The following is a 144,179-nucleotide window of genomic DNA, read 5'->3' as shown; positions in this document are numbered from 1 at the left end:
ACTTGTTACTGTAAAGCTGGAGCAAAACTTATCCAGGCATCATGCTGTCCATGTGGAGACAGGCATGATTGTGTTCACAAAGAGCATTATTCCTCAACATTCCTCGACAATTTGTTCCTCTTTAAATTCTGCTGGAATAGCTTTTGTCTTTAGAACGATCCTACAGTTGAACCTGACTGCTTTCCTCAGGGTATATGTCTTCTGTCATTTATCAGCCTTCTATCACAAATCTGTTACCACTGTTTTGATGCTCCCAGTTTTTCTTTACCCTCCCTCTACTCAACTAAAACTGTGAACTCCTGGCAAAGACTTTTTTAAACTCGTGAGTTTTCTGCATTTTAGTTATTCATAGCTGTCACCATTTAGCAATAACTCCCCTACAGGCCATATTCTTTATTATTGTTATTATTTTACAGGTGAAACACTGTTCCTCTCTTTTTAGGATGCTGGTGTTCACAGTAAAGCATGGTATGCTGCTACCTGTGATAGGAAAATGGCAGAAGATGCATTGTACCGATCAAACAAGGTAGGTCACTTTTAAAGAATGTCTGTTTTATGGGGGAAAAGCCCAGAACTTCAAATAAAAAAATTTTAAAAAGACAACCAGAAGTATTCAAAGAGCATCAGTTGCCTTCTGAGCAGGTCAGAACTACTGTGCCATGCAAGTACTGTCAAACCTGGAATTATTGGGGTGACATTTAATTAAGCCAGTTAATGCTGGCTTTCATTGCAACACAAAGTTGCATTAGTGCAACTCAAAGACCAAAGCACTGCAGAGAATGCTATTACAGACTAGAGAGCTGAGGAAGATCTTACAGCTCATGCACACCCCCTTAAAAGAAATGCAAAGGCCAGTGGCTTTTAAGTGGTCTCCACAACTGTCCAGTGGCTCATGTGGAAACAGCTATTTGGAAAGGCTGGGGTTGTTATGCATTTTGAAATAGCAACACTGCATTTGGGTATTTGGAGAATTTGAATTCTCTCAACTATTCTTGTTACAAAATCTAGTGTCACGGAGGGAGGAGGACCATGTAGAGTTGCATCCTCAGCATCAAGTACATTTCCACTCTTGCCTAAGTCCACAGAGGATAAAGGGGCAGAGAATGGGGGCTATCACCAGGTGAAGGCTACTGTGAGTTAGTGAGCACAGGGCTGCATAGTCAGGAGTTCAGGTGCTTGACTGTGGTGAGCTCCTTTTTTCAGCTCTGGAGAAAGGGTGTCTCCACCCTTTCCCTGCTTTCTTCCCTACCTACTGCCACTGATAGGAACTATTCCCAAACAGTCTGTGGATCCCAACAGATGGCTGCCACTGTGTATTTATTTCTTCATTTTCTCTCTGGTTGAGGGAGAGAACAGGCAGCAGCAAAGCTGATTCTAAAATGATGCCTTTGCAAGCTACTGTTAGCAGGAACACATGCTACTTCTCATCTGCTGCTCTTATTTTTCTAATGGGAGAAAAGGGTTCAATGCTAATATAAATCAAAAATGTTAAACCAAAACCAGACTAGGTTGTTGAAAAGAAATGAGCCAAATACACTGACTACTTTTCTCTCTTTAGGATGGATCTTTTCTAATAAGGAAGAGTTCTGGGCAGGACTCACGGCAGCCATATACACTGGTTGTGTTTTACAACAGAAGAGTGTACAACATCCCTATACGATTCATTGAATCAACAAGGCAATATGCACTGGGCAGAGAAAAAAGTGGTGAAGAGGTGAGATGATGTGGGGGTATTTTTCCTAACAGTTTTCAATTATATAACTTTAATAAGCAAGGACTAAGATATATTGCACTATGACCACAAAGATTCCTCATGTATAAATATAAAAATATACCCTTCATAATGACCAATCTGTCAAGCTAGAGAAACCAGTGTTATAACAGCTCCTGTACACTGTAACTAGAACCACAGACCAAATTTAAAACATACTCATAGAGCTGTTTAAATAAAGTTAAAAGGATAAGAGCTGCAGCCACTAGATAAATTTTCTGACTGTTTACAGTCCTCCACTTACCTTCTATCTAAAACTGTAGTTATGTTTCTTGGAAAATTGCAAAGGAAGAACAGCCATGCTCAAAAAACCCTCCAACACTACTAAAAATGAGAATGACATTACTGTTAGTACTGTTTTCACATAAAGAAAATACTAAACTTTAGCTCTGGAGTGAAAAGATCACTGGTTATCAACTCTGCCACGGAGATAATTACTGTGATAGCAAACCAGAAACTTGGAACACAAATACCAATGAAAACAGTTTATCATTGCATAGAGTAGGCTTTTCAGCAGTGTGAAAGTAGGCTTGACATAGCCTAATTATCTGCCTTCCAAGCACCAGTTTTGAGATCAGAGACAATATAATAGCCTGGAGCTCACCTGGTCTTCAACAAAGATCCCAGGATAGATAGTCCAAAGTCTTTATCTGACCAAAGTCCAAAAGGAAAAGCAACAGACCTATCAGATTCTGGATACTAATTTACATTAGTAACATGACAAACATTAAAACTGTGTAACTAGAACAGGTCTCATAGATGGCTGCCTGTACCTGTTACTCCTGGACACGGCCTTCCCTCTGAGGTGGCTGAACCACATCTGCCACAGCTGCTGAGCAGCCAGGCTGCAGCCTACTATACATTAAGGGAAAATGAAATGTCAGTTCACTATGGCCCACAGCAAACTCAGTGGTTCAGTTTGTGCAGGTGACAATCACAAATGGAAAGGAGGGGACAGCTGGTGCCTGTAATATCTTCTGTTGTCTAAATCTAATCTGTTAATGACTAAAATCAGAACTAAGAGAAGGATCAGTGCTCTCACTAAAAGGCAAAGCATCTAACTTGGTAACAAGTAGCTTAACTTGCTTCAAATAGATGAGAAGCAAAGATAAAAAGATGCAGTGATTACTGTCAATATTACAGCATTAAAAGAAGCCAGCACTAATTATTTTTTGTCTTCTTTTTCCAGCGCTTCGACAGTGTTGCTGAAATAGTAGAGAATCATCAGCGCACCTCCCTGGTTCTAATTGACAGTCAAAACAACACAAAAGACTCAACAAAACTGAAATATATTGTAAGAGTTTCTTAATCGAATTGAACTGCTGAAAAGAAGACCTCTTTAATAATTTCTTTCAATATACCAAGACGTGGACAAGTTATTAAGAGAAGAAAATCCAAAATGATGGGAAACACTCTTCAAGAGTAGTAGAAATGCATTTCATAGAGCTCAACCCCACGTCACTTTTATCGGGAAAGTTTAACACAAGAAGCCAAAGCAGATGCGCTGTCATCTCTGCCAACGTGGGTGTCCAAAGTCAAGGGAAGAACAACTGCATACCACAGCCTGGGCCTCTGACTGCTGTTTGAAGATAGATTTTTTGAAGGACATTTTCATTTTAAAAATGAGAATACCCACAGTGATCTATTCTTTCAATTTATGTTTACCACATATCACTGCTTTCAGCAATTTTTTTATAAAGTGCACAGCCCCAGAAATTAGAGCAACTTGACCTAATGTACCACTGTGCACAAGTTGAAAACAGGACTGTACTTTGTGACTAGTGGCAATAAATCCATCTGAACATTTTAGATTTATGGACATGTGTTGTACTTTCCCTCAGCTTCACCCTGTTTCACTGATATTTTTGTTTGTATTTTCAAAATGTAAAAATAAAATTTAAAAATACTGTAAACTCAGTAGTGCATGGAGACTTTGCTGGACTGCATTTCTGGCACCCTTCCAGCAAGAAAGCATCAGTTCACTAGTGTTGATGTTTTAATGTATATATTTGTATGTGCTCCTTCACAATGTTATGAAAAAACATCTCTTTTTACAACTTTATATCATATATATATATATATATATTACAAACACACATAATTTGACTAAATGACTCTCAAATCTTTTGTCTTTAAATTGCCTACTGCTGATGACCCAGGCACATTGCATCATTGCTAAATTACCCACTCACTTCTTGCTGACTTACTTATGGAGACACACACCAAAAAACCCCACTTTTTTATGTGATAGCCTGTTTTATCACAGTGGTTTACTTACTATAATATTGTTAACAAAGTAAACTTCCACAAATATTCAAGTGGTAAAAATTAATTTGATGAATGTATAAATTGCATCAATGAAAAACTTTTAGGAGCAATTGTTTACTAGTTCTAGCAGTGTTTGATTTCACTGGACCTGAAGACTCATCCATCTTAAAGGTATTTTCCAAAACTGACACTTTATACACATTTAGTTTATTCTTTTTGTTCCAAATTAAGCAGTGTTCTCTAGGATTATATTCAAGGCATTAAAGGCAAGTCTAGTTAAGACCCGCAAAGACTCAGCAAGCTACTTAGGGCCATAGGGTGGCTGAATTCTGCAAATACTTTCTTATGCTTTCGATCAGTTACTTGTAAAAGTCATGCACCTGCCTTCTAGAAAGAACTGTATGCCAGTAGGATGCTCAGCACATGGCTCCCTACATACCTTGAGGCAGGTCAGCTTCTTCCCTCTGCAACACAGGCAACCCAAACGTGATGTGATTTCACACTGGCAAGTAAGAAACAATGTATACAGACTACACAAGCCTACCTATTACAGACCATCACAGTACTACATAAGGGCTATGTTTAGTATATTGCTCAGTTGGTATTTTATATTTAACACTATGCCTAATACTACTGAAATGTTTAGAACATTAAGATTGCTAAGTCAAGGTGTAAAAACACAAAAGTTAGTAGTGTCTGCAAGCTTCCTTTACTCTTTCTATATGTGTACTATTATATTATTTAGCTACTTTAGGCATCACTTTAGAAGCTATTTCAAGCAATACTCACAATGGAAGTACTCTGAAAAAGTAGCCACTGAGTATTTAACTTCCTTTGCATTCATGTCCTTGCCTTTCATTCATGTACTGCACAGTATTTCAACCTTGGTACTGTCTGTCTGCTAACCTTTCTGTGTTGCTCCTCAAAATCTCTAGATTCTTCATTCTTTACAAGTTAAGTGTGCAGTATCTCCATCATTCTAGAACTGAGGAGGAAAAAATAGTGTGAACAAGGGAAGTTCAAGTGTGTATATTTCATAACAGAGACTAGGTATCACTTTTTTTTAAAGGTAATTAGCACTGACAACTTTAAAGCACTGCTGTTCCTGCCCCTCAGCTCTAAGTGCTCAGCACTACATATAATATTGTGGTTGACCTACAAATAACATAGATAAAGGGGCCAGTTACCTTCATCCTCAAACCTTACTTTACTTTTTATCCATGTTCTACATGATTATAGGGCTACCTTATAGTTACGACAACAAAACAAGGCAGGGAGCTGATAGGTAATACAACCTTCCACAAAATAATCCAATCTGCCTGAAATGAGAACTTCTTAGGCACAAAATAAGGATCCCTAGGGGTACAACCCTCCCCCAACAAACACACAAAACACACCAGTACATTGTCACCTACTTTACTACACTTGATGTTTTGTACAGGAACAAAGGCAGCTCTGGTTACTCTGCTTTCCATACTCGAGCTAGATCTGTTATAGCTTGGCAGGACTATGGTACAGACATACCATGAAACGAAGTTTTATCTGGAGAAGGTTTAAGCAAGTTTCAGGTATAGGATTGCACCAAGTTACCATTTCCTACATTGTAGACATAAAATAAATTGGGACTCAGGATGAAGCCTGCTGAGTTAAAAATCCCAGTGCTGTGGGCTGAAAAGCCATTACAGAATGCAGGAAATGGTGACTTGGTGTGGCTGTTGCAGTGCCAGCAGATATCTCCAGGTAACAGGTATATCAAGTCTGACCTGACAGACACAGCAACACACCCCTCCCCTCATCTTTCTTTGATATTGTCATACTGTTAGCTAATTTCCCTTCCATATGATATGTCATTCACTGAATAGTTAAAACAACAAAAACCAAAAAAAAACCAAAACCTCACACCAAAACACCACACACTCAGAAACAACCCATAAACCAAGAACTAAAAATGAATTCTTTTGTCTGAGAACTCAGGGCAAAGTGTCATATTTAATAATACACAAAGGAGAAGTGTTGTCTGCCTACCTGATACAGAGAGTACAATGAGTACTGCATATCATTCCTGACAATGTTGCTCCATGAAAGGAATAAGAACCTGCATTCTCAAAAATCCAATTGTTCAGAGACACAAGGTACAAAACTACATTCTTCCTTCAATCAAAAGCAGCAGCAGCAGCAAAAAGAGATTAGGAATCGTTAAGAAAAAAAGCATGTCACATAACAACAGCTCTATAACAAATTTTTGTTAAAAACACTGGAATTACTGAGGAAGGGCACCATGACTTACTGATGAATACACATCTTGCCAAGAACACATAATGGGATAGATTTTCAGCCTCTTCAAGGTCGTACAGACAGTTGATAACCTTGTGCTTGCACCTCTCTTTGTATGTCCCAAAACAATTAAATCAATGTGAGGTTTATCTTGCTATCTGCAATGTTACAAACTATTAAAATGTTATGGTTGCATAGTAAAGCACTCAAAATCAAGATAATTCAAGTTACCTGTGCAACCTTGTCACATGAGCTATATCCATTACAATACAAGCATTAAATATTCAATCAATGAATATTTTTCCACATGGATTTATATGTTTCATTTGGTTCATGCAACACTTCAGGGAGAAATCGTAGCTGTATAATGAAAAACTGTGGTTTGTAGGATATTTGTAGAATACCTTTCCCCATTTACTGAAAATGCTGAGAAATGCACCAACATTGAAGAATTCAGCCAGTAAAAAGATGGCTTCATACAGTAAAGTAGCTGAACTGAAGAACTGAACATATCTTCCCTGCATTTTCTACCACACCATATACTGCAACACAGGTGAGATCACTTCAACCTAATTTTCTCCTGATGGTAATTAATTTTGATCTTAATTTCAGTGAAGGCCCACTTGAGATTTTCTGAAACCTGATCTGCAGGAATGCCAAACTCTAAGGACCTCAAACAATGCACTATGAAAAAGGTTGTAAGAATAAATTGTGTATTTAGAACAGTACTTGAGCAACCTGCACTAAATAATATGAGGATTCACCCAAACTATGCTGCCTTGACTGCTTCAGTTGTCTTCTATACATAACTCACCAGATGCTAGACTAGTGTGCATCTTCCTGACAACACAAATATCAAGAAAAACTTATCACTGAAGCAATTGTTTTTAAGTAATTTTAACACTTTTTAAAATATAAGTTGAATTCAGGTTAGTGGTGCCATGCCTGTGACATCCATGACTTCTTACTGTTTCATTGGTAGTAAGCAATCTTCACTTTCACCTTAAGGAACCAGTAACAGAAAACAACTTGGGCTTGCATACAATCTAAACCCCAGGATTTAAATGCCCCAGTCCTCTCCAAGCCTACTGTTCAATTTTTACAGCTTTGCAATCAATACTTTGGGAAGCTGGCTTACACCTTCATACTTGGGCAAAAGGTGCCAGCCATATGGTAAGAGCAATCCCAGGTAAGAATGAAACTTCTAGCCTACTGAGGTTCATGAAGAATCTGGAGGACAAAGCCTCGAGACATAATTACTGTGGATAATAAGGACCTTCATCTGTCACTATGGTTAAGAGGTCTTTTGCTTACATGCCTTTCTATAAGGACTAAAAACTGTAATGCATAGTCTCTCCCTTCATTATCTCTAAAACTGAAAGTAGAAAGCAAGCAGGCCCCTAAGAACATTACCCTTCTGGGCTGGTAAAATATGGGAATAACAACTCAAGCCTTGGTTTTGCCAAATCCCTGGTGCCCCAAAAGGCTGTATATCTGAATAAGCAATAGTAGAAAACATTAAGTCATTATGGGAACAAATTCCATCCACCTGAAATAAAGCTATGAAGTAATTACAAGCCTAAAATGGTGCTCTGCACCTCCCCATATCCTGACCATCCCTATAGGGTTTGCGGCAGATACAGCAAGATAGAAACATTTTCTATAAATGCTCAAAGTCATTTGCTGTAAACACAAGTTATAGCAAATTTAATAGTGACAAAATCAATACAGATTAGGAATGTTCACCATTCTTAAACACCATATACATTATGAATATATATACTGTATATTTTCAATCGATTTCATTCTGACTCACCATAATAACACAATCATAATACATTTTATTAATTTATATGAAAAATACTTCACTAAGAAAGTAGACAAACTGCACAGAAATAGTACAAGTGTCATGTGCATAGCAATATAGCTTAAAGCATTCACATATGGCTTTGTTTAAATGAAACTGTGGGGGAATGGCCCTATACGGACCCATGGTTACACAGTCAACATAATGTAAACTGCTTCACATCTTTGAGGCACTTGCTAATAATAGTGTTCAATCCCTGAAAAACAAAATCAAGAGTTAATAAGTGAAAATAACAAAATCCCAGGATAACAGCCGTGTATATTTGAAAATATTTTAAAAATTGGTTTTAGTAGTGCATGCACAGAACTGAAAAACTGGGGGGGAAGGGGGTAATTTCTGTGCAAGAATTATACCAAGTAACTGAAAAGTATAAAAATATTTACATGTTTAGGGATTTTAAGTATGTACAGAACAAAGGCCCTGAAGACTTATTCTATAGAATAAAAATATAGCACATGATAGCAGTAATAAAAATAATAATTTTTTTATGGAATTGTATTTGCAGTTAGTTACAAGTTATTTAAACCACGTTTTTTGATCTTTCTCAAATCTGATGGCAATAGGGAATACACTCTTTCTTTTATAACACAAGAACTTTGCATCCTTTTTCAACCTCAGTTACAATACTGACGTAAAAAACAGAACGACTTGTGTATCCTAATCCAGCTGGGGTGTTTTTTTAAACTTTAATGATTATTTTCTTCACTGGTCATCATTTCATTAATGAATTCCAATCTCGAGTAGCCTCCATCAGATGCCTCTGTCCATGTCCTACCCAATTATCCTGGTTGTCAAATATTCTACCACAAAACCAGCAGCTAAACTTAGCTTTCAAGGTATTATTTGAGGTAGTTTTCACAATCTGGTAATTGTTTTTGCTAGTCTTTTTCAGTGTCAATTTTAAGACAAATCTTTCTTTTACAGGGTTAAGGGGTTTTATTGTCTTGTATCTTTTCTGAGAAAAATTATCAGTAGTTACATCCGAAGGATTGCAGAAGTCTGGCGGCAGAAGAGCTTCAACGGTTCTTTTTGACAATAAAACCTTAAGAACATGTCCCTTAAATTTAGCAATAGTTTTCATTACATTTACAACTTCTGGAACATCTGCATCAGGATGATTTAGCACAACAACTGGTTGATTTCTCCGGGGGCATTTTACAAGCTGGTTAGAATTAAAAGGGAGTAATTTCAAAGTCCTCACAGTTGTCTTTGGTGCCCTTGGTTTGTAAGGGCTAACTGATTCACTAACAATTTCAGCTTGATTCTTTTCTTTACACTTTCTGTGCAACATTGCTTTCTTTCTAGGAGGTTCTGGGCAACCAGCCTTCCTTTTACGTTTGAAATTCTTGTTTCTTTGCCCACCCACAGTTCCTGAACTTTTAGATCCAGCTTGTTTTAAACCAGGTTTTACTTTTGCAGCTCTGTTTTGGGTGCTCCATGTGGACTTCTGACAACCAGAGTTATTCCTCTTGTTAGCAGCTATTACTTGCATACTCTCGATAGAACATTTCTGCAACTGCATCCCTGCAGATTTAGCAGAATAAACAGGTTCTACAGGAGGAACATGACATGCTGGATTAGAGCTTGCCAAAGAGGCATTTGCTGGCATTAACCCACCTGTTAAGTTTAAGGCATCATTAAAACAAAGATTAGTTTGTTTCTGTGCTAGTGCAGGAGTAAGGGACTGCAAGTTATCCACCTGTAGTGAGGGCACCGAGTTGCTTATTGACTGAGTGTTATCAGACAGTGTATCTGAAGTACGAGTTCTTATTTTCAGCAAAGGCTGTTGTTGCATGGCTCCAGTTTTCTTTGGTTGACAATTCTGATAAGCATTATCCTGAAAAAAAATTGGTTTATGAACTACAGGCTTGTTTGGTGTCAAACATTTCCGAATAACTCCCTGCTGTCCATCAGGCGAAAGTGCATAAACGTGTTGTTCCTGTTTAATTTCCTGTTGTTTTACTGGCTCCAAAGACCCAAAGACAGCATCCTGGTGCTCTGGTAACACCTTCACAGAAGAAGTTGCCTTCACAGACGACACTGATGAGTTTGCTACTACAAGAGGTGCTTTGAATGGCATACTATTCAATGAGTCATTTACTGTACCACATACTTCCCCATTACAGGAACTTCTTAAATTTCTAAAATTGCCATTTTTCCCCTTCACTTCTGAAGCTGGTATTTTCCCAAATTCTCTGGATGCAATTCCCCCTAAAACCTGAGAACTATCATTAGTGGCATTTGCAACTGTTCCAACTGCCCCACTAAAAGTCAAAATCATTCCAGGTCCTTTATTTGAAACACAAGATGCAGGTACACCTTTAGTAACATCGGATGAACTGGTTGATGGAAGAGATTTTCCTGACACCACCTGCTGCCTAGATTGGTTAGAAAGGTGGAAAGGAACGAAAAATCGTGACGGAAGGGACTGAACAAAAAGGGCTTTCTTTTGTTCCTGAAGAACAGGCAAAACTGGTGAAAAGCTGCTAGGATTTTGAGTTGCAGACAGTACTTTATCTTTTACTACCTGCTGTGTAAACTCATCTGTAGGAGTTTTTAGCAATGTACCAACACCCGGAGTTCTGGATAATTTGTCCATGTCCTGTGAATCAAGTGATGTTTTGGGTGTCTGTCTTTCTCTCCCACAACATGTACCTTCATTTGTGCTACATCTTGTGTTGAACTCTCTCTTACATAAAGGGAAGTGTACATTAGGTGGAGGCCTCTGAAAACCACACACAGTTGCAGAGCTTTTTAAACGCACGCAGGCTGCACTCCCGGTCTCAGGACCAGAAAGCAGCTTATCAGAACGAAGTTGGACACAGTTAGTCTTGCTGTGGAACTCCTGCTGAGAAGCTGTTTTTACTTTTAACACATCTTGCAGTAATTGGTTTATCTCAGGTGATAAATAATTAGCTGCCTGCTCACTTTGCAATGAGAAAACAGATGTGATTTTAGGCATTAAGAAAGAGTTAACACCATCAGAGCCATTTTCCTGGAATTTCTCGGCTACATTCTGAAAGCCTTGCTCTAGGTTAGTGTCCAAATACTGTCGGCCATTATGCTTGTCCTCTGTAAAACACTCGCTGTCAACACCACATTGAGATTGGCTTTTAAAAGACACAGAGTTATTCTTAGTGTTTATGTGTTTGTAAGTTTTATTAATATTTGATTGGGCTGACACAACTTTCTCTGCTTTTAAACCTTTCACTGACTCTGAATGTGAAGATGGAAGTTCATTTCCACTGTTTTGAAAAGAACCTCTTTTGCTAAATTCTCTGTACCTGTCATCTGTTGAAGTCCAAATGCTACATGGATTATCCAAAGAGTCCACTTTGGAATAGTTGTGAAAAGACAACAACCCTTCATTAGATGAATCCACTGAGGTTGAATAACAGAGATTATTAGTTCCATTGCTATTATTCAGGCCACCATTTTGCATTTTCAGTTCAGGAAAGTAGGGCATTTTCATAGGGTCATAATGAAGGGTATTTGTAATAGCGGGTGATAATACCTGAGGATGACTTGAAGGACGAAAGCTTCCCCATGAGATACTAGTTTGAGCTCCAACTTTTGTTACTGCTTCATGTGGTGGTACAGTTGAGTCCAGCTTCATTGGCAAACAATTTGGACCTTTTCCTTCAGCTATATTAGAAGGTGGTACAGTTTCAGAAACACTCTTACTGTACAATAAGGAGTTATTTTGTTTTTCCAATTTTGTTTTTCCTGAATGAGGAGCAGGACAGGAAAACGGAGGGGAAGTTAATGGATGAACACAATTGTTCTTTAAAGTCGACTGATCATTTGCATGTGGTATAGCACCTGAAGACAAGCCACAGGGATCAGCAGTCTGTAGCAAAGGAGTTGCAGAACCATCTTTAACAGGATCAACTTTCTGACCCAACAGATAGTCATTTTGCTTACTTGTAGGTAGTAATTTTATAACAATATGTTGTTTTCCATCTACCATTTTAAAACCCATAAATTTCGCACTGTAATTTGCTGGTACAGATATTTTATTGTTTTTAAACATCAATACTGTTGGCCCATGAACAGCACTTTTCAATAATCCCAGGCCATAACTTGTGCCATCATCTGCCTTATTGTATTGTGCAGTAGTAGCAGAGAGCATTCCACCGATAAAATGACGCTTTTCCGTGTATTTACCTTGATGTTTCTCTTCATTTGTTTCCACATCTCTCATACACTGGTTCAGCTCCTCAGCATTTGGCTGAATTTTATTCACACTTCTTAGCACTTGTGTATTTTCTTCTCCAGCACTGTCACTTCCACTGCTTATCTTCTTCCGTCTCCAGAGTGGTTTTTTTGATGCTCCCATTTTATACCTCCTTAACACAAGCTTCAGTCCTGCTGGAGTCTTTACTATTCTTTTTTCATATTTATCCTTTTCCAGTTTTTCTTTTGCAATTAAGTGGTCTCTGTGTAAAGCTATGATGTGTTTTAAAAGATAATCTTTCCGAGATGTGCTGTAACTGCAATAAGGACAACCAAAAGAAAACATACTGGTATGAACAAGGAGATGATTTTGGAGCTCCTCTTCTGTAAAGTTTTCTTGATGGCATTTTCCACATTTATAGGGAATCTCCTTATGTTTGTGAATGTGCTGAACAAACGTACCCACATCATAGGTAGAAAACCCACATTTTTCACACTGAAAGTGTCCATTTACACAATGCTTTGATATGAAGTGTTTTGTCAAAGCCAACAAAGTGTATATCTGCTCATCATTACAGAGCTCACATTTTACTAAAGTGCTACGATGAATGCGCCTGTGCTGTTTAAAAGACTGAAAGTCATTAGCTGAGAAGTTGCACATCTCACAAGGATACAGAGGCAACTCACCATAGTGTAACAGCTGAAAATGTTTCTGTAGGTCATTTGGGCTGTATCTAATGTTATCCTTGCACTTCGTACAAGTGAAATTCAGTATCTTTGCTGCAGTTTTCAATCCTTCTTCAAATTGCACTTCTGGTGTGATTTGCAAGTGGCTTCCTTCTGAACAACTCAGATTGCTTCCACTAATTTTCTCAAGACTTACGGATTTCCTAGCAGTTTGCTGCTTACACTGAAAGAGTTTTCTAAACCTATCAACTTCATGTTTCATTAATACTTCATTTGGAATGTTCACCTTGGGCAATTCAATCTTCACGTTTTTTAGTCCATAAGCGAGATTGACATCTAAAATTGCTGGTTGAATCGTCATACTTGAAGGATCACTCGCCAGTTCTTTTTTCAAAGTAATGTTTGTAGAAAAATTATTCACAGCATTGTGTTTTAAGAAAGTGATTTGCTTTCTGTCGCAAAAAAAGTGTTCCTGTTCAGATGACATGATTTTAGGTTCTACTTTTCTTTACATGAATTCTTGAGATTTAGTCTTACTGCTGGCAGCAAATGAGACAACTGTGCTGAGTTATTCTCAAAGCTCTACAACTTTCCCATTTCATTCTCCTGAAATTAAAAAACAAACAAAGCAAATAATTACTTCTAAAACTAATGCAATTGGAACACCTATTACGATTCACTAACAAATCTATGCCAATCTCTGAAGTTGTTAATTTTTATAATATTACTCAAGGGATGAAAAAAAAAGGATGAGGCAAAAAAAAGCTATTACACTATAACCTTTGTTTGTTTGTGTTGGGGGTGTTTGTTGATTTGTTACTTGGTGGGTTTTTTTTAAATAAAACTTGAAAAATATGTTTTAAAGAACATCTACTGAAAGATACATGTCATCAAATTTTGGGTTTCTCCCACCCTGTAAGCACAAAGAAGTCCAAAAACCTACTTTTCTTAAATGAAGCCTGCGTTTATTACTTATTTGGGATTTCATGCAAATAAAACCACTCCCTTGTGACATGCCACTAACTGAAGTATTAAAAAGAAGTCAGATCTACAGAATTTGACATTTTTATTACTCAAGTGTGCTACTCTATTAGTTACTATTGTGCTTAAAAAGGAAAGAAAGTAAAATCAGAATCTGACAAAATATCTACTTCACCAATGGAGACATGACCTTTACCAACACCAAAAACCAATCACACTGACCTACAATGAATTTTTCACATGCCTACCTTTAGTACCACACAAGTCTGAATCAGTCAACAGATAAAGTTCTCAGGTTTCTCATTGCATGTTCCTGGGTACATGTTAATATTTTCAGTGCATGACTGACGACAGTACCCCTCTATGGATTAAAAGGCTCAAACAGTTATGGTCAGCATCACTGTCTCACTACAGATTTCATGTCAGTGTTTCCATAACAGGCTGCATCAACAATTTATATCAGCTCAAGTCTATGCCTGAACAACACTCCTGCACAGAATGTCGACAGAGAATCAGCAGAATTGGAACAGCAGCAAAATTAACTTGAATTCTGAAAAGCAACACTGGAAAGGAAGAACTGCTTCTTCACCAGTATAATACTTTTTACTAAAAAACTTTTTCCACAGTACAAGTCACAAAGTCACTTTCTTCTTTCCTAACAAAAGTTAGTAAATTGTTAGCTGAAGTCTGATTAGCGAATTTCTCTCCACTACTCTGGGGCTTGCCCTGAAGCAACACAGACTTGCAACTCATTAGATCATTGTATCTATTCACATTCAAACTAAAAGAATGATCACACCCTCACTGTGAGTAAGTGCAAGGGCTGCTTCTAGATCTCCAAGCCATCATAAGCATTAGCCCTAAGATCTTTCAAATATTTTCCCACAGTCCTGGGAGAAGGAAGTTTCTAGCATTAGACATGCAAATACCTGACAAAGAAAATGGAGACTGAAAAATTTTCAAGTCCACGTTCTTGTATCATGTAGCAAGAAAAGCAACACTTTTTTTTTTAAGCACATGCTTTAATGCCTTCCTTTGGAGAAGATACTAGCACTTCTGCACAATTCTTGAAAATAATAAATACAACAGACTCTATACACAGACTCTAATATAAAGTAAATTCACTTAACTGTGTTCTCCAGATATGAGACCGTCAAGACTTCAATTACATATCTGACATCCAAAAAAAAAAAAAAAATCCCAAAAACACCCCAAAACAACAAACCACAGAGACATACACTCTCTCCTCAGAATCTCTCCAAAGGAAAACACTTTGGATACAGAACTTCCATTTTTCTTTTAACTCAATGACACACTCCTCATCTTCTACACAGAAGATTAATATGTGGGCTATTACCCAGCTTTGAGCCCTGAGAAGAGAGCAACTCATGTGCATTTATATTCCATTTCCACCAAGAGTACTGCATTAAAATGCATTCTCTTGCCAATGGCATTTATTTGAATAGAAGCAAGCTGAACTTCCTCATAAAGAATAAGTAACTAAAAATTATTTGGATTTGTTTGCTTGAACAACTTTTAAAAGACACAGGCGCAACACAAAGACTAGGGCTTGCATGATGCAATACATCATCCTGCTGGTAGCTGCCCATCGTTCAGGTTAAAAGGTTATACTGCCAGACACTGAAACCTGAAGTATGTTTACAATAAAAATTATAAAAATCAGAAGTGGATAAAGTGCTTCAGACAACAAGGCTCAGGCTTTCAATACCAAGCCAATGTGGTCCTCAACTGGGCAACACATTTGGTGAAGAGTCACGATCTAAGATCCCCTTTAATTAACTAACCTTATACTTAATTTTATTATTTTTGGGTAGTATGCAACAATCAACAAGCTCCTGCAGCATGACAAATAAAATATTTACTTGAAACAACCATTAAAAAAAAAGGGCTTTCTTTTATCCCAGGGATCTCTAAAGGTATATGTTCAAAGCAGTCTGACTTACGCGTTTAAGAAAATACTTGACTTCAATTCTCCAACAGCTGGGTATTTTCCACACACCCAGAAGAGGTAAGATTGCAAGACTCAGACAAGGCCACAGTCAGGAGAAATACTAGAAAAAGTTCTGGAAACAAAAGAAAAGGTATTTTAAATGGTGTAAATACAAGCAATAACTGAAAGAATAAGGTGAAAAGCACAAATCTCTTGCAAATTTATATTATGTGGATTTTCACAAGAACACAAGAATATATACCAACTTTTCTCCCAGAGAACACCATCAAATGCAATACCAGTACTGTATATACACACAATATAACAATGCCTATTTTACCTTAGCTTTGCCACTACACCTCAGGCATCCATAGCTGGGAAGCATAAACACATGATAACTTAAAAACACCACAGGAAGAAGTGACTGGTATCTCAGTCCAACAAATTTTAACCTGAACTCAAAAGGCATTTATCTTTTTTCAAGCAAAAATGTTAATGGCAAAGACATAACCATAAGTTTCTATAAAATTGTGTAAAAGCCTGGGAAAGAGGCAGAATATTACATTCACAGTATCTGAAACCAGTAAGTAGATTTAAATGCAGATAAAATGAGTATCAACACTGAAAATACATAAGCATGTGCCACAGTTAACGCTCACTCAAAAAATCCCCAAACCACTAAGAACAAGGATAAGCAACCACTCGAGGCTCTCAGACACAATTTTCTTCCCCCAAAAACGCTGCAATTTGTCCATATTTCGTTTTAAAAAGTACAGTTAAGAAGTTTAAGCTATATATTTTGATCTAGAAAGAAATTACAGATAGCAGTTGGACACTGCTAAATTAGGTAACTTTTACAGTTTTTCCATTTCAAAATACATTCAAAATAGGTATCCCAGCAGGCAGGATCTTCAAGATTTCTAAAGAAATTTCGGCTTATTTAAATTTTATTAAATAAATAAATAAAATGATACTGAAGTATATCCCATGCCCAGTTCCATTCTATGTGCTTGCAAATTTAGGATGGTGCCTTAATCTCTCCCCAGACCTGGACACATGCAGGAACTCACAAAACTAGATCTTATGAAACCCATAGAGCTGGAGCAGTCAGACACAACCCGAATAGCACAACGATGTTTTAGTAGAAAAAAAAAAGAAAAAAAAGAAGAAAGAATCACCGAAGCGCTCTCAGAGCTCACACACACAGACTGCCCGTGCCACGGGGCGAACCTGCCGTTTACAAACACAGCAGCTGAACGCGGCGGCGACACACGGCCAGCGCCAGTCCCCGGGCGGGCTGACACTGCCCCCGCCCGCCGGGGCTGCCGGGGCAGCAGCGGTGCGCAGGAGCCGTCCAGGGGCTGCAGCGGCCGCTCCGCACCGGGACAAAGCGCGGGGCGGCCGCCGAGGCGGCGGCAGCTCGGGAGCTCCGTCTGACCGCGGGCACGGCAGCGGGCGCTGGGGCAGGGACGAGCGAGGCGCGTCCCTGCCCGGCTCCTCCTCGGGAGCCCCGCGGCAGCGCCGCCCCCGCCCGCATGGCCCCGGGGCGGCCGCAACTCTCGGCGCGCAGCCCAGCGGAGGGATACGGTCCCACGGCCGGTCCGGCGGTGCACACGAGGCCATTTCTGCCCGGTCCTGCCGCCCCGGGCGTGCCCCGCGGTCCCGCCCGCCCGAGCCCCGGCTGCCCCGCGAGCCTCCCGCCGCATGCGAGCGCGGACTATTTAATGTCTCACCCGCACCACGGGGCACCGTCCCGTCCCGCCCCGCCGCGGCCGCTCGCGCCCCCTGCCTGCTCCGAGCCGCTCCGGACCGTCCCTCCCGCCCCGCGCGGAGCCTCCCCGCTCCCCGCCCGACGCCCCCCGCGGAGTTACCTCGGGTACCGCCACCGTCCGGCGAGGCGCCGCCGGCCGCCATCACAGTTTCCATCCGGGGACTGCCGGGTGCGAGCCCGGCTGAGGGGCGGCCGCGGCGGAGGGATACGCGTTCACCTGAGGGATGGGCGGACGGCGGCCGACGAGGCCCAAGGGGGGAGGGGGCGGGGCGGTCCCGGCAGGTCCGGCTGCTTTCCGCCTGCTCGTCCCCGCTCCCCGTCCTCCTTCTCCTCCTGGGATGGGGGCTTTGGGCACATGGTACGGCCGGGGAACGGCACGGCCGCTCCGCCCATCGTTACCTTCAGTGTCACAGTGCACCCAAGGGAATGTTTGGGCCAATGGCAGTGGCAGGGAGAGCCGCTGCCCCTCACAAAACGCTCACAGGCAAAGGCCTGGCCCGCGATGATCGTGCCGCACTCGTGTGTTCGCTGAGCTGCACAGACGCAACAGCAAAATATATGAAGGGCTGTCTGTAGGAGATGTCAGCAGTTAATTTGGGAAAATATACGTGCATTAGATCAGTTAATTTGTTTTAACATGCTGAAAATAACAAAAATCAAGGCTGATAGTCACTACAAAGTGCTTGTCTTGTTAGACACAGTATCATTTCTGCTGAGGAGCGGCACCAACAGTGGGTAGGAGCGTGCTCTTCGCGCTTGTGCAGGTTTTAAGGCGTACGAAGACCACCCAGAGTGAGGTGACTGAAGGGAACGAAGGCACGAGAGAAGCAGGAAATGGAGCTGCACCATGGCCAGAAAAGGGCGAATGCCCATGACAGAAATAGACTGTAAAGATGAATTCTAATTGAAGAGGTCATTGCAAAGGAAATCCATTCTCCACTTAGGAAACAGTGATCAAAAATCAAAAGCAAAGAGGAGAAAGTTTGAGCTTTTTCCTTTGGGAAACCTGTCTAATGAACAATTTAGCCTAGCAATTCAGCTAAACATTTCTCCACAAATCTTGTGGTATCTTACTAGTTGTAACAAAGTTTAATAAGTGCAATATTTACTCATGATTAAATATGAGAACAAGGAGGAGTGTTGATGTCTTTGAGTGTGCATGCGTACACTAAGGGTACATTGAACATATTTTTAATTTCTTGTTCTAACTGACATCACTTATTTCCCTTGTGTCCTAGACTGTAAAAGAAAATTTATAGAAGCCATTTTGGGGTGGGTTCCTTGGCCCTAAAAAATATCCTCAAGGAAAGAATTATATAATTGTTCTACTACACCCAAATGAATCAATCTGTGCCAAAAGCAAGCAGAAAAAAAGTATTCTTCTGCTCTCTGATTAATTAAGTTTTTCGAAGTAAAAAGGGAGGATTGTACACATCCCTGGTGTCATTCATATATGAAAACTTAACTACAACTGAAGAAAAAAAAAAAAAAAAGAAAAACAGCATAGTTCTGACTGAAACCCTAAAGTCAGAAAAGATAACAGAAAAGAATGATCCATGAAAATCATTAGTCTAACAAGCAGCTACAGTATCAAATTGGTGTATTCCAGATGTTAAATTAAAATATACATCATATTGTCAATTATTAATCCCAACGAATTTACATGTAAGATGGGAACAAATATTTTATCTGTATTTTATTACTTTGTAATTCAAATTTAGAACACATGAGTGTTGAAATTCTGAGTGCTCATCTATTGGCTGTATGGGTTTTCTGGAAGAATTCCTGTTTCTGATAGTTTTCTTATGATGTGGACTAAACATTTCATAATTATAGCAGATAAAATTCTGAATCACTTTGTGGCTTTTAGTGACAGTAAATAAAACAATCTCATGCATTCTTCTATGTCAGCATTTAATAAATATATTAAATACACACTTTATAAAATATAATTAATTGCTATTTCTTTCTTGGCTTGTATATAATGAGATAATAAACCATATTCTTATGTACTGCTTGGCAGCTAGAGCTTCTACTCAGTGTCACCAGAACAGCTGCAATGATTATCTGTTTCTCCAGAAAACAGCAAGTTCTGAATATGTCCATGAAAAATTATTTTTAAAAATATGCCTGTCTTCATGGTACAACTGGGGAGGCAATATTACAGGTAGCAGAGGCTGGAAATTCATGGAGGAAGGAACCTAAACATACTCAGATGTAGGAAAATTATGTTTAGGACTTGACAGGTCTTAGGCTTGTAGGCAGACTACCCAGCAGGACAGTCTTTGAATGATAAGCAAGAAAGAATTATGATTCTATTTCTTTTTAAGAATATCAGGTTCACAGGCATTAGAAAATATCTGTTTGATAGTAACAGTAAGTCTGAGTCAAGTAATCTTACTGCTAGGTGGTTGTTTAAAATTCTTGTAATTACTATAAATAGAAAGTGTAATCTTACAGGTAAAGAGCACAGGACGAATGGAGGGTTCAAAGAAAACATCCATGATTTTCTGTCCCGTGCCACTTCACTCCTGAAAGGTGCTAACTTGATTTTCTGTATTAAACATTTTACTGGTGAATTCTTACATAAAAGCCTTTTGGTGGGGCCTTTGAGTTCATTCTTCAAGTCTTGTATTTTATACTGATCTGCTTACAAAAATCTCCAAACTGTGCTTGTCACTTAAATAAATAATACATTGGCCAGACAGAGCTCATTTCTTTCACAAAGTACAGTGTACTTCAAACAATGCTTGTATGTATAAGCTGTAGGGCTGTAAGAGAAGCTCCATATTTCTAAGATGAAACGTCAGTACATAGAGAAAATAAGAAAATTGCCTTTTTAAGCAGTTCCTAATACCCTGCATTATTGGTTTTGATGATGAAGTATTGAGCAATGTACGGTTGCCTATATGTCACTGCCAGTGACATATGTCACTGTAATTTTTGACCCTATATTTCTTATGATAAATAGTCTTATTTTTGTTTAGGGCAAAACAGCAGGAAAACATACTGTTAAGGCTTCCCTTTCTACATATATTATCTTATAAACATAACAGCCTTAATGATGACAGCTAAAGGTGTCATTATTAATATCAGAACATTTATTAACTCTTTCCATTTCTCCACCTGCACAGCTAAAGCAATATTGCAACAATGAAGGAAGTCAACAATTAAATTTTCTTTGTGGATTTCATGGAGCTATCTGAGCCATAATTGTTAAAACTTCAGGAATAAAAGTTCAAATGAAAATTACAGCATTCAATGTAACAAAAATTTAAATTAATTTATCTTTCTACAGGAAGAAGGGTGAAATAGAACCATGCCAAAATTTTATGACAGTAAGTTTCTTAAGCCAGCTTGGGAAATTGCAGCCTTTGCCATCGTCTTCTACAGCTCTGTTGGAATCTGCTTTTGTCCAAATAATGCTCTGCTAAATAGACCCCGTACATCAGTTGCCTTTGTTCATTATTTTAATACAGCCACCAGATGGACACATCCAGTTAAGAGGCCCTGTTATAATGAATATCCTTATTCATGCTCTTATTCTCAGCATAGCTTTTTCAAGTACAATTTCTGATCACTGTGCATACAAAGGGTCTGTTATACAATTGAGAAAACATTCTTAGGAACTTATTGAACCTTCTTTGGAAACTTGTGGAAAAAGCACGTCTCTGCCTTCACAATATGTGAAATGGGTAAGAGACTTTTTATTGTTATAATTTGTGAATGGGGAAGTGTTGCCAAACAGCAAAAGGAAGAAGCACTCTTAGAAATGTGTAAACAATTTTTTTTAAAGTTTATCACTTTATTTATGGTTCTACCATGTGTAAATCAATTACTGATAATCTGATTCACCTTCATGAATAGAATTTCTACAGATCTTATTTCTTTATTAGACTATCACTGTCTAATCACTGTCACTGTCCTTGGAAAATGTTTTAATCTCCTGAAAGCTAAGGCTTGCATGGTTAAGTGAAGATCCCATTTGACTCATTATAATTTTAGCCTCAATGTTTGCAAGTGTCTTCACCATCATGGGCAGTCCACACTGCAGCAAGTTCAGGCAAGTTAATTTAAAGCAGAAACTGGAGCTGGAAAAGAAAGAGGCAAGATCTACGAACAAGGCTGAACAGATGAAGGGCAGATTAGGATCTAGCACTCAGTAGGAGGAACTAGGACAAGATCTAAGTCTAGAAAGCAGGAAATTGGATCAGGATTTTAGACAGAAGACTCAAGATTAAGATTCTAGAGCACAATTACAAGTAAGAGGTATTAAGCTTTCCAGATTACCTGGTCCTGTTTCACGTGTACTGAGACAGGCTATACCAGCCTGTCAGAGGTGAGGCCATTACCCTTTGGAAAACTAGTTCTGGCCAGATGACTAATAAAGAGGTGCCTGAGCCGGCTGTGGGAGATACCTTGACTTCACAATTTTCAGTGGCAGCTGAGCAAACAGGATATTTTAAGTGACACGAGCATCTTCCTCATGGTCAGATAGTCATGACCCCAACACTTTTCATCAGCAGTCAAGTGACATGTGAGTTGGATCATGATTGCCCAGGTGAGACAAGAGAGACTGGCAAACTGCAATAATGTTCATGCTCATAAATGCAATTAACCTCATGCCTTTCTGAAAATGGGGAAGATTTTACTCTTGGTAGCAATCAAACTAGAAACCACACACCATTGCACATACTGTCCTGATGCAACATTGCAAAATACATCCTGGATACTGGGCTGGTGTTCTTTAGCAAGGCGGGTACTCATTTCCCTTTTGGAAGGTGCAGATAAACGGAAATATCTAAACCAACAAGTTGTTCTGTGCCATAACATAAGACATTATATATTTCATAACACTATAACTTCTGTCCATTTTTGCATTTCTAATAGGTATGAGTATCTGTCAGTAGAGGCCTCTCATGAGTTTTTAGCATCTGGATGCACATGTCCACACCTGCACACTTCAGGTCAGGCTGTTTACCCTCTCTGCTTCAGTGTATCCATCAGTGGGAGTGAAGGTGTGCACTCGTAAAGAATTAGTTATTTTAAGATTAATTTGTTTTTCTGACCAATAGCTTTGTACAGTCTTTGATATCAGTTGGGAAATTCTTGAGTTTCTTTTTCAAGAACTAGGTGACATTTCTTATACAACATATTTTTCTCATGAGTATTGACAGGTCTGTCTGCATTTTAACCAGAGATACATACTCTTCACACCAAATTAAAACCAGAGAAGTAAACCACATTCAGGCATGAATGTTTTCTTCCTGTTGAATTCTGTGGAAATTGCAGAAGTATCTCCATGCATAATAGGACAGGACTTGTTTTTCCTCTGCTGCTTGAACAATAACTTCCATTCCAGTCACTGCTGATAAACCTTTCCTAATAAAATACATACCGACTTTGAACACAATGGGAAACTAAATTCCTTTCTTTTCCTCACATACCTTCATGCTTTTTTTGTACCTTTGTTATATCACCATATGTTGAATTTTACCTGGATCTTCTAGAAGTTGCTTTGAAAATGTCTCATCATGGTATCAAGTTAGATATTGGCAGAAATCTTTCCTAGTTTATCCAATTTTGATCTGTTTCATTGGCTCCCTACAAGGTTTCAAATCGATTTTAAATTATTATTTTTAAACTAAAATCTAGCAATCTTTTGGTTTAATATAGATTTCAATTCTTAAATTTTGTGTCATTTTGCACTGTGAATCTTAGGCTAGCAGATCCTCTGCTGCACTGCAGGTCTGACAAAGGCAGCAGCACAAGAGAGTTTCTCTGCATAGCCCCACAACTATGTAATTGCATTTAATAATCTGTAATTGCACTGCAAATAAGTCCCACTCCCATATTCATTCATCTGATGCACTTTTGCTGAGGTAGTAACTTTTGAAGAGTGGGAGATAGAGACTGGACTCCCTTTATGTAAGAGTCCAGGTTTTTAGTACTGGACTTAATTTAAAGTAGGAACTTACCATGGATAATCCTTCATATACCATCCTCAGCCTCTTGATAAGCTGCATATTCTCTTTCTCCTATTTTAAAAGGTTTATTGGAGACTGCAGGTGTCAGGTTGCCTTTTAATTGTGCTCAGTGGCTTCGGGTTTACTGCCTAATGCCAGGAGATCAGTTACACTGTGATGATGTAGTTTAGCAACAGGCTAAATAAAGCCATTTTTGTTTTTCTGGCTCCTTAATCCATGTGTTGGCTATTATTTTAGTTCTGTGCCCCACAAGGCTTTCTAAGCAGTTCTCCAGACTTGTACATTGTACCCATTCCTATTTACAGAAACAGGCAGACTGCTGGTGTAAACATGTTCATTTGTTTGTAATGAAGTGTCTTTGTGTTGGAGAAACTAAGCCTTTAATTAAAACCAGCTGGCACTTATAAACTGTTTGGTGCTCCATAATACTGACCACAGGTTTCAGTTAGATATAGACAAAATCAGAGAAAATACCTAAAAACTGTGGTTGCTGATTTTCCTCTTAGACTACTCCATCCCACACAAGAGATGAGTAAAACAAGTGCATTGTAACAGTTTTGTATCCAAAATGCTGCAGTATTTGCATCACAGAGAGTTTTACAAAAGGATAAATAAACCATGTGACAACCACCTTGTTACTGCTTCTGCATTTCCAGTCAGCCAATTTCCTTGAGTTACAGTAAAGATAAATAAATGCTGAATCCAAAAATTTCAGCAAATATTGTGCTCTCAACAGCGTTCGTACTGACTGCTGACAGGGAGAGTGGCTGCATGTGCACAGCTTTGAACCATAAGAGATCAAGAAGAGAAGCACAACAAAGCCATTACAATAATATCTCCCAGAAGCAAAATCCAGTCCTAATTGTTTTCCATTTCAGTTATGAGTTAGCTTTGCTAATGCTATTTCATTATTTCCCTCCTCATGAAATCTATTCCCCCAAATTAAGGGAGTTTGCCCAAAACTTTTTGTTGGTGAAACTACAAAGATAAACCTGTTCAGTATTTGCAGAAAGAGACTGCAGTGATTAATTAGGCAAAAGATTAGGAGCAAGGCCAATCTGGGTCCTAATCCCAGCTGAGCCATTTATGGTGTAACCTTGGGGAAGTTACTTGACCTTCATGTTTCTCAGCAAACTCTGCTGGAAATTGGATACCAGCTGGACCTCAGAGAATACCAGACACGACACGTCTGCTGAACTCCCCCCAATTAGCATTGTTAGAATAATGGTGAGGAGACTTGCATTATTATTGTGGAGTACTACGCACATAAATACAGCCAAGGACCTTCTTTTCCTTTCCTGGCAGGAGTAAACTAATATTAAAAGGTGGCCTATGAACTACATATCCTGGCCAATTGTTGGCTGTATCATACATTAAAATAATAGTGATCATGAGGAAATTAGGCTTTAAAAGAATTCCAATTCTTCCCTTCCAACCAGCATTCTTCTGCACTTTCAGAAAGGACATTTATCAGATTAACTGATTAGAAAGATTAGATCTATAGGCCCAGACTCTTAGCTGCATCCATGATGAACTATGTGCAGTCCTTTAATATGAGATCAGTTCTATGCAACTGGAAGAGATAAGTCCAGGAGTTCATAATCCCTTAGGTGAAGTACTATTTTGGCCACATTTACCCCAAATACATCTGCCAATTATCGTATGCCAGTGACTTTATATCATCAAGGAAATTCCTCTTGCCAGGTGTATACCAAAGTCCTTTCATGCAACTAGGTTATTTTCCTGAACTGAGCCTAAATTTTCTTCTGTCAATCTTTGTTCTATTATTAAATTAGAAAGGGGAAAAAAACCTGAAAATAAATGAAAGGAACCAAAAAAAAAAAAAAAGGAAAAAGAAAGTAAAAAATGGAATGGTGAAGAAAGGAACGGTGAAGAAAGGCTCAGTCACTTTGGCAATAAAATGGTAAGAGTCCCATAATCCTCAGGGGCACAATATGGGGTCCAGTATTTGTAAGCTCCTCATTAAAGGCTTTGGTGATGGGGCAGAGTGCCCCCTCAGCAGGTTTGCCAGCCATACTTGGGGAGTGGTTAATACACCACTCCTTGTGCTGCCATTCAGAGACAGGCTGGAGAAATGGGCAGACAGGATTCTCAAGAACTTCAGCACAACAAAGTCTTTGAACTAGATGATCTCCAGAGCTCCCTTCCAACCTCACCATTTCAGTGGTTTTGTGAGTCTGAACAAAGCAAAAAAAAGAAAAAATTCAAGGACAATCTTGTTGCCTTCCTGATCAGCAGTCCCGCCAAGAACTTAAAATCCATAAGTTTATGCAATATCTTTTTTTACATATGGTCAGTGGGATTTTATTAGAGATTAATAACTGAAATTTTAAAGATAGTTATTCCTGAGCAGAATTAAACTTCCTTGCAACTACAGATGAAAATATTTGAGCATACCTCTTTTCACTTATTTCTCAAAGGATCTTGCAGAATTTCACTCCATGGATAGCAAAAAGCCTTCTAATCCCCTCTTTAATTTTCTTCATAATGAATTATAACATTTCCCTCTTACACTGATACCACTATTTTACATCTTGTTTAACTTTGTAAAATGAAGGTTAAATGAAAACAAAGATTGTGTGAATTTTTTTGAGAAGTAGGTATCAAGGTAGAAGCAGGCTCAGGACCAAGGGTGAGTTGAGAAAGATGCAAAAGAAGAGGAGAGACTGTCAAAAGCCCCTGGGATTTTGTTAGGAGCTACTTGTGGCAAATTGAGACTGGTGATTGTTGAGGAATGCAGGAGGGGAACCACAACCCACAGGTACAATAGAGCTTTGTGTGATGGGGCATTGTGGCCGACAAATTACTTAGACAACAAATCTACATTGAGAAATGTGTGAAACGGAGGTAAGCTCACTGATTAGGAGCCTGAGGATGGAGACAACTGGAATAGGTATTGTGAACAAACTGAGGGGCAAGCCTGAGATACAGGGAAGAGTTTGTGTGTGAGACTGACACTACAAGCTGATGACCTTACTGAGTCAATATGTTGCAATCCAATAGATTCATTTATCTATGGAACTATTAATAAAGCTGGGAAATTATGTTTGTAGAAGTTACTTAGTTAAAATTAAAACTAAGTAAAAAACTTGAAGAGTAACAGGACTAAGACTTATTAAAACATTTTATTTCATCCATCTCAATGAAAATCTGTTTATTATAAGAGATTTTTTTATTTTAAAAAAGTGTCAGTTTAAACAGTAGTTGATAATAGCAACATTTGGACCAACTCTGCTTTTAAGTGCTAATTGGATGCTGGATTGCTGACATAGGTATGATCAGATTAGTTCCTTGGATGAAATGGCAGAAATGCTTGGTCAGGATTTTATGCTTGTGGTGGTTAATGTGTTATTTTGTCCTACTGTCAGCTAATTTATATTCCTTGAAGTGAAAACAGCAGCTAAGCTTCCCTGACCCCCTTAATTTAGCTTCACTGTGCATATGCAGCTCTTGCTCGAGTTTCAGAGAACAACTCACTATGGAATTGAATAGGGCAGTGTGGTGAGGGATGCTGGGACAGGACAGGGTTACTGCAATAGTAAGAACAGCTTTGCACAGTAGATGCAGCTGCATGGAATGCTGGAGAACACAGTTTTATGTCTGCCTTTTCTGGAAGTCCCCTGGCATGCTGACTAGGCAACTGAAGCATCCTTACCTCTGGAATCTCAGTGTCTCATTTTCTGAATAAAAGCTATTTACAATCCCAGTGAGCAGAAGTACACAGCAGTTGAATCTGCCACCCACGCCAGTGGAAAACACTGTCAATATGCACAGTGAAATATCATGCTGAATTCTCTGAAGGGTTACTTTCCAGTTTTCTTGAATCAGGCACCCAACATGAATTTCAGTTTGACTCTCCTCATGACCTAGATCCACTTCTATACAAGGAAGACAACACTTATCTCAAAGAGATATTGTGAAGATGATTATTACTGAAGAGACCCATAAAAAAGTTCAAACTTATCTTTTCAAAAGTCTAACTAAACTTCAGTGAACAGAGGCAGAAATCCTGCAGGGAAAAAAGCAAATCTGTTGGGATGTGTGGTCTGTCCTGCTCCAAGCCACAGTGATCAGGTATGGGGCTGCTCAACAGAGACCCTACCAAAGCCCTGTCTGCTTGATTTTATATCCCTTCCCCACACACACCTTAAATAACCAACCAGCCCTGTTTTACTCCTTCCCCACTGGCTTCCATTTTGCTGACTACATCCTTACTTGAGAGTTTCAGCCTCATTCTGCACATCCCTGCCTCTGTCCTTGAAAATTTACACCCACAGGGAGTCCCCTCCCTCCCCTTCACATCTTTTGTCTCGTAGTCCTTCTTGTAACTCTGTTGCTATCTTAGCCTTGGCTTGGCCCACTCCTTTCTCCCTTCCCCAAGGCCAGCAGTTTCTCCGCTATCAGCCCATGTTGCCAGTGAGGAGTGAGGGCAGCTCCAGCCCCAGGTCCTGCCTTGCCAGCACCAGAGCAGCCCTAGAGCAGCAAGGCAGCCTGCACAGTGAGGGGCCCTGCAGTGGTGCTGGGGAGAAGGCAGCCTGCACAGTGAGCTGCCCTGCAGTGGTGCTGGGGAGAAGGCAGCCTGCACAGTGAGCAGCCCTGCAGTGGTGCTGGGGAGAAGGCAGCCTGCACAGTGAGGTGTCCAGCAGTGGAGCTGGGGAGAAGGCAGCCTGCACAGTGAGCTGCCCTGCAGTGGTGCTGGGGAGCCTTTGGCTTTGTGGCACACACCAAATGTCCCTCGCCACCAGGTGAGGTAGAACACACTCCTCCTCTCCCTGGCTGGTGACACGAGGTCTGGTCCCTTTGCATGGCTTGTTCTACAGGCAGGTCTGTGCTGACCACTAAATCGTGGGATGTCCCTCCTGGTGACAGGTGACACACTCCTGGGGCCACTGCTGTGGGGTCTCTCCAGCTGGCCCACTCTACCTTCCCAAAGCACCCAATCATGCCATACAAACCACAGTAAAAACTCTCATATATTTTCACAGGGGCCATGCTCTGTTTCACAAAACAATAAAACTGACTTAGTGGGAATTTCTGCTTCAGAAGTGTCACTTGGACAGATCAAAGTCAGCTTGGTGTCATTCCCACCTAGCACCCACTTACTGTGTCATATTTGGGGTAAAGGAGTGCATGTGTTACTCCTTGGGGATGTGTTCACAGCTGCTTTTAGGACTTATTATAGAAATTGGATGTTATTAAATTGACCCTCAAACATGGAAAAAAAAACCTTTTTAATAACAATGAACATTATCTTCTTATTCTGGTTACTTTGTCATCCAGATACCCAAACCTCTAAAGTTTCTCAACCAGACTATAGTTTACTTCTTCCATTTTTACCCCCAACATAATGATTTCACTTTAAAGTTTTGACTACTGCTTTCAGTGTAATTGTTAAAAGAAAAAAAAAAAAAAAAAAAGAAGAAAATAAGTTGATCCAGGAACCGAAGTAAAATTGGGGGTCTGCAGGCAACAGATGGAAAACAAGTACAGACCACTAGAAAAAATGTGAAAACAGGGTCAGCAGGAAAGTCAATGTAGCTTCCTCTATGGAAAATACATTTGCATTGACTTCATTAGCTTTGTTTAAGAGAAAAGGCAAACTTTAGGCTGCAGAGTTCTTTTTTCATTTCCCTTGAAAGTTTGCTAACACAGATTTAAGGCATTTAATAACTAGATCATTTAAATAAATAACAAACAAATGGAAAATTAAATGTACTATAACTCTTCAAAGCCCCTTCTCAAGCATGTATCTATACAGTATCCAGCATAATGCCATCCTTGCCTGTGCCTTGTATAGCTTCCCATGGCACCTCTCTGTTACAAACAACAAATAACAAAATAGAAAAGTGACTTGTGAGTATGTCCAAAATCTAAATTTAAAAACTAGGGTGAGATTTTACAGTGCAAACAAGTGTCTCAGGAATGTAGTTAGATCTCCTCTTGTAAAAGTTGATTTGAAGTGTTTGATCCATCCCCTGCTCCCTCTGGGGTTACTGTCCATGTGGCTGCACCATGACCTGTCTAATGTCTATTGGTGTCAATTCAATTTGACACTTCAGTTCTGGGGGTGAAACCCCGCAGGGAAGAAGTATTAAGCATGGATTAATAGCAGTGAAAGAAGCTAAGTGTATGCATGAAGCCCGAATATTAATTCTTTTCAGACTGTTTTAGACTGTGACCCATTTATTTTACTGGAAATAAAGCATTTACATATAGATTTTAGCACCATGGTCACTGGGCCTAGTTTTAACTCCAAGTCTGCTTTTGTATACTGGAAAAATGAACATGAAGTTATGGTAACCTCCTCTAAGTTCTCTGGGTTTTGTGAAAAGGAAAATCAGCAAATCATAATGTAATTTAATATTGGAAAGACATTTGCTTTATTATTTAGTCTATTAGACATATAAACAGACCAAAAAAAAAGCCACCAGGAGCACTTGAATGTACAGGAAAAATAAGTGAATCAGTAAAAAAATTTTTTTTTTTAGAAAAGGAAAAATAAGAAAGAGCAATAAGGCAAAAACCTGCATTCATTAAGGATTCCCTAACCCCTCTAAGAGGTCTGTGTATCCAGAGGAGAGCAGCAGAAGCATTAAAGATGGAAGATCAATATAAAATAGTCAGTTCTTGTGAGCAGTGACTTGGGCATTTAAAAGTTCATGGATTGCTGGGGGGAAATTAACCTCTATGCAGTGTTCTTTAACTAGGAAATAAAAAAAATAATCTGGGCATGCTGCCTGAAAAATTACAAGACTATAACATTAAATATGAAAGTAAATAAAATTCAAGGCAATCAGAAATGCCTACATGTTTTTTCCTTCAGAGCAGCAACAAGAAATCACATCTTGTGAGCATGTAACTGATACAGAACATAATTCTGCAGATGCTTCCAAGAGTGTACAAGCTGACTCATGCAAGTAAAAGCTTGCATGAGTTGTGTGTTCAGCAATGCAGGTAACAAATTCAGTGCATGATAATGAAGACTTCAAACCTGTTGGGCAGTTGAACAGGTTATTTTGGCATCCCTAACACCCATTTAATTTTGAAATGCTGCCAAGAATGGATTTAAAACAGCTCTCTGAAACTGCTGGTTCTGATACCCACATTGCTGCCACCTAAATGAGGGTAATGTCCCTTTGCTTAAAAATAGTTGAAACAATTGAAAACCACCAGCCCCCCAAAGAGATTCAGAGAAAATGGACAGTAATGCTGTCTGGGGTTCCCCAAGGGTCTGATAAAAGTGGGAGAGGTGAAAGACTGGTTTATATGGCAGGATGAATAAGAGAGTAAAAGCAGAGAAATGCCCAAGGAACACTCCAAGAGAACAGCCATTACACAGGGGTGTCCCCGAAATTTTTCTGCTACTTTCCTTTTGCATAACTTTCAGAAAAGAGCAAAATAGCATGGTTGCTATGAAACTGCTTCCTGCTGTTTGGTTACTCTTTATCTACAGGATGCAAGAACAGGACAGCAGAAAAAAAAAAAAAAAGCCCAACCCAGTAGTCACCTTCATCACCACTGTCTTCTCCTGAGAGTGACTACCTGCAACAGCCTGACTATAAGGGCAGCTGTAGGAAGATGATAAGGTAGCATGGGGAAAGGGTGAGGCTGTTTTCAAGAAAGAAAATATTGAGCTGTTCTTACAATTTAGCAGGGGGAAAACTGTAGATGCTTGCAAAATGAAGTCCCTTGAGCGTTATGATCTGAAAAAATTAAAGTAAGAGTTGATTAATTCATGGGAGGAATCAACCAATTTTTCATGGAAGGAATCAACCAATTTCCAAGTTTCTATGGAAAACAAAGCTCATTCCATGAAGACATTGATTGCTGGAAAGCAGCAGCAACCCTCCAGCCATGCAGAAAAGACTAGTTGCATCACCCACTGTTGGAAGCAGCAAAACAGACCAGGAGTGTCGCAGACATCTTTTTCACTAAAAATCCTTTTCTTTAGGATTTTCCCTTCTGAGGAACTGAGGCCTCAGAAAAAGAATGTAAACAATGCTTATCTGCTGCTGTGGAAAGCAACAGGTGGATTTTTGATTGGGCCATCTTGAATGTTTATAATTAATGGCCAATCAAGACGGAGCTATCTCGGACAGAGTCTGAGAGAGCTGCCTTTTGTTATCATTCTTTTCTTTTCTATTCTTAGCTAGCTTCTGAGGAAACCCTTTCCTTCTTTTTCTTTTTAGTATAGTTATAATGTAATATATATATATATATATATATATATATATATATATATATATATCGTAAGATAATAAATCAAGCCTTCTGAACATGGAGTCAACATTCTCATTTCTTGCCTTATCCAAGAACCCCTGTGAACACTGTCACACAGGAGGGTGGCCTATATTATGTGGAACAATTTCTCCAGAAAAAAGAAAGTCAAAAAAGAGCTTTGGTCAGCCAACTCCCTCCAGCAACTACAACCATCCCTTTACTTCATGCAATGGTCCCTGAAATAAACAGGGCAGGAGACTTTTTCTCCTTTTAATGCCTTTATTAAAAGCGATCAACTCAAGATTGGGAAGCCCGACAGGTCTGCAGTCTCCATCGTCTCTCCCAGAGTGACTCACAGGAGGAGGATATGCACAGCTTTATCCACCAGGGGCAAAGCTGGGGGTCCAGACCTCGTGGGAGCCCTTAGGGTGTGACCCAGATGTTGACCTCTGCAGGTTCTCTCTCTCTCCAGGTCCCAGTCCTAGAGGATTTCGCGCTCAGGGTGAGGGGTAACGAAGACCCCCAGCATCTCTGCAGGCTCAGCACTCCGCTCCTTACGTCCAGACATCACTCCAATTTCCCAACTCTGTATCGGCTCGTTGTTTCGGAGGTCTTTTCAGTACGTTTGGAGTAGTAGCTTCTCATGGCATGCTGGTCCTGAGGTTATTTTGCATGCCCCCCCTCCCAAGTCTCGTCCTTTCTCCTCACTGTCTGGGGAGGACCCCTCCCTTCACTGTCTCGGGAGAAGAGCCATCAACTTAGCCCTAGCCAGGGCCTTTACCGATACAAAAAAGAACCATTAACGACAACGACTTGTAATTATCATAAAAAACAGGTAGTGCTTTAGCAGCAACAGTGGTCTGACTAGTTTTTGTAAGCTTTTTCTCACAAAAAAAATTGGCAGATTTTTTGTTTATAACAGTCCCCTCTCTTCCTCTTTACCTCTTTTCACTGGAGAAGAGGTGAGAAGTGTCTGACCAAGTCCCAGGCAGACACAGCTCATTCACCTAAAAGACCTCCCAAAAGAGGGTTTTCCCAGGGATGTGACCCAAAACAGTGAAAACATATAAACTTCACTGTCTACACCCACAGATGTTGGAGCACCTGTTGGACTTGGTTACTTGCACAACAAAATCTATGGCTGGGAAGCCTCCTGAATTTTGCAGTTGGTTTGTTTCTGATCATTTATTTTGCAACCACCAAGTGGTAACTTGGTCCTTGCAGTAAGCTGCTCACTTGCTATATTCAGCTGTTGCTCCAAAAACGTAGACACACGGTGATGTGTAAGTGTGAATAAAAACACTGGAAAGTCACCTTCCCTGCAGTCTTTCAATTCTCCTTTTGAAGAGAGCAGAGCATACACAGCAGAGCAGGGCTGAGCAGTGAGTGTAGCAATGCCCAGCATGTTACACCAACTCAAGGTTTAGCAGTGCTTAGAGCTCCACAAAGCATTAGACAATCAGTACTCTGAAAGGCTGCCTAAGTAGACAGCAGAAAATAAGTGTTATTATTCTCATTGCAGGGATGGCAAATGGAGCCTCAAAGAGATTAAATGACCCACCCATGGTCAGATAAGAGATATCTTGCAAAGCTAACTTGTAAATCCAAACCATCAAATTACTACTCTAACATCCTAATAACCAAGTCACTCTTCTTCAGTTTTTTCACGAGTTTGTCACTGAAGGTGGAGTAGAGCTGTAGAAGTTTTGTCCCATTTTTTCCAGTGCCCCTCAATCTTTTCCACTCAGATGCAGAGAGGCTACAGGTATCACACTATCCTGCGGGCTCGCAGATGTTGAGGAATACATTCGGTGCAGGTACTGGGTGATGCAGGTAGAGCTCCAGTGAGGAGAGCCCGGGACAGGGACAGGAGGCCATGAACTGTTCCCTTTGCATAACAAAGGGACCGGGGACCTGTGGCGCCGGCCAGGGGAGCGGACACGGACACAGCAGGAGCGCTGGGCCCAGACTTGCACGCGTAAGGGCATAAAAACTCCAGGGTTCCCTTTGTTCGGGGTCCCTCCTCGAAGGCTCAGCTCCGAGCTGTTATGCAGCTGTTGAGCCAAGATTAAATTTTTTTAAGGATTCAGAGGCCTGAGGCTCTGCTGTGGGAAACCTGGAGTGGAGGCACTAAGGAAAGCTGGTGTGACTGCGGCTGTGGCGAGGGCAGGGAGCCAAGCAGAGCCCGGAGCTCACTGGAGACTCCCGCCGCGAAGGGGCCTCGGCCCCAGCTCAGGCTGGGACTGCCGGAGGGCTCCTGATGGTCGGACGGGAAGGTTCCCTTAACACAGATACACCCTTCAGTGTAAACCTAAAAAGAGATGTTTAGTCCAGGCTTTCCATATGAAGAGCAAAGATACGTTTCAACTCCACAAATATCAGTAAATGATAGAACACAACTATGTCAATAGTCAGGATGGAGCAACATAATTTAAAAAATATGCATCGTGTGATCACCCAACCACAGCCCAGAGGTCTGAGCTGAAGAAGGACTCCGCCTATTGGAAATTTCAATCTACGTATTCTTTTAACTGGCTACAGTATTTTCTATGTATCTATATAACTACATTTGTGTACCTAAAGCTCTTCATTTATAGAGGGTTAAGATCAAAAAGCTGAAAATGTATTCAAAGCATTTCACTGTAAGTAGTTATCAAAAATAAGTAAATCAAAGAAAATGGAGACACATTTGGCAGAGTATGAGGAAACTGTTCAGAATTTTGTGTGAGAGTCATGCTGAAGAGCAAGCTCAGACTAGTTTGGAGAGACAGTAACAAGGAAATCACGCTCACCTTGTTCTATTCTGAATCAGAGGCCAATGAGTGATTTCTCATCTTTTGTCAAAGTGCTGTTTTCTACCCTAACAGATCCTAGCAGAAATTCCACAGTGCAAATGCTTAATGCAGAGATGAAAACGCTACAGGCACGTCCAGACATCACGTAACCCAGCATATTCTGAGGGCTCACCCTGCCCTGACGGTGGTGGCAGAGGCCAGACTGGAGAGAAACAGTGCTTTAAAGTTGCTTGAACTGCAAATACAAATCACTGAAAGCAATAACACTGCCTACATGTAGCATGAGTGCAATCATCGCCTCTCTCTCACAGGGAGGAAGGGAACAGAGCAGAAGACATTCGAACCCCATCAGGAGGGATTTCTCACCGCTCTGAACACTACACATTGCCAGTGCCACTCCTGTAAACATTTTGCTTCCCGCGGTTCCTCTCCTTTCAGGATTTCGTTGTTGCTCTTCTGGAGAGGCCTGGGGCGCTCTGTCCTGAGGCAGAGCAGGTTCGGGAGGGAAGCAGAGCAATGGAGCAGCCGCGCTGCCGCCCGTGTGGCACAGCCTCATCTCCGGTCCTGGGCGTCCCTCTAGAGGTGAACCAGCAGCCTTGTTCCCAAAGCTGCTAATCTGCACACATCCCTGCCGGGCCGGCAAACAGGGAGGGATAGGAGTGTGAGCTCTGAGAAGCCGGCACGCATCCGAGCAGGTCTCACTGAGCTCTACAAACGATCTGGTGTGTGCAGTAGGCACCGAGTGGCAGCGCCATGACCCCACCCTGGAGCTGAGCACGGGCTCTGCTGCTGCGCCCCCAGCTCCTGAAACCCCGAGGCTGAAGATTCCAATACACTAAGAATGATTATGCTTGATGGGCTATTTCTTTTTCTGTACCTTCATCCCTTACAGCATTCATGTCTGAATAAAGGGAAAATAAAATCACTTAAAGGAGGACTGTTATGTGAATAAACAAAATTACTTTAGCAGTGTTTTTTGACTTTTTATATCATCTAACCTGTTTAATTATGGTCAGGAAAAATATCCAAGTATTTCTAATGAAAAAAATATGTACACATGTGTGTACATATATATATATATATATATAAAATAGATAAGGAATAGTAGATCTTTTGCTTATTTCTCACAGTGATTACATATTGATCACAACAAACTCCTCAAGAGAAGAGATAGCAACAAAAGCTCTTTGTCTGATTGTTCTGCTGCCAATTGACAGCATTTCACAGTGTGGATGCTCAATTTCACACACACACGAATACATTTGCCTCTGCTCTGCAGTTGCATGCAGTTAGTGTAGCTCTAAGCCACCAGCTTGTCACTTACTGTTCCCAATGAACTGTGCAGATCAAATCAGCAAGGCACCCAAGGGAGCTGCAAAAGATTTTTCCATTGCATTTCAGGGGAACTGAGCTGCATCCTTGGTGAAGAGTACAGGAAAAAAATGTACACCTACAAACCTGGAAGCCACAGCTGACACAAGCCCAAAACCAGTGCCTTGCACTGTGCCTACCTAGGCTGTGGCAATCTGTCTGGGAATGCAGCTGCATTCAGTCCCAGGCTGCATTGCTCCAAACCTGAGTCTTTGCTATCAGCACTAGCTTCTCACCACAGTCCTTCACTAGATCCCAACCAATCTAAGCATGGTGGGAGACTTTCCAGGATGTATGTTCTGGAGGCAGACATCCATACCAGCCTTTTTTAAACCAATATGTGATTCTTATCTAGCAAAATCAAACATTTGTGCACATGCACCTACCAGACAAATTCATAAAAAGACAGAAAATCCTCCAACGCCTTTTAGCTGAAGTGACTAATCCCAATGGCATACACAAGATACCCACAAATATAAGGAAAGTTCTGTACCTGGAATGACAGAAAATTCAATAATCTACTAGTTCACTTATGTCTGAAGATGATCCTGAAACGAAGACATTCCCATACATTCTCAGAGTTGAAATTACTTTCAACTTGTGAGCACTTAATCATTTCTGTTTCTTTTGCAATAGCACTGTGTATATTGTAACCCTGTTTCAAGTGAGGTGCTTCAAAATTCTTTGCACACAAACAAACCTGACAGGTTTCTTTGCAGCATCCACGTGGCTAAGTCTTTGTTCACAGCACATAGATGCCACCTGGCTTTTCTTTACACCGGGGCAGTTTTAAATCACACTGCACTACCAAGAGCCTGCAAATGATCTGCAATCTGTCATAGCTTCCTATTCAGTAACTCTAAGCTGAGTCTTGGAATTTAAATCCCTAAGAAGCATACAAAAAATTGTGGGTCTACATCAAATTACTGCAAAGGAAAAGCTGTCTGCTTTTGCTGCTCTCTTATTCTCATTGCAAAAGCCATTCATTACTGAGTGACTTTAGTTTCTGCACACAGCTCCTTCATTTATTGGAAACTAATATATGTACATACTAATTTACCCAGCTACTTTTGCTAACAACATTCAATGCCTTCTTTTAAAATATGTGAATGGGGCTAATTCTAGATATACACGTCAAAAGGCTCTGCTAATAGGAACAAACCTGCAGCAATGAATAAAGAGAATTAGGAAGAGAGCTTGAGTTTTGTTTGTTGTTTTTAATAAATTGTTTCCTTCTCCTGTTTAAATCAGGACATTGTGTGAATACCACTGAAAGGACAGCATCATTAGATACTATCGGAGAATTAGAAAGCAAGTGGCAGTGCTAGATTTGACAGCTCCATAAACAGAAACATTACATTATCAGGAAAAGGGCCATGGCAAGTTCAGCAAATTTCATCCCAGAGCCTTCATCATTCTCAGCCAGGGTTTCACAAGTAGAGATCACAACAGTTCTCACAGATGTCCTTGTCTATGCTCTTCCTAAATACTGATCCTCAAAGTAGCCCCCATATTCTCTGAAATCCATTTGATTCATATTGCAAAAGCCTGCAGGCAGTTACTGTGACAGTGTCTGGGAACATACTGAGGATGGAGGATGGAAGGAAGATGCACTAATGCCACAAGCCACACTAACACAAACAGCCTCCTTAGGGTTTCTAAGTAACTGCTCCATCTGTGTCAGGTGGGACACCCTCAGTGATCTGGCAATTGATGTAGTCTCTAAACCTTTAAAATGGCATGCATACAAAATTATTCAATCTTCTGTTTCTAAAAGATTTGTTTTCAATTATATCATTAATATCCCAGGTAAGTAGACTCTGTGAGAGAGAGAGCTACACTCAGTTTACAGCTATTCCTGCAACTGGGAATAGGAATGGTACCAGAACTGCTTCTGCTGCATGTGGCACTGAGAGTAATAAATTATTTAGTAAAGACTGTACAGGTCTGACAACTTAAGAAAAAAAATTCTCAGTATCAAAACTTCAACTGACTTCAGTGGGAACAGAACCAAACTTGCAGTAACTAGAATCAGTTTTAAAAATCTGTATTATGGGTAGCCCTCAATTAAACCTTGGTGATGATATGCTTATGACATGTTTAAATTATGCTAATACAGCCTTTGAATGTTTTATCAATTCCACTGAGCAACCTGGCTGTTTCCCAGCTGGTTGAAAGCAGGTCAAAGTTAGGCAATGCTTCCAGGGCAGGCTCCTGCCAGACATGAGTAATTACCCTGGAATCTTACTCCTGAGAACTCTTTCTAAATGATGTGAAAAATAGCCCATGTTAAACTGCATTTTCCAATTGGACATTTTCTCTCCATACCAGACTCTTAGTTAAGTAATTCAGGTGTTCATAGGAAAACCCTGGCTGTAATTGTACCATTTATTCCTCTGTTTTAGAAAGTAGCTAAAAACATGAAGGCAAGACAAATGCTGTGTTCTTTTACAATACTGCTCACCTCATTTACCTACTCCTCCTGATACAGCTAAATAAAAGTGATGATTCCATGAAACTATAAAATTAATCTTGATATATTTATATAGATTTGTGTTGCAAATAATCCAAATTTGAAAATGTCTGAAAACAGATGTGTGCACTGAACCTGTTTTCAACCTCTACATCCATATACCCACTTTTCCTACTTTGTGGAGATTTTTCTGATCATATTGCTGGCTTGCTCCCTCATTTTCTCTGCTTAAAGTATGTCTTGAGAAGTGAAATGTACATTACCATTATTCAATTTTACATCATGACCTCAGTAGTTTCATGAGAAACACAAAATCCCAGTCAAAGGGAATGAAGACAGTGAAATAATGTTTCTCCTGTTGTGAGGAGGATGTTGTAGCTGTGCTGAAGAGCTCTGTCAATTCACTTTGTGTTCTGTAACCTCAAGAGTATTTCACTGCTTGCCCTCATTTAACTGCAGATCATTAATCAGTCAAAAATGTATCTTTTGGCTTTGGAAAATTCTCACAAACCACTAGAGGAAGGCCATGAAATAATATTCAGTATGACCTAATCTGAACTCAGAGGCAAACCCAGTAGATCCTTTTATTACTTCTCCTGTGTTTTTTCTTTGAATTCAGTTAATCTGTATGAAAGATGCACAAAGTTGATCAATAAGGATGCAATCTTATATTTTTAAAATAATTTCAGTTTTCAACCTCCTCCACTGATAGTAAAAAAAAAAAAAAATCTAAGCCTTCATTATCTTTTTGCTTCCAGGAACTACATTAATAGTTGCTCTATCTCATGTACTCTGCCACCTCATGTTATTAATTTGATTTCAATTTAGTATTTAGGTGAGCATGATTTGAGGGATTATTTGCATCCAGTGATTGTATGGCACAAGTGTCACAAGTGACTTGGGCCACAGCTAACTAGCAGTTTTCACAGAACAAGGAAGAGAAACTCAGATACCCAGGATACAAATGTTCTTATCCATAGCTAAGACCAGGCTTCCACAGGCACTACCACAAATCTATGGCTGTTGGATCAGTCAGCAGCAGAAATTTGAAGAATAGAAGGATCTACACAGATCACATTTAGATGTGATATAAATAGTAAGAATATAAATTACAGAGCTTATACCAGCTTTATATTTTTACATGAGTTTTCAGGGTCTGTCAGAGGACAGGTGATTCCTGTTCTTGTATAATGTAAGTGTCATAGTAAGAGACAACTGTTGATATAAACAGCACAAGAGTAACCCAATAAGTATTTTAAACAAAGCTGAACTATCAGAGAAACTTAGTGCCAAAGATCAAAGCTTTGGGTTTCTGCAGCAGCACATTTTTAAACTACTTGTACTAATCCAAAAGTTGAACTTAATATTTTGTTAAACCCTTACCCAAATTGGTTCTAGCATCTGTGACTCCATGTCTGCAGCATTATACCTCTGGTTTTCATAAGTAATGTGGGTGGCATTTTAAATTTCACTTCTAGTTTATAATCATGGAAGTGCTTATCTGAAACCTTAAATAAGCATCATTAGGCAGTAAAGATTGAAAAAGTCAGTCTAATCTGACATGCTTTTTTTCCTCCACATTTAGCCCCTGTGATCTAACAGACATGTTGATCTAGCAATGAATACCTGAAGCTGTTTGAACCACCAACTTTTCCGTGGTGACCCCAACCAAGCACAATATCACTGTCTGAGCATTGCTTTGAATATCAATCTCTAAAGATTTACCAGTTCATGGTCAATCCTATTAATCATCTGTTTCTGCTCCTCTCCAACTCCATCCCACCATATGCCCCCATCCCAGTCATCTGCAGTCACATGTTCACACCAGCATCACTGAGGTGCTTTTCCCTTCATCTTCTGCAGTCCAGAGCTCTTGCTCCTCTACAACATCATGGGGATACAAAAAGCCAGTTTTGAGCAGTAAACACACTAACACATGCTCAGGATAACTTTAAAAGGCACTGTTTACGTTCATTAAACCTTTAATGGAAGATCAGAACTCAGTTCAATTCAATTCTGATGGTTATTTACAAAAAACAACAGTGAATCAACAATAATAACACTTGGCTTTTACAGCTAAGTAACATGGTAAATCACCAACCACAGACGTAGTTTCAAATGGCAAACTCCAAAGAATTCTAAAGACATTTTCAAGCAAAGAGTAATTTACAAACTACTCTCAAAAGCAAACATCCACAAAACAAACACACAGCAGTATCAATCAGCTTATTTCTTACAAGCAATACCCACCCTAATCACAGTCACATACTAGGCAAAGTAATGATTCAAACACAAAGATTGACTTTTACCATCTGTTTTGAAATTGTTGGACCACCACTTAAGGAAAAAACACATGCTGGCATTTCATAAGAATGAGGCCATTAGTGAGAAGAGAAACATTAAGTGCTAGTTTATTTTCTTGCCAAAGAGAATCTTGTACAAATTTAAGATATGGTAGTGTGTGAGTGTTTCACAGATATTGTTTACTTACCATATGGCTAGCTCTAATTTCAGCCTGAGATTTATATCATTTTTTCATATGCAGTGTTTTGCATTCAAAATGCTAAGCAAACATTACTCCATTTTGCAAGCAGCACAAAACACATGGTTCTTAAACATTGTCCTTTAAAGTACTTCTGAATGGGACAAGAAAATGAATAGATGAGTTCCTCTGAAATTGTGCTCACGATCACGGCAATGTGCAAAGCAACTAAATAGAGCCCACAGAGGCACACTGACTCTTGACAGCACTTGTTCCCCAACTGTGAGGTTGATTAAAGCTCAAAATGAGCTTTGCCTCACCAGTTCCTCCCATCTCTTACACAGCAGTTGTGAGGTAGGTTCTGCTCTAAGAGAAGGGCAATCTTAATACTGTCTGTTACTGTCAGAGAACCAGTCAGTGCTGACTAATTTCAACAGAAAAAACACTTTTGACTGAACCCTTCCACCCACGGGTTGTTAACTACTCATTAAAGGCATTGCTTTTCTGCATGTGTTCATCAAACACATGTCCCAGTCTAACTCAAAATGGGGGTCACAATTTCAGAGGGGAGCACCACTGGCAACAAGCTGTGAAAACACATTTTAGGTTCATTTTACCCTTCCATCCAGAGATCCTTTCAAATGTATTGATCATTTAACATAGTGGTCAAACCAGTTATTACAGTGCTTTCAGCAACATCCAAATTGAAGTATGTTTCTGTCTTTTTAATAATGCAGTGGGTGTCATGAGTCACAACGCAATGAGTGAAAATAAGGAGTACTGACTCATGTCTATTAAAACATGTCTTGACTAGATGTGTGGTGAGTGGGTGATTACACACTAAATAGCATGAGGATATTAGGAAGCTGAGGTGAAGGTCTGCTTGTCCATAAACCTCAAGAAAGGTACATCCACACTATCTAGATATATTGTTAATCAGCTCCTTCAACATGTGACCGTGTGCTTGACAGTAAAATGTGTCCCGAACATATAAAACTCTCAAATTCTTTCAGCATAGTGAGATGCTAAGATTACATTGGGAGCCCCTGGGCTCTGGCTGTCAGAAGCAGAATTGGCCACATGCATCGGACACTGAGGCAGAACGAGATCCCAAATCTCATTGTCATCTATGATCATGTTGGGAATCACTATTCCTATTTACTGCAGCCCCAAACCACAGGCTCATCCCTAACAACACAATTGATTTAGGTACAGTACTTCTGAATAATGGATCAAGGAATACAACACTTTGAATATACATTATCCCTGTGGGATTTGGCAAGATTTACCCCAGCCCCAAATCTGCTGAAATTTATCATTCTTCATATTTGGCCAGGTTTTTTTGTTTGTTTGCTTTGTGTACACAGAGTAAACCATGCTGTGACCCTGGCAAACATCCTGGAAGGAGCACAACACGGACCAGCCAGCACTGCAGGGAAGCTGAAGGCTCCTACAGTGGCAAGATGAACAAGAGTCAACAATATGCTCTGGCACTGAAGAAGGCTGACAGCATTTGGCCTGTGTTAACTGAGCCATAGCTAAAAAGCAAAAAAAAAAATTATTTTTACCATTTACTTATCATTCATTGAACCATATCTAGAATAGTGCATCCAGTTTTGGGACACCTTCCTCCCCCCAGTACAATGACGACACTGGACACTGACTAACTGGAGCAAATCCATCAGAGGGCCACCAAGATGGTGAGAGACTGGAGCACTTGCCCTTTGAACAGAAGCTGAGTGATCTGGGCTTGTTCAGCCCAGAGAAGAGACAGCTCCAGAACGACTTTGGAGTAGCCTTCCCTAACCTAAAAATAAGCGCTACACTCTTCACATCTCTGCCCTGCCTCTGTGCATATAAGTCCCAACAGATGAAACTAGTTTACCAAGCCCTCTGAACAGACAATAATTTTTGTTACTTTCACTAGCAGCAATTGGCTGTTCATTAGGAACAAACTGGAAGTGTGAAGTTTTCCACTTGTGCTGCCACTGAGATGGAACCCGACTACTTAAGTACTTGAACAAGAAGCACCACAAAGTTAAGTGCCCCTGTCCCACATCTGCAGGCAGTTCTCCTTCTGGGCCACCCCTAGCAGACAAAAGCATTAACTTTGTGGTGCTCTGCCTAGGCTGGCTCCAGATATTATATTAAAAAAAAAAAAAATCTGTGATGGACCTCAAGTTTGAAATGAAAAGGAATAGGCCAGTTTTCCCTACTTAAATTCTGTGGATATAAGGAAATCAAAACATTTGACAGGAACAACTGAGTATTTCTAACTGCTCTCCCCCCATCCCTAAGCTAACTGCACGAAAAATAACCTTTACTAAATTCCAGTCAAATGAGCTGCAGCCCTCCAAGCAGGAAGTACATTTGCTTTAGATGCAAAATTCCTCCATCTTTTTAGTTACTGACAACCATGAGTGCAACTTACAGAAAAGAACAACCCCCCCAGTACAACTTATATCCACCAACACCCTTCCACTTATATGAATGTTTCCTTCATCCAACACATTATCAAAAACATATACATTCATCCTAATGCCAAATAAAACAGTCATGGGTGCACATTTTTATAATAGCTTTCCAGAAGATGGGAAAATATTTAAAGTCAAATTGTTCATTAAAACGCTTCATGAAAAGCATGTATCGCTCAGGCCTGAGCATTCTCAGATGTTTTCTGTATTAATAGCCACATTAACAACTAAAGTCAACAGTTCCAAAGGATATTTACCAGCTCAGATCAAATCTATTAATCACATTTCAGTAGCTATTCTGGGAATTCAAATCCCCAGACAACTTTGAAAATCCTAACCACAGAGTACCTTTAGCATTCAATACAGGATTTACAAATACAACCCCAGAGTATTTTCTGTGCGAGACTTCCTCCATTAATCCTTCTGAAGTGTTAAGACTTTCTACCAACATGGTACATTTCATCTACCACCATGCTGTAAAAGAGCTCTGTGAGCAATTACAGTCCTGTCTTCAGGGTGATTCATTCCCTTTAATTAAATGCCCTTGAAATATTACTGCTATGAATGTCATCAGATGCAGCCTTTGTTTGAAAATAAGATCAAGGACAGAACAAAAGCAGAACTTTCTCAGCCCCAAGAAATTCAGGAACTAAGTCTGCACATTTTTTTTTGTTAAATTATTCTCTGTTTTACAAAATTGAGATTCCCTTACATTTTAATTCCAAAAACGAAGTACTTCAGAAATGCCTTTTAAGGAATTACCATGTCTTTATTCAGATGAGAATGACCAAGGAGCAACAAAACAAAAGCAAGAACCAATAAACAAAACCCACAATTAACATAGCAATTGAGCCATTATTTGTTTCCTTCAATGCTATGTCACCCCAGAATTTAGCTTCCATCCTGGGTGCTGATTGTGTGTTGATTCATCTCATTCTGCCAGTCAAGATGAATCCAAACTTCAGAAATGTATCGAATGGCAAGGGGCACAGAAATATCAGTCTTTAGAAACTTGTTCTCTGTGGCTGATGTACCATTAAAACGAAGAACAGTACACCAGAAACAGATCCTTTTATACTGGGAGAGGTAAACGGGTTCTAATGTGGTTTGCAGGATCAGAGCATTTGCTGTACTTGGCAATTACTTCCAAGTTCTTAATTTGTATTTTAAAAGTCAAATTTCTTTTTTCATAGGCCAAGAACCATCAGAAGAAAACCAGGGGAGGAAAAAAACAGCTTAAACACATAAATACATGCATTAACTCCTGAGATACAGATCTAACCTCCCAGTAACTACAAAGAGAAGCCAGCTCACCCACCATGTCTGAAACCGTGTTAGGACTATAACCTGTGAATTACAGGTCCATAAATTGTAAGACTTCTGCAGCATCCTCTTCAGAAGATTCCACAAAAATGTTACAGGGATTTTAGTCCAGATTTCACAGGTTACATTCTAGCCTATTTTGGATGTAGCTCGGGGTAATAATTTTTCTTGGTGAGTTCCAAGAATAACGGTATTTCCTGCTACTTGGCACCTTTTCAAAGCACAGACAGCAGCTCTCACAGCCAATTTCATTCCCCCCCTGAGACACACATATTTGCTTAGGTGATCCAGAGTCATTTACAGAAAGAGGATACCAATTTCAAAATGGTTCCATAACATTTAATTCTGCTATTTTCTCAGGTTCTATATACTACACATACTTCATGCTTTCAGTTTCTTGCTAAGAAAATGTAACTACTGCCACTGAAAGTCACGTTTAATATCTTCTGTTTATTCTATGGACTTGCTAGCTGGTTTTCGTTCTATCCTGACTTACATAGAGGGGACTAAAGTAGGAATACTTTAAAAACTGTACACAGCCTTGACAACTGCAAGTAGATGAAATCTGGACTGGCTAAAAAAACTCCACTGGTTAGTACACTTAGGATTGATTTTAAGGCATTTAGAGAAGCTGCATTAACCTATTCTCATTACAGTTGTGCTACTCCCATTCCCATTCAAACCTCCAAAGTGTGATCTTGCAAACTCTGAAAACAATCAGCCTCAGTTCAGCACTCCAAGATTATTCTCAAATCTTCCAGCTGGGGCTAAGGCATAAACTGAGGTCATAGAATACCAAGTTGGAAGGGGAGCTCCAGCATCATCTTGTCCAAACCTTGGCAAAAGCAAGATGTCCCAACGCCCTACTCCACCGAATCTTTAAAGTGTCCAACGCTGGGGAATGGGGAATCCTGCACTTCCCTGAGGAGATTATTCCAATGGCTGATTGTTAACAGCTGATAGGATGTAAGCTTCCTGCAGATAACCAGGCTGTACTTAAGTGCTCTGGCTTTTTCAATAGGATGATTTTCTGAGTGTCTCCAAGATTAGAAAAATGCATGCCAGAAGCAATCCTGGCCTTGGGCAGGATGATGAAGTTCCTTCCAAACCTATGTTTTCATTGCATGAAAAGCAGACAGATGTAACTGTTCACAGGACCAAGAACTCAATTCACTAAGATTGTAATGGGAAAAAGAATCTGAAATAGGGAGTTCCACAGCTCACTCCACCTCGCAGTGGCAAGTAACAATGACATCATTGTTTTTCTTGATTATATATAAATGGAATAGCTCTCAGAGCACATAGCCTTATGAGGATGGTGTTTCCTAGCCAAGCCAATCAAGCATATCTTAGAAATAAGCCAGCAAGCATCAGTATTTATTTCCTTGCTTAACAGTTCAGCACCAGACTAACCCACAGAGTGTTTAAAAGCTCTAGAGGGAGGCAGCACTGCTAATAGCAGTAAGAGAAGGACCATCACTTCCCTCTTTGGGCCCATTGTAACAGGTTTTAGCATGTTGGTGTTTATTAGCCTTCTCTTCATGCAGGCAACACATTTTTGAAGGCAATAAAGATGTTATAAAAGACATTCCCCATTCGGAATCTGTTTTTGAGACTTATCCTTGAAACACACAGTTTGGTATTACCTTTCTTCAAACATGAACAATTTAAAAACAATTTATCTGCAAATATAAAAATTAGCTTGAGTGTGCATTTGCCTATAAAATAATGTACAGAAATGAGACAAAAAGCCATTGGACCAGGAATATGCTAATTTGTCAATAGTCCATAGATCTCAGCTAGCTAATCTAAATAGTTAAAATATTTTTGTAATTATGCACCAAGAAAAAAACCCCAAACTTTTCTTGTTTTTTTTCCTTCAGAAAATTATGTATTTTATAACGACATCTGTTATCAATGGAAACAGTCCAAAAACGTGTCCTCAAAAAGAAAAGTTTCCACCTATGAGCACACCTCCTCAGATGAAAGGGACTATTGTAGTCTATAGGATTACCCATTAGACACAGGAACAGGCTTTTACAGTTCCCTCTAGAGAGTCATTAAACTGGTTATGTCAAAAAGTTGGTTTCTATTTTCTTAATTAAAAGGGAAAAAATCATGTCCGAGCAAAGGTAGAAACAAAAAATTAAATATATTCCCTCAAAAAAAAGCACATTTCTTCTCCATCACCTGTTGTACCAGGTTTTATAGTGTCATTAACTATTTGCTTCAATATTTATAAATTCAAATATGTGAAGGTCTCTGAAGCACTAAGTTTTATTTTGTAAGGTGCCTGTAGCGGGGGGTTACCGGGGAGTAGAAAGCAGCCAGGAAAAGGCTCTGTTAGCCAGGAACACGAGTGGGAGCTCTCGGTCACCAGCTGCAGGACACGGAGCCCTGGTGAGCGCTCAGCTGAGCAGCACCGGCTCCTGAAAGGGAGGATGCACGCTCCTGCAAACCTTCTCCCGGGATTTCACCAGCGCAGAACCAAACCAGTTCGGGACTGGAGCCCCAAAGCTCGGAGGAGGAGCGTGCGCCCCGCACTGCTCCCAGGACAATGCGCTGCAGGGCAGGAGCTGAGCGAGGCGCTGCCACCGCCACGTGCTGAAACCTCACAGCTGAGCCAACGGGGAAAGAGCCGGGGGAAAGAGGAATAAGAGGACTTAAAAAAAAAAAAAAAAAAAAAAAAAAGTGCTATCCGGAGCTCCTGGGGGCCCACAGACAGTTGTGCTCCGGCCGGCTGAGCCCATTGCCCCGGCTGAGGGACCCCTGCCGCGCCGCCCCGCCCGCACCTTCCCCGGGCCCAGAGGCGCCCACCTCCGGCCCGTGCCTGCCGCCGCTGATTGGCGGCCGGGGGCGCTGTAAGGCGGCCGGCGATTGGCAGCGGTGAGGGCCGCGCTGTAAGGCGGCCAGCGATTGGCGGGCGGGCGGGCCCGTGCGGGCGCTGCCCGGCTTTGTACACGCGCGGCCCTTTAACAATGGGCGCGGCGCGCGGCGCCGCGTGATGGCGGCGGAGCCCCGGGGCCGCCGCGCCGCGCTCGGGTGTCCCGGGCCGCGCCCCGCCACCTCTCCCGCGGCCGCCGCCACCACCTCCGCGACCCCCTCACCCGGCCGTGCCCCGCGGCGGGAGGGGGCGGCTTAACGAGCCGCACTTGTGCCCCGCATGGCGGCCAGCTGGGCCGGGGGGCCGGGGGTGCCCCGCGGCAGCTGATCGCGGTTAGCCGGGGGCGAGCCAGAAAGGGGCGAGGGTGGCGCTGCCTGTCCCGCCCTCAGCGAGTGCCGCTTCCTCCCCGGTGCCTGGGCCCGGGCGCCGCGCCGCGCTGCCGATGGAGCTGGAGGCGCAGTGGTGGACAGGACAGCTGGCGGCCGACATCCACCAAGCGCTTCGATACAAGGTACCGCGGGGGGAGCCGGGCTGGGGGCGGCCCCGGCGTCTTTGTGAGGCTCCGGGCGGCGGAGCCGCCGCGGGGGTAGCGGGCGGAGGGCGCGCCTGGGGCGGCCGCGCTCGGCGGAATTGGCTTTTGTGAACTCGGAGCTCGCCGTGTCGTCCCGCCGTGGGCGCCGGGGCCGTCTGTCCGTCTGTCCGCGGCCGTGACAGCTGATCCGAGCGGCCGGACTGTGCGCCCGCTGCTCCCCGGAGACGGCAAGGGCTCACGGTACGCCCGGTGCTGCTCTTGAGACGTTTGCAAGGTTTAAACTCGGTACAAAGCATTGTGGTGTTATTGGAGCAAAAAAACCCCGACTAACCAAACAAAAACCCAGTGAAAGAAACGCTGGGTGCGTTAATAGTGGAGGATTTAGGCAGTTGCTTAGAAGTTGCTTCGATTGTCTCGGAGTTGTTCTTCGGGACTGTTTTGATAAAGCACATCTTAACACCTGGGCTGAAAATCAGTTTACAATGACCGAACCTGCTAAAACAGTGCTTTTGTTGCTTGATGATACTCGATGAGCGGATTACTTTTCCCGGAGTCTTGATTGCTTTACTCTTTTTCCGGTGATGGAGGGAAATAAGGGAAGGACAGGATCATTTATTTGCTACCAGATTATCTTTACGAAAGCTAAGTTAGTGCTGCGAGAAGTGAATTATAAAGCTTAGTAGGTGGGAAGTTTGTTGTGGGCTTTTGTTTCACTTCAATAGCACGTTTCAAAACTTTGGATTTCAATTAAAACTTTGAAAAATTTATGACTCCATTGCAACTTGATGTCATTAACTTAAGTTAATCAAGATAATTTTCGCTGGAAATGTAATTGTACTCCAAATCCTACTTGAACACAGCGTGTGGGTGCACAGTCTATGTCATAAATTTATTCATAATAACAGAGGACAGTACTGCTGTTCTGCTGCATATAAGAAGAGGTACTAGCTACTCGGCAGGAGCCTGGTGGGTTTTTTTTTTCTACCAGTCCAAATTTTGTATTCAAAATAGATCATGGCACAGATTTTCTCAAATGTGGTGTTTCTAGGACCTTTGTTTCGAGGGGTCCTCTCCCCAAATCTGAGACCCTGTGAGCTTAAGTGCCTTAGAGCGCACTGCAATCAGTGTCAGTGTGACATCAGTCACATCGGGTCAGTGTTTTAACCTGCACGAGGCGAATGTTGGTTCATGCGCACCCCGCTCCTGTTCCTAAGGTTCAGCTGGCTGTTAGTGGTCTTTTCCTGGAGGCATCGGCAGGAGATTTGGCAGCTCTAGAACATGCAAACACTTAAGTACCAAGTGTGGTTGCCCAGATTGAGCTGTAGCAAGAGAGGGGTTAACTATTGAACTTTGCATTGAATCAGCTGAGGAATACTTGCATGCCCTTTGCAGCCTTTGCAGGAGAGACAATCCAACAGACATGGTAGAAGCTGAAGTCTGGCTGACTGCCCAAATGAAAGATGTTAAATTTTAGTTTGTTAATATTGTGCAGAAACAAAGTATTTTTTAGTTGTTTTGTAATACAACAAATATTTTCTTTTTTGCTGAAAAGGAATTCTGAAATTATGAGAACAGAGGGAAGAAGGGAGAAATCTTTGAAACTTCCGTTATAAATATTAAAATATCAGGTGTATTAATCTGATACCACTTCAAACTAAATCATTATTTTAATAATTCATTAGGAGCTAAAGCTGCCCTCTTACAAAGGCCAGTCTCCCCAGTTACACCTGAGAAGATACTTTGCAGACCTGATTGCCATTGTGAGCAACCGCTTCAGGCTGTGTCCTGCTGCGCGCCACCTGGCTGTGTACCTGCTGGACCTCTTCATGGACCGCTACGACATATCCACACAGCAACTGCACGTGGTTGCTCTGTCCTGTTTACTTTTGGCAAGTAAGTATGTGGCACCAAACTTTAACTAGTCTGATCAATTCTACTGCCAAATGCAGGGCTGTCTTGGTGGGATGGAGAAAACCAAGTGGTTATAAAAATGATATAAAGTAGATCTATAAATGATAAGCAGTGCATATCGGTTTGGCCCAGTTGGTAGAACATTTCTTTAGACTTGTTTGATTTCGTTTTGATTTCTGTTGGCACCTGATAAAACTGAGGGTGGGATAAAACAAGCTGTGATTAAAAACGAATGTTTATATTTGTAAACAAATTATTCTAATGTGAACTTTAAGACCTGTGTTGTAGAAACAAAAACCCCTAGAAAGACAGTCTATCTCAAAATAGGTATGTCCTGTGCTGGAAATTTGCCTATCTGTGATAAAGAAAGAAATTAAATAAACCATGTGTAGACTGCACTGCATTCTTCTGATTGTGCTGTGTAGTTCTAGAATACTCCAGATTTTTGTAAATGGCAATGTTATTTAAGCAAGCTAAGGCTAACATAAATCCTGTATTGTCACGCAAAAAAATGCAACACAGGTAAAATGCATTGGTGAATACACAGTACTCTGAAGACAGAATTAATTACAAACACTCATTATAAACAGTGCTGCTTATATTGACCTCAGGTTCTTGTGGTGTGTATCCACCTTTCAACATTTGGGGACCCCTTTTCAGTATCCCCGAAAAAATAAGGGTGCTGTTTGCTGGGAAACCTTCTGGCACTTGGTCATAGACAAATAGAAGTCAGAGAAAATGGTCCTGGCAGCAGAACTAACTGTTGGTTCAGTTTCTGCTGACCTGTTTCTCTGAATCTCTTCTCATTTTTCCCAGTAAGGGCTCTAGGCCCTCTTTGCTACAGAACTGGAGTGCAGTGGCATTGGACGGATTTCATCTTTCACTGCATCCCATGTCCACCAATACAGCTATTCAGCAGAGCAGTTAAATCAGAAAAGGGTTATTCCGCATTCTTCTGAGGGTAGACTTTGACTAGGTGCCACCAGCTAGTAATCTTCTCTTGGCAAAGGGCGTCGTGCTGAGCATGAAAACATTGCCTCAGAAACCACTGTAATCCATTTAGGAAAATGGACTGGCTTTGAAGTAATGCCGGATTTTCAAATTAAATTCATGTTCTGAAGAGAAATTTTTTTTGTTTGTTTTAAACAAACTTCTTCCATAGTTCATGGCAAGCTGCAAGTAGAGATCTAAAAGCCTGGAGAAGCTGTGTATGGGTTGGTTGAGAGAGAAGCAAAATGCTGTTTTAAACTTTTGCCCTGTGTGGCTCAAACAAGCAGTTTAATCAGTGGTGTAATAAGTTATGACACTGTGATATATCTGATAAGGTTAAAGAAGTAATAAGAGGAATTATTATGTGACTCCTGAAGTTTAATTTCTGTAATTACTGGAGCATGGGAAACAAAAACTAACAGACTGGCACTGGTATTGGATTAAGTCCTATGTAAGTACCTCCACTGTTGAAAAAAGTAAACGTTCATGTATGTTCAGTCCTGCAAAACTCAAAGAACGTGCATTTACAACCTATCATGTAGCACTGAATAGAGTGTAAGATGGAAAGAATTTGCAATGAAATTGAAATAGCACAACCATATGGCAAACTGTATGGAAATGTGACACTTGTTTCTCTTATTAATGGGTTTTCTACGTACACAGTTTTGCTTTAGGCTAAAAACATACAGGCCTGACAAGTTGAAAGTCCAAGGAAGGTTGCAACAGTGTATGTGGCAGAGGAGGTTTTCAGATGCACATTGCTGAAATCCACTTGTTTGCCAGATCTCAAGTATAAAACTGCACCTACCATTGCAGGCATTAAAAGCAGCCAGGTTGGCTGGAGCTCTAGCTATGCTCTAATGAGTTTTAGACACAAAAAGGGTGTGCAGGGGTGGGAGGGTGATTAAAGCCAAATGCTCTTGTGGTGTGTTTGCCAAGTCACATCAAAGTGGTATTTCATTGATGGTGGGGACACATTATACAATAATTGGGTGACAAAAATTTGCATATGTAGTGTCAGTGATGTCCTAATATTCTGCTCTTGGCAGCTGGCTTCTGTGTGCCAGCATGGGAAAACCAACAGGAAACACGGCACTGCACAATATCCTACACAATGTTTGACATTATCTGCTGAAATTTAGCCCATTTTAGTACATACCCCTTTTTGTCTCTAATAACATAGTCTATTTGAGCTTTGCATCTGCAGGAAAGTCTCAAGCTTGTTTGACATAGTAGAATTGAAATATGACCAACAAGACATTAGCTATAATCCATTTTATAGTGAATATGTGCTGAACCTTTTTTTTTCCCTCCTCTTTCTGTTCACCTGAAGGTAAATTTGAAGAAAAGGAAGACAGTGTTCCCAAACTTGAACAGTTGAACAGCTTGGGTTGTATGACTAACATGAATTTGGTACTAACAAAACAGAATTTGCTTCATATGGAGTTGTTGTTGCTAGAAACATTTCAGTGGAATTTGTGCCTCCCAACTGCTGCTCATTTCATCGACTATTATCTTTCTATTGCTGTCCATGAGACTGATCTTCATGATGGCTGGCCAATGGTTTGCTTAGAGAAGACTAAGTTATATATGGCAAAATATGCTGATTACTTTCTGGAAGTATCATTGCAAGGTGAGTTACAGATTTCAGATAATGACTTCTTTGTTGTCTTGACAGACAATATCAAACTTAAATGATTTTTTTTTTCTTATTCCTCCTTTCTAGATCATGAATTTTTAAATTATGCCCCTTCTTTAGTTGCTACTGCATGTGTAGCTTCTTCAAGGATTATCCTGCGTCTCTCACCCACATGGCCCACGCGGCTGCATCACCTCACTGCCTACTCCTGGGACTTCCTGGTGCCGTGTATTGAGCGACTCTTAATGTGAGTTAACACCAGTGGCTTTTTTAAGCCCATGTCTGCATCTGTTGTTATGCTTAATTGCTGCCAGCAGTGCAATTACGTTTCTTTAAAAATTTCCGTTCCTCTGTTCTAAAAATACTTATGTATAAGTTTGGTACATATTTTTAGGCAATAACTGTTTTGCTCTTTCCAAAAGAGAAGACTTTATCAGATCTAATCTCTTTCCTGATCTTTCAACAAATAAACTTCTGCCTTGCATTTCCACTGAACATCTGGGATGCTTTGAGCTTCTTCAATAGCTTGTTCCCAATCTCTCTAGTCTGATCTGAGAGCAAAGAGATAGTGAAGAGTACCAAAGGCAAAGGGGCTTTTGACTGTATGCCTTGGAAGTTCAAGGCATGCTCCAAAGAGATGATGGATCAAACCTGCAGAGGTGACCAGCTTTGGCAGGAGGAGATAACCACGAGTTTGTATCTATTCTTGCTGTATCCATTTTTGCATTACAGCTGACATAAGATAAAAATGCCAATGAATGCCAAGTGAACCTTCCTGGGTAAGCATGTTACACAATCTGCTTTCCCTCTACAGAAATTTGCTCTTACCCAAGTCTAACATAGTTGTGATCAGAAGATGCACAGCTGTATCTGGAAGAACCACATCAGCCTTAGAAATGTGACATTATCACCCTTGATGGCCTCTGCTGGCTTCACTTATGTGTATAATGAAAGGAGTAGTACCTAAAGCATGCAAGTGCTGTTGCAGAAGTGTTTTAAGTATTGCTCTGGAACAGAGGGAGGGCACCATCAAAAAGTTAGGAATGAAATGTGTAGGTGGCATCTGCTTAACCTCAGCACAGAATTGAGAAAGAGAGTGTGTCTAGATACATTTCAGACAGGTGTAAATCAAAGGGAATTCAGATGAGCCATACTGGATAGGGTAGAAAAAAGGTGAGACAAAGGAAAAAAAAAAGTGGTTTTGCTCTCTAGAACAGGATCTCATACCTATATACATATGGTCTTTAAGTACTGTAATGTAGACACTGCAAACCTTTCTGGTATCTTTCCTTTAGAAACCTTATACTCTGTTTAATTTAAATTAGGTAGAAGCAGCCAGTTCAGGTTCTGGTAATCCAGCAATTTGTTGGCCTATGTAAGTACAGTAGCAAACTTTACTGCACTGTGATTCTAGATCCCACTCTCTTACATGTATTGTACTTGGCTTTATCTGTGTTTTTTATTGCTATACAGTGAAGTAAAATGCTGGAAAGAGAGACTGTACCCCAACCACATTTCGAAACTTTAGGTTTTTTGGTTTGTTTTGTTTTTTAGTTTTGGAAGCTGGCAGATACTTGAATCATTTTTTAGAGTGCTCTTAAAGTTAACTCAAAGGAGTTTAAATTACATTAATATCTATTTTGATGTATTTTGTCTTTTCAATTTGTTTTAGTGCGCATGATAACGACGTGAAGGAAGCAAACAAGCAGAAAGGACAACAGGCTCAGTCTGCCCAGCACGCCGTGTTCCAGCCCCCAGCTCCCAGTGCCCAGCAGGCCAATGCTCAGCAGCACCAGCACGTACCGCAGTACCTGCAGGCTCACCAGTCCTCCTTGCAGTACCACCACCCAGCAGCACAGCAGCACAGCTGCCAGCAGATACTGTCATCCACTCACACAGCCTCCTACCCACTGCCTGCCTGCCCTGCTGCCTTACAGACCAGTGCTCAGGCTCGAGGCCACGTGCAGACGGGCGCTGCCATGTCCCTGGCTGTGCCACTGGACGTGAAGCCATGCATAAGTGTCTCCTACAACCGGACATACCAAGTGAATGGACGATATTCCTGTATTACTCCCTGCTTTGAGAGGTGATGAGTACAAAATGCTTTTGTGCTTGTTTGTTTTTTGGGGCGGAGAGTTGTGTGGAAAACGGTTTCATTTTTTTGTTAAACCTCAAAGTTGGAGGGCAAAAAATTGAATTAAAAAAGGTGTCTTCCCAGGAAAGAAAGCAAATGGATTGGCAACCGGTACCACAGCTCAAATAACAGCCTGCAAAAAGTTAGCACACAGACCATCCTCTGAAAAAGAATCTGTATGCTTGGGGATAATGCGTTCTTCCTCTGATGCTCAGAATATTCTGCTTCTAATGTGTGTCTGGGAAATACTACTCAAAAAAAAACCAGCTGTGGACTAACTACAGACTTATCTTTTAATGAAGGAGATATGCAGTATTATTTTGAAGACATTTATGTCATCCCACCATACAGTATTAACACTTTATACTTACTGAAACTTAAGAATCCACTGAATGCCAGACTTCTACAGGTACATGGAGATCACAGGAAGGAACAAATCTCATGTGGCTAACTCCATCTTGCCCCTTTTTCACCACTGGTGTTGGTTATTTGCTTTAGGCTAATGCACGTAAATTAACTGATATTTTGGCTAGTTTTTTAAGTTTTGTACCTTACAGGACAGACAGTATATTTTTGCCTCTTTTATTCTCCCTATCTTTTTTATGTTTAAAGTAACTCTTTCATACTAACTCAGGGACTTCTCTACTCGTTACTCTTTGCTGCTGGTTTGTACACTAATTGGGTTTAACTCGGGGAAGGAAGGCAGAGGGGGAAGAGATTATAGCAAGTGGAGTGGCTTTTCTTCAGGGCATCTATGCAGAGTACCAAAGGGATATGTTAGTGTTCACAGAATGTAGATGTGAACTACTGCCCAGCAGTGTGATAATTGAAGAAAAGAGAAAGTTTCAACTGAACTTGTACTGTACCAGAACTACTACAGTGGCTGTGATTCCTCTTTGTACACAAACACATGAATACTATTAACCAACAGAAAGCATCCTCCAGTTGTACTGACAGTATCATCCCTACAGAAAAAGTACACTTAAATGCTGACTGAAATCCAGTTCTGTCACGTTTATAGTGGAGGGAAATTCTCAGGTAATAAAGGGGCAACTTTTTCTTCTACTATTTGGGAGTTCCAGAAGAAGATGTAGAGATTTGCTCTTCCAAGTGGGTGGATCAAAAATATTTAGCAGAGTGAACTCCTTCACCACAAGTAAGGTGCTAATAATATAACTTTATGGAATTACACTATCTCCTGTGGAGTGGATAGTCTGAGGGTAGAAAGCTTCACTCATCCACCTCTTGGATGAAAATTATGGTAGAGATATTAACAGAGATGGTTTTTGGGGTCCTTTGTGTGTTTGTTGGGGTTTTTTTAGGGGGGTGTTGTGTTTTGGTTTTTTTTGTTTTTCTTTAAATACAAGAAGATATCAGACTTTCTCCTGTGGTAGAATGTGGGAGGAAGTGGTATGAATAACAGGATTCTTACTACTTTAAAATATCTTTATAGTACATGGGCTTAAGGCTTCTTTTGGTAGTTTCATTTGTTTTTTCACCATCTTCTTCCCTGTCTTAGTGGCAGCACTTAAAGTCGTGTTCCATCAAATGACACTGAATTACTGTGAATCCTACAGGAACTGTTTTGAAAGCAGGGGCAATTAAATTACATTATCAATATAAAGATGAAAGCTTTATCACCATAATGTTCAGAATGGAGGAGGACAGCTGTGTTCATTCTTTCTAGAGCTAAATTATAACATGCTACAAAAAACCTATTTATTGTTGAGGAGAAGAAATCCTGTTTCTCTTGTTTTGTCTTAAATTCCAGTTTCTGTTGTGGGCTTTTGTAGCATAGATGTGCAAGTCAAGAAGAATAGGAGGATGAATGGAAAAGATGACCCTCTCCCTTTTATCCTAGAGAATCAACTTTGAAATAGGCATAGTGTGGTCAATTCCTTATTAAAATGAAAGTGGGTTTGGTTTTTTTCCTCTCCTCTCTTCATCTCTTAATGAATATTTCCCTGTGTCTGAGAGTAGTGTTAAGTAGAGACTTTCCACCTTATAAGATGCCATGCTTTTTACTCAGCACTGTTACTCATTTTAGAGGGAAATGGACTTCTTTCTGCTGGTTTCATTTTGTTGCAATGCTGTATCCAAGTCCTCAGTGTTCTAACTACCTCTGATGCTATGAATGTACAGTCTTGTAATAGACCATGACTTGAAATAACAGCAGATGCCTGTAGCAATTTTTTTCTGTAAAATCTTCAAATCATCTAACTGGTCATCTTTTTTTGTGACACAGCAGTATAGGCTCTTCTTTTTTTGGGGTATTAGCAAATTTATCCCATAGGCATTTGATATATAAAAATTTAACTAATACTTAACACTGGAATTATAATGGGTGGGGGGCTTTTTCACTTAGTTAATACCACAGCTTTACATTTAATAGGGTATTTTTTATTTGACTATTTTAAGACATTAGGTCAATTGTAAAAAGATCCACTACATACTGTTTGTTTTTAATTTATTACTTAGTCTGAGTTTTTTTCTGACACTACAGCTGCATCATGACTACAGAGAAAATGTACACTGAACAGTTTCAATCTATATTATTTAAAAGGGCTTTATCAGTGTACATTAAAAATACACTGTTCTTACTATTAGAACCAAAATGTGTTTTTTATGGCATAAATAAGAATGGTGCTTCTAAATGCAAAATGTCCAAAACAATGGAATCTTTGTGAGTGCTATGCATTCAACTTATTTTTTAAAATAAAACTAGTTTTGAGTAAGAAGGTTCCAGTGTGTATTATGCTTTGTATTGTGTTATATAAAAGTATGTAAACTGTCTTGCCCCGTGTAGCTGGCTCAAGCTGTAAGGACTTCTCTCCCTCCCCCCTTGTTTTCTGTGACATATCATAAGCTTCAGGAACACTCAGCCTTCACAACTGAAAAAAAAAGTAGGAAGGAAATCATGCAGGAAGGAGCTTTAAAACTAATTGCAGCCACAGCATATGCTAAATATTGTACACTTCAACAATGAGTCTAGTACACAGCTGTAACAAAGAAATAAAGAACAAAAGATCTCGAGTAGCTCAAGAGCCAGCGGGTGGAATTCATTTTGTTCTCATGCAAAAAAGCAACCATTAATGCTGGCAATCTCAGATTTCTAATACTAGAAATCATTTAGGAGATGTGGGAATAGCCTCTTGTCAAGAGCCACAAGCACTTGTGTTATTTACAATAGCTGTGAAGGCTCAGTCATGCTACAGGCACTATAGAATCACATGATGTATCCCAGCCCAGATATTTTTGATTGGTTTGAACTTCTGATAACTGCTGCTTACTAGAAATAGTTCTGTTTCTTTCTAACACTGTGCACACTTTATATTTGTAGCAAGGCTGTGATGATGGCCTGAGTCACAAAAATTAATAAGTTGGCTTAAACTTTAATTTGTCTAAAGTTAAAAAATGAAATCATGAGGCCTCTTAGCTTTCACCCATCCATTTAGGAATAAACCACTGATAGTGAAAATCTTTCTGGAGGACCTAGGGCCGGAGGGAGAGCAAGCTGTACTCCATCTCTGTAAGGAACAAAGGCAATGCTCTAATGCAATGACAGCATGCATATTACATGGATACTTTGATCTGGAAAGTTTTGTCCTCACTCTTAAGGCAGCAAAAGTCAAGTCTGTCTAGACTGTGGCCTTGAAATCTCAAGTTTTTATATTTTTTTCACTGTAATTACAAAATAGGAACTACCCATGACATTTCTGAGTCTCCTAACAACTACAAGGACTGCCAGATAATTTTCAACATTTCAGTAGAAGTCTCAGCTTCAGATTTGAAATTGCAAGTCAAGCTATTTTTGTGTTTGTACACAACAAGAAAAGCCTTATCTCTACTTCCCATGACCCAGGTTCATTATTTATTTTAAATGTGAGGCTATTTACGGTCTTCCAGCATTGCAAATTTAGCTTAAAATGTGAATTTTAAAGTCAACATTTTAGTGACTGACACATCAACAGAAATAAAAACTTTTTCCAACTCTAATACTGTGGTTAAAATACATATAAGCCAGAAAGTAATGTAGCATATTCCTGCAATAATTTATTAACTCTGCATTCTGAATGTTCACAGGAACAAAAGTCTTGTGAGTAGATAAGGCCTTATCTGAGTGAGTGCAAGTGCCCAGTTGGTCATCCTGTATTAAAAGGTTGTCAACAGCAATTTTTCGAAACACCAAGTAAAGCAGCAATAACAAAATACACACTGTTTTTAGTCTCCATCTCAGTGATATTTTAGAAATTAGGGCACAAGTACAATTGTGAAGCTTACCTTAGACTGTTTGCTCTTTCCTGGAATTAAATGTAATGTAAGAAATTTCTCTAACTTCAATAAACAAGGCATGCATTCTGACAAAAGAAAGCATTTGCTACTGGACATTGAAAAGAAAAACCCCAAACCAAACAATGTGTAACTGCATAATTATTTTCTCCTTAAACTCCTTCTATGCACCTTCAGTTATCTAGGTATCTTTATCATCTTGAAGAAAACAAAGAATATATGTAAAGCATTGCCTAGAAACTTTTAGAAAATTGAAACATAAAATTGAATAGAAGTAATTGAAAATTATTGTATGCACAGTTACACTATGGGTATTTCAGTACTCAAGCTCACCAGACTGGGAACTTTAACACTTGCCCTCCCTTCAGTCTGACCTACAGATTTATTAATGAGACTCCATGCAGAAGAGGACAGATTGTCAATCCGCCTGTTGTTAACATGATGTCATGAAAGATTTTGCCAAATGGTGTTCTGCTTTACCCTCTCCAACAACTATCAGATATGTTGCTTAGAGAAGAGTTCTCTATTTATTTTGTTTGTTTTAAGAACACAAACAGCAGCAAGGCTTTGCTAAGTGCTTCTGTATGCTTGGATGGACAGACTTTGCAGGAGGATGGATGACACTCCAGACAGCACTGCTGCAGATCTCCAGAGGTGTAGAAATTCTTCAGAAATACCACAAAGCCTGAGTTTCTGAGTGTAGAAATTCTTCAGAAATACCACAAAGCCAGGCAAAGTGTCTGTATTTTGGAGAGCAGTTCTGTGCTCCTGACCTTGCATCCCATCTTAGTGTCTGTATCTTATCTTAGCTCCTGTTTGCTGTGGTGCAGTAAGGACAATCTCCAAGGACTTGAATATTCCATTGTCTTTTAGCAGAGATTATGAATACCTTGAAGACTATCTGCACTGACAGATGAAGGAGTAGGTGTGTGGCCACGCATCCAAAAACAGCTGAATGGCAAACTGGAAAATTGGATAAGCTCCTACTGGGCAACAGGTTCTCTAACTGGTAAGAAAGTCCCCTTCAGACTTCTATACCTGGGTTTAGGTTATGTGCTCTAAAGGGATCCTCCCACAACACAGAGGTGGTTGTAAGACTCCTTTGGGAATTTCTTGTAAAGTATCCTCAGACTTGAGAGAGCTAGTTGCTAAAAAGGTAGCAAGCATGCAGCATAACACCTACAAGAGACCATCAAGAATTTTTTCCACTTCCTTGATCAGCCAGACTGTGACAACACAAAACTAGCTTGGAAGCACTTCCATTGCCACTTTCTCCTGGAAAAAACTGCCTGTTTTGTTTGTTTCCATAAGCCATCCCTGTTTATATGTTCCTGTTTATACTTGATGTTAGTACATACCTTGGGGTTTTTTTTTAACAGGAAACCATTCTATCACCACATTCTTAAATTCTCCCCATTCACAATGCAGTCAGTATTCTGGAGAGGATAAAAAAGTATCAGACTGCTCATAACATCCCCTTGCAATACAGCCCCACTAAGAGATTCCGAAAGAATTTTTCTAGAGTCAGTACAAATGCAATTTTCCCTCCTATATCAACACACACAAAATGGGTAACAGAAATTATGTGTACTTCCATTAGAAAAGAAAGTAAAAACATTATTTAGCTTCCTTACATACTTGTAGTAATATAAAACAGATTTAAAGCAGCACTTTCTTCTACAACCTTTTGCAAGTTGTTCTCTTTCCTTTGGAAAAAAGGTGCAGGACAACTCTGAATAAATCTAAGTCTTTCATATGTCAAAAGAATAATTACAGCAAAAATCATAGCTGTCTCAAATATTACTTTAGGTTGAAAAAACAGGATTAAAGACATCAACTACCATAAGTATTTAATTTTACCTCACAATTGCAGTGACTGCATTGACAGATTGAAAAAAGTGGTATTGTTTAAAAGAAGATTCTAAGACTAAACAGAAGAGGGATGCAAAATAATAAAATAAAGGAAAAAATGGTGTTCTTATTCATCTTGCCATTATTATAAAAAAAAAGCCAAGATGATTAAGTAGAACTGAAAGGCTATATATTTAAATCAAAATTAACTAGAACAAATTATCACAGCTTTCAATGAGGGCAAGAGCTTAGCAGGATTTTCAAGAGATTAAGCCCTTACATAGCTAATGAAATCATTCAGGATTTAAGCCAAACACTAATGGAGGTAAGGAAGAAATATCTCTTAATGCAAATTAGTCAATAGGGTCTATGATGGGATTTCTTGCACCTTCCACTCAGTAAATCTGATTAAATGCAGAAAGAAGAGCACTTTCCTAGACTTGATACAGTTACTTTTCAATACAATTTTGTGGTATAACAGATGTGTATATTCAGTTCTGCTGAGCACTGCATGTGATGTATGCTTTCCTAGGCACAGAAATAAAGATGTACAAACATTTATTGAATTAAAGACTTAGTTCTAAAACAGACATTCCCAAAAGCACATATTCTTTAAAAAACACCTTAAGGAATTGTGATAAAATTACATTTTACTGGTTCAGCTTCCACAGCCACTACTAGCAAGTTGTCAATTACAGTATTAAATTGTCAGTCAAAGAGTGGGACTTGATGATCCTTGTGGGTCCCTTCCAACTCGGAATGTTTGGGGAATCTGTGAAATTCACAAATTCTGCTTTTTTTACTGGAAGCTGAAATAACTTATTTGAGACCAACATTCAATAGCTCTTGTGGCACACTCAACACTTTTAATACAGTTCATTACTAAAACTATTTTTCCTCCTTTGTTAAACCACAAGTTATTATTTATTCTATTTGGAAATTGTGCCTTACATTTCTTTTAGAAATACATGTTCTTTGAAGAACTATTTCTTTTAGTATCCTATGAACTAGAACAGACAAATTACTTTGATTTGTAACTTCAAAGCCTAACTACAGAGGAAAATTATGTAGGTAAATAATATTATGTGCTCCAAGGCATTAGGAAATAAATGTCTAATTCAAGGTGTATCCAAGTAAAACTTGTGGTATAGTCACATGAAATCCACTACAATTAATTATTTATATCTTCCTCAAAGGATTCTACTTGCTAAGTTCTGTAAAAGGACACCAACACTTGACAAGAAGAACAGTAGTGGACTTTTCCCAGGAGGACAAATTATCTTGGGAAACCCTCTTCTAGTCTCAGAGAAGTGGAAGAGGTACCTTGGAATAATGCACTTAAACACTGACAATCTCAGGAACTTGTAAAATTAAATGGACTTGGCAGTCTTTTCCAACCTACATCATTCTATGGTTCTATTCTATCATGTTAAGACATTTAGTATTCTGCAATTCACTTTCCATGACCCTATTCAAGTTGAAAAAGTTAAAAGTTATTTAAAACTTATTTCAATAAAAGGATTCTAAAACAGCCTATTAAACATTTTATTGCAAACAGCCATATTCTAAATACCCCTTAAATAATTTTTTTATTCCCAACTTCCCAACTACTGTGTATATGCTCAAGATAGTCATCAGCTATGGCTGAACACAGAGTCTGGAGCTTGAATAGACTAAAATCCAAATATTGTGACTGAACTTTCTATTCTTTTTGGAATTCCTTGTGTTGCTCAGACAAACTTAATTTCAGTTCCTCTTTGAGGCCTCCATGCTCTCCTCACCATGAGGGAAATATGCCAGCACTTTTCGCTGTAGTCACAAATCAGACAAAGAAATGCTTCTTAAAAAGGTTTTGGGAAAAGCCTTTTTTGGAATCATGCTACAAAAGTAGGGAGCTGTCTTCATATCAGCTCCAAGGCATACAGAGACACCAAGAGTTCTCACAAATGATAACACAGTGGAGCTGTTGTAATAATATGTACTACTGGACTCTCCAGAATGTCATCACTCTGAAAACCTTATCACCTGACTTTTATAACAACAAAAGCTCCTACAGAGTTTTGCAAGTACCACAGAAATATTTTATATTTAATTTTGCATTACTTTCAATTGCTCCAGAGGAGCTGAGAACAGACTGACACTGATCCAAGCCAGTTCTTTCTCATATGAGAGTGGCCAATGTGAAACTTAAACACATTCTAACAAAAGCAAAGATGATATAACTGTGAACACAAAGCTAAAACTATTTGTTGGCAGATTGAACAAGAAACAACAGTGCTGCTGATATAGATAGCAGAACTGGTTTCTCATGTGCTAGCTTGGATCTAGCCAGTTTTCTTAGCTCAAGATGGAGCACAGAGTTGATGCAGTCTTATAATTTCCAAAGCCCACAGAAGTCTGGCATGATTTTCATATATTATTGTACTTTGAAGTAAGCACTGCTGGATCCAAAATGATGCTGTGCAGATCAAAGACTCAAGAGTCCTAAGCTCAGAGTTCACCTTTTCAAACTGATACAAAAATGACATCTAGCAAAAAAAAAAAATCAAAACCACAGAAGAGCAAAATAACTATTCCAAATCATGGTTGCAGTATCCTAGAGCAATTTTGGTATCAGTTCAAGGGTTCTTAGTGTTGAGAACACTTTCTCATTTCACCACCCCTCAAACTTCCCTTCTCATGGAAAGAGAAGCTGTCTGCTTCACATCAAAGCATCTAGAAAGTTCCCTCTGATGAGAGATTTGAAGAACAGTAATACAGCACTAGGCTGTCATAACTGAAAACATGGAAGCAGAAGCCTTGTAAAGGGGTCTGGAGCTCAGCACAGAGAAAGATGAAAACTTTAAAATATTATAAAGGCAGAGATGTCAGGTTCTGGTGACACAGGTAAAGCTACAATACCAGTGTTTTTCTGCCACCTCCTGATACCTTCCAACTCCCTTTTTACCTGAAAGTTTACTCATAGGATGTTCTATAGATGAATAGGTAACTCAGCTGCTTCTGACATCTGCTCATGAAACTATGATTTCTTTGGAATTACTAGAATTTTTTAATCTACACCTCTTCAAATAAGCATGTGATGAATAGCCCTGTGTACAGCTGCCACTGACAGCACTCATGTGGACACATCTGTTTACAAGAAGGGTATAAAATGATTTTATAATATCTATAAAGATAACAACTGCATCATTAGTCAGGAAGGGATTTTTTTCAAGGTTGCCATGCTACAAAAGGTTTGAGAATTGAGATAGAAGATACCTTAAACTATCAGTCTATGTGTCAGTTGTTTGTATCAATCATCACAGGTTTTATTTCTATTTATGTTCTCTGTATGATGTGGGAACCCACACCATTTTTCCTGGCCTCATCTGCAACTATCAAGAAAAGCATAAACATTGGCAGGAAACTATAAAAAATCTCTATAAAAATAGACCTCAAAAACTAGTAACTCCCAGAATATACCCATCCTTTGCAAGAAAACCGTTTAAACCCCATTAATTTCATAGCTAATCTTGCCATAAAGACTGAGCACTATGAAAATATTTATTACCAAAAAAAAATATCCCTAATTTTTTTAGTTCAATGAATGGGAAAGCTTCAGAAAGAGTTGCAAGAAACATTTACAAGAAAACTTGCAATCTAGAGACAGAGTGAAGAAAGCCAATTTAACTTCACAAACACAGAGTGCCACCAAGAGCCTATCAGCTCTGCACAAGAAGAACATATCTAGTATGGGATCCTGAACTAGCAGATATGGGCACACCACAGAAGAGTCCAGGAAGCTGATTCGTTATAAATTTAAACTGGAGTACATGACAGAAATAAAGCATTGTGATATCTAAGTATTAGGACAACTCTTCTAGGGGTGTGATAGATATTTTCTCATGATATCCAATTTTTGAAACAACTAATTGAAAGAGGAGCTATAAGACTTTTTAATAAAGGAAAAGACAGAAGTTCATACCAGTTGGCTTTTTGAAAAAAAAAATTTCCATCATTTCAACTGCAAAAGTATTTCACAGGATGTCAGGTTCCTTTGGAAATTTCTAAATGTAGCTGAAGAATTCACACTTTAGAGAAACCAGAATTTTTCCCAAACCATTAGAAAGGAATAATGCCCATACTGCTGTAATGCTCACTCTTGCTCTGCCTCAGAGCTCCCTCTCATGCTAAATTGTGGCAGCTCCGTGTGAGGGTTCACAAAGTTTCATAGAATATACAATCCCATCAATCAAGAACATGAAGGATTGTAGTCTACAAAAATCAGCATGCTAGATGCAGTATCTAATCAAAATGTTGGGTATTAACTACATTTTACATGTTTTACCCAGAGCTTCACTTTGCGAACATTCGAGAGAAAAATTGTGAATTTTCCTCAAAGTACCATAGCACTTCAATATGTATCTAATACCTGTAAGTAAAATTTTGCAAGCTATAATAAAATTCTTACTGGATTTTTAATTTGTACTGCTAACTAATATATCTAAAATGCTTCTAATTACAGTAAATCCAAATGTGTTGAAAGTATAGATAGATCTAACTTGGCATTTAGGTTGAAAATGAACAAAATTCTCTGCTACATAAACATATAAAAGAACAGGAAAGATTGATTCAGAAAATAAAAAAAAAAATCAGAGATTAAATGTAACTCAACTTATCAAATATAAGTTTAAAACAAAGACTGTATCTGAAACACCAAATTCCTGAAATACTGTATGCTGTATCTCCCTGTAAACAGAAGTTTTACTACTGCAACAGCTGGAAGCATTTACACTTTTTAATATCTTTTTCAGTAACAAAGTTAAATTCTTCTTGCAGCTGTTCAAAAGTATTTTGGAATGGTTTGTTCCCTGGATCCTGCATACTGTGAAAGAATGTAAGGGCAAGGCTGGAGGGTTTTACAAATTGCCTCAATCTCAAAATAACTTTTTTCTTAACTAACCTTTACATATTTTACACAAACTTCTTCAAGACTTCTGATATATCTTTCTGACTAGCACCAGTAGCATAAGCATATGCTAGTACATGGCTTATCTGAGCCAAAATTATTTATCAGGTCTAATTGCAATGTCTTTTAGTTGTAAACAAGTTCATACTTTTTTTACTGAAGTGAATTTCTGAAAAGTAGAAAAAGATGTATACTTTTACTTTAAATTGTACATAAATATTTTTCTGCATTACAAAAATTTTTAAAACGTCTTTTTCTAAGAAGTAGTACTGCAAATTAAAGATGTTTCTTACAACACAATTTCATTTGTTTTTTCTCTTTTCACTGGATGATCAGATTTACTGATATTAACCTGTTAGTCACGAGGTGCATCAGCCACAGGGAGCACAAGCGGGTGAGCTGCACAGGACACACATAAATCCAGCACAGCCCTCACACATCACAACTGAGGCCTGGCCTCTCCAGGGTTAATCTGAGCTCATGCAATAAACCCACTGTGTTCAGAACGTCCCAGAGCTACTGAGTGCTCACAGGACATCTGGGTGTCCTGGAGAGGACAGGACCTTTATCCCAGGCACACAAGTGACCCCTCTGCAACTGCAGCAGACGATACAGCTTCCTCTGTTTGGCTGTTCTGGTATGAGACCTAATCTCAGGCAACAGCTCTGCTCAGGGGTTTTAAATAACTGTGATAACTACTTCAGTTTGTTCCCATGCTTTGCTTTTATCTGTTAGACTTTCTAAAAACATAACAAGCCTTAACTTGGTCCCTGTTATTTGTAATCTTGAAGCCAAAGAACTTGCATGAAAAATATTAAGAGTATCTACAATTACCCTGTAATACTCCTACTACAGTATGGACAATATGTATTTCCTTCTAAAAAAACATGTGAAGATGGACTATCAAAACCTGCTAAACATTACCATAATCAATTCCATCATGTATGAATACCCTCATACATGAATACTTAGGATATTTGGAATCAAACTCAACTGCTTGAGCCTATTTGATAAATTTGCCTGTGATTGAGCCATCGAATTCCAGTAGCTATTTCTGCATTGATATTTCTTGGCACATTAAAATAAAGCCATCTATCATTAATTGCAGAACATTTAAAGGAACAAATTGCAACAGAAATTTCTTATAACATAGGCAATTTTTAGAACACATTTTAAATTCTGACAGATTAATCAGGTTACCTGGTTTAACATTGTAGCTATTTAAAAAAATCAACTAGGAAGCACTAAGAAACCCTAAACCAACTGACAAACAGTTCCCACAGATCTAAGCATGAAATTCTAACAGATGAGAACGCTGATAAAACTTAAAAATATACAATTCATTACCACCTGCATCAAGCAGAATTTATCACCTGTGAAACAGGAGCTACAGGAAAGCACCTCCTTCATCAGGTGCCTGTGATAAAGCATGCATGAGTTTCCTTGGCATCAGAGCATGTAGTTTCTTCTTCATCTAGAAAGAAAGGTACATCTAAATCAAAATTTATTGACAGAACAGAAAAAGCCATTCAATATGATTGTGTGTGGATATATATATATTCAATATATTTGAAAAGTCACCCTCTCTGCCCCTCCAAAAAAAGTAAAACTGCCACTTGATTTTAATGGACCACAGAAACAATGTGGCTTTCAAACAAAATTTACACTTTGCCGCCTCGCAGCCATAGCAACTCACCTGCATTCTAACATCAGAATTGCTGATGAGCTTGTATTTCCCTGAAGGAGGATGCTGTCTTGCATTTAGAGTTAATGGAGGAGAAAAAATGAATTCCCTAACACCTTCAGAAAACATGCTCCACAAACAAATACTTGACAAAACAGTTAGAGGTCAATATTGACAGCCTGTCAGATCAGAGTTCAAAGAGGATTCTTTTTGGTGAGGAAATATCATATTCCTTGGTGTCTCCTTTCAGGATAAGGACATGGTGTTCAGAACCCAGCCCAGACTTCATCTGATTTTTTTGAGCTGTCACTTACTGTAGCTGTAACAGAACTTACTAAAGAAAGGGTACAGTCAGGGACTTGGGCACTATTAGTACAAAGCATGCTACTTTCACTTCAAATCATTTTACAAACTATATTAAAAAAAAAAAAAAAAGTAAACCGGCCCACCTTGACTGGTGTAATTTTTAAACCACCTGAGCACCTCACAACCTTCCCTGTGGCTGTCCCAGTAGCACTTCATCAGTTAATGAAGTGCCACAGTCATTTCTACAAAAGAGCAGAAAGATGTTCCTGTAAGAGCATTAGCTGCTTTTATTCAGGCATTAGTCATCTGACATCTAAATTATTTTCAAAGTGACTATGAAGAACAGTTATACTTTGTAGACATAGCCCCCATTTTTTAAATAACAATGACTTTTTAATGGCTACAAATGCAAATTTTCATAACTGAGTCATGAAGAGATCTGCACCATTATGTATGAGTGCCTCCTTCCAGCAGCAGATTTTTCTCAGCAATTATTTTAGATAATTTTCAGGTAAGTGGGAAGAAAAATAGTCAAATTTCAGATTATTAAAAATAATGAGCTGTGGATTCCCCATCCTTCAAGTGTTCAAGGCCAGGTTTGATGGGGCTCTGAATAACATGATCTAGTGGAAGGTGTCCCTGTCCATGCAGAGGCTTTGAAACCACATGATCTTTAAGGTCCCTTCAAACCCAAACCACTCTATGACTCTGTGATTATATGATTCAGACTTACTACTGATTTCACAAAAAGTGCTTCTGTGTGATAACAATTCATCCATCTGGTGACAGTTACATTAAGGTCTAATTTTTATCCAAATTTTCATATGTTTAATATATGATTACTGATACTATACATGATAATTCTTCCTGAACTATTATCTGATAGTAACACATTAGTAGTCTTAAAAGATATTTAATTAAATTTATCAGCTAGGTTTGTAATTTAAGTGATTTTTAAAGTAAGATTTATATCAGCTAAATAATCATATTTTGTCATTCAGTCACTGATACAATCTCTTATGTTTTCAGTCCTTGAGGGTTGATGTCAACCCTCCTACAAGCAATAGTATTTCTCTGAACGTTATTACATCAGGAGCATGCAAAGCAGAGATATTCACGGTGTGAGTAAATTAGATAACTGTATTTTAGGATTAAGATCAATTTGGTACCAAATGCTAAGTATCTGATGAATATCTGATATTGATCAGATAGCACTTTAACTAAGAAAAGCAGTGCTGAAGACATGCTTGCAATTTAAAAATATTTTTATAAAACATTTGTAGAATTTCCAGTTTATTTGTGTTCCAGCATGTGGTTTACAATCCACAGGAGCTAGAGAAGAAACAAGAGGAAGCTTGTTTCCTGACAACAGTCAGGAAACAGAAACAAATCACCACAAGATAAATGAAGAATGTGTGGACAGAGGGGAAGAAAGTCAATTGGAAATTGCAGAAGAGTGAATTTAGTACTGGTCCCAGCTTTCAGGTAGGATACCTAGCAGGCAGATGTGTCAACCTGACTGAGTAAAAAAAGCACAGTTGATTTAGCAGGCACTGTCATCCTGGACTTGCTCCAAGAGCAGGGGGATTGTGAAGAGAGGTTGTTTGTGAACATGAACTTAGAGACACTTAAATGGGGTCACAGGCAGCTCCAGCAGGACCAGGACATCAGGTTGTCTTAGTAAGTTCCACAAACTTCCTCCAACTACTAACATAATACAAGTGAGCAGCCATTTGTATACTTATTTTCTTCTCATGATGCATTTAATAATATACCTGAATACATAAAGAAGTTTCCTTACTGATCTCAGTAAAATTAATACTTACATGTCCTAAGGAAGACTTGTTCTACCAGATGCTCCATTCAGAGTGGTTTCATTAAGTGTAGATCAAGGTACAGAGCTGTCACTCTAAATGCACATCATGTATGCTAGACGAGATTTTCCAGTTAATAGCAGTGCCATTTGCCTTATGACACATGTAAACAGCAGAGAAACTGCAAAAAAAAGTAATAGGTCAGATTACGGGTCTGTTTAGGCACTATTCAATCCCCAATAAAGACAATACAATGCATCTGCAGAACAAGTAAATTATATTTTAACTACTCTTTCAACATTAGGAAGTCTGTATTTTGCATACTGCTGTACCAACATTGCTCAGGTAGGTGCAAAGTTGAGGCTGAGGTGATGGGAATGACCAAGACAGCAGCACAGGTTCCTCATTTAGGGCAAGGAAAGTATTTACAGAGGTTTGGGAGCATCCCTCCCCAGCACTAAGACCTCACACATCATCTGCAGTCACTGCTGCTGCTGCTGAGAGAACGAGAAAACTGAACTCAGAAACCTCTACCTTAAACCATGGGAAATGCCACCAAGTTCAATGGGATTACTCAATATAACCACGTAAAAATAAAATTAATACATTGCTAACTGACTCGTTAAGTTTTGCTGCACAATAGCAGGAAATATGTAAATAAGTATTTTTATTGTACTACCTTCCTGCAGGTTCTGTTTTACAAGCCATTCTGTTTGTCGTCTACCAACATCCTCAGTTCAAGCTTTCAGGGGAGCATAACCCATATATTTTTCCCTCCACACTAATTGCTTGACCAGCGGCTGTCCTGTTTTCCCCGGCGAGGTTTTAGTGCGGCGGCTGTGAAGGGGCTGCGAGGCCGGGCCGCTCCGCCCTGCGGGGCCCGAGGCGCGGCGCCCGCTCCCTCACGAGGCCCCGTTCCCGGGGCCGCGCCCAGCGCCGAGCCCGCGGCACCGGCGCCCCCTGGCGGCGGCGGGCCGGGCAGCGCCCGGAGCGCCCCGGGTCAGACTCGCCCCCACACAAAGGAAATTAAATTAATTACTTTATGTCATGTACATTGCTTCTGGGTATTACTGCGTTCTTTCAAAAATCAGTGTAAAGCGATTTCGGTGAAATGCTGTAAAGAATCTACCGCATTCAAAGCAATATTTAACATTTATTGGATGAGAAGTATTAGGTAGCGTCACACTGTACTGCTGAACAGAAAACACAGATGTTGTTCAGAGGGCTGTTTTAACTTTTTTCTGAAAGTCAAGGTCATCTTTCCAAGATCTTTGATTTACAGGCACGGCTCAGCCATGATTACTTCATCTTCCTTCAATCTATCAATATAACCAAACTGCCTACGAGCATCCCTCAAAAATGCACAAATATTTATTTGTAAAAAGTCGAAGCCAAATCACTTGATGCAAGTTTTCCCTTTTCAGAAGGACTCCGCTCTCAGCTATGGTAATGCAAATCCACACATTCATAACCAAGAGCTATTCCTGATCTATAGCAGCATTGTTATTAACAAAATGTTCTCTCTTGTTCTTTTCAATTTCTACTGACATCCCAAAGACTCAGATTAAAATGAACTTCAATGAATAAAATATAAGTGCTGATGTTTAGTAATTATGCAAGAAATTTGAAAAAAAGGTCAAAGGTTAAATAATACTGAAAGAAATGAAGAGGTATGATCTATCAGTTTATACTGAGCACCAAGACGACTCATCCAATATGGAATGCATCACGAGCAGCATATGCAAAGGGGATTTGTAAATTCCATAAATGAGGCACCTCTAAACTGCTGCCCCAAAGAACTTACTGAAGACTGAAGGAAGTCTTTGAGGAAAAAAGATACCACAGAGCAAAGAAAAACACAGTCAAAATAAAGATTTGCCTAGAATATTTAATGTACTTGCTCCATGAGCCGTGGTAAAGGATACCGTATCAAGCAGAAATAAAAACACATTAACAAACAAATTCTGACGACCAACACTACAACAGCTATTTCACAGTAAATCATGGTTTAACTTTTCAGAACGTGCTTCTGATACTGCCAACCATCCCGGCTGCCTCCCACTGACACCACCTCAGAGCGGCGTGCAGGAGCACACGGCAATAACAAATGTCAAGAACTTTTAAAATTGGCTTAAGCAACAAAGATGATTAGCTGCTTTTTAAAGCGACATCACTTGCACATCCTTGACTACCAGAGCTGGTGTATTTCCACACATCCAGCCGGAGAACCACCCCGCACCAGCATTCCCGAGGATGTGGTGCTCCCGGGGCCCGGCCCGGCCCCGCGCACGCGCGGAGCCGCCCCGCCCCTCGTCCCATTGGCCGCGCTCCCCGCACTCCGCGCCCCTCCCCGCCCCGCCGCCGGCGCGCAGGCGCAGTCGCGGCCCTTTCGGGAAGGTTCTGTGTCGCGCCAGCCTTTCCTTCCTCCGCCAGGGAAATCCTGTCCGGGTACGGGCCGCCCGCAGCCCCGCTCCTCTCCGCCCCGCCCCGCCGCCGCACGGGCTCTTCCTTGTCACCGTCTGCAGCCCGCGCCCTTCCCCTCACAGCCCGCCCGCCTCCCTTCACAGCCGCCTGCCCGCCCCCCGCAGCCGGGCCGCGACTTCCCCCCGCCCCGGTCTCTTGTTTGTCCCTGCCCCGAGCTCAGCCGCTGTCGAGCCTTGGGCTGGCCCCGCAGCCGGTCCTGCCCCGGGGACATGCGGCTGTGAGGGGCAGCCTCATCAGCGTCATCCGTGCCGCGGGGCCATGGGGGCCGCTCCCCTCGCCCCCCCCAGCCCGGGCCCCGCAAGGTCGGCGGGCGCACGGCGTTCAGCGGGCTCGGACCGCTGTAGGTTAGGGGGGAGCAGGTGATGGTGCTTCCATTGCTGAGGTGCCGGCCTCGCCTCTTGCAGCTACCTGGAGGTTCTTCTCCTTGAGACGGGTTCTAACTGGGAGAGCAAGGGCGGAATAGACGGCTCCGAGCCGCAGAGTGGGACAGAAGGGACTGCCAGGAAGATCTTCGTGCCTGCAGCGCTGCTGCCAGAGTTACAGAGAAACCTGCCGCCTCTCCTCTCTCTTTCTTGTGATCACCTGGAGAGGAGAGGTGAGTTGTCTTTCACTCTTCTCGCGCAGTAGCAGTGGAGAAGTAGGCTAGCTTGCAAGGTGCAGAACTTGTTCAGGACAGCTTCAAGCCCCAGGTGGCTGCTTGGTTTGTTTTACTTGCGACTCAGCCCTATGCAAAGGCCCACTGATGGAGAAAGAGATTAGCACCGTGTTAACCGCGCGGTTCTCTCTCCTTTGCTGCAGTGCCCACTTTCACCGCTGCCTCCTGCTCTGCCTGCTCCTGCTTTCAGCATGGTAAAGAAGAACACTATCCCTGATGGGTAAGTATCCCTCACACTAAGCAAGAGGCAGGAGCGGGCATCCCACAGAGAGGGGCACTGACTGCCCCAGGCGCTTTCTTGCCTCGAGCATCTTCACCACCTACAGACAGGTTAAGGTAGGTATCTTCTCCAAGACAGGAACAGCCCAGCCATTCATTCCCCAGGTGAGTATCATGCTCCAGCCTGTCTCTAAACACTTCTCCTTCATCGGCCACACACAGTTCCTTCTTCCTAATCGTTTTACCCCCAAGTGTATGTTTACTTGGAAATGGGAGAGTAGTCCATACTCCTGGTTACTTGTGTTTGCTACTAGGAATGGACTAAGAGTTGATAAGATGGGAGCAGGTGGTTGCATGCACAAGATCAAGGAATATTTTTGTGAATTCAGATCCAGAAACATCTCGTGGTTTTGTTTCTAAGAAGAGTACGACAGAAATGTTGTATCAGCAAAAATAATCCCAGATTATTCCAAATGCACTATACAGGCCTTGTGATGACTTCATTGGAGTGCATATGTGGACCACAGAATGATGTCAATTAAAGCAGATACAGTTCTATTCTTTAGCTCTAATAAAGCACAAGAAAAGAAGTCCATATTAAGAGTTCTAACCCATGTGTTCCTGACGGCATCAGTACAAACTTTTGGCTAGGAGGGTATGCTGAGATAACAGCGCGCTGTAGTGGGGCAATAACTTGCAGTTTATACATTATTTGAGGAAAGAATTACATTATGCTGGTTTCAGGGGGAGTATTAAGTAGGTTTATTAAGAGCATTCTTAGGAAGAGCAATAAGATCCAAAAAACATGCGCTCCTGTAATATTTGTTGGGCCAAAAACCAGTGAATAGAAACAAAGGATGAACAGAATTTAAAAAAAAAAGAAGTGGAAGAGTTTGCATGGCTGACAAGCTCAAGGATTAAAATTAGAATAAACTTTAAAAAAAGCTATTTAAACATGTCTTTCTCTGAAAATTTCTATGAAATTTCAGTTACATGTTAGATGTGAGCTAAAGTGGATTAGTTTTTAAGCAGCGATTCTGAAATTGGAAAAACAATTAGTTGTCCTTACTTTCTTCATCCTTGGAAACAGTTACTAAAACTTTGAGAATCAAGTGCTCGTTTCTCCTTTCTTCCCCCCCCCCCCCCCGCATTTGAACTAGAGAAGCTATGAGGTTACATGGATTTCTTAAGTATGCAAGAATCCGTGGACTGTACTTTTGACTTCTACAACTGGAAACTAATACCTTTCAGGGAGAGAAACAGCTACTGTCAAATATTTGGTTATAAAGTTAGTATCACCTTTTGACAAAGTGCCTGATACTGAAGTGCTTACAACTTCTCCAGATAGATAGTTTTTATACTGCTAAGAAATAAAGCTAGACATCCACAGTAATAGGGGGTTGGCAGTAATGAAGGCCTTGTCAGCCCTTCAGTCTCATGAAGCAGGATGTGGATGTCACCCTTGTGCTAGCACAGCATGTTGTTCTTCACTGTCAGTTCAGTAAGCCAGGAAGACATAGAAGTGAACCCTGGAAGGGACTTAACCTAGTTTGAGTCTAGGTCATCCTGCATATGCAATTTACTGGCCCCACAAATAGGTGTTGGCAGAAGTGGGATTGTGGTACCCTGGAGCCTTAAGGACAAGTGCAGACAGTGCAGACTGTGGAAGCACAACCTCAGTCTCCATGTTGTAATAGCAGTACTCTAACTCCTTTGGTTTAATGGTACTGCAAGAGATAAGGACAGTGACACTAAATACTGGCATCTTCTCTTCCTGTTAGTGCCTCGATTTTTAACACTTTAATCCTGACTTCATTATGCTAATTCAAGTGATACAATAAATTGGGGTTTTCAGTTAAGGTAGTAAGTAGAAATAGTGCAACTAAACAAGAAATGGTGAACCTTTTTTTAGGACAAGGGGTAATGACTTTAAAGATGAAGAGGCTTACATCAGATGTAAGGAAGAAATTTTTCACTATAAAGATGGTGATGCACAGGAATGGGTTGCCCAGAGAAGTTCTGGATGCTCTTCCCTACGAGTGTTTTCAAGGCTGGTTGGATGGGTCTTTGAGCAACCTGGTCTAGTGGAAGGTGTCCCTTCCTGTGACAGGAGAGTTGGGACTAGATGATGTTTAAGGCTTCTTCCAACCCAAGCCATTCTATGATACAGGAAATTATATTTCGTTTTTACTAGTAATGTCTTGGAGCAGAGCTATGGTGTAGTGTCCACTGCAGTCTTGAACCTACAAAATAGTGCTGGTACTAATTTTGTAGCAAAATGAGACATCAGTGTAAAAGAGGGGTTCAAGTGACTCCTTGCACTGCAGTTTCCACATGGAGTCAAGTTCTGGTTGTTCACAGTGTCTGAAATGGTTTTAACTTTCAGTAGTTGTATACTATAATGTTTTAGTGAAGAATCAGACAGTCCAAGCTGCCTAACAAGTCATAAAATAGTATGATGTTTTTACAAATTTATACTCCTTTGTGCTTCAGCATCCAAAATCCTGCTGTGTGTATGATTACATAAACTCCAGTTTTGAAGAGCATCTGCAGAAATGTCACCTTCTGGCAAGTTTCCTTTGAATAGTATAAAAAATACTGTGTGGGGTCTTTTTGTTAGAAGGGCAAAGCTGAATTATTTTTGCCAATCCACTATAAACATGCTTCTTTAACTGAATTTTTTCTGTCCAGACTTAAAGCATCAGCATTTTCATTTAGACAGGAATATTCAATACTGTGGCATAATGGATTGTGCCTGTTCAACAGTGAGTGGGAGAGAAGGATGATATTTTACTTGTAAAAGTATTTCCTATCATCAGTTTTGAATCTGGTGTCTATAGAGGTATGGAAGTCAATTGGAAAATCAGGCTTCATGTATATCATGCAGTATCAGTGGCCAAAAAAAAGGAAAAGAGGTTCCAAGTAGTATTTTCTAAATGGTCTTGCTAGAGGTGACAGTAGTTGTAAAAGTAAATCTTACAATGAATCAGTTTTAAACCAGAACATTTTACTGGAAATTAAAGCTTCCATATGACCTTAACAATGTTCATGTTAAAATCAATTATGAGAAAAACATTTGTTCCACATCTGGCTATATTAAAACTTTAAAACCACAGCAGATAAAATATGCAGCTGGATGTAATCCATAATCAGTTTCTTCATGTCCAGCCTGGTTTTCACTCAAGCCTCTGTCGCTCTTAGTGGTACAGGGATGATGATGGTGCCAGCTCTTGTGATAACACCTCTGACTTCTGCCTTTCTTGCTTCCACTCACGTTCAAGGAGGACACAAATCACATGTCACAAGTCTCATTCACACTTCCTAAAATGCTTAGTTAAGGCTTTGCTCCTGTAATTCCTGTTTATGTGACCACCTGCAGATGATCATCTTGGATCATTCTGCCTTTTTCTGTACTTACTCTGTAAGAGTTTGACGTTCTTTAGTCCAGGCCACTTTTAATTCCCGACCACGTTCCTTTGTTAAGAACAGAACAAATGTGAACTTATTTCCGTAGCTAATCTTTGGTTAATTTCAATCTGCTGGTTTTATTTTTAGTTCTGCAGCAGTGTGCTGAAATTTCCTGTTTAAATACCATTTTAAAGATAACATGGAACACATACCCTTTATGTTTTTGATGAAAAGTGCCTTCTGCTCATTTTCTACCATAGAGCTGTCAGCAGCTTTTGAGTTTCTTGCTGATTGTGCAGATTTTTTTTTTTCTGGGAGGATTGAAATGGCTTTAAATACAAGAGAATAAACCCCCAAGTTTATTAAGGTCTGACAACAAATTGGCTAATCCTGGGGTATTGTTCTGTAAATCCCCTAATATGAAAAAATGTTCAGAATTTTTACAAAGCCTTTTTTACATTGTTAATTAAAGAAAATAAGATTTTAAAGCCCTTTTTGATACTTTCTTTTTGACTTTTGAATTCTCCTATCTATAATAATTATGGTTTATTTCCACTCATAGATGTCCAAGAGAAAGCAGGTTAAAACAGCACTGAATTTCTGATCTTAATTGATTAATGTACAATTTACATCTCTTAAATAGGAGTAAATGGAACAGTCTCAGATTTGTTTTCATACTTCACAGCAAGCATAAAGCTACCAGACTCCAGAGTTTACAAACTTGGAAATTCACATAAGAAGACTTATACTGCAAAAAAATTTAGAATTTAGTAAACGGTTTTATTTGAAACAGCTCTCAGTGATCTCATCTCCAGCTTGCCCTTACACTTTCTTTCCTTGTGTGTCTTCTACAGACCAGCTGTTTGCAGCAGCTTTCCTGATGATGAGTTGTTATTACTTCTGTGTTGCTTCATTTGTTGTCCATTAAATTGAGCACCTGTATGCTGCCTGTGAGCCTTGATCTGTTTTTTGCCTCATGATGAAGATTACAGAGAGAAATTAGTGCTAAAGACATGGCTGTAGAGATTGTTATGTGGTTTGTTAATATCAAATACACTTCAGTCACCCTGCTTTGTGTTTCCTTTGTTACTTCCAAGCATCTCTGAATGATGATGTTGTTATTTATATAACATGACAAACATAGATATTTCATTGAGAATTTTTCCAGCCAACTTCTAGTTTTTTATGTTCCAAAGTTGTGAACAGAGCAAAGTAGTCAGTGGTTAGAATATTTTAAAATTAAATACTTTGTTTATTTCATCAAATGTTGTAGTTTTATAAACATCAGAAAGGAATCTAGAAGCTGTTGGATGCTCCCTTCAAAGATAGAGATTAATTTAAGCATTAATTCAGAAAATTGCAAGGGAATGGACAACAGTGTTAAAGAATCTCGTGGAAATGTTTTGTATTTTAATAGTTGAGGTATTAGCCAAAAATGCAAAAAGCCTGTGTAGATTTTAAGTCATCCAGCTGCACCTTGTTAGGTTATAGAGACAATTCGCACTTGCAGAAGAAGAAATAATAGTTCTAAGTTTAGAAAGTTACCTCTTTGAAGGTAAAATTGATCTGCTGATTAACTTCTTTTCCTCTTCAGATAATGCTTTTCATCCTTTTTTAAAAATTGAAATCTCTGAAATATTGTATATGGAGAGCTTTTTCAGCACAATGTAGAACTTGTGCATACCAGCTCTTTGTGGTTTTGGAATTACAGGTGTTTTGAGTGTTGTAACAAATCCTCTTATTGGTGATTTGTGATAGGTTTTGTTGTGATGGAATATTCTCTGTATTTTTCAAAATGGTGAGAGAAATTTCAATCAAGAGTGTTTCTTTGAAAAAGAAGCATATTACAAAGGAAACATTTTTGGAAAATAGAGATTATCTCTGTTGTTAATGAAAGTAAACTTTGCATTTCATTGTCAATTAAATGATTGATGTGTGCCTATGGTAACTTTTTTAAGGTGTTTGATTCAGTCAGGTTGAAAAACGTCCACCAACTACAACAATACATTTTTACCTGTTGAACCTTACACATCTGCTTTGCTATATATTGCTGCTACTTGTTTGTAAATGTTATCCTGCCATTTTGAGGAGAGCAATTTCCTGGAAGTTGAAGAAGAAGGAAGGAAAAAGACTCTTTTTAAGTGTCCTGATGATACTTTGAAACTGCTTCATGGAAAAATTGCAGATTTGGGGATCTAATTATACTTTATGATAACAGCAATTTTTATGTGCTCTGTGCTGCAAGTGTCTTCTGTTGAATCGTGCAACTTGAAAATCTTTAAAATGTAATATTTCTTTCCTTACAGATGGCGGAGCTTGACACCAGTTGGACAGCCTATTCCAGGAACGAGATTTATTGCATTCAAAGTACCTTTAAAAGGGGTATGTATAAAAGTAACTGCAAATTGGCTGTATTAGATAAACTGCAAAAGCAATAAAAAATAGCATGACTATACATGCAAATTTCAAGAAAGTTTTTTAAAAAATAATTTATTCAGATTTAAGCCTTTCAACCATCTGGCTTTTAAAAATAATATTCTATATTTTTCTTAATTTTCTTTATTTCTGATGTTACTGTTTTTATTTATCTTTTAAAAATAATCAAGCTTCTAAATCAATCAGCATACTTCATTTGATCACAATTAAGTGCCTAAATTCATAATCTTATTAAATATCTTTTCATGGCTGTTTTAAGAAAATCATATGGAAGATTTTATGATATGAATAACAGTCTAGGCAATGTAAGCCAAAGTATAATTTTATAGAAATTAAGCACTCATTGAAGGATACCAGCCACTGCAGAACTTGCAAAACTATAGATCCAAACTGGCAATTTCATAAGCAAAAAGCTTCAGATCTGGTGGGAATGTATTATAGCTAAAAAAGAAGTCTTCATAGATTTCTCCTGTTTTACTAATTAATTAGTTTATGAAGTACTTTTATTAGTATTTCCTTTAGAGTCTTGCTAGCTTAAAGTGCCATCCTAAGCTATTAAATACACTGAGTTAAATCTTTAAATTCTTTGTTTCTACAATATGTGGAGGTTGTCTTGTAGAGACTGTTCAGTTCTTTAGTGCCTAGGCCTTTTTGGAGGCATAGGGCAAATTAGTGTTAATTTATACAGAAGGGCAAATAGGACAAGTGCAGCATAAATTGACTTCTACAAGTCCTTGCTTTAGATACAGAGAAAATAAACGTTTTCAAGCACTTTTAAAGAAAGTACAGTGGTCTGACATAACTCTAGCAGTTAAAGGGAAATGTTCTGTCTAAGCTTTTGTCTTCAGATTGCTCTCTAGTATCCATACACAAAAATTTTGGTTCTTTGGATATAATACTACCCATTATGTTTTCAGTCACCATTCAGTTCAGTTTTATTAGGAATGACTGAAGTGAAATGCAGGATTTGCTTCCTGCAGCTGCCTTTACAGCTTTAGGATGATGGTTTGGTTCCTTGGACACCAAGGATCTCATACTTAACATGTCATGTTCTCCAGGATGTGGAGGGATTGTACAGCAGTTGTGTGATTTTCCACCAAGACTGCCAGTCAACAAATCAAGCTGTGAATATAAAATCCAGTAGAGTTATAATTGGCTTCTTTACTCTTGTCACAAGGACCACTCCACATCAGCCTGTTACTCATTTCCTGTCCTACCGATCTCACTGGGGTGTAGATCTATGTTCTGAGAAGCTGTCTTGGCCAGACATAAAGTCTGCTACCCAAGGATGCAAAATCTGTAACATTTCTGTCCCTTCAGCTTGTTCAGTTTCAACTATGCAAGACAGAGAAATGACAAGTCTGCCAGAGACTGTGTGCTTGAAGGCCACAGAGTTTGTGGCAGAACACACGTAAAATGTGTGACTGGCTTTGCAGAGGTGGTCAGTAAATCTGCCTGAAGATGCTGAAGACCTGATCGGTTGTAGTTTGTTGGAAGTCCTATTATTTATTAAATTGGTGGAATAGACCTCTTAAATATGCAGCAGTTTGCTTCTTTGCTGTGTATTAGGAACTTGATTGGTGATTCCTTCCAAAGAGAGACAACATATTTTCAGTATTTGAGATACAGGGTTGTCATCTTAGAAGATGTGCTGTTAGTAAAGATCATGTGTTTACTTGGAAGGATTTTCTGTCTTCCCTTTCACATCACCATTATAATGCTAACAGTAACATTGTAGTGTAGTAAGAATTGGGCAAGTTCTTTCCCATGCCATTAGAAGGATTTTTAGAATTGGTTCTGATTTCTCACATTCTCAAAGCCCTATTAAACACCTAAACTACTGAATAGTCAGCAAGAGTTTTTCAGAAAATTCCAGAGCCTTTCAAAACATAGTGTTTCATAACACATAAAACTGTCTACTCAATCAATATGTTTGGAGATCCCTTATTTTTGTAAATTACATTCCTCCTCAGTTTCTGTCATGTCATATAGTAAAAATTCTTTAATATTCTACCATAGACCTTTTGCAGATTCACCTTTGTCACCTCAAAGTTGTTAAGTTCGGTTTCAGATTAGACTTGAGAGTCACTGCTGAGTAGCAGTGACATAACTGACTCATGTTCATTTTGTTTAAATTTCTACAACATCCACTTTTTTCAGCAATGCACTGGTGTCTAAATACATAGGACTGAATACTTTATTACTTCCTTTGTATCCTCCTCCTCCTTTCAGCTCAAGCTTCCTAATCACATACCAGCTTTGATATGACTGCCCTGCTGTTTATTCTCTACTTCAGTTTCCTGTCTCTATTTCCAGACTCAAGACTTCTTGCTAGCATTTTACATTAGAATCTGTACAGTCAAAACAAGGAATGGTTAGTTACCCTATAGCATCTGTGGTTCTAAGAAGTATGTGGTCTGTGGCTGCCTTCCTTTCCAATAGTTCTGAGTCCAGTCTGCTTGAATTTCTTGTTGACAAAGGAACTGACAGGTGGTTGAGGCTGCTGCATCTTTTGCCACTGTCTTTATTGGTTCTGGCTGAGCCTGTGTCAAAAGGCTCTCACAATGGACAAGTGCACTGTTCAGAGAAAATCCAGTCTTGAGTATATGAGCCATTTTCATACCTAAAGTGAAGAACACATTTCAAAAACCACAGCTACAATAGGGTGAGTAAACATTTTTCTCACTGTTTGTCAAATGAAATGAATTATTCATTATCCACCAACACACAGCTTTCTTAGTCACGATATTTGGTCTTACTTAATATTCCCCAGTGCTAAATGATATGCAAGTACTCTCTGTCAAGAGATGAAGGAGGGATAAAAATGTCTGCACAACATTTGTGGGAAGAAAGTTAAACCTTTAGAAATGAACTCTTGTATCACAATTTCTTATGTTTTATATGTAATACACTTCTAGTTTTGAGTTACTGTGCAGGACGAAATTTGGGGGAAGTAGATTGTAGTGTTTTGCTTTTTGGTGTGTTTAGTTATATAAAAATCAATATATACATGCTGCAGCTTTCAGAATTTTTGTCTGTCAAGTTATAGCTAATTTTAATAATGTTTGTTAACGCTGTACAAGCAGAAATGCTCACATTGCCTTGCATTTTTATCTAAATAGGAATGCATAAATTTTTGCTTTCTTTTTGGTTCCTCTTACCTGTATAATACATGGATGTGGTTCTGATAATTAAACACTCTCTTTTAAATATTGATGTTTCCTAGTACTAATTAAAACAGCTGAATATTACAAATGTCTTACTATTAGAATGTAAAAAGAATATATTTCTTTTCCATTTTCTTTTTAGGCAATTAACCAGAGGCTTACCCCAACCCAGAAATTTACACCAAAAGACTTAATTGCTGCAATGAAAGCCCTAAATGTGGAGCTTGGATTAATTATTGATTTAACATACACCACACGATACTATGAAGTTAAGGTAACAAAAGCCTAACAAAAATGTAAAAGAGTTACTGCAACTTTTGTTTTAAAGTGTATATACATTTTCTTACCTTGAATTGGAATAGACAAGCTATCTAGACTACTTTTATGTCTCCAATAGAAAATAAATGTTTTATCACAGAGGAAATAGCTCATTCTCCCAGCTAGTTGCATTTATGGCTGATTAGTATTATGGTAACTCAGTAATGGATGAAGATTTCAGTGCCAGGCACTGCACAAAAAGTGCAGAAGGGTTATATCCTGTGTCCTGAAGATATTCTCATTTATTACTAGGTGGTTCTTTTTACTGATCCTCAGTGAAATCCACTTAAGAAGGTGTACATTTTTAAACTACTTTATCAATTTAAAAGTTTTTGCCTGGATAGTTCAAGCAATTGTGATTTATCAGCCTCCTGTTGAAAAGGAGAATAAATGACATTGTTATATCAGAATGCAAATCTTTGTATGCACATGGGCTCTAGGCATTAAGGGAGTGAATTTGTGAGTATGTACATGGTTGTGGGTAGGAGGGACAAATACTGATAATAATTGTAAAATGGGTTAGAATGGAATGCCAAGAAACTACTCCCTTAGTTAATGTGCAGCCTTATTAGCAGGGATAAATAAATCTTATGTAGAAACTGTTCCTTGTCTGACATGGTCTTTAATGTAGAAATGTTAGTGGTAGTTTCTGAGAGTTTATAAAATTGTGTCAAGATTGTTTTCAGTTCCTATTCAGTATTTAAACAACTGGTTTACATTGTCGTTATGTTAGATACTGCTTAAGGTTTCTCATTGTTGCAAGACTTCAGTATTTTTTACCATTCCTTTTTTCTTTTTTTTTGTTAGGATTTACCCAAAAGTGTGCAGTATAAGAAACTTTATACTGTTGGACTGGAAGTCCCTGATAATGCTACTATCTTACAGTTCAAAAAGTGGGTCAGAAAATTCCTTTGGGAAAATGCAGGAAATGGTAAATATCAGCATCCTGTGCTGTAAAAAAACTCACCAAAATTTTATTTCAGTACTAACCATGTCATTTACTAGTTTCAATATTCAATAAAACGTATCACACCAGCGATCTCGGGCTTGGGCTTTTTGCAGCACTTTCCACTTCATTATCATGATAAGATCCATTATGCAAACCACCATGTATCTTTTTTTTCAATCAAAACATGTTTTTTTCAAAAATGACTGGAACTTAAATGCACTTCCTAATAGTGTTACATTTGTGTTATGAGTCAAAGTAACTGCAGCAAGGCCTTCCTCTGTGTGACCCAATTGTTTACCATCAGCTGAGTGTTGGAGCTGCCAGCCCTTGGTGGATGTTTGAAATAGCACTGGGTCTCTGATGGCACTGGGCACTGATCTGTGTGAGCAGCTTCAGTGCATTTAGTCTGATGTAGTGTTCTTTGTCTTAGGAGTCCATTATTGCCCTCAGATCTGAACAGTTCTTGAAAATCTGATTACAGACCCGGTGTTGGTGTTTCCACAATGTGGCTGTGCTGCTATTTCAGTGTCTGTGCTACAGGACAGTTCTTGGCTGAGATTAGATAAGGTGCTTTTTGTGAAAATAATTTAGTGTGTGTTTTGCCACAGTGTGTTTGTAGCTTTAAGCTTCCCATTCCTTTTGGTAGTGAGCAGATTAGGCAGATTTTACCTGTTTGTTTATCCAATAATGGTGGACCATTCTTTCACACCTTTTTGTGATGTTTGCTGTGGTTCCTTTGGCATTCTCTTTGGGAAAGATATTAACTGCCCAAGTGCATACAGTTTTTACTGCAAAGCATAACCAGGGTCTTCCTGTAGCTGATCAATTGTTTTGTGAAAAAGTTCTGACCTTAATTTCAGATATAAGAGCCTGAATTAGAACTACTGGGAAGATGAAAAAGTATAAGAAAAAGCCTTTGTCCTTGTTCAGGAAGTTAGTTCTTCCTTTGCTCTTTTTTGGCTTAAGGAAATTACCTGGTGATTATTAGTTTTCTTTTGGTTTGGATCTAGTGCTTTTTTGTGTGATAAAGAATTGTGTGTATCTGAATCTGATCTTGAGAGAATCGATTCCTGATTTGTTACTGGATGTTGACATGCAGTTATAGCTTGTAAGGGCATTTTGGCAGAGCTTATGTAACTTCTGACTTTGAGAGAACTTTCCTCCTAGTGATTTGGCCTCTGTTTTGGATAATCCCTAAAATATCTCAGAATTCCTTTTACAAATACTTTTTAAGAAGGTGGTTCTTTTTTAGTGTTTTAGTTGTTGGGACACCAACTTGGAATGAACTTCTGTGGTAATTAGACTGTCGTGATCTGTGGCAAACACATTCTGTCTCAGTTATATTTTATGTCATTCAAAAGTTTATCAATGTCCTGTTTCAAAGACCATCTGTCACTACTGTCTCTGCCAAAACTTTGTTCTTCTGATGATGATAATTTTTCTTCAAAAATCTAGCCTAAAACTTAATCAGTTATGCATTTATTCTTCTACCAGCTTTGCCCTTTATTGTTGTTCTCTGTCCCCACTATTACATTCAGTAGCTCAGATTTGTGTTTACAGACTAAGACAAGCTTTCTTCTTTTACTACCATCATAGTAGCCCTTTCTATATATATATATATATATATATATATATATATATATATTTAACTTGTTTGTTTTTCATTACATTTCAATATGAATATAAATAGTCTGGATGGGGTTTTACCAGTGCCTTGCATGACTGTATTAGAGTTTCCCTGTTTCTCTCATTTGAAACACTCTAGCAATAGTAAGTTATTCTGCTTTTTAGCCTTTGGCCAATAATATTTGAAAAAATATTTCTGTAGATTACTGGTCCTTTTTTTCTCCATGTATTATACTCCTAAGCTTTTAATTCTTTCAGGTGCATTATGTGTAAGTTAAGTTCCTCAGTTCTACATTTGCTTGTTGAAATTTGCTTTCAAACCCGTATTTTATTCTTTTTCTCCTGTTACTGCAATGGCTGAGGTTAGGTGCTTTACCTGCCATCACTCTTTCTTTTTTTCTACATTCTGCAGAGTCAATCTCAGCCATCACAGGTTTGGAAGTAGTAAGCTAACAGCTGCTAGAGATCCAGCATGGAGAGGACATGTGTCTTGTCTGGACATGTCTCTTGTTTTACAGGCATGACAGTAGAATTTGTAAATAGCAAGGATTATTTATTATTATTTTGCTAGAAAAGCAGAGATATTTTTTTTGTAAAAAAAAAGTTGTGCTAGCTTTCTGTTAATTTCACTTTCTGGACTATTAAAGACTCTTCCCTTTTTTGACAGAGAAACTCATTGGCGTGCACTGTACTAACGGAATTAATAGAACTGGCTATCTTATATGTAGGTAAGGCTGTATGAAAGCAGAAATTATTCTTCACAAAAAGTAGCATCCTTATAATACTCTCTATTCCCTTTGGGACAATAACATAGTCATATTTTTCTTACCTTATAGATATCTTATAGATGTTGAAGGCTGGGATCCAGAGGCAGCAATTCAGGGTAGGTTTATATTTTGAACTAAGGCACATGTCAGGTTGTACTTCATAATTACTAAAAACTCACAAATACAACAATTCTCTTTTAGTATCTTTTCAGCAATTGCATGTGCTGACTTATATAGAAGATTTTATAGTCAACTGTTGATTCTATTCCAGGCAGGACTTGAGCAATAGCAGATTGACAGCACAGGAGGAGTATGTTTTAGCTGCTTAAATTTTTTATTTTTACTTGAAAGAGTTTTCACTCATAGTTTGCTGCCACTACTAGTTTCAGGAGTCTTTTTAAAAAATGCTGCAATGATGGCAGCTTGCTGAAATATTTAATACCAAGTTAGAATTGTTTCAAATTCAGCATCTCATGTGGAACAGAAACTTGCCTTTCACATTTTTGTGGCTCAGTTTGACCATGTTTCATGAGACTGTATTTTTTCCTTTTCTCTAGCTTTTGGTGATGCCAGAGGTCACCGTATGGATGGCCTTGTGTATCTCACAGATCTCAGGACGCAGCCGATGCGAAGGTGAGCAAAAGCTTTTAGTTGTGTGCTTAAGATCTTCCAGTATGTCTCCTGGCATTTTTAAAAGTTCATTTCCAGTCCTAAGCCAAAATTACTTTCCTCTTAAACCTCTAATATGAAACTACACATAGATGTAAAACATCTGTGTAGTAGTTTGTGTATTGTCAGATGAATAACATGAAGTGCAGTGTGCTTTGTTCATCTTTCCAGTGTATATGGTTTGAAAGATTGTTTTTCATCTGACAGCTACTACTGAACATTGTTGTGCTTTTATCATACTGTGACAAGTGTACTGAGTCTGTATTCTCTCAGAAGCTGAAAGGAGCCACTGCAAAGGTGTCTTTGTAAGCGCCGTGATCTGTCTGCTGTTGTTGGCACTGTAGAACAAGATATTACAAAAAAAAAATAGTAGAACGGTTTTAAGAATAAAAAAATATAGGAAAGTGGAACATTGTTCTTGTCCCCTCTGTTCACAGTAGTTGTATCTCTGATGTTTAAGAACATTATGTTTATCATCGTCTCCTAAGAGCAGCCAACTTTTAATGTCTTCCTAAGGTATTTGTGCCAATGATGCCTTGTAGCAGTAAATGAATTTTACAATTAATACCTGAGTGATTTGTTTCTTTTCCAATTAATTGAAAGTCCTTTGTTTTGCTCTTATTGTTGTTTCATAGTCTGTGCAAGATGAAGTTGGAATCATGTCAGAATTTTAAAATAAATTTACAAGATTAATGTTTTCTGAGTTGTCTGTAAATTTTACTTAACATAAAATTTCTGTCATTCAGAACTGAAAAATTTTATGGGAGTGGGTTTTTTCTCTGTCAGTAGTATGCTTTAAAAAAGGAAGCTTATGTGAGATTTTTTTTTCCCCCCTTAGTAACCTTGGAATGGATGTATGGGATGCAGATGAAGATATTATCCCACCACCACATGCAATGGAAGGATCTGTAGAGCGGTTCCCAAATGAAGATTTTCAGGGGTAATAGGCTGAAAAATGGAATTCAAAACAAAACACAAAACCAACCAACCAAAAGCAAACAAACAAAAAAAAAACCCGACAAAAAACCACAAAAGAATTGTTTCTTATTGAAAATACCATAGATACTCAAAAGAGATTTTATTAATATAGCCTACCCATGTAAAATGTATTAACAGAATTTGACAAAACAGCAACAAGATATGGGTAAGAAAGGGAATGTATGCTGTTAGAAGTCTGTAAGTAATTAGTTCACTTAGGAAAATGCAGTTTTACTTAGCCTGTTGTTCTTCATTATTCTACAATAATCTGCAGTTATTTTTAATTAATTTTGAATCACTGGTTTTGCCCGTTTAACAAGTACTGTAGAGTTACAATGAATGTTTGTCACAGCTTCTGCTTTAACACTGAGGGTTTTATAATCTTACATACAGTTTGGGTTATTAATAATTTTGATACCTTAATATTTGATTAAGGTCTTTCATATAAATTCTTGGTTAAAAATTAATTGTTTTCATTAATGACTTGTAGCACTTTTAAGTATGATATTCAATACTTCTTAACAGGTCTGGGAAAAGATTAAGAATTTATGATGACCACTCTCACAATGATTTGCAAGGACAGATGCAGTTGCGAGATTTTGACTTCGTTAATAAGGGGCCTGGACAGAGACGAAGACAATTTCATGACCATCAAACTCAGGATGAATTAAGAGCATCAGTGCAGATGCGAAACTGGGACTACAACAGGGGACCAGAACAAAGAGCCTTTACTGATCACCAGTTTTATGATGATTATCAAGAAGACACGCAGCTGAAGGACCTAGACTTCAGTAGCAAGGGACATGGACAGAGTTTGAGACCTTTTCATGGACACCAGTTTCATGATGATTTGCAAGCAGACAGGCAGTCTTTTGACTTCAACAGAGGACGGGAGCAGAGGCAGAGATCCTTTCCTGACCATCCATCTCCTAATGATTTCCAGGAAGACAGGCAGTCAAAGGATTTTGATTTTGGTGGCAGGGGCCGTGGCCAGAGGCGAAAACTGTTCCGTGACCACCAATCTCATGATGAATTTCAGACTCAAATGCAGTTAAAAGAATTGGATTCTGCCAGTAGAGGCCCTGGCCAAAGACTAAGATCCTTCCATGACTATGAGTCGCATGATGGCTTGCAGTCACAGATGCAATTGGGAGATTTTGAATTTGTTAAGAGGGGTCGTGGGCAGAGGTTGAGACCTTTCAATGATCACCAGCCCCATAATGACTTAAAAACAGAGATGCAGCTGAAAGATTATGATAATAAAGGTCCTGGACAAAGGTGCAGACCTTTTCATGACCCTCAGCCTTATGATGGCTTACAGGAACAGACTCAATCAAAAGATTTTGATTATGGTAACAAAGTGCACGGACAGAGGCCAAGACCTTTTCATGATCATCCAGGTCACAATGACTTGCCACGTGAATGGTGTTCAGACAGGTAAAGCATCCTTGAGCTGTAAGAACAGAAATAGAGAATAAAAGTGTAAATCTCAGCAGTTTTAACTTAAATGAAGTGGTTTTTTAAAATAATTTTTTAAAAAATCAATCATCCTTTTTCTATATAAATGATCAGTTCATTAACTTTTCTTGTTTTGACTTACTTGACTTAGGGTTTGATATAAGCTGGAGTGTTGCAGCTTCAAAAGCCAGTGTTTCCTTAATTAGAAGGTTGTGCATCTTTAAAATTTGTGTTTCCTTTGCCTTTTAGTCAGCTTGAAACAAAACTCTTGTCTGACTTTGTTTTGTACAGAAACTTACACTTAAAAAGAAGTCCTCTGGACAAAAGAGGATATGAAATTTTATTTATGCCTTCAGCCAAACACAGATAAACAGGAGTGCTACAAGGAAGTTTGATTTGCCTTTGTTTATTCCATGAGTTAATAATTTGTTGGAAATCTGCTTCAGAACTTGCATTATATTCTCACAGATACATACATCACTTACTAATAAACCTAGAAGCATATGATTTTGAGGTATTAAATGAATACAATTATTACAATTTTTATTAAAATTTTAAGTAATCTCTATTAAAAGAATAAATATTTTATTTTATTTTATTTGATGTGTATTTTTTCCCAAATCTTACAAATGTTGGCAGTCTTTTTAACATGCAGTTCTTTTGGTTATTTGCAGAAGTCAGTCCTTTCCTTCCCATGAAAATGTACCAGAACCTCATTTCTCCTCATCTCCTTCACTTCACAGAGATTACGGGTCTGATAATGATGACTTTAACAGAAATTACAGGTAAGTGTCAGATATCGTACATTGTTTTCTGATTTACCTTTGTAGTATTACTCCCCCTGTTTCCAGCTCAGAAATACAAATTAACTGCACAGTGCAAAAATCTGTGTTAATATTTTTGCTTAAATGCAGTTTAACCCATTGGATATGAGCACTGAGCAAATTAATGTGACTAATTTGTCCATTGATACTGAGTTTGGAGTGTTATTATTGTGTGAATCCCTGACATAATCATTGACATGGCAAGCACAGTTCAAGCTAATGAATTACATCATATGAAAATCGTGTGTCAGTGAGCAAAAAAGCAAAGGACAGATGCTGTATTTAACTCAAGTGCTGTGTACAATGAGCTAAGGAGTTTTACTGTGCAGGATGGGCAGACACTGAACTGGGTTGCCCAGAGCCATTGTCCCACATCTTTAAGAATGGACATAGCCCCTGTACAAACTCATCTAATGAGACTTAGTTTGAGTGACCCTCGCTACTTCTAGAGATCCTTTGCAGTCTGAGTGAATCTATGGTTCAGTAAGGGAGAAGATTTTAAAATTTTAAAGATTGTTTTGAATTGGCTTTATACACCACTTACTTTACCAAGCAAGGAATGTATTTGAGAGTAAAGAGAATTGAAATATAAATATATATACACAGTATCTGCATTTTTAGACTATTCCATAGACTATTCATATTTTATAGGAGAGTGAGTCTTCTGTTGCAGAAAAATTAATAATTAAAATATTTTCCAAAATACATTATCACCTGTTGAGGATATGTACTAGAGAGCTATTGTTACATATTGTACACAAAAATGAAAACACAGACTTAGGAAAAAAAGTCCCCTAGGTAAAGATATCCTCAGTAAACCAGTAATTTTAATTGTAAACAGCACTTGAAACAAAACTTCATCTAGTAGAATTACTTACTGTAAAGAGCTGTAATTTTAATCACTAGAATTGGAAAGTTAATACAAACAAGTTTGCAATATCCATAGAGAGGATTTTAATTTCAGGGGTTAAAAATGACAATGAGGGTTTGAATTGTTCTTTCAGTGTTAGACACAGTTAATTTCTAGTGGTGGCCATCAGCAATAAATCAACTGTTTTATTTCTATGAATTTCACTGTTGATATTTGTTCTTGCAGTAATCGACCACATTGTCCTGAAGACAATAGGAGAGTGCATCCCTCAGAGGAATTTAATAGAGGAAAAAACAGATTTGCACCATACTCTTCACGAACAATGCACCCATCTTCATCCATACACCAAGAAGATAGTTCAGTAGACTATGAAAGAAAGCATTTTCAGGGTGAAACTACCAGAAGCATGGAACAAAATAAAAGATTACCAGTTGTAACAGTTGATTACAATTATGGTCTGCCACTAGACTATGGACCTGAAGAGGATGAGAGATCCCATTATGATTTACCACCAAGAGACCACTACAACTGGAACTGAATAAAAAGGACAGTGTTTGCTCAGCTTAGAATTGCTTTTACCCATTTTATTTTGTATGTGGACCAATTTTTTTTAAAGCAAATTTAGTTAAATGAAAATTTCAGTAGTAAAGAACAGGTCTCTATTGTAAGATTAGCTTCTACTGATATTTGGTTCTTTAAATTTCTTAGGCCGTATTTGTTAAGTGTCATTGGAGACAATGTCTCTGTACACATGGAGTTAAAGCAGTTCTTCCTTTTAGTAAAATTGCAACCCTGAAAGAAACAACCCCTTAAAACAAACAACTTTCTGAGTGATTGTGTTTGTTTTTTGTGTTACAGTTCTTTAAAATATATGTGATTTCCAGATGCATAATAAAACACTGCACTATCAGGTAGACTAGCATTGAAAGTATAGGGAAAATACTTAGAAATTAATGAAGCCAGGTTATGTACCGTTTTGAAAACAGAACTTTGAATTACTGCTAAAAGTCATTGCAGCACCACAGTTTACTTCCATATTATCTGTATCATCCACTGAACTGACCTAGTTGCATTCTTTTTCATAGCAGAATTTTTCCCAGATTGCTAAGAACATGTAAACAAGTGGAATTTGAATATTCTAAATGTCAAACTTGCTTTTCAGTAATTGGAATATTTCATCCTGATTGTGTATTTTTTCCTGATCCCTTAGGTTATCTGTGTTTCAGAATAGCCCACTGCAGGTAAATTTCACCAGTTTCTCAGCAACAAATCCTAAGGAAGGTAGGTCATGTATGTCACCTTCACTGTCTCAACTGGCCAAGGGCACTGGTGCCCATGTACTTAGGCCTCCTTGTTTGTCAGTCACATCTGCCCTACTCCTCAGTTCTGTTGTTTACTATTTTCCTCTTACAGCAGAGCAATGTAATCAGAACTGCAAACTTATTTCTTCAGGTGAGCTCCTTTTAAGGGTCATGTATTGAACAGTCTCATGAACTGTCTATGGCTCTCACAAAGGTAGTGCAACAAACATTAACTAAATTTATGCCAGCAGCTGCCCAGTAGCACCTAGAGCTCCTGCTATGGATAAGGAAATCATTCCCTAGGATGAAAAACAGTATTGCTATTACACTTAGGTAAATTGAAATACCTACATTTTTCATTACTATTACATTTTAATGAAGTAATACTTGAAAAGGCATCACAATAAATAAGGATAAAGGTAGAGCATTATATTAAAATAAACAATTCAATGCAGGTTACTTAAGTCATACAGCTAAGACACTGCCTTAAAAGCAAAGCTTTAAAGCATCAAGCAAGAGAGCAAGAGGGTCTAGGTATACACTAGAAAACTGGGAAAAAAAAGTGTTTGTACCAAAACCCAGAAAAGTTTTTTTTTTTTTTGGCTTTTAATGGCAGCATAAACCCAGATTTCTGAATTTGTGGTTCTGTACTAAATAAGAACTAGATTGGAGTATCTTGTAACTCCTGTTGTTTGGTAACACATGCAAACAGTTCCCCTAGTCAAAGGACTCCATGGGTATAAATTCATACTGCAAATGCTTCATTGCCTGTGCAACTGGTAGAACAACTTTGGCTTTGTTCATTGTACAAAGTAAATAGTTTTCTCATTTTCACAGCAGCTTTGTATTTCCCATTAAATTGTATTTGCCATCAAATCTGATGGTGAGCTTCATTCATGTGGTCTCAGGAATGAAGCCCTGTCTATATAAACCAGTTGTGGAACTGAACACTAAAAGTTATGAAAAGGCATTTGTTCCTTCACTTGCCTTTCCTTTTTTTTTTTAACTTGAGCTGTAAGATGAGAATCTTTATCTACACTTCTTTATTTGGAAGCAAGAAAGATCTGCAACATGGGCTACTATAGATCCTTTTTAAAAAATCAACAAAAAACACCTTTCCTGGCATTTTCCAGCAGGGACTCAAAAATTACAGACTGATATTATAAGCATTTGTTTGAGGTTTTTTTCCTACTATGTATGCAGTATTCATAAAGTGAATAAAGAGCAGAAACATTTGCCCTTTGTATTTCTGTTTTGGGGTTTGTTATTTAGGATTCCAGTGACCCTAGAGTCAATCCTTTGCTACTTCAGACTGGAGACTTGAAAAGCTGCTGCACTGGAAGGCTCAGTGAAGAAGAAATATGGCATAAGAAGTTAAGATCAGCAGCAGCTCTTACCAGCCCTTGTCAGTTCCTGCAGGACCCTTTGAGGTTTCAGGTGCAAACAACAAGGTGGTGCAATTCTGTTATCTCATAAAATAAATGTCACTTTCCTGCCTATGTTGAATGTCTCTCTTCAGGGAATATTGTTAGACATGATGTTTCCACAAGTGGTTTGAGAAGACTATAGGGAAATAGACATAGTTTTGTTTGTGTATTTATTTATTTATAATTTAGGATAAGGCTCTCCACCCTATTGTTCCTAATGGAATTATGCAGAACTAAGCCCACATAATGTATTAGAAACTCCAGATGACATTTATCTCAAATTCCACAGATTGGTTCATCACTGTGTATTCACATCTGTACTATTTAATTGCTAATTAAATTCACATGGTAGAGAATGAAATTAAATGTTTCTTGTTTTTTAAGGGAATATTATATTACAGCAGCATTCATAACTAAAACACAATACTTTTATTTATTTCACAGTTGTACAAAAAGGCCATAAAATTTTGCTGGTCTCTTTCATGTATGTTCTCAGCAAACATAGAACTAGCTGTTGTTGTTGTATCACAGAGCATAAAAAGCCAGATAGTGTTGGTTTCCCACTGCCCTGAGTGTGAAATTTTGAAGAAAAACACAAGAATACAGAAAATTCAGACTGAACACAAAATTATTTCATGAAGTTGTAACAGTTCTAATATATATAAATGTTGAACTCCACTCTCAGAAAACTTTTCTGTTGCTGTCCTGATGTCATGTTTTCATAGGATTTTTATCAGATGGTGAAGCCTTCATGCCAGCTTGCCCTGAGCTGTGATCATCCTGAGGTAGGAAATGTTCAGGTGATTCCTGGAAAACCCTGAAAATTCACATGAGCTCTGTGCAGAAGGCTGATTCCCAAGAATGGCTTGGGAAAAGGAGAGGTCAGCTCCAACAGGAAACCAGAACACAAGGATAAAACTAAATTTATATGTAGTAATCTACAGTGTACAGCATTCAGTTTTCTGTGTGAAGAACAAGGTGACCTATAAAAGGGCTAGAAAGGTTTGCATGTGATTGTTTTTTCTCTCAGCTGAGCAAAAGATCAATGGCCTACAAGAAGCCACAGGTGTAATTTGGATCTTTCCCTGTTTATTTGCTCTGAAGTAACTGCTAGCAAGCTGCAAGCTTTCTCTTTGTGTGTGCAAGAATGATCAGTGATGTTACCCATCAAATCTGGGGGGCACTGCTACAACCAGTGTGCTGGGACCAGCAGTTCAGTGACCTGAGCAGCATCTTCTCAAAGATCAATTCTTTCTTAAAAGAAAGAATTCTTATGTGAAGCATCCAGAAATGCAGGCACCCAAAGGTCATTTGTGGCCTAAGAACCTGCTCAGTGCTAAGAAGGAAGGTATCCCCCATCTGGGATTTAGCAAGGGCATATGAATCCTTGGCTGCTGTGAAGAGCAGTTTATTTAAAATGTGTGTGCAAACTAAAAGCAATAGCTTCCATGCTGTCACCAGCCACTAGAGCTTGTTTCCTTTCCAGGCTGACTGTTACTTGCTCCAGTTGTCAGCAGACTGTGCCTTACTGGTCCCAGTGGACAGCAATTACCAAACCAGCAGCTCCCTTTCTTTCTTCCTCTTGTGGAGAGCCAGAAAAACAGATGACAAAAATGAACCAGGTGAGGAAGCAACTTGATTCTTTGTCCTCCTGAGATGAAAAGACAATGCAGGGGTTGTGGGGAAATGACAGAAAAAGAATTGTTTTAGAAAAGAAAAATGAAGGAGGGAAAATGAAAATACAAGTGTCAGGGGAAGAGAGTCATGAGTGGGAGGGAAGAAACGTGCAAAAGGTGCATGTGTAAAAAGCTGGTGAAGGATTACTGGGTATAAAAAGAGGACACATGCTGGAGGAGGAGTTCCTGGCAACTTCTTATCTGGGTCTTCTGAGCTGTGCATGTGGCTCTGTGTGAGCTGATGTAAATAACAGTTATCAAAAAATACAGGAGCACTCAGACCTCTAATCCTAAAGTAAAGTCATGTGGGATCTTAAAACTAATTAAGGCTTCCCTCTAAGCCTTAAATCTAGTCTATGTGTAGTATAATATCCTGATGATATTCCCTGTAGAATCCAATGAGAATTTCAGACAATCAACTAAGTAACTACTCCACAAACCTATTCCACATTGAAAACAAGCTCAGTTTTTACTGGGTATCAGGAATCCATGAATAAAATTCAATTTGTCTATTACAGGTACATACCTGTCTTATCTCACTCTTTCAGGACAGCATAAAAACACACTATAATGTTGCTATTACTGTACCCATCACACAAAACTTACAGTTATAAATAAGTTAAAGTGTAACAAACAAATCTGAAGTAACTCTCTAAGAAGTACAAGCAGGTCAATACAATACATCCTGAAAGCAGGAGACATTTATTCCTTTATGAGGAACACTCAGGACTGAATGTTCCACAAAGGAAGATGAAAGAACCCTCAACATAGATAAGTCTGATAAAGTTGTTACAGATGAGGATGTTCCCCATGTAGTTCCTCAAAGGGCCTCTTCTAACATAAACAGATAGAAGTCTTTACTTTCAGAGTTATGCTACCAAACAAAAGTCCATAAAACAAGATTAACTCTTTTAGGAGAAGAAAAGAGATATCGTTTATATCTGTTTATCTCAGTCCATCTTTGAGATGCACAAAGTAAATTTAAAAGAAGTATAAATGGGTATATCCAAATGCTAGAACTGATTGATCCTTGTCTGCAGACTTCAGATGAAAAATAGGAGAATACCATCCTGGTATCAACATCATGTTGTAGATATTCAGTAGCAATTCTGGTATACAGTAAATGGTAAATTATGATATTCACACAACATGCTGGAAATCTTTCATAGGCCTAAAAATATTCTGAGAAACAATATTTGCAAATTAAAGTAAAAGAAAAACAGTTATTGCTTTCTATCACTTAAATACAGGAGTTAAAATATATAGAGAGCAAAGGGTATGTGCACCAGACTTGTTTTTAAATCTAATTTAAACTCATTAACTGCTGCAGAACTTGTGATGATGGCCACAGATTAGCTTTCTTTTTTATCTTTGAAAAGCAACAGCTTTTGGAAAGAGCTGGACTAGATGTGAAACCTCTGGCCTTGTTTATTCAGCATTATAGTGTGCTTCTGAATCCTTATGTCCCTGATGACAGAAGTGCTTTTCTATTTATGCTCTTTGTATTCAGTTTGTGCACACTGGAATTATATGCACTTTTTTTTAACTGCACAGACTAATGTCCCTCTTGCATTAGGTCATGAAAAAATAAAGAACAATCAGACTACTGCAATTAAATAAAGAAAAAAGCCCTTAAAAGCACACAACTTTAGATAATAGAAAAACTTAGTAAAAGGACTCTAGTTGTTTCTGTCATGTTATTTTCATGTTGCATTTTTCCACAGGGCTATGTAGAAGGACCTGCAGACTTATAGGAAGAGTTTGACCTCATTATTTCCCTTTCTCTTTGTGTCTGACTGGCTCCTTTGTGTCTGTTACCTTGATCCAAACAAGCCCAATTACATACTTGACATGAGCTTTTCTCCCCTTCAGTTTTCTTTCTGGATATGAAACACTAAATTCATTTTTATATAGGTGTATATATGCATGTATATCTAGGTATAAATGTAGGTGTATATATATGATAAACATTAAATACATATGTATATATATATTTCTATGTATAAATGGAGATCTCTGCTGTCATAAATGTGAGAGTGGGTATAAAGATGCAATTGTCCATGGAAGTTATTACTGTTAATCCCTTAATAATGAAGTATAAAGTTTATTTACTGAATGTAAATTTACTTTAGTTACTTTCTTGACATAGGAAGTGGTGTAGTTCCATGCACAGAGGGGTCAAACAGGGAGGCTTTAAATGTAAACAGAACAGCTTGTTTGAAAAAAAGACCAATGGTATGCAATGCATCGATAACACCATTTCCTAAAAATACCACAGGAACAATAAACTACCCAAACTATAAAATATTTATTTAACTTAGGATAGCACAGATAGCTGCTAGACAAAACTAAGAAATTTACAGTTTTTGTACATAAAAGGTTTCCAAAGGGTATCAGTAATTCATGTCTCCATGTGTTATAAGATAGGGTGGAAAGTAGAGCTTAGTTAGAAAATAGGAAGTTCATGATCATGGAACTAAATGCTGAAGAAATTAGAGTCCATGGCTACCAAAAACAAGATGGTTGTACAACCTTGTACAACAAGGTTGATCAGTTGTACAGAATATCTGTTTAAAGTGGAGATGAGCAAGAAGCAACACTTCTGAACAAGTCTGTGCCATCTCATGAGATAAAATCCCTGACAGCAGAAATTCACAAGAAGAGAAACACAAGTTTTCCCTCTCTATTTGTCATACCACGAGCCTCTCATTCAGGAAAATTGTCTCAAATTGACAATGTTAAATATGATCAGAGGTAATGAAATCTAATGAGATAATTACACATCTCTGGTGACATTGGGAATCTTTTAGATGTTGGTGATTTTCACTACCTAGTGGTTATTGCAATCCTGTTTGATGTTGAGAAACTGAAGCCCATCAAACATTTTTCAGAAGTGTTGCTGCTGCTTGTTGTGGGTGGCAATGCTTTGCCCTGGTTTGTCTCAGAATCCAGCACTTCCTTGGTATCTGAGGTGTTTATATACTATGAGAGCTGTCAGTCAGCATCCAGCCTCCAGCCACCAGCACTTACTGTGAAGAACTTAAAAGGAAGGCCATGAACAAGTTGACTTTCTATTAAGAGGCTTTTGAAATGGTTGTGCAGCTACTAAAAAAACCTCCTTGGAATAAAAATAAGACAATTAAAAGCCATGAGAGTTGGCATGGAAACTAGTGAAAAAATAAATACACCTTTAAATAAAAATCAAGCAGAATAGCAAGAGACACTGTTAGCTAGCAAGAAACAAGAGATTACTCAAAAAAAAAATTCTTCAGCCATCAGAACTCTGATTTTAACAACACTGCTAAAGAGGGGCCTAACCTACAGAGATAAAAAGAATTGCAAACAAATTGGTGTGACTTACAGAGGCGCTGAACAGATGCATGGACAAAGAAGAATTACTTTTCATAGGATGTAGGGAAAGGATTGAGCAGAAGATACAAGTGTATTTTGATGTGACATTTATGTAAAGCACATCATTACTTAAGTAATGATGTGCTTTACATAAATGTCACGTCAAAATACAAATATATATGAGGTGATACTTGAATGAATTGTGTTTGAGTCCAGAATGCCTGCTGTAACAGATCATTCTTTCTGTCTTTTGCAGATTGTTTAGCTGGAAGTGCAGTTTATCATAATTTCAACAAGTACTCAGTGCATATGACCCACCATCAATATTTTCCCTGCATTTATTTTTATCAGGTAGGAGCTGTTCAAAGCAAATTTAATTGCATGTTTGATGTGCCCTCTGCCTTGACTGTTATTAAAACTGTTTTTAAAGTACCTTAGAGGAAATAGGATGTTAGAATTGGAAACATCACCTGAGGATCATTTCAATAACGTTCACAGCAGGACAGGATGGCTGCTGATTCCTGGCTAAACAAACAAGGAAATACTATCAGGGATGTTTGCTATACATCCATGTCAACAGCATCAAACATACAAGGAAAATATCTCCACCCTTAGTCTGTTCCTTGCTGCTCCCTACCCCAATTCCCTGCTTCCCTCCCATACACAGCTAAATCAAACATGTACACACAGAAAACAGGGGCAGGCGTGTGCCTGGGATCACGGGCAGGGACCCAGGCAGGTGCACCTGCAACACGAGGGTATGGCACGGCAGAAAGGAAAGTGTGGGGAGTTTTTGGAGTACTCTGCTGAGAGGCCCTTGGCCTCTAGCTAAATCCACTGTACTTTTTGTGTGTATTCAGCTACAGAAGGTATATTGAGCTATTTAAAGGTAGTTACCCCATCAGAACCATGACAGGCAAAAGGCATTACCTGGGTTGTTGAGTGTAGCACTGTGACAAAACCATGTCCACCACTGAAACACAGGTCTGTGCTGTGCTCTGGCCACACTCTGTGCTCAAAGGCCTCAGGCTGACCCTCAGTGCCAGTGTTTGAGGCCACTTCAATGCCAGTTTCCAGTTGCCACCGTGCTCCCACCAAAGGACAGAAGAGACAGGCAGGAAAGCAGCACCCCGGGCGTGCTTTAGGAAAGGCTGAAGTCTAGGCTGGACCTGCATGGATAAGGACAGGTTGAAGCATTATCCCAGTGTCTTGACAGAACTGTCAAAAGACAGTGATAATGCAGACAGCATTAGAATGTTTTTTTGGAATATGTGCTCGTGGGGATGGAATGAGTGAGCCCATTTATGAAGAGTTAACTCCCTAGGGAGAGGGAGACCAACCAGAAAGGCTGGGCTGAGCAGAAATCCCTGGACAAGGGTTGGGTGTGAAACACTCCCAGCACAATGGGCTTCAGAGGAAAACTTTATCATACAGTGCTATGCAAATTCATGTGTTTATCCAAGTTTATGCCATCACAGGAAAAAAAAAAATCTATTATTTTGTTTCCAACTTATCACATGAAAGGTTACCTGCGTCAGCTAACTTTATGTACCAGTCTGGGACCATTAATTTAAATGATTAGTCGAAGGCTAATTTCTTAATCTGGATCTGATGGAAGCTGATAGCGAGCACTTGGGAGCCTGGTGTGCCTGCCCGGAACAAGGGGCACTGCCGCGCGGGATTCCGGGATCTTTCAGCATCGCCCGGGGCCCGCCAGGCTGGGAGGGAGGACGGGCCGCTGTCCCAGCCGGGGCGACGGCAGAGAGCGGGAAAGAACGTGGCCCCTCACAGAGCCGCCGCGACCGGACCGGACCAGACCAGCCGTCCCGTCGCTGCCTGGCGTGGCTGGCGTCGCTTTATAAACCCTTGGGTGTTGCCACCCTCGTGTGCCATGACCCCTCTGTGGTACAAGGCCGCAGTGTCACAGCCGCCCCTCACTGAGGGGGCTCCAGAGCAGCCTCCGCCCGCCCGCAAGGACGGCGGGGCCGCGCGACTGAGCCCGGCCACTGCGCAGGGCATGCCGGGAGTTGTAGTCCCACGGGCAGCGACTTCGCGCCGCAGCACCGGGCATGGCCGATGGACGGCGGACCTCGGCAAGAAAGGGGTGCGGCGTTGGATCGGCGAATACCGACCGCCCTGTTCCGCCGTGTTGGCGGGGCAGAAGGGCCAGCACCCAGTGGACATGAAAGGAAAAGCGTTTACTCCGCATTCTTCTGTCCTTTTCTCCCCTCGGTGTTCGGGATTGCGGCGCTCTCCTTTGAGTTTGCCCCCCTCCATCGCCCTGCAGATGGAACGCCCCGGCAGAGGCCGGCGCCCCCCTAGGCGGCCCGGCGGGCTCCATGGCCGATCCTGCTCAGTGCGGGCGCTGCGCGCTCCCGCCCTCCTTGCTCTTAGAAGCGCTCCCGCCATTGGCTGCGGCTGGGCGCTCTTGCCAATCAGGAAGCGGCTCTCATGGAGGAAGGGAATAAATACAAGATGGCTGCTCATATAAAACCAGGCATTGGGCTTCGCCCCGGTGATGGGGGAATCGAGGCTTTAACCTGCGCTCCGAGGGTCCTTCGCCGCTGCCGCCCACGCCGCCGCCGCCCCGCCCGGGGGAGCGACACTCCGACCGCCGCCGGCCTCTGCCGCGCTCAGCCGCTGCCCGCGGATCGCCGGCGGGGCCGAGGCCGGGTGCGGCGCCCCAGGCCCGAGCGAGGCCCAGCGCCCTCCTCCCGGGCAGCACCCCGGCCCCCCCGTCCCGCCGCCCGCCGTCAGCCCGGCCCGGCTCCGGGCGGCCATGGCCGTCTCCAGGTCGGTGGGAGCTGGGAAGAATGGGGGAAGTAGGGCCGACAGCGGCGACCCGGCGCTCCCGGCTCTCCGTGTGGCCTCGTGCGGGGGGGGAGGAGGGGTGCCCGCGTTCCGTCTCCTTTGGCTTCGGGAGCCTGCGGAGACCTCGCCAAGGCCGCCCCGCCGGGGTCTGGGGGTGGCTGCGTTCTCTGGAGCCTGGGTTTGTATCCTGGCCTGCGGTGACTCCCGTGCCCCCTCCCTCCCTCGGCCCGCAGGGGCTCTGCCTGGGGCGTCTCGGGCTTCCTCCTGAATTCGACACCTTCGTTTTGTTGGCCAGTCTTCCCTAGGGTGGTTAAACTGCTAGGGAGTAGGAAATTAGGATATTGAGTCCCAAAAACTGGCAAGGAACTGTTTTTGCGTTTCAGAGCCCTTAGTTGTAAAGTAACCAAAATAAAACAGGCTTTCATGGAGAAAAGTGATCCGTGTATTCTGGCTCTGCCTCAAAATGTTGGGCAGTATCTGCCTGCACACATGTGCTGTGGGGTGTGCCAGCGTTTAAAGCATTCACAGATACAGAGGTGTGTCTTAACAGCGCTGTTTTATAAAAAATGCTGAGCGCAAATTCCTGGGGTTGTTTTTCCTTTTTTTTTTTTTCTTTTTTTTTTGTGTGTGTGTGAAACGGGCGGGTTAAGCTTCCGAACAGGATAATTGAAAGGAAACCATAAATCCAAATTAAGCTTGTGATAGATTAGCTCCAAGTCACGTGTTATAGTATCTGTACTTCCAAAGTGCTATCACAAAAGTAAATTCTGTTTCAGTAGCTCTGTGTGAATAAGTTTGCAATTCTATGTAGCAAAGTAAAGGTGTGCACATTTATAATGGATATCCATTCTTCATCAAAAATAATGGCAGCAATGCACCTTTTAGGGACTTCTAGTAGCAGGTGTTTTATTTTAAGCTTTGTAGTTTCTACAAAGTATCCCTTTGTTTTATTCTACTCTTATTTTTTTATCAACTTGTTATATGTTTGTTGTGGCTTTTTCTCATCCCCCAAATCTGTCCATAAGAATGTGGAAGTAGCAAGGATTGCTGTAACAAGATTACCGTGTACGTTAAACTAAGTCATCATGTAAAGTAGAGGAGTTATCTAATTACATTAGGTCTGGTCAGTCTGCTTAACCAACTTTGCTAATGTACATGTGATATAGGGGCTAACAGGAATATCAAGATAGAGCTTTTCAGCTGTGTGCTGAGGCTGTGGCTGCTCTAAAGGCTGCTTTCCATTTCAGTTACCAAGGCTGCTTTAGAGGAAAGCAGCAGTACAGAGATTTACTTAACACCTTTTGGGAACTGAAAGTAAAACTAGATGTGGCTCATTCTAAGATTCAGTGTGAAGCATTGAAAGTTGATGTGTTAATAGTATTGTTAGATATTGCTTCAGATAATAGTTGTAGTATCCAAATGTTGCACAACTGAACACAAGGTACTGAACGCCGGTAGAGGTGCTGCAATACTGGTGAGTTGGTTCAGAGTCGTTTCAGCTTCACGTGTAACTTAGGTAAAAGAATACATGTTTCACAGTGCTGTAACATCTTGGCTATTCCTGGGGAGCACCAATGTTTATATAATTGTAAGAAGTGATAATGTGTAAATTTTGTCTGTCTCTGTCCCTTTGAAGTTAGACAGGAGCTCCTGGTAAGTTGAGTTTCCTTTCTGCTGCTGGACCATAGGAACACTGATACAGTGTCAGCGCTGCTTTTGTAGATAAAGATGCCTTTCTTCACCTTTTACTTCAGAACATTGAACTTCAAAGGTCCTTTCCTTTCAGACATATTACAAATAATTGTTTGTGCACTTGTGTATATAACCACATAACTATTTTTTGTTCAGTTTAGTTGGTCCATCGTCTGTTCTAATTCCACTTTTCCTCTAGGTAGTTACAGTTCTTTTTTTATGGACTACTGTAATATTTCATTGTTGAATGCCTCTTTACCTATACCAGTTTGGAGAGTGAGGAAGAGGCTGACTCAATTTAATCTTTCTGAAAAGCCCACAGTCCTTGTGGACTGCATACCAAGCATTATTATTAACAATCATTTCATTAGGGGTAGTTCTATATTGGAACAGCTATTTTAAAATATCTTTTTTTAGAAGTGAGGGTTGGAGAAGTTTTACATTCTTAATAAATTATCAGGTGGTTGTTTTCCCAGAAAGTTTAGTTTTTGCTTTTTTGTCAATTGTAAACCTTTCTTAAAACCCTAATCTGTTGAGGGAGATCCAAACAAACATAGGGAATGCTTTGAAATACCTCCATATTAGATTGAGGAATTGCAGCTTTGCTATTAGTAGGGTCATCTTAAAAGTAATTGTAACCTATTGACAAAAAAGTCTGATATTTAATTCTGCATTTTATGTTACATGGATTGAAGACCTCCTGCTATAAAGCATTTGTGTTGATGCTCTAGAAAAAAGACAGTGTAACAGTAGATACCTCATCCCAAAAGATGTTGCAGAATATTTGCACTGTGCATGTTCATCTCTTTGGTAGTTTATGCTGGAGAGACTAATGAACACCATCCTCCAGAAGCAGGGATAGGTGGGTGGGAAGGTTGGTATTCCTTCTGTGAATGTGTCATTTGGTAGGCCTTAGCTTCTGTCACCAATCTCTGTCACTTAACATTATCTTACAGATGAAGTGGTATAATGTTTGCATAGCTAATAAAGAAAATCCCAATGTTTTTGATAGTGGAACTGAGAAGGAAAAAAGGAAGTGAAAAGTTTTGGTTCAGCTTCATTCCTACAAAGTGCATGATCCAAGTGAACGATTGCAGTGGCTCACCAGTGATCTTTTGAGATACTTCAGAAGGAAAAGTTATACTTCTAAGAGGATGACAACTCATAGATTACTCAGGATGGTAGAGTTTCAGTAGGTAATAAAATGATGATAGTCCTTCAGTATCTAATAAAACTTTTTTCCAGTTTCTTAATGTGTTCATGTCATTCTAGCACCAAGGTGTTAATGCCTTTCTCCTGTTTTGAGTGCCTTTGCAGTATGAGGGAGAACCAATGTACTTTTAAAATGTAACAAAATTAGGAGGCTGGTAAGGTACATTAAGAGTAAACAATTTTATTTTAGTTGGTGTATCCTTTAAGTTCTCCCTGAAATACCTTGAAGGCAACCTCTTCAGGGTATATTCAAGACAGTTCCTTACAGAAATATTGAGAGTATTATTTGCTGCTCTTGCAACCCATTCTTGATTTGATCTGTGTAAGATTAATACTGTTTTCTAGAGTTTTCAGTGGTTTTGTTTACTTGAATTTTTGTATGACTTGTAATATGTAGATTAGGAACCTAGTTTTTATTTTAAAATAAATAATGTCAGAAGACTGAGAGTAAAGCTTTTGTACACTAAGCAGGCCTCATGTATTTTGAAGTGTAGGGCTGTGACTTCCCAAGAACAAGTGGCTGCACTGGCTGGCATCATTACTGTTGGAACTTTTCAAATTGAATACTGCATCCAGAATCTCTTATGTGCACTGTATATGTTTTAGAATTTTTTTTTTTTGAGGTTATCTCAGACTTTCTCCATGAAGAATTCAGCTTTTAGCTTCTGTGGAAGCTATTACTTCATGGCTGCTCTTGCATAAAAAGCAGGAGTTAACCTGAGCAAGTATGTGTTCACTGCTGCTTAAAGGCCTATGCCCAAAGCATTAGAGTAGATGTTCTATAACCAATGTTCTTAAGGGAGTTCAGACTCCAAAGGGGAAGAATAATGTAACACTTCCCTTGTTGGTGGAGATGAACTTGAGGACCAGAACAGTGGACTGCCTCCTGTGCTGCTCTTTGTGGGAGGGCTTATACAGTCATGTATAAGCAGAGCTGGCATGTGCACTGCTGCCCAAATGAGACAGAGCTCTCAGTTTCTCACACACACTTTTCTAATGGACTGAAGTGAAAACTGAAAGTCAGGATTGCATGCTGATGATAATGCCAACGTGCTCCAGCAGATGGAATTTGAATAGTCACTGAGGTGTTCACTTTGTAACTTACTGATAGACATCTTGTATTAGTCTGTGCTGACAGCTGCTTCAGCTTGCAATTCTCTCCCAGTTTTTGTAATGTAATTGGTCTCATTTTGGAGTGCATTGTTAGTTGTAGATACATATGTAATAGTTAACAAGTAAAACTTGTACAGCATGAAGTTGTAGGTCATTCATGAAATACATAGTCCACATGGAATTAATTATACTAATTTTAGCATTTGGTTGGATTCCATATGCAGTGTATGGTACTGTGACCTGGTGTGGTCATGGAGCTGTTGTTTCATTCCAGATGTTACTTCAGCTGCTGTGTAGGAAACAGGATTTCTTCATTGTCCACAGTCCCACCTTCATAACTGTTTGCACACCTAGGAGAAGTAAAATCACAATCCATTCTTTGTGTATCATTGCACTTCTGGGTTTTGTTCTGAATTCTGTTGAGTGGTTTTTTTTCTTCTTACTGGCTGATTCTATATTTGAAAGTTGCTTATTTGATTACTTAACTGTTCATGTGAGTGAGTGTTAAGAGCTGACCAAGCTGGGATTTGACCAAATGATGAAGTGACAGCAGAGGGCTGTCAGGTCAAGAAAAGTCAGACTCCATTAGAACTTAGGTTGAATTTCACCCTTGTCAAGTCTAAAGTTTAATTTGGGGATGTTTTCAAGGTGTCTGGGCTATTTCTGTATTAAGAAATAGTGCCTGGGAGGAAGTTTTCTGGAGGTTGGAAATATCAACTCCTAAGAGGATTCCCTTGCCTTCTGATGGGTGCTAGCTAGCAGCTTTTCAAAGAGCTCTAGGCAGAGCCTGACATTACTGTTCCAGGGACTATGCCACTGAGGATTTTGTGTACAGTCACACAATTTTAATGGCTTGGAGGATATGCAGAGGTAGTTGCAAGGTGTTCATACCAGATGTCCTTTACTCTTAGAGATTACTCTCAGGACAGTTTAACATGCTGGGGCACAGAGATGTAAAAGTCCAGACAGATTGTTTCATGGGCAGCAGTGATCAGGTCACTGTTCCTTTTAAGCCTCCACTCACTGAAAGCAACAAATGGAAAGTTTCATCATCTGAAGCCCTGTGGGCACCCAGTCCAGCCAGAACACTTACACTGGGACAGTTGGGATCTTTATACAATGCAGCTGCACATGTGTTCTTCAGCAAACATTTTGAAGAGACTCTTGCTTACACCTGTATCTTGACATTAATTATGCAGCTACTAGCTTTGTAATGCCTCTGGAGCTGAAGGGCTCTTGAATCCATGCCATCCTGTTTCCACAGGAGTGCCATAAAGTTCACTTTAAATAGTATGACAACTGCCCCTTCAAATGGAGATCAGCCCTCTGTTTGGGGCAGCAGCAAAGATCTGCAGATCAGCATGAGGAACAGAACATGTCATTTATTGCAGCATTTGCCTCCTGTGCCTGGGTGAGGGTCATGTCTAGCTTGGTTCAATGCTGAATGTGCAAAACTGGTGACCAGACAATGGAATCACTGTGGTGCCTGGAGAGTGCCACCGCCTAGGTGTGGTGGCTCTTCTGGAGGTGAAGCATCTCAGATGATAGTAGATGCCTCTTCTTAAGCACCTGCATTGATGTCTGTGTCAGAAACATTTCTAATGGACTCAGTGTAAAAGGTGTTTCTTACAAGAAAAAATTGAGTGGAGTGCTGATCATAAGAACCTTGAGTTGTTGCTCTCAGTTGTGTCATTCTGATACACTTCAACAGAGAGTAGAAAAATCTTGAATTTCTAAAGTGAGAGGAAGAAATTTTTTATCTCTTTGAGCAAGGTAGTGCTTTGTGGTAGCTCACACAGCATGAGTTCATATCAAAGGTGTGTATAGTTGCTGTCCCATTGATGAGAAGTAGTTAACATGGTATTGGAGGATGACAGAAGGATCTGAACCATTGTTTAAGAATTAAAAGTGAAGAACTTGGTTTTTTTAAGTTCTGATTGCAGCAGAAGTAGTTTTAGAGATATCTTTAATTTTTAGCATGCATTGGTATTTAAATTTTCATAATAATTTACAATTATTTTTCATAATAATTTATAAACATTTTTTGTTTTAATCTTTTTTTTCCCCCAAGTATTCCTTGTGTTTCTGTTGTTTACTTTTGTCTTCCATAGGCTTAGAACAATTGTTTGACAGAGTTGACAGATTTAATAAAATAATTAAAAACTTTATCTGCATTGTAGAGCATCTCACTCTACCACATTGCTTCACACTTCTGGGAACGATGTGAGGCACGTGGTGCCCTGCTTACAGCACTGTCTAGCATGAGAAGCAGAGGACCACATGCCACTAGAAAACTTGGTTCTCTTTGGCTTTAGTAACTTGTTTAGAGACTGCTAGTTTGTTCTGAAAATGAAAACCTTGTCAGAACTTAGGAAACTTCCTTTTTAAACTGCAGGTATTCAAAACTAATTAGTTTGGAATTTGTAGTGGTTTTTTTTCCATTCTTAATGAAACTCAGACTGAAAGCTTTAATTTGAAAAACAAACCAACTAGCACTGCTGATCAGACAACTTTTTCAGTGCTACCCTTCCAACTCATGCAGAATTCAGGCTCTGCCATACTCTGCTGCAGCAGCACCAACACTCAATTGGAAAATCTTAATAGCTCCAAAATTTTATCAGTTTGGAGTTTTGCATCCTTCTGTGGGAGGAAAAGAGAATGATTAGTGTGACCAGCACTACTGTTAGTCAGATGTTGTTGGCTGTGTTTGCTAATCCCGTTTCCATGTATTTTGCTGGAGTTGAAAGCTGAAACCTTCCTGTAGTGATGTCAGACAAGTGATTTTTTTTGTTTGGTTTGCATTTGTGTGTAAGTTCAGCAGATTACAGTTTGAAATAACAAATTCCAAACCAAGCACACTGTAGGTTAAAAAAACTCTAAGAAAACAAGCTGTATTTTGCAGGTAACACAGCTTCAGAAAGTTGTGGGTTTTAGGAGTGGAGATGTAGTGTTGTAACTACGTCTGGAATTCAGGTTGAGTTTTTGAGGGTAGGCTTAGTGGTTTCCTCCTGTTTTGACTCATGAAGAGTTCTAGCTGGGGAAGTGGTCACAGTTACACGTGGTGCTTGATTTTGAGATAAAAAAAGATAAATTGATAATTAAAGGAGTGTGTGGTACTAAATGGCAAACCTGAGTATGGAACACCAAAGTTTCACAGAGAGCAGAAGAATGAAAGGGGTGAGAACAGGCAAGTTGGAGCAAGTGGTTCTTCTGAAAGCCACTGTGTTTTGTATTGAATAATAGTGACTGCTGCAAATCTGGTTGGGTTATTACTTTCGAAAGTACTGGAGAAAAAATACTGGCAACTAATGAGGTACCTGGTATGTTTCTCATGACTAGTCCACTATCAGGGATTCAGAAGTGTTGGATCTGTAAAGCTTTTTTCTCCTTGACTGTATGATCACACAAATTTCCTGGATTTCATATATCTAGGGTTTAATTTTTGGGACTTTAAAACAACTTACTAACTAGTAAATCATAGCAATTGAAACTCTAGTTTTAATCTACAAAGATTGAAATAAGCTCACCTATTTTAGTAGTAGCAAGAGAATTATTTCTGGGATGGCAGATAGCAGAATTGTGTCTAAAAACTTATAATTATTTTAAATCTAATGAATACTTAATCTAATACCTCCAGTTATGAGAGTATTTGGGTTTTGGTATTACCTTGGCCCTGCACTGCAATTCCTATTGTCTTGTGAACCCATTAAGATAAACTCAGGATTAAGTGCAGTTGAAGCATGCCAAAGAAAATACAAAATCCAGTGATGTTGGAAAGAGGTTTTGGTGGTTTTTTTTTCTTTTTACATTATTTGAACTAATGTCAAAGGCAATTTACATGAAATGTAATTAGTAGCAACAGACTAACAGGGACAAGGCATTTGTTATTTCCTGTGTGTGCTCAAACCAAGGATGTGTGGTTATGAAGACAGGTTGTCCAGGATACCTATATCTTTATTCTGCCAGGCTGTTCTAGGTGAGCTTCACTGCTGTGTAAGGTCTGGTTTTGTCTTGTTGCAGTTCTTGGAGGAGTACTTTTATGATAAAGCTGGAACAAACTATTTTAATTGCTCTGTGTGAACAGGTTCTAGATTGATACTCAGTAATAACCTCATACTGCCCAATAACTAAAGCATAAAACTTGGCACTCATTAGAGAGCTCTGATCAACCCACTGATAGTAAGGGAATAATGAATACTTGAAACTCCAGTCATATATTTGAGTATCTAGATTGTTATGTGAATATATACATAAAGACAGACTTTATTTCTCATTCAGTAACTAAACAAGGAAGAAATGAATTGTTCTACAAATAGATGATTGGAGTCTTTCACTAAATACAGAGTTACTGTGGAAACAGATCTGGTTAAATCCCTGTATTTTGAGGGAAGAGCAGAAGCATCAGATGACTTGGAAGCTGTAAACACAAGAGGTTTGGTTTTGTGTATTCCAGGTAATTAGGGGGAAAAGATGTGAAAAGTAAAATTTTGTCATCCTGGAGAGGCAGAGTTTGGTGTTGCAGATAACAGGCTGTGTTGTCAATAGAAGTGATAATGTGCAATAGGAGCAGCTGAGCCCTCTGCTTTTTCTATCAAATAGAATTTGATGATCACTCACAACATATGTGCTTCAAGATTGAAAATGTTCTATCACAGAAGAAAGACAGGAATTTTTTTTTCTTAAATTAATTTTTTTCTTGTAACTGAAGATTTTTTAAACTAGCCTTTCTTACAGTTACTTTTTTTGTTACCAAATTAAATGGGCTTTTAAAACAGCTATGCTTAGTGTTAGAAAAAAAGTACATTATTCACTCTGCCAACTGACAGTCTTCAGACAGACATCTCTTCTCTTTGAGTTATATAAACTGAAAAATGTGGGGGAATATTAATAGAAATGGACATCTGAGCTATGAATAGCATAACTTTTCGGTTTTTGTCAATCACATTTAGGCTTGATCGTCTCTTTATTTTACTGGACACTGGTACAACACCTGTAACAAGAAAAGCAGCTGCACAGCAACTTGGGGAAGTAGTGAAACTGCATCCTCATGAACTGAATAATCTCTTATCTAAAGTAAGCATATGTTTTTCCCTTGTACTTGAATGGTGAGAATCAAACTAGTTTAAAGGGATGTTCTTCTGTGGGAAGAAGAAAATGCATTGTGGTCTTGGGTTTTTCAGAAGTAAGAGAATGAAGAAAATTAGGGGCTGCTTCTGTTTAAGGTACTGTTATGTCAGCTTCTGAAATGATTGTGAGGTTTCACTTAGCATTCAATATTGATATTCAGCATTTGCTGTAAGTTCAGAGCTTGTTCTATAAAGAGAAGCTCTACTGCCTTACAAAGATTTTTTTCACTTGCCTTTAAAGGTTATTACTTGTGTGATAAAGCATTAAAAAAGAGGCTGCATGTCTTTAAAAGGGCTGGAAATTAGGAAGAGTTTTCCATTAGCTTGAGACTTCAGTCTGACCAAGTCTAGTAAAACCACCAAAAATAGTCCATCTCTGACAGGTGGAGATGGCTCAGTGACCTCAGTTCTGTTCTTATGGAACAGGTGCTGTCACCACAATTGATGCTATCAACAGAGTGGCCAAGGAATCACGAATATCAAACTGCTTTCAGAGAAAGAAATAGTTTTTCCAGATGTGTGACATAGTGATAAATTAGTTTAGAAGAGCATATATTGCTTCAAGTGACCCAAGTTGTATCTCTTCTTGGGTTAAATTACTTCAGGGTTGTAAGGTCTGTTAATCAAGTTTGAACACTTCCTTGTAGAAAAAGACAGCAACAAACCAACCAACCCAAAAAATAAAAACATATCTCAAGCCTTGTTCAGTACCTGGAGGAAATCAAGTTTCAGTTTAACTGATTGGACTAAATATATCTTATAAAGTCTTAAGGTCTGGCTCTGGCAAGTGTTCTGCTAAGCAGTGAGCAATATAGAGAAGGCTGGTGGCATTTCTTGGTTTGGTTTTTTTGTCCTTTATGTTTTTGTTCTGAATGTTTTATTAATTCATAGCATTAAAGTAATTGTGTTTTAATAGAACATAACAGCTGATGGATTGTTTTGGAAGTACATTTTAAGCAAATACTTATTATTAATCTCTCCTTCAAGGTGTTAGTGTATTTAAGAAGCACGAACTGGGATACTCGTATTGCGGCTGGCCAGGCTGTCGAAGCCATAGTGAAAAATGTACCTGAGTGGAATCCAACTCCAAGATCAAAACAAGGTGCTCCTTAAACTCATTGTGTATCACTCATTGTTTATCTTATGCAAACCGTCTGTGATACGAGACTTTGCAAGGCATCTGTGTCATTTGGTTTTTTATGAGCACAAACTTTTATTTGCACGTAAGTTGTTTGGAGCAGGGTGCTAATAATGCCGAGGTCAGGGCTTCAGTCTCTGCATGGGCCACTCACTTAAGAGCTGCACTTGATGATCCTTGTGAGTCCCTTCCAACTCAGACTATTCTATGATTCTGTGAAGTAGGACTATAAGTAAACCTCTTTGGCTTTAGATGCTCCTGACCTTTATTTCTTTCAGAATTCCTGTTCTTGTCCTTTGTACCCTCATAAAGCTTTTATAAAGAAAAGGAGTAACTAGTAAAATGGTAATATGTTTAACCAATCAACTTTGTCTCGATAGTTTGCAGAAACTCTTTTCTTCACTGTTCCCTTAATCTGAGCACCTTTCTGAGGAAGGTGAGATGGCAGTTTGCTCAAGTCTGTTCTGTTTCTTTTCATCTGAAATCATCGTGTTAGGGATGTTAGTTTCCTTAATTGTTGAATTATGGACTAAGTGATTTTGTCCAAATCCATTGGTACTGTCTGTGTTCACAACTTTGGGATGCAGGTTCCAGAAATTCACCGACTTTTTTAAAAACAGACACATACACACCCTAAAACAGCATCAATGAAACTCACATCTGTTTGAGATGATCTCATATTTGTTTCACTTGGTGCCTCCCAGTTCTGTTGGCTTTGAATTTGACAAGCAAGTTCTGCATTTTCCTTGTCCATTGTCTTTATTTTTGTAAACCATCATATTTGCTCTCCTCCAACAACTTCTCTTCATATTGAAGGTTTGCGTTCTCTTCAATCTTTCCTCACAAGCTGCTTTGTCTTTTAGATAACTTTTTTTCTCTGTGCTTTCTCTTACTTGTGTCCTCCTTGAGATGCACAGAACTCCACACAGTCTATCTGCATCTCTAGAGTACTGAAATTTACACATAGTGACAAAATGATGTGCTTTGTCCTGCCATCAGTGTCCTTCCTGGTGAGACCCAGTACTTTGTTGTCTGCCCTGGCTTTCACTGCTCAGTAAACAGATGAGTACAGAAAGCTGTCAGGAAAATGCCTCCAAGATTTTTATTGAATGTTGTGTTGTGTAGGCATGGTTTAGGTTATTCATTTTACACCTTGTTTACTTATTTGCCCATTAGTCTGTTCTGAGAGTCCTCCTTGGATTCCTTAGTGCCATTGTGACTTTAGGCTACTCAAAAGAGTTTAGTGTCACCTGTGTCCTTGGAGAAGAGTGCATTAGTGAATGTCTTTTCCATCAATTAAAGGATTGGTGCCTCAGAGGACTCCAGAACTAATTTCTACCTTTCAGTTTGTAAAAGGATGTTCTCCCCAGCTCTGTGCTAACTTGGTTCTTTTGATTTATTCTTTCATATGAATCCTTGCCAAAAGCTTTTAAATGTATTTTGTTCACTGGATGCCCTCTATCCATTTGTGGCAGCTCTTTAAGGACATTGATAATCAGGTTATTAAAAGGTGTTTTTTCCAGAGCAATTCTCTTTCCCAGTGAATAATATTTATCCATATACTTAATAAATTAGTTCTAGAATCATAGAATAGTTTGAATTGGAAAAAAACTTAAAAGATCATCTAGTTTCAACCTTTTCTACCGCAGGTGGGGACTTTGCTGCTGTCTACTCTGTCTTACCAAGGACAGAAGTTCATTTCACTTGTCTAGTTCAAGGATTACTTCTAGCATGCCTTTTGTACATGGAAGTTGGGTAACCTGTTAGTCTTAGAGTACAGCACCCTTTTAAATGCATTGTCCAGTTCTGGCACCTCTGCCTATCAGATTGTTAATGAAATTGAAAAGATTATTGTGTGTTTAAGAAAAAGGTACTGTTTGAGAAGAGCTCACAGCTAGGCATCAGCAGCCCTTTCTCCCACACCTGTTTAGACACTCTCTAGCTTCCCAACTTTGGATGCTTGGCTGGCAGGGACACACAGCAGTGTTGATGTGCTTGTGATACTATTTGTGAGCCATGTGCAGTTCAAAACTGTAAGCTGGCCCTGTGTGTACAGAGAAGGCCTGTAGGTCAGTGTCCAAGATTTTAAAAAGCTAAATTTATCAAGGAAAAAAAAAATTCTAATTTTTTTTCTCTTCAGGTACATTTAGTGACCTATTTCAGTTTGTCTTTGTGAAAATGGAGCCTTTATACTTTGAATTAAAATGCTGTATGTGTGCTGATTCTTTGGAGGAGAGATAGTATATCTTGTTTTTCCTTTATCTTCTGCCAGAATTTTGAACAAAAATTTCATCGTGTTGTCCTTAATATTATTTTTATTTCCTACCTAGAACCAGGCTCAGAAAGTCCTAATGAAGATTCACCTTCAACAGACCGGTTGCGTTTTGACAGATTTGATATCTGTCGGTTGTTAAAACATGGTGCATCTCTTCTTGGATCTGCTGGTGCAGAATTTGAAGTCCAAGATGATAAATCAGGTATCTATATTTTACTTGCAGACAAGAAAACTTAGTGATTTGAGAAAGTTTGTTGTGGCAGCATTATGAATCTAGCCATCCATGGATTCTCAGAATGTCAGGAAATAATGGCAGAACCTATTCCCCAACATGTGGTTTGTATTTTCTTCCTCAAGTAACACAGTTTTTTAGGAGGGATGTATTGTTTGTTTAGGTTTTTGCCATAGCAGTATTACTGTGTATACAGTGGGGAAGAAGGGGTGGAAACCTAAAGAAGCATCAAAGATTTCTGTAGACATTTTTAGAAAGGGCAGGCACTTCACTGCTTGTTCTTTACCTGAACAGTGTTCCCACATACAGAAGTAGGATGTGGCTTATTTAAAAGCTTGAAGGTTTCAAGTATAGAAAGACTGCATGAAAAATACTGTGATAAGACTGACAAAGTTGGAAGATCAAATACCAGTGCCTGTGTGATGTTTTTTGTTTCAAGTGACTTGTCTAACATTTTTCTGTAATTTTTTTAGCTGAGAGTTGGTTTGTCAGTGTAATGGCACTGAATTATTTTAATCTAAGCTATTTTTTTGCTATTACTGTACTTCCCTGTTCTTAGTTCCAGGCCATCTACCAGTTTCTGTGCCAAATTAAGTGATGCTTTTGATAAGAATCTGACTGTGTAGCCCTGATTCCTTTGTTCCCTGTGTGTGATGGGTTCTGTGCAGGGTTCTCAGAAGATCAGTAGCTCAGCAAGGAGCAGAGCATGTGGCTGCTGAAACTTGAGCAGTGTCCTGTCTCTTCAGGCTGGTTGCTAATTTATTGCTTGCCATCTTTTAAGCTAGATTAATAAAGTGGTGTACAAGTTCCACCTCGTCTAATGAAACCCAACACTTCAGTTCATAGAAGCCTGATATTTATTCCAATGTCACATGATTTCATCCTTGAAGTTTTTTATGTGGAAAAAAAAAAGATATACAATATCAAAAAATACGAAAATGAAACAAAAATCCTTAGTTGCTGCTTTTTTTATTCATGGGAAAATGCACAGTCTGCTTTCTCTTCTGTGTTCTGTAGCAACTTCCCTTTTCAAGTAGACCACATAAATGGACTTAATGTAACTTAATCTTTAGAATTAGCAGTCTTTGATAATTATTCCTGAGATTATGTTAGAAAGGAAAAATATTTTTTAAAGAATGGAAGTTGCTTGTCTTTGCTTGTCAGTTAAATGCAGTTTAAAAAACTTACTGGTATACACAATATTAACTACTAGTTACTACTCAACCTGGTGTGCACCCCAGAATCATGTCTATATTGGTCATCTACTTAAAAGTTTGTGCTGGTAATTGAAAAAAAAACATCCCACCACAACACCAACAAACCAAAACAACAACTCCTCCTGACTGGTTTCTGTACTGTGCATGTGAAGTGAAGTCTGACAGCCCTACCAGCTACAAGTTTTGGGTTGCTTGGAGGTTTTATTCTACTTGGGTGCTAAAATCTTATATTTTTAATGCAATTGTAGGTGCTTCCAAAGCCTAGGTGTTCTATAGGTAGTGTTGAAACATCACACATTCTTGAGGTGGCATCTGTTAATTTCCAAAATGAACCTTGCTCGATCACAGTTCAAGTACTTGTGTAGTTACAGTAGCAGAAGAGGTCTTCCTGGGTATCAGTGTGATTTGTCTTAGCAGATTGTATTAGCCAAGTGCAATTTAATCCTGTAAATTTTGGCTTTGTTATGTACATTGAGCAAGTCATCAGTAAAATATCCAGTTGGAAATCTGACACATCTTCTTTTAAAATCCCTTTTAAAGGTGAAATTGATCCTAAAGAGAGGATAGCACGACAGAGGAAACTGCTGCAAAAGAAACTCGGCTTAGATATGGGTGCTGCAATTGGAATGAATACTGAGGATCTGTTCAATGATGAAGATTTGGACTATTCTCCTTCTCCAGTTTTACTAGTAAACAAACAACCTGTAGGTAAAACCTTGGGCTATTTGACTGCAAGAAATAATACAGTGGGTTTGCTTTATTTGAGCTTCTGTGGTTACAATATTTCTGTTTTAAGTAAGATGATTGGCATCTAATGTGGTGTGCTTTGGCTTCCTGAGTTCTTACATCTCATAGTTGCTTGTTAGTATTATTTCATGTCAAACTGCTGAAATGTTTGAAATGGAGGGTTGGGGAAGTTGGGAGCATTGTGGGTTTGAGAATTTTTCAGGACTTCCATCATAAGAAGAATTGACAATGAATGACTTTTCTTTCAGACTCTTCAGGCTGCTGAGTTAATTGACTCAGAATTTCGAGCTGGTATGAGCAGTAGACAAAAGAATAAAGCCAAAAGAATGGCTAAGCTATTTGCAAAGCAAAGATCCAGAGATGCAGTGGAAGCTAATGAGAAGAGGTATAATAGTGAACTGGTTTCCTTTTATTTCTGTGAAGCTGGGATTGTGATTTGATTTATCTGTTGAGAAACTTCCTACAGTCTTTGCATCTTAAATCTCTTATGTGCTAATTGTGCTGATGGTGGAAAGTTTGCATGCAGTGCTTGTTCCCAGGAGAGCTTTGTTGAGGACCCAGCTTCAGAGGCATCTTGACATAATGGGATGCTACAGCTGAAATGTATGGTTATTAAATATGGCTTGAGAATAATGCATCAAAACCGGGGATTTTAAGAAAATGAACAACTGAAAATTTAGGATACAGTTTTCTGATGTGTGCTGTGTTCTTCACTGTAGTTTATAGTGGCATATTATTGTATCTACTGTGTTCATAATGAATGATGAACAAAATTCTTGATCTTATTTAGGAATTGCTGGGTTTTTTGGATAAATCTGAGACAGATTGTGAATTTGGGACAGCATTCTACTGTCTCCTCAGTGCATTTTTTGGTTTTACATATAAACTCAGCTAACTTGCATATTTCACAGTGCTAAGCCTCTTTGTTTTGTATTCTTGCCATACTTTATTGTATCTGGAGACATCAGTTGTAGATGTAATTACTTGCCTTAAAGCATACCCTGAGTTCATAAACATGTACTTGCTCCTTCTCAGCAATGATAGCACTGATGGGGAACCAGAAGAAAAAAGAAGAAAAGTTGCAAACGTTGTCATCAACCAGCCTGCCACAGACTCAAAAACATTGGTAGAAAATGCTCAGGAAGAGGTATGATGTATTGTTCTGCTGTTAGCAGGAGAGATCATTCAGTTTTTCAGCAAAGTAATTTGAAACAAAATTCCTTCATGTGCCCAAATTCTTTAGTCCATTTAGCATTCAGGGAAGTGGAATGAAGAATGTCATGGCCAGCTTACTTTTAACATAATGAAGCAAGTCAGCTTCTAACTGTTACAGCATTGAGGAAGCAAACACATTTAATCCTTTGGTAGCAGTTTGTGACCCAAATTAACACAAGTAGGTGGCTACAGGTGTCAGACCCCGAGGTATTAAACTGGAAAACTGTGCTAAATACTTACATGGTAGGATTACAGTGAGCCACAAATAATTTGATCTAAATGCTTATTTAATCTTTGCTGTACTTTAATTAGGCTTAATTTAGAATTAGATTCTATCTTTAATAGTTGAATATTAAAACAATTACCTTAGTCTTGGAAAAAAACTGTATTTGTTTCAACAGACTGAAAAGCTAAAAATTAAGAAATGCTAAACCAGAATATAAATGATGCATAGAAGTTTATTTGAGAAGACTTTATCTGGAGAAGTCTGTATCCTACAAAAATAGCTTTCCAGACATCGTTCAGTAATTAAAATCTTATTTGCATAAAAAATGGTTGGAAAATTAATCTGAAATATTAATAACTACAGGCTGAATAGCTGCTGGTTTTTAAATGTCTTCCAGTCTTCTGTGTATGTGATGATGTGAACTTACTAATGGTAGTAAAAATTCCTTTCCACAGCCATGTCAGTTTCCTTGTAGAAAATTTTGAAATAGTGGATATGCTTTGGTTTTCAAAAAGTAGAATGTGTTTGGAAAAGGGTGCTGTTTATTGCTGGATTGATTGACCCAATTTCACTAATGTAGTGTGTTTTCAAACTGAGACTTACATGTTATGCTCTTTAAAGGCAAAGTTCATAAATTTAAATTTAATCACTGGATAGAATAAGAAACTCTGCTTAATTTTCTTCTTTAGCATGGTTTCTAAAGGAGAGGTGAATTCCAGAACATCAAAATTAATTCCCATAGAGACTGTTAACAGAAACTTGATAAACTTGTTAAGAGATCCAGTGCTAATCAGTGAAGTTTCTGAGCTGGGGAAGAAGATTGTTTTTTCAGTTCTGTCCAGTAATGAAAAAAAGTACTTATGATTTTGGAGTTTTTTGTATGCCATTGAAGTATGCACAGACAACAATATAAGAAGTGTTTGTTCATGATTCCTCTTTTTCAATCTCATACTTAATAATTTTTTATGGATTTAGGCAAATGAATGGCCTCTGGAAAGCTTTTGTGAAGAGGTGTGCAATGATCTCTTTAACCCTTCTTGGGAGGTAAGACACTTGGACTATTTAAGGTGGAGCTAATAGTTTTTTTAAAAGGGCTTCAACAGAAATGCAGACATTGTATGTGTAGAACTTAAGAGAATTTTGCCAGATATCAAAATTTAAATCATTTATGCATACAGATTACATAGCCAAGACAAATTTGCTTCTAGCAAGCTTAAGTGTTTTTTAGACTCATTTAAAGGGGAATGGAAAACATGTGTAATGTATACTTGTGGAGAGTGAGAAAGATATGAAAAGTAATCATTATATAAGTGAGAATTATGGGAGTGTTGAAATTCAAGCAAAATAAAATCACATCAATCTATGGTTAAAAAGATTAAGCAATTAAACTTGGGTTCATCAAGACTTTAAGGAATATTATGTGAGTCTGTTGCTGGCAACACTGGTATGTTTGTCTAATGCTATGCTAGTAGCAAAGGAAGGGGAATCAATCCTTTAATAACTATAAAAGCTATATGTTTGGTTGCTTAGACAATTTATTTTCAAGATTCAAAATGGTTCTACTCACCTTTTTATTCAGTCCTTATACAATTGTCCACAAACTTTGGTAGAAATTTCAGGTAAAAATATGAAGTAGCTGATAATGATCTAACTTCTTGTTCAGAAGGTGGACATAACTGTTGTCAACTAACTTCATTTTCTTGAGTTGATCTTCTGAAGGGTTAAATATTAACAGCAACTCTAACATCCTTATGTGTATCTGTAGCACAGTCTCGGTGATGTCAGTATGGGCAGAGCCAGCTTGCTCTCAAACTTGGAAACAGAGATAGATCATATGCAGCCAGCACAATTATTTTGGTCCCAGAAAAAGAATCATTATATTTGTGTGGGACATCACTGCACCTGAGCTAAAAAGCCTCACCTTATTTGAAAACAGGCTGTTTGCAGTTGAAGGACAGGTCCACTTGTCTTCTGGTATGTAGATGTTCTCATAGCTTTCTTAGTACATTTGATAGAAGGCACATGTATCTTAATAGGGGAAGTAGATCAATACAGAATCATTATTGCAGCATGTTCTGGGTGAAAAACAGGCTAACCTGCCTCAAAATGTATGTTTAAAGTGGCTCTTTGGCAGCATCTTGCAATGTCTAGAGGTCACCTGGGTGACTACTTCAGACTGCTTGCCACGCTCACAGGCAGCTGAAGTCAGGCAGGATGAATCCTACTACTGGTATTGCCTTTATACATTTGTGTCTTGCTGGTTTGTATTTGCAGAAGCTGAGACATTAGCTATCAAAGTCTCCTTCTTTTGACTTTTAAAACCTAGCTCATAAGCTGTCTTGGACCAAATAAATTGATGATTTATGAACAATTAGGATTTTAAGACTAGTCTGTTTTTTATTGGCTTGCTTATAGCTTTAACCAGCAGGCACTGAGCTGTACATAGGGGACATATATGTTTGCATTTCATATAAGATATTCTGATGAAGGGGGGAGCTACCAAGTACTCAGTTCTAGTTGTTACTGCCATGAAATGAAATGCAACAATTTTCTGCTAGCAATAAGCATGTATCTGGGCTGTTCTTAAAAAAATAGTGTTAATTCTCCTCTAACTTATGTAATGGCCTCTCAATGAGAACCCATTTCAAAACTCTGCTTTTGCAACTTTCTGTATGTGTTGAGTGAGCTTTCCTTGAGAAGCCAATTGCTAGTCCAGTTAGGTATCACAAATACCAGAAACAGGTGTGTCTTTAGCACATCTTTCTACTGGTCTTTTCTTATTTCCAGAACTCTTCCTAGTGTGTTCAGCTATTCAAGTTTGGTGAGAGTATGCAAGTGCCTATAATTTGCTTTCCCATATTGCTTGTTCACTTATTTCTAAAATCCAGTCAAGTAAGGCAGGTTTGTAAGTTAGGCAGAAGAGTAATTCCCAGAAATTTGTTTTGCAGACTCCAGAATACTCAGTGAGGATCCAAACTCTGTTTAAGCAATACAGAGAGTGATAGAAAATATTAAACATGAAGTGCTTGAAACTATAATAATATGTATTTGCTTTAGCTTATAAACTTAATAAAAACAGTAATATCTTCAAACTTCTCTTTGACAACTAGTGCCACTATGTTGGCTATGTTGCTGCAAACATCATAATGTGTTAGAAAATAGAAGCAGTTCTTAATTGCTTCTGTTTATAAGCTGGCAAATACCTGGGGTAAAGAAGGCTGATTTTTGGACAGGTGAATATTTTAATAGGTGATTTGATCTAATAATTCCCACAAGTCTAAGTAGTGCTAGTTCTGCAGCTCTTGAAACATCTCTGTTAAGAATACAGTAGTATTATTCCAATTTTCCAGCATGGGTTTAGTCTTCTGTCCTCTAATATTTTAAAACTGACTTTTTACTTCACTTTCTTAGGTTCGACATGGTGCAGGTACTGGACTGAGAGAGATACTTAAAGCTCATGGTAAAAGTGGTGGTAAAATGGGAGATAGCTCTTTAGAGGAGGTAAGTTTCCAGTCATAGACTTAATATTTACTTAAATGAAGTTTAGAAAAGAGACTTCTTAAAATACTTTGCAATAAGTGTGTGATGTGGGGGAATATAAGACTTTTCTGCTCAGAATCATCTGGATGACATCACTGCATGCACTGACAAAACATTGTTTTTAAAAGTCCTATGCAGAACCCAATAATACTGTATAATTGGCCATTAATATGTTGGTTGTCTATAAAGTTATTAAACATTAACTTCCATATTAGAATATACTGTTTTCAAATCCTGGTAAGACTGTACTGAAACAAAATTGACAAGTTAATTGTGTTACTCTGGTAGTGTCTCAGACCATTTAACTCTACTTGCTTAAATAGTAAGAGGACTCTATCAACCTGCTCTCTTTATTATGAGAAAAGGAATTAAAATAGTCTTCTTAAAAGGAGAACAGTTTTTTAAAAATATCCACAGTAATAGTTTGTTTACTAATAGTGAATTTCATCCAGGTTTCTACTGACTCCCTTGCTGTAGAAGCAGCTGGAAGAGCTTGTGGCTTAGAGAGTTGAAGAATGAGATGTAAATCAGTGTACTTCAGGATACTTTGTAAATTGTGAAAGCAAAAACTTCTCTCTCTCCTTGCTTCCTTGTAGAGTAGAGATGCATGGAGATGGCTGGGTGGGTAATAACAACACAATCTGCAATAATAAAATACTTTAAACCATTTCTTAACTATTTATGGAAAGTGTGTGTACTCCAGCTAGCTTCAAAACCTGCTATGTCTGCCCTCCTCACTGGCAGAGCATGAGACATTCAGAAGTCTCTGACTTAGGTCAGCATAATGTAGCAGCAACCAAAACTTCAGTGTGGTATCTCCATTATTCTTACACTGACTCCAGAACACAGCACTGTACCAGCTACTGAGAAAAAAACCCAACTCTGTCCCAGCTGAAAGCAGGACACTAGCCTTTGATAAAAGTACGGTGTTTTTAGAGAAGAAAACATCCAGGTTATGATGTTTATAATAATCCAGGTGAGTTGAATTAGTGCTGACTACTTGGCCTGGACTGTCTCTGCAAGAGAACTGTATTGAGTCAATGTGAGCATTTGTTGTCCTGTCTTTTACAGATTTTAGCTAAATTAAGCATATCAGAAATGCTTTATGAATAAGTGTAGTCCAAGTGTTAAACTTTTCTCTTCTTACAGATGATTCAGCAGCATCAGGAGTGGCTAGAAGACTTGGTTATTAGACTTCTTTGTGTGTTTGCACTAGACAGATTTGGAGACTTTGTTTCAGATGAAGTAAGTTTAAGTTACCTTTGCATGAACAGGTAGATCAGCAGGCTTCTGCAGTAGATAACACTGCAGCAGCTTAGCTGTGCCTTGTGTAGTGCTGCTGCATGTGCCTGTTAGAACTGCTCAGAGATGCTTATTAAAAGGTAGCTGATACATGAACTTCACCTTGTTTGTATGGCAGTTTGGTCATCTCTCTTAAAGTCAAATTTCATACAGAAGTATCTGTTTTATTGTTTACTTTTTCCTAGGTAGTGGCACCAGTACGTGAGACTTGTGCTCAGACTTTGGGAGTAGTATTGAAACACATGAATGAAACTGGTGTTCATAAAACTGTGGATGTTCTCCTGAAGCTGCTTACACAGGAACAGTGGGAAGTGAGACACGGTGGTCTCCTAGGAATAAAGTATGCTTTGGCAGTACGTCAGGTAATAACCCTCATGACAAATTGTAGGAGCTTGGGATAAAGAATCTCTGCTCAAAGTAGAGGATGTGGATGAACAGTAGCTAGGTGTGGTAAAGCAAGATTGCTTGCAGTGCAGTCCTGTGGGTTGAGATGTGTGACTGCACTTCTATAACCATGCTGCAAGTATGTAGTGCAAGCTGTGCTTGCAGAAAACATTAGAAATAGAGATATGCCTGCCTGGTCTTGGTATTCTCATATGTGAGGTAACAGAGCAGAGTCTTACAAGAAGGTAAGACTGTCTGTGGTATTATTCTGTAGACAGTGAGCTCTGTTTATACCAAAACTGAGCTGATTTACAGTTCATTAAATATATAACCTATGTTTGATTTCATGAATGCTAACTTAAAATACTTAGATTATGGTGTTGGAGCTGTACCATCCCTTTGAAACAATCAGGTTCATTCACACACACAGAATGCATCTTAGTTGATTGTATCATTAGAAGCTTTGTCAGTTTAAAAATGCTTTTGATCTTTTTGGCAGGACATGATCAACACTTTATTGCCTAAAGTGTTGCCTGCAATAATTGAAGGTCTGCAAGATCTGGATGATGATGTCCGAGCTGTTGCTGCAGCATCTTTAGTACCAGTAGTGGAAAGCCTGGTCCAACTTCAGTCTCAGAAGGTGACTGAAGTGTTTTAAGTTCACTTTTGGTCTAAGTGAAGAAAATAATACTTAGAGGCAGCACTGGTTTTGTTGTTTTTTTTTTAATGATAAACCTCCTCTGCTTATTTGTGTAGGTGCCTTTTATTCTTAATACCTTGTGGGATGCACTTCTGGAGTTGGATGACTTGACAGCTTCCACAAACAGTATCATGATCCTTCTTTCATCCCTTCTGACTTACCCTCAGGTCCGCAAATGCAGGTAACTTTCAATTAGCTTTTCTTCATTATTACGGGTCTGAGTGTCCACTTACTGTCAAATTGGAATGACCAGTTTCTTTCAAATCATGTACCAAAGAGATGATTAATGTAACTCACTATTTTATTTCTCTGGTTTTTCCATGAAGTGAAGCTTACGACAGTGCTTCTATTTTGATGACATTAGTATAATGCAACAAAGGAATTAAGAAGTGTACTAGACATGGTTTATATGTGGCTTTTTTCCCTCCTTTTGTCTCTGTCCATTTATCTTGGGTGTTTTAGTAAATGATATTTGCTTCACTCACACGGTGGTCCTGTCCACAAACATCTTGTTTAACAAGGAACAGACAAACTCCAGATGAGACCAAACTGTTTATTAAAACACATTCATGAGCCTATAGAACTTTACTATTGGAACAGTTCTGAAATAAGCTACAAACAAACTCACATCAGTAGTACAACCAGTAATTCTGTGACTGGTTGATGACACTGCCTAGTTGCTATCTCTTTGGGACTCTTAATGTACTAAGATGCAATTCCTTTAATTGGTCAATTTTTCATAGTACACATGGTAAACTCACAGTATCTGCACTTAAGGTAGATACTATACACATTTGATTTTTCTCATCCTATATCATTAGCATTGCTGAAGCTGATGGTTGCCCAAATCTAAAATAAGGAATGAAGTTTTGTTACTAATGCAGTTGTAAATTCAGCATGTACTACTTGAATCAGCTGGTATGACAGTTGATATGCCAGTTCATGCAAAAAAGATGCAAGCTTGTTTTAAATTATTGGTAAAGTCATAACTGCCCAACAGCAACTTCAGAACAGAAATAGCTCCTCCTTTTTTCTAAACAGTTGAACAAAGCCTTAAGTATAATATGGGGAAAAACATGGTATAAATACATGCTTAAAATGACTAGTTCTCTATACCAGTTTTACAAACCCAAATCAGTATTTTCCTGAAAAAGGATAGCAACTCGAACTATTTTAAATGTGTAAACTGTAGTAATTTAATCCTTCACTTAAAATCCCCAAGTATGTGAAATACTTTCTTTTCTTATAGAAAGTATTTTATTTTCTTCTTTTGGATAAAATGAGAATAAACAAAATGAACTTAGCTTTGTGTGTATGTATGTTTTTATCCCTGACACTGCCTCTACCTCTCCCTCTCCTGTAGTATTCAGCAATCCCTGACAGTTTTGGTCCCACGTGTGTGGCCATTCTTGCACCACACGATATCTTCTGTGCGAAAAGCAGCACTGGAAACATTATTCACACTGCTGTCTACCCAAGACCAGGTAAGAATTAGAGTTATTAATGTCTTACTGTGATGCATATTGGAATATACTTGGTCATATGATTTCCTTGTTTCAGAGTTCTTCAACATGGCTGACTCCAATTCTGCAAGACATGTTGAGGCACATATTTCAGTTTTGTATCTTAGAAAGCAACCAAGAAATTCTGGATCTTATTCACAAGGTATTTGCATGACTTCTCCTGGATATAGTGCTTGTGTATCCCACTCTTTCAAATCCTCTGTACTTTTGTGCAGATGAAGAATTGTGTGCTAATGTTAAATACTTCAGTGCTTTACTGTAGAGTGGATGAGAGAGTTCCTGCAGTTTCTCAGCACGTGTATGATCTTATGTAGACCAGGTACAAATTTGTCATGATTTCTATTGTGATTCTTTCCCAAGGTGTGGCTGGAACTGTTAAACAAGGCATCTGTACAGTATGTTGTTGCAGCTGCTTGTCCATGGATGGGAGCCTGGCTCTGCTTAATGATGCAGCCATCTCATTTGCCCATTGACTTAAACATGTTGCTAGAAGTAAAAACCAGGTCCAAAGTAAGTTAAATGTGGTCTCACTGTCTGTTCTGAGGAAAGTAGGAAATTGCTTAGCTGTATATCAAACACATTCTAAGAGGGGGAGTGGTGGTGCCTTTCTATAGTTCTAAATGTAAACTGTCTTACAAGCCTCAGTTCTGTAGAGCAAAAGGTTTCTTGTCAGGTTATCCATGAAGAATTAAGTTCTGCTGTGTAGTGTTCTCTGTGTGTAGATACTCAAGAAGTCCTTATTTACATGGCTCTAGAGCCATCTGTTTGCAGGACTGAGTTAAATCCAGAAGCATTGTGTTGTTTCTGAAAAGATGCTGAGAGAGGTTTCCTTTTTCCTCTGTGTGTTTATCAGCTGTATGTCAAGTATTAGCCTTAATATTATAGTGAAGGAATGTAGCATACATTTAACAGAACTACAGAATGATGACTACAGAGATGATTTCCAAGTATTGACTGCTTTAAGAAATCTGTTACCCAAGAAGTGTTCTGTCTTGGTCCAACATTTTCATGGTGTGATGATTATTTGTACTGTTATGGAATATGAATTTATCTTTTCATTACAAACACCCTTTCAGCCTTTCCTTTATTCCACAGGAAAAAGCAGGTGCTAAACTGCGTCAAGGTCAAACCCAGAACAAGGAAGTTATTCAGGAATACATTGCTGGGGCAGACAGCATTGCAGAAGATCCAGCAACTAGGGACTACGTTGTCATGCGTGCTCGGATGATGGCAGCAAAGTCAGTTTACTGGAAATATGAAAAAAATACTTTAAAGCAATGTATTTTTTTCATAAAATATAGTGGTTTTGCCAAAATCTAATTTTCATTTTTGCATCTTCACGTTGAATCATTGATGGCAGAGTAATTATGACATTGAAGTGACTGTTCTTTTTCATCTTGTCAGGTTGCTGGGAGCACTTTGTTGCTGCATTTGTGACCCAGGTGTAAATACTGTTACTCAAGAAATAAAGCCAGCTGAATCATTAGCTCAGCTACTGCTCTTCCACTTGAATTCTAAATCTGCCTTGCAGAGGATTAGTGTTGCGTTAGTAATCTGTGAGTGGGCAGCCTTGCAAAAGGTAGGATGTTTCTGCAGCAAAAATATATTTTACTTACTATCTCAGTCCACTGCTTGTTGTGTGGTACTTAGCTTGAAATAAGATTTCAGTAGGTAAGCTAAAATGGTGTTTATACATCTAAATACCAAAATCTTGATCGTTAGACAGTGCAGGAATACAGGACTCAGTAGATAAATGCCAGCTGTCAGAACTATGAATCAGTAAATATGCTCACATTTTTTCTACAAATAAATCTATTCTCAAGATGCCTTTATCTAAGGTCAGTGATTCCTTTTAAGATAACTGTCTTTTATCTGCTCACTATCATTTCTAGTGGCAGACTTTTTGTTCCTAATCCTTTATCTTTAATATTCTGGTTTATGAGTGTTAATAGTCCCTCTGGAAATGGATTTTTGTAGCTAGATTGAGCTGCCCAAGACTGAACAAAGAAACTGTGATTATTCAGAAATGCAAATTGTGTTTTTCTGTTACAGGAGTGTACAACTGTGGCTATTTGTGTTCAACCTCGTTTACTTGGGGTCCTTTCTGAACATCTCTATTATGATGAAATTGCTGTTCCTTTTACGCGAATGCAAAACGAATGTAAACAACTCATCTCATTGCTAGCTGATTCTCACATTGACATTGGAAACAGAGTAAACTGCAGTGTATTTACAATAGATCAAGCTAATGAGCTGGTAAGTAGAGGCATGCCTGCCTTTCCTCCCAATCTGTTCTTGTCTTGAAATACACCTTCAGCATAATTATTACATAGACAGTAGCTTGCAGAAATAATGTGGTGACCTTTGCATATCTCATGAAAAAAAATGTGTAAAGATTCTTACTGTTTCCCCTGAGGTGTGTTTACAGTCTGACAAAAATCAAGTGCAATGCAAGGTACATACTTAATGGGAGAATAAAACTGAGTGTTCTGATCCCAGGTGTGGATTCACTATTGAAATCTATGCATAAGTAAACAAAGCAGACTTCAAAACCATTGTCAGAAGACTTGTAAATAGACCATGTAAATTCTAGACCTTTTCCCCCACCTTGCCCCTGACCTTTTAATCTGCTTTTAATCTTTTTCCAGTGAAAGATTTAGGCAACAATAGTCAACCACCTATGAGTGCAGAAGGATATGGAAGGTCCTGCAACTACTTTGCTGTGCTTTTTTCTTAGATTTTTATCCCAGTCTCTTTCCTCAAAGGAAAGTCAGCTGAGAAGCGATTTGTTCGTGTACAGGATCTTGCACATCCTTTCTGGATTGTTGTAGTCACATTCTACTTTGCTAATCTGTCACATGCTTAAATATTTCCAGAATATCTGGGTAGAACCCGTGGGATATGGGACAATCTAAATTTGCAGGAGCACATAAACTGCTCTTGTAGCTTTGGGAATCTAGACTTTAAATGTCTATGATATACCTGATTTTCTCTTTGATCTGCAGTTCAGGATTCCCAGAAATACATTTTGGAGCATTTCCTGTTATTTACTGGGAAATGGAGATGGTGATATGTGGTCAAGTGACTCATGTTGTGCCATGAGGATATCCTGTTTTACAGTCAATGAAACAGATTTCTAATTCCTTCTTTTCCTTTCTCTTAGGTTACTTCTGTTTTCAATGAGGTGACATCATCCTTTACTTTGAATCCTAAAGTTCTGCAACAGTTGGACAGTAAAAGGCAGCAAGTCCAAATGACTGTTACAGAAACAAATCAGGAATGGCAAGTGTTGCATCTGCGAGTCCATACCTTTGCTGCATGTGCAGTTGTGAACTTGCAGCAACTTCCAGAAAAACTAAACCCTGTTATAAAACCCTTAATGGAAGCTATCAAAAAAGAAGAGAATACACTCATACAAAACTATGTGGCTTCATGTATAGCAAAGTTACTTCAGCAGTGTACAACCAGGTCTCCTTGTCCCAACTCTAAGATTATAAAAAATCTTTGCAATTCCCTGTGTGTGGATCCACATCTTACCCCACTGGCATCATGTCCTGCACAGCCTCAGAGTAGCCATGAAAACTCAAAAGGTAGGACAACTAAGACTGCCAGGATTCTTAATATGTCTGTGCTTATTTCTGAGCTGATGAAATGAGTATTTGAATGAGGCTTGTTTTCACTGATTTTTAAAATGCCAGCATCTGAGTATTTATTAATAATGATTTCATTTAGATATTTTAAACTGTGTGCAACTAATGTGCATTGTTTTATATCTATATATCTATATATCTATATAGATGTATAAAATACTTTCATTCCAATTTCCAGGTATGGACTCTGGTTAATATCTAGTTCTGATGACATTTCACTTACAGATGTTATTGAGTAAAAATGGAAATTAAAGCAGCCTGTCAAAAATGTGTGGCTTGTGTTACATTCCATGGGCTAATCATAAGATAAAAAGATGAGGACAGTGTTCAAAATTAATAAAATAATCCTATGCATGCAATGGTCATGAATTTTTTTAAATGGCTGTCCCTTATTGAAAATGTATGGATTGAATGAACCCAGATTAACCCAATTAAGATCTTAATACTCTCAAACATTCTAACCTCCTTTAAGATTTGACCATTGTATGTTTTACTCCTTCTTAATGAATGTGTCCTCCTTTATCTCAGAGTAGAATAACATTCACATGTGATTGAAAATGAAGCTCTCTAGTATAAATGGAAACATCAACAAATGCAAAGATACTGATGGCATCTTTTATTGTATCATGACAGAAGTATTGAACTGTTTTAAAGGACACAGAACATCAATTGGTTGGAACTTTAGAACATAATGTGTTCACAGGTAACATACATGTTACCTGTGCTTCTTGCTGAATTATAATTTCTGGCAGTTTGCACACTTCTCATCCAGAGTATGTAATGTTGTCCTAGCACAGTAGCTGTTTGTACTAAAGTTCCATCGTCCTCAAGAGTGGAAAAAATTAGGGGATTTTTAAAGCATAATCAGCAGATGACTTGTAGGTAGCTCTCACTTCCCTCTATGTGTTAAACTACAGCTTAAAGTGTTGTCAGCTGTTCTCCCTTTTCTTTTAGGGCCCAACTCTGATAAAGATGGGATGCAGCACACAGTTACTAAGCACAGGGGAATAATTACACTGTACAGACATCAGAAAGCTGCTTTTGCCATCACAAGTCGGCGAGGTCCTACTCCAAAAGCTCCAAAAGCCCCTATTGCAGATCTCCCCACAGGCAGCAGTGGAAGCATTCCTACAGAACTTGATGAGGTACATTTCAAAAGCTTGAATTTGCAATTTCACATCCGCCCCTTCTTTCCATTACTTTGAATTCACTGGAGTTGATACCTTTGTAGTAGGGATGGCAGGGGTTTTGCATCACAAAACAGGAAGTTTATGTTTGATGTTTTAAATGTTTGTCATTAAGAACATTAATAACTCCTGAAATGTTGTATTTACTATAGAATATGAATATCAATATAAGTTCATGGAGATGGATTTCCACAATGGGTGGAACAAACACAAGATGACACAAACTGTGTCCTGCCCATGTTAGTGTTGGTCCATCTCAATGCCTGATGGATACCTCTGAAGCATTAAAACCAGCAATTGAAATATGATTGTGTAAAACAGCATGTCTGTGTGACTTCCATACTTGGTGTCCTAAACTCTTCCCTTTTATTAATTTCAAACTTCAGCATGTTTTAATGAGGTTCTAGGCAGGATTGTGAACTCCTAAACAGTGTTGTGGATTTTATTCTTAATTATTAATGTTTTCTATTAATTCTGCTTGCCAGAGAGAGCAAGAGAGGGGGATAAATAACAAATCAAGTATTGTAAGTTTTCTAGTAAGTACTGTTCTTGGTATCACTGTATTGGCCATATCTGAGGCTCTGGAACCAGAGCCACTTGGAAACATCTTGTTGAAATGGACTGGTACCAGCAAAGGCCAAATCTCAAATTTATGGACTTTAAATAATTGGCTGTGAAAGAATTTTTGTTTTTTACACATGTATAAAGAATAAAGGAATTAACTCAGGAAAAAATCTGTTGGTGAATGTGTTGTAGGTAGGTATAAACACAATCAGAATTGAATGCCTATGTAATGAGAGGTCACCCTTGACAATAATTGTTATTAAATGTATCTAACCTTGCTACTTTGTTGAATTGTTTAAATCTAGGCTCAGAAACCTTATGTTGTACAGAGAAGAGGAGCTGAATTTGCCTTATCTACTATAGCTAAACATTTTGGTGCTGAAATGGCAACAGGATTGCCACATCTCTGGGATGCTATGGTTGGTTCGTTAAGGAACAACATTCACATAAATAATTTTGGTAATTGCACTTCTGATTTAAACTGGGGAAGGGTGGCAGGCTGGAGTCAGTATGTCAGTCTGAAACTGAGCACCTTTTCTGTTTTTACCAGATCGAAAGCTGTTACTGGAAAAAGGAGATGCTCCTGCCCAGGAGCTGGTGAATTCCTTGCAGGTTTTTGAAACAACAGCAGCTTCAATGGACACTCAGCTACATCCCCTGGTAATCAGCTTTTGCATGAAACACTTCAGTCTCTTTATTGCTGGTTTAAGTCTTTATTGTGTCTTGTTGTGTTACACTGGAATCAGCATCTCTACTCTGCTTTATTCTAACTCTGTATTTCCTAGACCTGGAGAACAGACTGGTAATATGATGCCTTCTGTTTGTTATCAAAGTGCAGATTAAAATGTGGTTATGTAGCACTGTGTGGCTGACTGAAAGACTTTTTTAATACGTGCCTTTTATGTATATATACATAAATGCGGTATGTAGTGATTGTGTAAATTGGTTTTGGTGGTGCTAATACTGTATGCAGTTTAAAAGAAATTTGTAGAATGTCAGAGAGGCTGAACTTGGTTCATCAAAGCTAGTACTTAGGGACTTGCACACTAGGAAAAACCTGACCATCTGTTTAGGTATCCAATACAAAGGCATATCTGCACTGATTAAAAGAAGACACATACACACACCAAAGACATAGATGTATACCCTGCTGGGGAGATGCAGATTTCCTTCTGGCTGTCCTCCTTGTCACACAGAATTATTGAGATTCCCAACATGAGTAATTAATCTACCTAAACACAAAGGGAATGAGTCCAGGACAAATTTGCTAGCTGGAAGGAATTCTTAAATCTGTATTTAAGAAATAATTATTTTCTCTTTAATAAAAAATTCTGGGTATTTAGTACTATATTTTCAGTGTGAAACACTTCCTTGTTAACTAAGGGCTTAATTAATTTTGATTTTGACTGAAATGCTGAATATTTTGTCACTCTGAATTTTGTCTGTATTGGGGAGTAATACATGTTCAAAGTTCCAATTGCCTTTTTCTTCTGAAATAATTTTTTCATTTTAAACAATTATATCTTGCAAAGGAGCCATTCCAAGCATTCTTAAATGACTTTAAAAGACTCTGTAGTTTAAAAATAAAAAAAAACACTAATTCTTTTATAATTCATATTAACCTTTACTCTCTGCACCTTTCTCTTTTGTTCAGTTAATACAGCATTTGCCTCATCTTTACATGTGCCTTCAACATCCCAGCACTGCTGTGAGACACATGGCTTCCCGTTGTGTGGGTGTTATGAGCAAAATAGCAACCATGGAAACAATGAATATCTTTCTAGAGAAAGTTCTACCGTGGCTGGGAGCAATAGATGACAACACCAAACAAGAGGGTGCAATTGAAGCACTTGCATGTATCCTTGCTTGGGTATTCAAAAATGCAGAAAATCCTTTGTTGTTTCACTTGGGTGAACAAAAAAAGAATGAAATAAAATAATAAGCTGGTTTTTGTTCTGTGGAAAGAAACAGAAGAAAGTTTAATTTACATTGCCCATATTTTATCTGCCATGTGACATTTTGGTGGAGGTAATTCGGTTTCTCAAACCATGCACTTTGCTGGCTAAATGTAATTGGGTAGATCAGATTTCCCTGCTTCTGCATTGCTTTGTTACTAGAAATTTCATTCACCTGAGTGTAACAATTCATGACTCTTACTGAGTGTGAAATCTCCTGGCTGTATATTTGTCATACAAACCTGAACTATTAAAAACTATTTCCTTAATGAGCACTCCAGGTGTAATGGAGCAGCTGGATGTTGGTATTGTTCCATACATTGTTCTTCTGGTGGTTCCAGTTCTGGGTAGAATGAGTGATCAGACAAACAGTGTACGTTTTATGGCCACTCAGTGCTTTGCCACACTGATTAGGCTGATGCCTCTTGAGGTAAGCTCCAGCTGTAAGTATATGGATATGTGAGCTGTCCTGCATCCGCTCTCACCAGCTGCAAAGTCCAGGCTTCTGGCTTATTAAATGCTGAATGAGTAATGCTGGTTTTATAGGTGTTGAGTCTGTATCAAATAATAGAAGATGTGCCCTTTAAAATGAGCAAAATTGGACCCTGTGTTAGCAATTTTCTAATTTAATGTTAAAATAAAATTTCTCTTTATAAGAAGCTCGTGCCAGCTGTATACACAAAATTTAATGGTAGATTTATTAATTTTGTGTGTAATGCTGCTTTTCTTAGCTTGGGTTTAAAAGCTTTAGGCATTCTGTGTGCACTCTCCTTAGGTATGTGTGTTGCTAAGTATGTTGTCAAGAGAAATGGTGGTTTAAAAGCAAAATCAAAAATAACAGTAATAGAAATAATGTGGGGATAAGTAGGGTCACTTATTACTAGTTTCTAAAATCAAAAAGCACCACCCTACATATATAGGTAAAATATTGTATATTATGGTGAAGTAGTGCTTAATCAGTACAGATCTGCTTCAGTCTTTCATTCCTGCTACAACTTGCACAGCTCAGACAACTTCTGATGTTGTGCATCAAGGACTACAATGCTTCTAAGGAACTTAATGTGACCACCAGATGGTAATAGAAAACAGTTTAGAATTTCCACAGCAATAATGAAAAGCAATTGTCAGCTTAATGCATTTTTTATTCTTTCACTTTTTAATTTAGCACAATAGAACCTCAGAATATGATAACTAGTGATCTGCCTTAACAGGAGCACACTTACTTTGTGTGCTTACACTGAGATGTTCAACTGGTTGAAAGGGAGCAAAGAACTTACTTTCTAGCATGCTCATTGCAGTGCCATTTGCACCAGGCCCTTCTTCATATGCATCCTAAACACAGTCCCGTGGAATACACATAGCTTAGGGCCTGGGGGACGGTTAAAGCTATTTTAATAAAGTTTAGTGAGAATCTCTTAAAATGTACTGTACTTGTTTTATTAATTGCATGCATATGCATGATCACTTCATATTTATTTTCCATAGTTATGGAAGAAGTGCCTTCAAATTTCCCGTTCTGGTTAAGTTCAGTATCAGATACGGAACTATATTAAATATGTGAGCATAGAGTGAAGCAGATTAATAGTGAGAGAAAATATTCATATTGTCATGGAACAGTATTTTATTTAACAATAATAAATAGCATTAAGTGAATTGGGGCAACTTAACTATGCTCTGTTTTCTGCATCTTTATGCTCAAATTGAATATTCTTGCAACCATAAAATTACTGAGAGAAGGATTGTAAGATACATGGTTCAACTTGATCAAACTTGTATTGATAGGCAATTCTGCTGCAAGCTGACAACATATTTGAACCAAATTACCTGCCACAGTGTTCATACTGCAGGTGGGATCTTCTAAAGGGGAGTGTAGGCAGAGCATTGAACAAGGAGGCTGCTGTCTCTGTGTATGAGTGTATTTAAATATCCTGTGGGGCAGTACTAACATCCCCCTTCCTTACTAACCACATACATGGTGGCAATATTTGGTAGAGGGTTTTTTTAGTCAGGAGCCCTCTCTAAGTGTTTAGTAAGATGGGTTTTGAAGTAAAGCTGACTAAATGGAAGAGGATGAAGAGGATGGAAGAGGCCCAGAAAAATGGGATGACAGATGTGATGGTGGGAAAATGGCAGTGCCTCTGCTGCTGCTGTATGTTATTTGCAAGCAAGAATGAGTATATTTGGCCCCCAAATGCCTTCTTTGGGCTTCTGGCCAGGTATGGGGGGTACCTAGGAAGTAAAGCTCTGCTGTTACAAACCTAGAGGGGTTCAGGTTTTGGTTTTTTTCTCCCAACAGTTTCCAACTGTTTGAATTCATCCTATGGGTTTCAGTATCACTTTAGATCTAATTCTGCTAAGTAGGAGAAAAATCCATCAAACTTTGGATGGTAGCTTGTGGCTCAAGAGGAGTGGGTGTCATAGGATTCTCTAGCCAGCCAGATAAACCCTCTGATTAGAGGTAGAATAGCTCAGTCTTTGTAGAATCTTAGCAGCTTGACCAGAATTTTCTATCTCTTGTGTAATTTTTATCAATCTTTTCAAAGTGTCCTTTTGGGGCAGGATTTGTCTCTTGAACCTTGCAACCCTGCATGTGTTGACCTGCAAGTAATCAAACAAGTACAGCTAAATATAGTATTTAAATTTTGAGTTTAGAATCATACAGTTGAGAAGATTGCAGATCTTTACTGCGTGTTCAAAATGTCTGAGTAATATGAGGTTTAGTCCTGTAGCCCTTACATGACTGCTTTAAAATGTTACCCTAGGCTGGTATACCAGACCCACCAAACATGTCTGAAGAATTAATCAGGATGAAGGCTAAAGAACGTCACTTTCTGGAGCAATTACTAGATGGAAAAAAACTGGAAAACTATGAAATTCCAGTACCAATCAAAGCAGAGCTCAGAAAATACCAGCAGGTAACAGCTTATACTTTTATTTTTAAAGTTCCAGTCTGATACGGTTTCATGGGATAGCAGGAGTTGTTCAGATACGTTTTTCTTGTGAATTTTTGAGTGTTTGGTTTCTGTTGTGCAGTGTGTATCTTGGACTCTGGGTATGGAAGAACAAATGAAGTAATGCATCCTTCTTACACTGTTCTAGTGATATTTTTCCCCTTCCTGGATTTTGCCTTTTTTCTGGGAATGGTCAGTGGGCTGTGCCTTGCTAACACTGACTGTGGCAGCCCAGCACTGCAAAGTACCATTTGGGTGTTTGTTTTTCCCTTTATTCCCCCTGCTTTTAGTGAATGGGCTGTAGGGGATGCGTTTGTGGGTGGGGAACCAGCTCCTCGTTTGGCAGCGCTGGGTCACTGAACATATGGATGTGTGAACTGAAGCTCAAATAGCAAAAAGCCAGGTTTTATTGAGTCACTCTCCTTTTCTGATTTCAGGATGGAGTGAACTGGCTTGCATTTCTCAATAAATACAAACTTCATGGAATTCTTTGTGATGACATGGGTTTGGGAAAAACTTTACAATCCATTTGCATTCTTGCAGGTGATCATTGCCTCAGGTAAGCTTAAACAAATCACATTTTGTCTTAGACTTTAATGATAAGTCTTGTGTGATAATGAATCTGGACATAGTCCTGAGCAACTGTGACTGTGGGTGCCTGTGCTTGGATAGGGGATTTGGACCAGGTGGACTCCACAGATCCTTTCTCACCTCAACTCTTCTCTGAAAAACAATTTTTTTAAACTCTTATTTTATATTCTTCAAGGGCTCAGGAATATGCAAGAACAAAACTGGTGGACAGTGTTCCTCTTCCCTCCTTGGTGGTGTGTCCTCCTACACTCACAGGACACTGGGTGGATGAAGTGGGAAAATTTTGCTCAAAAGAATATCTTAATCCATTGCACTATACAGGACCTCCTACTGAGAGAGCAAGGTAACCCATCTTGCACTCTAACTGGTTTACAGTAAAATATCACACATGGAATTTTTCAATTTACTTTACTACTACTGAAGCATAGTTTGTGGGCATAGGAACATTTGTGGTGGTATCCTTAAAGGCTGAAATAATAACAACATGTAAGGAACACTTCAATTAACTCCTCTTTTTTTTTTTTAAAGATTGCAACACCAGGTGAAAAGACACAATCTCATAGTGGCTTCATATGATGTTGTAAGAAATGACATCGACTTCTTCAGGTAAGAATTGGCTTGTTTTCTGAGGTTTTTAATAGCTTAGAATTTTAAATGCTACTTAAGTCTGTGTTCTTCTTTTCCAGAAATATTAAGTTTAATTACTGCATTCTTGATGAAGGCCATGTAATAAAAAATGGAAAAACAAAGCTGTCAAAAGCAGTAAAACAGCTGACTGCTAATTACAGGATAATTCTTTCTGGGACACCAATCCAGGTAATTGATTTTCTATTTTGGATGAATAGTGGAAAACAAACAAGATAGGTCTGTCTTGCACTCAGCTTTATTGTACCTTTTAACAATCATCTTGTTCAAAGTATACATTGTAAAACAGCTTTTCATTTCTAAATTCTCAAAACATCATCTTTCCCTTTCCTGGAATACCTGTGTATAGGGGAATGAATGCAAGTTTTGTGGTATTAATGGAGTTCAAAAGTTGGCAGCAAGACTTTCTCTACCACTTCCTCTTTAAGTGTTGGATAAGGAAGTGACCATTCCCATATGCCTCAAGTAAAATTAGCAGGAAACTCAATTCTAAGATCTCCAGATTCTGAACTCTGTCCGAATGACTTGGCTGTGCTGTATCTGTCTCACCTAGGACTAAGACCACTGGTGTGTCCTGGGTTTTGTTAATCAGGAAAACTCTGGATGTGGCTTAAGGCACTGGACACAGTGGGAAGTCCATTTATACATTCAGGTGCATGCAGAGGTATTTCTGTTACTCAAATGGATGAAAGAGCCACCAAGCTCCAGGAGCTTGGGACTGGGTTGTAGTGTGAAGTTTGTAGAGTTTTAAATATGTATGGAAATATTTTCTGATACCTTGCAACAACTCATTACTCATGAAAATAATTTATCAAATGTTTCTTTTATGTGCAGAACAACGTGTTGGAGTTGTGGTCATTGTTTGACTTCCTAATGCCAGGATTCCTGGGCACTGAGCGCCAGTTTGCAGCTCGTTACGGCAAACCAATCCTGGCAAGCAGAGATGCCCGCAGCTCCAGCCGAGAACAAGAGGCTGGTAAGGATCAAATGTTTCATCTTTGGGTTTTTGTTTAAGCCTTTTAAATGAGATCTGCTAATGAAAGAAGTGTGGTTATTTCTAACATCAGAGATTGAGGGGGAGCTGAATGGTTTGAAAAATGTTTTTCTTCTAAAACACTGCTGCTGTTGCCCTCATTAGGGGTACTTGCAATGGAAGCTCTGCACCGCCAAGTCCTGCCATTCCTGCTAAGGAGAATGAAAGAGGATGTGCTGCAAGATCTTCCACCCAAAATTATTCAAGATTATTACTGTATTCTCAGTCCTCTACAGGTATGCTTAAAAAGTGGCTGAAAGTTTATTTTTCAGCAGAGTTAAGACCACAAAGGCATGAAATCTGTATTCCTGTGTCAATTTGATATCAGCTCTGACAGTCTCTGGATGTACTAAAAGAATTTTGTAGTATGTGTTTAAAACACTTATTCCAGTCCTGTATTAATAGCATGTTTCTTGAGTTTAATTTTGGACATTGTTCAGGAACAACATGTAGGCATCTGCAGATTATTTTTCAATAACCCTTTGCAAGTTGAAAGAAAATAAATGGCAAGAGATTCTGTTTATCTTCTGTTTAGTTTATCTTCTGTTACATATGAAATAGCTTTCTTGATGTATGATAATTCTGAATTTTAACTTGAAACTAAAGTCTGAATAGAACTATCTTCTGTCAGAAAAAACACACTCGTTCTCTTGTCTGGTCTGCAGGTTCAGCTTTATGAAGATTTTGCTAAGTCTCGTGCCAAATGTGATATTGATGAAACAGTTTCTTCAATTTCACTGAATGAAGAAACTGAAAAACCAAAGCTTAAATCTACAGGTCACGTATTTCAGGTACAGTTTTTTTCAGTAATTTTTATTACCTAGTATATACATTTTTGGTAAATGTATTTATAGGTTTAGTGAAAAATTAAAATCAAAATAGTAAACTTAGACATTTGTGGTCATCTGATCTAAGTAGAGTATTTATGGCTGGAATGTAAAGTATAGCTATTATGTTTAAATTATGAGTTTGTGTCTTATGATGCATAACATTGCCTCATATTTTTAATGTGATCTGCTCAGTTCTGCTGTTTTGTGGATCTCGTAAAAACTGAGTACTGAGAGAGCAAAACCTCAGAATGAGGGAAGTAATTCTGATTGCATCAGCTCTTACACTTCAACATTGAGATTCTGAAACATGGACAAAATGTTTCCTTAAGGATAGATCTGAATTTATGAAGGTTCATGATCTTATAGAACTGAAGATCAACTCTTGGTTAATTGGAAACAATTATTCTCAAAGTGCTCCCAAACCCATTTCCTTTATTGCAGACTCAGATCAAGGTGTGGAAAATGGTAATCCTTGCGTTTTTCCAGAAAGAAGGGACCAAGATCACAATGAGTGTAACAGTGTTTGGATACAATTTGAAATGCAGGTTTTAAATGTGCAACTTTGATGAAAATACACCATAAAGTCCAGATTGTGGAATGTGGCAGAGTGACTCCTGTACTTATAGTTAATGCTGTTAATCCTTTTTCAGTAACTGTGTTTTTGCTTATTATTTCTTTGAACTTCATTTCTTAAATAATTCAAGGCATTGCAGTACTTACGGAAGCTCTGCAACCATCCAGCATTAGTGCTCACAACCCAACACCCAGAGTACAAGAGAATTACAGAGCAACTTGCAGCTCAGAATTCATCCCTTCGAGACATCCAGCATGCACCTAAGCTGTCAGCTTTGAAACAAGTGAGTAGACATTTGTTGTGCCTTAAATTCCCCAAATGTCTCTGCTGCTGTTACAGTTTAGGATGTTTTATTTAAGCTTTCATCAATAGGAAAACTCTTTTTAATAAAATTAAGTAGTAAATGAAAGGAATGCAAGGGTGTTTCAGGGATATGCCCTATTTTCCCTGGTAATTTAAGAAGGAGGGGGAAACACAATCTTCATGGTGATGTCTGTATAACTTGTTGGCATATGAAAAACCTTACTTCTGTTTTTTTCTTGTCCCTCTTGTTGCAGTTTTTTTTCATTTTTATTACACAGGAGACTACTTGATAAAGTTAGATTGCATTTCCATAGCTTTACTTACAGTAGAGTTTAAGAAAAGAAAATGGGTTTTTTTCATTTTTTAATGACTCTTAAGTTTTTCATAGTTTGACAGGGAAGCCAAACTTTGCCTTCTTGTCATTTAAGTGACTGTCAATTAGATACTTCCTTCTGCAGTTTGTTTCTCTAATTTCTACTTTTGATAATCAATGAATGTCAATATTTATATGAGCTCTACAGTCATTTTAATGACACACTTTAATGTTCTTTTACTTAAAGCTGCTGCTGGATTGTGGTTTGGGGAATGGTGGATCTTCAGAAAGTGGTACAGAAGCAGTTGTGGCCCAGCACAGAGTGCTTATCTTCTGTCAGCTGAAGAGTATGCTGGACATAGTGGAGCACGACCTTCTGAGACCTCAGTTACCTTCAGTTACGTACCTGCGACTGGATGGCAGCATTCCTGCTGGGCAGAGACATTCCATTGTTTCCCGGTATGCCTCTTCGCCTCATAACCACTGTGAGGCCAGCTTTGATGAACTGTGTTATTTAGATGGTGCAAAATTGGGTTTTTCGTCTGCCTCAAAGCAGATGAGGTTCATAAATTCTTTATTTAAATGAAACTTACCATACTTAACCTTTTCTGGTATGTAGGTTTAATAATGACCCATCCATAGATGTTCTTTTGCTCACCACTCACGTTGGTGGACTGGGACTTAACTTGACGGGGGCTGACACCGTTGTGTTTGTGGAACATGACTGGAACCCGATGAGAGACCTGCAAGCCATGGATCGGGCACATCGCATTGGGCAGGTGAAAACCTCTTCATTTCCCATAAGGGTGGCTTTTCTCATGCTGAACTTGCTTGAGAGAGTTTGTAATGTATAACAAAGTGACATCTCTGGGTTCCTATCAAGCTTCCATTCATACTTACTTCTTGCAAATATACCAGCTGCTGAAGTGCATACTTCCTTATTCTGCCCCCAACTTGATAAGTCTTCTCTTCTGTACTTCCTGAGCTGCTGGGGAGAGGCCAAAGAATCACCCTTTGGTGGAGGAAGAGAGAACTCAGGACTGAGACAAGGAACTGAAGGGACAGCCTGCAGGGTTGTCCTTCTCTGGTGCAAGAATGACTGGTGGTAGTCTTCCCCTAGAGCTGTAAAAATCAGTGAATTCTTCCAGAGTACAGAGGCAACTGAAGATGTTTCTACTATATAGGGGCACAGTCTTGTGCTTTCCATCTAATGTCTGTCAGACTGAGTAGCGTTACTGAAGGGTGGCTCCAATCCAAACTGCTTCTAGACTGTTCATGATAAACACTAAAAGTTTATGCTTTCCTGAATATCTGAGATGATACTTGTTAGCTAAGTGTGATTTTTTTTCTTTCAGAAACGTGTTGTTAATGTATATCGCCTGATAACCAGGGGAACTCTGGAAGAGAAGATCATGGGTCTTCAAAAGTTCAAAATGAATATTGCAAATACAGTGATCAGCCAAGAAAATGCAAGCCTACAGAGCATGGGAACAGAGCAGCTTCTTGATCTGTTCACTCTCGACAAGGTAAAGAAACAGTCGTACAAATACCTACCAAAAATAGTCAGCTTAGGGAAAAGCTTTGCTTTGAAATGTAAAATTTAATCACACAAATGCTTAAGTTGGACTGCTGAATAGTAGAAAGGTCTCTGAACAACAGGAGGAAGTGATATTTCCCCAGAAGAATTATGAGACTTGAAGAATTTATTAGATTGTTGGAAACATTATTCTGTATATTAACAGGATTTTTTTTTCTTTTGTGAAGGATGGCAAAACTGAAAAAGCAGATACCTCTACCTCTTCTGGGAAAGCATCAATGAAATCAGTACTCGAAAACCTTGGAGAACTATGGGATCAAGAGCAGTATGACACTGAATACAGTCTTGAAAACTTTATGCATTCATTAAAGTAACCACCACATATTTGTAATACAACTGCTGCTAGTTCACATATTTTTCTGCTGATATTCAGCAAACTTCAAAGCATATAGAGTGAACCTTTAGCTTAATGTGTAAATAGACTTACTGAAAGAAGAATCTTCAAAAGACTGGCATGAAGTAGTGTCAGCTGTTTCACTGGGAAGTTATTATGTCTTAAACGTTTGCACTGTATAAAAACTTTAAATGTAAACATTGTGAGGTGGTTCAAATTTTACTTGTTCTGAACAGCTGCAAATTCTTACTTGGTAGAAGAATTAAAACATAGCAGGTTTTACATCTGTTAACAAGTGTGACTTGTGTTTGCAGTCAAGTCCACCATTATTTCTTTCTGTATCTATAATAGTTTTGTACAGTTGTTTCAGTGCGTACTTCAGGTTGTTCAGTGTACATTTTTCTTTTAAACACAACTTGCTTTTATGGTATATTTAAAAAGCAATTTTCAACTTAAGCTTTCATTCAGATCATTTCAGGAGTTATATCACCAGAGGCAAAGCCTAGAAGCCTTGAAAGTATTGAAGAATGGAATGGCACTAGGCCTGTGCACCCACCTTTGTATATTGACTATATATATATCATGCTCTTCAGTCTTTTGACACCATCTTGTGAGAACAGCTGACTTGAACTTTTTAATGTAATGAGCTCTATTGAATACAGGTAATGGCCTATTTGAGGCCATGTTTGCATCCTGTTAGCAGGGGTGTACTTTTTTAATTTATCTATAAGGCTAGAATATAGCCACTTTGAGAGATGCATGTATTCCATATGTTTCAATCCTATATATTTTTTGTAACTAAAAGAAGAAATTAAATATACAGACAGACGTTTTCCAGAAGTAGATTTTACACTGTCTAGGATTCTAAAATCCATGCTAAAAGTGACTGTGTACTAAACCAATGCATGATTTAAAGCTTCTTAAAGGAATAGGGAGGACTTTTTTTCTTTAGGAGAAAATATACATAGAAGTACCTACATTCAGTTTGAGGTAATTGAATAGTTAAAGTTGTGTAACAAAGATAGTAAAAGACTTTAATAGCAGTGAGTGAGAATAATATGGCTGTATGTTATGCAGCTTTTTATAAAAAAGGGAGGCAGTATAAAAGTGTGTTTCTAGATGTGCATATGTACCAGTATATGCACTTTTTTATAAATATTAAGTTATAGATAACTTACAGCAGTTGTCTGAATACATAGAATATATGTATAAATATAAAACCTAAGGTTTATAGCTTGCTGTGTGCTTAAGCATCAGAGCTTAAAAACCACCAGAGACCTCAACTATTGTAAAATAAGATTGTTTTAAAACTATATAAATCAAGACAGTTCTATAGCATTGGAGAAGAATTAATGTCACATTTCAGTAGTTATGAACTGCCAGATTGTAACTAAATTAGCATTCCATGAAAATAAAAAAAACTGGGAATATATAAGTTGCATGTTGGGTTTGTCCATGTTTAGTTTTGTTTCTCCAGGGAAGACTTATCTGGCTGTAAAAAAAACCTAATGCTTTTGGAAATTACAGCTGGATTATGAGTGCTACATTGGTTAATTTCTACCTTCAGACCATTTCTGTTGTGCTTTCAGCTGATGATCCAAGCAGGGGAGACAAGATGGGTCTTGGTGGTGTTTGCAGAGAAGTTACAATGCTGGAATAATGCGTACTTGAAGATAACTTGGTGCAGTAATTTGGTGATAGTGCCTAGAAATAACAAGATATTTGAATAAAGAAACTTCTTTAGTGGTAAAAATTGCATGTTTTTCTTCAAGAGTTTTATTAGGTGCAGTGATAAGAAACTTTGGGTTCTGTTGGGAAAGAAATAGCCTAGGACTTTTTTAAGCCATTTATTTATCACATTGTAGTTGCTATGCAGCCATAATAATTTTAGTGATGGCTCTCTTGGATATCACATCAACAAGACTCCTGCACCTGAAAAACAGGGGAAGGCAGAACCTAAAATAATTGTTTCAAGAATATTATATGTACTGGCTGATGTTAAGTGTTCTGTGAATTAGTGCTTTGAAATGTGACCCAACAGGAACACTGCACCAACTATATAAAAAATTGGATTTTGTTACCTTAATATTTAACAAAAAGCTGTTCTGTGCTTTTCAAACTAGCAGAGCATTTGCCAAGATCTGGCTTGTTTGTGCAGTGTCCTCAGGGCACAAACTGGATTCACTTACAGCGAAACTCCAGCAAGAAATAGTTCTTAGAATGCTTCTAACTGTATTTGATCTCTTTAATGGGTATTCAGCTGGACCAGACCAGGGTCTGGGCTGGAATAGGAAAGTTTATTTATTTCTAGGCTGAAATGAAACGTTCAAATATGTCAGATTCTCAGCACCAGCCATTTTGCTCTCCAACTCTGCCCCTAGTACAGGTTGTTACTTGCTAATGAGGATACAGCCTAAGCCTTGACTGACTGCAGGTGGACTCTCTGGAGGCCCAAAGAAACATGAACTGAGTACAACCATGCACAGGCTCAGAATGCTTTGGGTTGGAAGCAACCCTAAAGATCATCCAGTTCCAAAGCCCTTGCATGGGCAGGGTCACTTTCCACTACACCAGATTGCTCCAAGATCTGTTCAACCTGTCCCTGAACACTTCCAGGGATGGGGCATCCATAACTTCACTGGGCAGCCTTCTCCACTGCCTCATACTCAAGGTTTGATGCATTGTGTGTAATTTGCACTGAGTTAAACTAGTCTCTCTCATCATTTAATAGCATCAAAAA

General features: G+C 38.9%; 5 protein-coding genes across 14 annotated transcripts in view; 4 read left to right on the top strand and 1 right to left on the bottom strand.

Annotated features, from left to right (window-relative positions):
* BLNK (B cell linker) overlaps window positions 1-3,684 on the top strand; it is an 88,354-nt gene extending 84,670 nt beyond the window's left edge. For 5 of the 6 annotated variants that reach the window (XM_054515588.1, XM_036385765.1, XM_036385763.2 and 2 more), the window contains 3 exons: window positions 443-526; window positions 1,559-1,714; window positions 2,961-3,684. In XM_054515588.1, the coding sequence (XP_054371563.1) occupies window positions 443-526; window positions 1,559-1,714; window positions 2,961-3,080 (360 nt within the window). In that variant the 3' untranslated portion in view covers window positions 3,081-3,684. Of the gene's footprint in view, window positions 1-416; window positions 527-1,558; window positions 1,715-2,960 lie in introns of those variants that run through there. The other variant, XM_036385767.2, reaches the window with a different exon arrangement.
* Window positions 3,685-8,004: 4,320 nt separating this feature from the next.
* Window positions 8,005-17,926, bottom strand: ZNF518A (zinc finger protein 518A). Of its 2 annotated transcripts, none has more exons than XM_036385917.2 (3): window positions 17,847-17,926; window positions 15,989-16,108; window positions 8,005-13,649 (listed from the first exon to the last, which is right to left on the bottom strand). In XM_036385917.2, the coding sequence occupies exon 3, from the start codon at window positions 13,528-13,530 to the stop codon at window positions 8,893-8,895; it is 4,638 nt and encodes a 1,545-aa protein (XP_036241810.1). In that variant the 5' UTR covers window positions 13,531-13,649; window positions 15,989-16,108; window positions 17,847-17,926; the 3' UTR covers window positions 8,005-8,892. The 2 variants fall into 2 exon arrangements, with proteins under 2 accessions (XP_036241810.1, XP_036241811.1); XM_036385918.2 differs by lacking the exon at window positions 17,847-17,926 and adding an exon at window positions 17,154-17,203.
* Window positions 17,927-48,131: 30,205 nt separating this feature from the next.
* Window positions 48,132-57,720, top strand: CCNJ (cyclin J). The gene is made up of 5 exons (XM_036386183.1): window positions 48,132-48,287; window positions 49,991-50,201; window positions 52,543-52,842; window positions 52,936-53,095; window positions 54,521-57,720. Exons 1-5 carry the CDS (start codon window positions 48,219-48,221, stop codon window positions 54,936-54,938), a joined length of 1,158 nt encoding a protein of 385 aa, XP_036242076.1. The 5' UTR covers window positions 48,132-48,218; the 3' UTR covers window positions 54,939-57,720.
* Window positions 57,721-72,284: 14,564 nt separating this feature from the next.
* On the top strand, window positions 72,285-93,241 carry LOC118688220 (uncharacterized). Of its 4 annotated transcripts, XM_036385658.2 has the most exons (13): window positions 72,285-72,323; window positions 72,764-72,954; window positions 73,158-73,234; window positions 78,948-79,023; window positions 82,387-82,518; window positions 83,370-83,493; window positions 85,805-85,865; window positions 85,974-86,020; window positions 86,462-86,537; window positions 87,412-87,513; window positions 88,077-88,988; window positions 89,684-89,794; window positions 90,930-93,241. In XM_036385658.2, exons 3-13 carry the CDS (start codon window positions 73,206-73,208, stop codon window positions 91,240-91,242), a joined length of 1,983 nt encoding a protein of 660 aa, XP_036241551.1. In that variant the 5' UTR covers window positions 72,285-72,323; window positions 72,764-72,954; window positions 73,158-73,205; the 3' UTR covers window positions 91,243-93,241. The 4 variants fall into 4 exon arrangements, with proteins under 4 accessions (XP_036241551.1, XP_036241550.1, XP_036241553.1 ...); XM_036385657.2 differs by lacking the exon at window positions 72,285-72,323 and having other exon boundaries at window positions 72,336-72,954; XM_036385660.2 differs by lacking the exons at window positions 72,285-72,323; window positions 73,158-73,234 and having other exon boundaries at window positions 72,337-72,954.
* A 7,730-nt stretch (window positions 93,242-100,971) lies between these two features.
* Window positions 100,972-143,192, top strand: BTAF1 (B-TFIID TATA-box binding protein associated factor 1). Its single transcript, XM_036385625.2, has 38 exons — window positions 100,972-101,252; window positions 110,237-110,360; window positions 111,401-111,515; window positions 113,882-114,028; window positions 115,816-115,979; window positions 116,271-116,407; window positions 117,058-117,169; window positions 118,439-118,507; window positions 120,875-120,964; window positions 122,153-122,248; window positions 122,491-122,667; window positions 123,189-123,329; window positions 123,446-123,570; window positions 124,753-124,873; window positions 124,950-125,054; window positions 125,273-125,422; window positions 126,008-126,150; window positions 126,317-126,491; window positions 126,965-127,168; window positions 128,076-128,502; window positions 129,517-129,707; window positions 130,619-130,772; window positions 130,864-130,973; window positions 131,968-132,169; window positions 132,550-132,698; window positions 135,031-135,183; window positions 135,657-135,778; window positions 135,986-136,153; window positions 136,339-136,416; window positions 136,497-136,626; window positions 137,290-137,431; window positions 137,594-137,724; window positions 138,154-138,279; window positions 139,023-139,175; window positions 139,756-139,967; window positions 140,128-140,287; window positions 140,864-141,034; window positions 141,273-143,192. The coding sequence occupies exons 1-38, from the start codon at window positions 101,239-101,241 to the stop codon at window positions 141,417-141,419; spliced, it is 5,535 nt and encodes a 1,844-aa protein (XP_036241518.1). The 5' UTR covers window positions 100,972-101,238; the 3' UTR covers window positions 141,420-143,192.
* The last annotated feature ends 987 nt before the right edge of the window (window positions 143,193-144,179 follow it).

This window comes from Molothrus ater, chromosome 8, assembly GCF_012460135.2.
Source record: "Molothrus ater isolate BHLD 08-10-18 breed brown headed cowbird chromosome 8, BPBGC_Mater_1.1, whole genome shotgun sequence".
NCBI lineage: Eukaryota > Metazoa > Chordata > Aves > Passeriformes > Icteridae > Molothrus > Molothrus ater.
The sequence above is the reverse complement of the archived record's forward strand: the minus strand, read 5'-3'. Positions and strand labels throughout refer to the sequence as shown.

What these genes read in the sequence shown, in the direction of transcription:
- ZNF518A (XM_036385917.2), bottom strand. Translation starts at nt 13,530, where the DNA reads ATGTCATCTGAACAGGAACACTTTTTTTGCGACAGAAAGCAAATCACT.
- CCNJ (XM_036386183.1), top strand. Translation starts at nt 48,219, where the DNA reads ATGGAGCTGGAGGCGCAGTGGTGGACAGGACAGCTGGCGGCCGACATC. An exon ending in ACCAAGCGCTTCGATACAAG is followed by an intron (nt 48,288 to 49,990) that starts GTACCGCGGGGG and finishes ATAATTCATTAG; the next exon opens with GAGCTAAAGCTGCCCTCTTA. An exon ending in TGTATTGAGCGACTCTTAAT is followed by an intron (nt 53,096 to 54,520) that starts GTGAGTTAACAC and finishes AATTTGTTTTAG; the next exon opens with TGCGCATGATAACGACGTGA.
- BTAF1 (XM_036385625.2), top strand. An exon ending in TCTTTAACCCTTCTTGGGAG is followed by an intron (nt 118,508 to 120,874) that starts GTAAGACACTTG and finishes TCACTTTCTTAG; the next exon opens with GTTCGACATGGTGCAGGTAC. An exon ending in ATGCTTTGGCAGTACGTCAG is followed by an intron (nt 122,668 to 123,188) that starts GTAATAACCCTC and finishes TCTTTTTGGCAG; the next exon opens with GACATGATCAACACTTTATT.
- LOC118688220 (XM_036385658.2), top strand. Translation starts at nt 73,206, where the DNA reads ATGGTAAAGAAGAACACTATCCCTGATGG. An exon ending in TCCAGAGGCAGCAATTCAGG is followed by an intron (nt 86,021 to 86,461) that starts GTAGGTTTATAT and finishes CCTTTTCTCTAG; the next exon opens with CTTTTGGTGATGCCAGAGGT. An exon ending in GACTTTAACAGAAATTACAG is followed by an intron (nt 89,795 to 90,929) that starts GTAAGTGTCAGA and finishes TTGTTCTTGCAG; the next exon opens with TAATCGACCACATTGTCCTG.